The sequence below is a fragment of the Nicotiana tabacum genome, chromosome 5 (assembly GCF_000715075.1).
Source record: "Nicotiana tabacum cultivar K326 chromosome 5, ASM71507v2, whole genome shotgun sequence".
NCBI lineage: Eukaryota > Viridiplantae > Streptophyta > Magnoliopsida > Solanales > Solanaceae > Nicotiana > Nicotiana tabacum.
The window spans coordinates 160061949-160206127 of NC_134084.1; the positions used below are offsets into that span (position 1 = coordinate 160061949).

The 144179-nt window shown below is 38.8% G+C and overlaps 5 protein-coding genes, 2 long non-coding RNA genes and 1 other non-coding gene across 13 annotated transcripts; 3 read left to right on the forward strand and 5 right to left on the reverse strand.

Moving 5' to 3' along the window:
- The first annotated feature begins 10915 nt into the window (after positions 1-10915).
- LOC107766942 (uncharacterized) lies at positions 10916-11843 on the forward strand. The gene is made up of 2 exons (XM_016585854.2): positions 10916-11444; positions 11551-11843. The coding sequence occupies exons 1-2, from the start codon at positions 10985-10987 to the stop codon at positions 11559-11561; spliced, it is 471 nt and encodes a 156-aa protein (XP_016441340.1). The 5' UTR covers positions 10916-10984; the 3' UTR covers positions 11562-11843.
- A 316-nt stretch (positions 11844-12159) lies between these two features.
- On the reverse strand, positions 12160-18810 carry LOC107766938 (glycoprotein 3-alpha-L-fucosyltransferase A-like). Its single transcript, XM_016585847.2, has 7 exons — positions 18180-18810; positions 17017-17177; positions 15487-15728; positions 14721-14825; positions 14072-14228; positions 13437-13664; positions 12160-12808 (listed from the first exon to the last, which is right to left on the reverse strand). The coding sequence occupies exons 1-7, from the start codon at positions 18573-18575 to the stop codon at positions 12556-12558; spliced, it is 1542 nt and encodes a 513-aa protein (XP_016441333.2). The 5' UTR covers positions 18576-18810; the 3' UTR covers positions 12160-12555.
- A 1572-nt stretch (positions 18811-20382) lies between these two features.
- Positions 20383-26663, reverse strand: LOC107766939 (cold-regulated protein 27-like). The gene is made up of 5 exons (XM_016585849.2): positions 26425-26663; positions 22914-23093; positions 22514-22751; positions 20885-20982; positions 20383-20794 (listed from the first exon to the last, which is right to left on the reverse strand). Exons 1-5 carry the CDS (start codon positions 26578-26580, stop codon positions 20744-20746), a joined length of 723 nt encoding a protein of 240 aa, XP_016441335.1. The 5' UTR covers positions 26581-26663; the 3' UTR covers positions 20383-20743.
- A 2743-nt stretch (positions 26664-29406) lies between these two features.
- Positions 29407-30193, reverse strand: LOC107766943 (uncharacterized). Its single transcript, XR_012709959.1, has 2 exons — positions 30055-30193; positions 29407-29835 (listed from the first exon to the last, which is right to left on the reverse strand). It is a non-coding gene; the product is annotated as an uncharacterized LOC107766943 (long non-coding RNA).
- Positions 30194-52637: 22444 nt separating this feature from the next.
- On the forward strand, positions 52638-58257 carry LOC107766940 (ABSCISIC ACID-INSENSITIVE 5-like protein 6). 5 transcript variants are annotated; one of them, NM_001324933.1, is given in 6 exon segments: positions 52673-52746; positions 55516-55523; positions 55550-56604; positions 56854-56925; positions 57004-57033; positions 57393-57668. In NM_001324933.1, coding segments are annotated over 4 exon segments (1224 nt in total). In that variant the 5' UTR covers positions 52673-52746; positions 55516-55523; positions 55550-55557; the 3' UTR covers positions 57468-57668.
- A 1097-nt stretch (positions 58258-59354) lies between these two features.
- On the forward strand, positions 59355-59427 carry TRNAR-UCU (transfer RNA arginine (anticodon UCU)). Its single transcript has one exon. It is a non-coding gene; the product is annotated as a tRNA-Arg (tRNA).
- Positions 59428-59798: 371 nt separating this feature from the next.
- Positions 59799-65236, reverse strand: LOC107766941 (E3 ubiquitin-protein ligase MBR2-like). 2 transcript variants are annotated; one of them, XM_016585853.2, is made up of 6 exons: positions 64952-65236; positions 62269-64074; positions 61707-61757; positions 60934-61029; positions 60721-60864; positions 59799-60189 (listed from the first exon to the last, which is right to left on the reverse strand). In XM_016585853.2, exons 2-6 carry the CDS (start codon positions 64009-64011, stop codon positions 60058-60060), a joined length of 2166 nt encoding a protein of 721 aa, XP_016441339.1. In that variant the 5' UTR covers positions 64012-64074; positions 64952-65236; the 3' UTR covers positions 59799-60057. The 2 variants fall into 2 exon arrangements, with proteins under 2 accessions (XP_016441339.1, XP_075110364.1); XM_075254263.1 differs by lacking the exon at positions 61707-61757 and having other exon boundaries at positions 64952-65231.
- Positions 65237-120904: 55668 nt separating this feature from the next.
- LOC107797095 (uncharacterized) lies at positions 120905-125362 on the reverse strand. The gene is made up of 4 exons (XR_001650599.2): positions 125025-125362; positions 123473-123572; positions 122560-122659; positions 120905-121349 (listed from the first exon to the last, which is right to left on the reverse strand). It is a non-coding gene; the product is annotated as an uncharacterized LOC107797095 (long non-coding RNA).
- Between the last annotated feature and the right edge of the window lie 18817 nt (positions 125363-144179).

Sequence of the window (144179 nt, forward strand, 5' to 3'; positions counted from 1 at the left end):
ATCCCTCAATTTCATCCTTAATTTCTTTTAATTACATGCTAAAACAACTGAAAATCACCATAATCACGAGTATTAAGTTCAAGTAGCTTACCTCCACGAAAACCCCTTTGATTCACTCTTCAAAACCCTTCAAAAAGCTCCAAGTCCGAACATGAATGGTGGAAATAACCCAAATTTCGCGAAGTCTCCAATTTATAGGTTCTGCCCAGCAAAACCGCATCTGCGGTCTCATGCCCACATCTACGGGACCGCTCCTGCAAAAACCTTTCAGCTTCTGTGGAATTTTATTAAAAGCCTACTTCCGCTTCTACGATATCATGACCGCATCTGCGGTCATAGCAGATGCGGGGACCAAGCCGCACCTGCGATCCCATCTGCACACATGTGCCTCATGCCCGCTTCTACGGACCTCGCACCTGCGGTTCCCACTCCGCAGGTGCGGTTAAGACAGAATCAGCAGCTTCAGCTGCTTTACCAAATTTCCAAACTCTTCGATAACTATTCGAAATCATCCTGAGGCCCTTGGGACCTCAACCAAAAATACCAACAAGTCACATATTAACATTCAAACTTAGTCGAACCTTCAGAACGCTCAAAACAACATCAAAACACCAAAACACCCTTGAATTCAAGTCTAAGAACTTCTAAACTTCCAAATTCCACAAACGATGTAGAAACTTATCAAACCTCATTTGAATGACCAAAAATTTGCACACACGTCACAAATGATACCACAAACCTACCCCAACTTTCAAAATTCCATTCTGACCCCGATATCAAAATTTTTACCGCCGACCGAAAATCGCCAAATTTCCAATTTTGCCAATTCAAGCCAAATTCCACAACGGACCTCCAAATCACATTCTGAACGCGCTCCCAAGTCCAAAATCACCTAACGGGCTAATCAAATCATAAAAATCCAAATCCAAGATCGAATACTAAATGGTCAAAACTTGGTCAAATCTTTCAATTTTAAAGCTTCAAGTTGAGAATCATTCTTCCATATCTGTTCCGATTAACCTAAAAACCAAAATCGATGATTTACTTAAGTCATAGTACATCATAGAGGGCTAGCCATACCCGAGAACTGGCGAGCAAAGTGCAAATGCTCAAAACGACCAGTCGGGTCGTTACATCCTCCCCTACTTAAACATACGTTCATCCGCGAAAGTGTCCAAAGTTATTCCAAAAGCCATCAAATCTCCATGCATCCACACTATGCACATACTCGGGGTGATCCCATGTCACCCTATCCCATATAGGTCTGATAGCACAACATAACTGAAATTTCGCAATCCAACCTAGCCCATAAACCTTATAACCAAATTTCCATCATTCGGAATTTTTTTATAAGATCAGAATCTCATATCCACATATTGTATAGGTCTGAACAAGCTGTATCTAGTCATAACCATGACCCGAGATGAAATCACATGATATACCACATAACTCAAACACTCACAACGATAATTTCCAGTCACAGTAGCTGCCCAACACAACCAAATGCTGGTAATAACCTCTCATCAAACAAAGCCTCGTTCCAACACTTTCGTATACTGCCAATGATGAAAGAAATGCGCAAAAATCATAACCATTCCTCTGATCAACCAGTCATGGAGTTCTCTCTCTTTCGGCAAGGACTATACTAAATTTCTAAGCCGAATTTCGATATTATCTCTCCAACATGCTGAAATCAAAGACGATAGTATTCATTCTAGATCCCAATGACCTCCTCTCATCCAATACGAGTACTCTAGTGACATGATACATCGATACAATCTAAAGCCACAACCCGTGCAACCTGTGCACCAACACGCAATAGTCCAAATATACTCAAATCATGGAAACTAACTCAAATGAGAGAGCTGTACCACAAGCTCACCAGTACCACCACAACATAATGTTAAAAACCCATCACATACCGTAGAACCAGAACACATGAATCTAACCCGAAGGATCATACCTCCACATAACTTCGTTGCAATGCGTGACCCTATCCAAATGCTGGTCTGCATTATATACCTCGAGCCACCCTACTCAAAATCCATAACCATTCGAAATTCAACATCAAGGACCCAAGGTGCATTACCATAACCACGGAGAAGCAAATGATATAACACCACGTAAAACCCGAAAGAACATAAGCAATACGTCATCCACCAAGCAATACCCAATACTCTTCCCGCTCAATTTCCGCTATGAGACCCCAATAGAGCCGCACCATATATGCATATAACCAACAAATCATAACTCCTCGTAACATAGAAGAGTAGCTCATAGATCACTCCAGAATACAAATAAGCTCAACAACAATCGAATGTCACATCCCTCAACAATAGTAGTTCGGAGTCAACAAATTCGACCCGGTACAGAACATACTTCCATGTTGGGCCTACCAATGAACCCAAATCAGCTCTGGTCACCCACAATAGATAAATAACTCTATGAAAGTTCACAATAACTGAATCATGGCACATACTATCATCTAACTAGCTTTGCCAACATCTTCATAGTCCACAACCACGACATAACCTGTTTATGAGAACTCTCAATCTCCAAATCCATAAAGCACACGAATCACCATATGCATTCCCAACTCCACTGCCCGTACATCTAACGCACATCCGCTACTTGATCATTCCACGAGGGATACTCCTATAATTCTTTTGTGCCACCAAGCAAACTCGAATATCAGCAGTCGATCAAACAAGAGAATGCCGCAATACTAATGAAGTATCCTTAAGTCAAACACATTGCCCTTTCTGAAATGTATATTCTCATCAAGCCACACCAATTAGTAATATCATTTACCTAGTCATCTAAACTGTCCATGCTTCCTAAGAATTTATGACCTTCCTTTCAAAACTGAATCGTGACCTTACACATGCAAATCTCAACCCTACACAACATATTGCATATTCCATGCCATCTTATGATAAACATAAGAACTTCATAATCCATTCCGAGCCACAAGCAACTACGTACTCAACTAGCCAAGAACTTTCCATTTGATCCCATCTAGAATAAAATCACTATACATCACATGCTTCTCACGCTAGTAGAAAATATACATCTTTAACCGTGGTAGAAACCATCAAGAACTCTCCGACTCCCATTTGCACAAAATCAAACCATCAGGATTGAATCCTTCTAACTCAACCAAGCTACGCAGGTCACCAAAAATCTAAGAGCATTGCCACGAAACGCCTGCAAAAACTCATTACCTCATAAGCACCCAAAGAACTAATCATATCCCTTACCATGCCGATCTGACCTACTACCAAGCTGTCCTATTTATCCAAGTTCCTTCTGAATTACATTCAAATTGATACTTCTCCTTGCCATAATACCCCAATCCTCAACCCAGACTCCCCACACGAGACCCAAGCATAAAACCACATCGTCTAAGGCTCATAAGCCGCTGAATACTCTCTTAAATATCCCCAAAAGCACCATATTCAAAATACTTACCCTGAAGAGACTTTCTGCGAATGTAAAGCCATTACATTCACCTTCCTGATACTGATATGTAGAATCTATAATGATATAGAAATGCTACAAGTTTTGACACCTTCCAATGTAAACCTCGGTTTTTAGCCAAATACACATCCTGAAGATCTCCAATTGCTACATGTAAATCTTGAATCCTTTAAAACCATTCTCGGGAGTCATCCACTCTACTCAGGTTTCAATTAAACTGATCAAACGAGCCGAACGACATGTGCCCCATTATTATAGCAACACCTAAGGAAGTAACCCATCCTTCTAAGCAGCCGAGTGATATCCTACTCCATCCGGTTACATCCCTTACAACAATAACTAATTCATCCAACGTTCTCATATACCCATAAAGCATAACACAACCCTTATCCAAAATTTCTTTTACTTGAGTCATCCTCGATCTCAACCTTTGTAAGCCACAACTGATTCGCCGGTATACCTCAAACTGAAACTAATACGACACTTAGTCGCACAATCAACTCATCAATAGCAGACTCCCCCACTTGGCTCAAAGCCATAGGTCAAAAAACACAAAAACTCACAATGCCCATACTCTATTCCTGCCATAATACCATAGTGAGATTAAACTAAATCCTTCATAAGCTCGTGCAATACAAACCATCTAGTACTTCAAATCATCTACAAATCTCGCATTCACCCTCATAATAGTCAAACCCACTCTCATAAGCGATCCATACTCAAATTGCAACACACATATTTCACTGGTAAAAGAGGACTTCCAACAAACAACATAGGGATCATGAACCCTCAGGACACCCTGCAAGAGATAACCCACCTGCTTCGCCTCAAACTAGCATCTCTCCATACCCTTCCATCGTCATAAACATCACACAGTCACTTACTCTTCCTGAGCCTAAAATCATATCATGACATGAAATATACTTCACTCCCCAACTAAACAACATGAAAAGATCCTTCAACACACCCATAACTCGGACTATACATCAAATCAAGATGTGGAAATAAAGCACCAAATAGTTCTTTCTACCCTTAAACAGACCCTTCTCATCACATTCAAATCATATGAACACATCTCGCAGTCAAATCATACTCACCCCATAGTCATCCAGTCACAATTCCAACCAATAAGGGCACAAATGGGGATATAAGTCCTAAATGCACGTGCTCACATAATCGGAATCTCAATGCTCAAGCTACAGTCAAAACCCAGCCTTAACCCTCCAGACTGGCCCAACATCAACACACAAAAATTACATCTCGCACCTTATCCAGGGAATCATAAGGCATCGATGCACAGCTGATACCGAGCGCTCATGCACGCATACGAATGCGTGGAAGGAATTCAAAGAGTTACATTTCAAGCTGAATCAATGTCGCATGATAAGAATTCAAGAATGTGGGATTTCCTAAAGGTTTTGCAGCCTCTCGAAGATAAGTACAGGCGTCTCCGTACCGATCCGCGAGACTCTACTAAACCTACTCATGACTCGTGAGACCTATGTAACCTAGGCTCTGATACCAACTTGTCACGACCCAAATCCACCATGTCATGATGGCGTCTATTGTGGTACTAGAAAAGACGACACATTACCAAAATCAAATCAATATTTTCATTTTTAAGGTAAAATCAAAGCTATTTAAAAATAAACCTTCATAAAGTGTTAAATCAAAACAACAGTGTGGAAAGAAATCCTGACATCGGAGTGTCACTAGTCATGAGTATCTACTAAGAACTATCTGATAATACTAAGACCAATACAGTCTGGAAACTAACTAATAACATCTATAGGAAGATAGGAGGGAGAAGAGCAGGGTTGCGGTCGTCGTGCAGCTACCTTACTAACTTCAACACATCCCCGACGGATGAAATCAACACATACAATCACGTCCAGCAACCCCACTGGATCTGCACACAAGGTGGAGAGAGTAATGTGAGTACGCCAACTTAGTAAGTAATAAAAGTAAATAAAGACTGAGCAGTAGTGACGAGTAATAAAACATATACAGTCCATATCATGAAGTCTCAGTAGAATACAACAGGCTTTTAAAATCAAGATTTTGAATCAACTCAGCTCATTCAAATCCAGTTTCAGTAAAATCGTTTAAAACATCTTTCAACAGTCTTCAAACAAAGTGATGAAATAGTGAGTACAAATGATGAAAGCATAATCAGCCCCTCGGGCAACAAAAATCACAAACAGCCCCTTGGGCAAACATCGCTCGTATACAGCCCTCCGGGCCAACATGAATCATAAACAGCCCCTTTGGAAAACTTCACTGTCACTCATACACAGCCCCTCCGGCATACCTCACAATCACTCATAAACAGTCCCTCGGGCACAACATGAATCAAGAACAGCCCTTCGGGCAAAATATCATATCACTCACTCAGAGTACCCGCGCTCATTGGGGGTGTGCAAACTCCGGAGGGGCTCTTACAGCACAAACGCTATAACAAGCCACCTCGTTGCATTAATCAATCAGGCCCTCGGCCTCATAACAAGCCACCTCGTGGCATAAATCAATCAGGCCCTCAGCTTCACAAAATCATGAATTAGTAACAATATGTTGTGGCGTGCAACTAGATCACATAAATATCCTCACAAAAACAGGCTCTCGGCCTCACTCAGTCATAAACCTCTCAAGCCACTCGGGCTATCAGTAAAACAGGATGCTCAACCCAAAATAACATTTTTTATGCATCAAAATGGAGTAATAAAGATCGAGTTATGAAATCAGTAAACATAGCATGACTGAATATAGATTTTTAAATCAAAACAGTGAGAAGATAGTAAGAAAAATACCCCTAAGGTTCCAAACAGCTTTGGCACAAGGCCCAAATATGGCATTCAGCCCCATTTATAGAATTTCTTTCTAAATCACATAAGTATCATATAGTTTCAGTCAAATACGCAACTTTATAATTGCTACGGGATGGACCAAGTTACAATTTCCAACGGTGCACGCCCACACGCCCGTCACGTAGCATGTGCATCACCTCAAAATAGAACAAATGCGAAATTCGAGGTTTCATACCCTCAGGACTAGATTTACAATCATTACTTACTTCAAACCGGTCAAATCCCTACTCCGCAATGCTCTTTCCCCTCGACTCGGCCTCCAATCGCTCTGAATCTATTCACAACCATAACAATACCATCAATATATGCTAATGGAATGAATTCCACAATGAAAATTATCAAATTAGGTACAAATCTCAAAATCCTCTCAAATCCGGCCCTGGGCCCACATCTCGGAAGCCGACAAAAATTACAAAACTAGAAAGCTCTTTCACTTACGAGTCTATACATACCAAATTCATCAAAATCCGACCTCAAATGGTCCCTCAAATCCTCAATTCAAACTCTCCAATTTTCAAGCTCTAATCCTTCAATTTCATCCTTAATTTCTTTTAATTACATGCTAAAACAACTGAAAATCACCATAATCACGAGTATTAAGTTCAAGTAGCTTACCTCCACGAAAACCCTCTTGATTCACTCTTCAAAACCCTTCAAAAAGCTCCAAGTTCGAACATGAATGGTGGAAATAACCCAAATTTCGCGAAGTCTCCAATTTATAGGTTCTGCCCAGCAAAACCGCATCTGCGGTCCCATGCCCCCATTGGTAGGACCGCTCCTGCGAAAACCTTTCTGCTTCTGCGGAATTTCATCAAAAGCCCACTTCCGCTTCTGCGATATCCTGACCGCATCTGTGGTCATCGCAGATGCGGGGACAAGGCTGCACCTGCGATCCCATCTGCGCACCTGTGCCGCATACCCGCTTCTTCGAACCTCGCACCTGCGGTTCCCACTCCGCAGGTACGGTTAAGACAAAATCAGCAGCTTCAGCTGCATTACCAAATTTCCAAACTCTCCGATAACCATCCGAAATCATCCCGAGGCCCTCGGGACCTCAACCAAAAATACCAACAAGTGACATATCAATATTCAAACTTAGTCGAACTTTCAGAACGCTCAAAACAACATCAAAATATTAAAACACCCTCGGATTCAAGACTAAGAACTTCTAAACTTTCAAATTCCACAAATGATGCTGAAACCTATCAAACCTCATCCGAATGACCTCAAATTTTTCACACACGTCACAAATGATACCACGAACCTACCCCAACTTCCAAAATTCAATTGCGACCCCGATATCAAAATTTTCACCGCCGACCGAAAATTGCCAAATTTCCAATTTTGCCAATTCAAGCCTAATTCCACCACGGACCTCCAAATCACATTCCGGGCGCGCTCCCAAGTCCAAAATCACCTAACGGAGCTAATCAAATCATAAAAGTTCAAATCCAAGATCGAATACTAAAAGGTCAAAACTTGGTGAAACCTTTCAATTTTAAAGCTTCAAGATGAGAATCATTCTTTCATATCTGTTCCGATTAATGTGAAAATCAAAACCGACGATTTACATAAGTTATAGTACATCATACGGGGCTAGTCATGCCCGAGAACTAGAAAGTGAAGTACAAATACTCAAAACAACTGATTGGATTGTTACATCAACAAAGGAGCTAGAATAGTAAATAGTAACAGGATGTTGATTCTAGCTGCTTTATCCAATGCATCTATCACTACTCTCAAAGATAAAGGTGAAAAAATGTATTTCTCTAGAGGGACGACCTTCTGTGGCGACACAAATAGTCGACACCAAACGTAAGAGCCGAATTATATGTCGCTTGTTTCAATCGCGTCTACATTAACTCTAATTTGTGACGAATTTGTTTACTTTTTGTGGCGACAGTGGTCGCCACCAAAGCTAAATTGTTCTATTATTAGCTTTTGCAGCGAGTCTGCGACTATGACCCAGTGTCGGCTTGAGGGTAAGGCCAATGAACCGGTGGCTTTAGGCCTCAAGACTTTAAAGGCCCCAAAATTTTAAAAAAAATTACACAAAGTAGTAATAAAATAATGAAATTCAATATTGATTTCTTGAGTTTGAATTTAATTATTTTTGGCCATACGTTGATCGACACAAATTTGGAACAAAATCCCTTTACCTATTGGATAATATATATATATATATATATATATATATATATATATTCTACAAACAGCATCTACTAGGTTTAGACATTAATTAATTTTTTAAAATTAAAATGAACAAAATCTTTTCTAATATCAATAATATTTTACCGAAGATATACTAAATGGATTGTAGATCGTCAATTGGGAAGAAATTTGATTAAAAAATAATTAATAATGTTTTTAGTCCTCTTATCAAAGATGGGCTTTAGACCACAAAATTTATTGAGCCGCCTTTGCTATGATTGCCACAAAAAAGTATATGCACCGCAAATATATTTAAACTATAGGTCGCCATTTCGATAGGTGGCTTCACTCAGCTCCTATCTTTAGTGGCGACTATAAAAGTCGCCTAGGAAGGACATCATTAAAAACCTAATTTCCTATTAGGATGGATGGATGGATGGTGGCAGACAGAGGACTATCTTATAACAAAAAAAAAAAGATAAGTAATCAAGGTGATCAGTCATTAAATGGTTGGAAACGATAAGAGATAAGGATTCAAATCCCAACAGAAACAAATACATTAGGTATTTTTTTCATTAGTCTAAACTTTAATGTACAAAGTTGTCTGGTAAATTTTGGTAGGCGGTAACGGAAATTCGGCAAAAATAATCGAGGTGTGCATACACTGGAAATTAGTAAATACATTGTGAATATATAGCTTATGTCTGTCCAAAATAGCCCGGACACCAGTGCGGACCTACGTTGGGGGGTAGGAAGGGGTCACCGAAACCCGTTAGCTCCGACAAAAAAACTGTAGATATATTTTATATATAATTATATATAAAGTGAGTGACCCCTTAAATATCTTATGCGGCTCCCTAAATTCCCAAAATCTGGACCAAGGAGCTGGTTTGTAGAAGTGCTTAAGTACCTTCGCTCTCTTGATGACTCGGGTTTGAATCCGGGCTCATACATTGCATAATCTTTTTTTAAAAAAAATTTAGAGTGGTGCCCTCGTGATACTCAAATCTTGGGTCCGCCTTTATCGGACACTATCCTAAAAGAGCAGAAGAGATAACACACGCAATGTATTTTGTTTTATTAAGTTAAATTACACTGATAAATTAAAATATAAAAATCTTTACACTATCAGTATACATAAGTTAAATGCACTAGACAGAGTCTAGTGAACTAAATGCGATAAATTATGCAGTTGTCCAACTACATGAGACATGTTCTGCTACATAAATTAAGGTTGTTGGAGGCATAAGGCCTTTCAAACTTTGAATTTATCATTGAGAATTACTATGGACTATTTGCAACAGCAGGTACATTTAAGATGTGAATATGGGACTATTCACAATCCCATATTATACTATTTCCTTGTTTCTGCCCCCTTCATCTTTGGGTGGTAAATAGTCAACAAAAGGAGCAAAAATAGTAAATAATAAGTTATAGAACTAGCTGCCTTATTCAATGCATCTGTCATTAATCTCAAGGAAAGAATAATGCTGATACATATTTATTTCTCCTCAGACTGTCTTATACTAATAGACTAGTACTCAAGGGTGTATCCTATATATCATTAAAATAGGCGAAAACTATGTCTCGTACCTGTGTTGGTAGGAGATAACATATATTTCATAAAATAATTGAGGTGCACGTAATGGAAACTTAGTAAATATCCACTGAACTATGTGTCTAAACTAGCCCGGACAATACCATTAAGAAAGAGAGAAAACACATGCAATGTGTTTTATTTTAATGGACTCACATGTCTGATGTGTTAGATCAAGTTAAAATTGTTGTTTGAACATGTAAAGCAAAAAGAGAAAAAAATAATGGTATTATTTTGTTATCCGGTCTGTGACGGTTCGACAGATCTGATTGGCGTAATGTAATGATCTTATTAATGTGGTCATTGTCTTATAACAGTTCATATGTTTCTTTTTTCTTTTTTAATAATAATAGTGTCCGGATCAACTTACGCCAGAGGCGGACACACATTATGGGTTGAGAGGTCACCGGCACTCTGAAACTTCGGCAAAAATTACATGTATACTTGCAAATTTCTTTAAAAAATAGTTAGATGTTAGCATATGGCCCGTATCAGTAATAGTAGTGTCCTGATCAGCTTACGCCAGAGGCAGACGCACACTATGGGTTGAGGTGCCACCGGTATCCTGAAACTTCGGCAAAAACTTCATATATACTTGCAAATATCTTCAAAAAATAGTAGGATATTAGTATATGCCCCAATATCAATCTTTAATGAGCAGTGATAAATTTCTATTGAATGTCATGGTACCCTGCGACCGTCAAATCCTGGGTCTGCCTCTTGACTTACGGGTAGCTCAATTATTTGCTTCTGCCAGTAGTAGTACCAAATAACTCTGACCATGTGGAGCTAGTTACCATCTATATAAAGACCAGCAGAGGAACATGTGAGTTCACATATTGGATGAGAAAGATTGAAATTTAGTGAAAAATTTTACTTTGATTGCCCCAATATGGCATGCTTAAATATGTTCAACAATGATCAACAAGGACTCTACTCAACAATGGGTCCAAGAATTTCCTTTTCTAATGATTTTCTTGATACACAACAACCCCATTTGAGGAATGAAAATGGCTACAAAGAAGCTCCTGTGTCCTCGGATTTCGAGTTCTCTGTCCCTGGCTACAACATGATTTCTGCAGATGAGCTTTTCTCCAAAGGTAAATTGTTGCCATTGAGGGAGAATTGTAGAGCTACAACTCTTAAAGATGAGCTTCTTATTGATGATGACGATGATTATGATGATATTTTTCCAAGAATGGGAAAAGGGATGAGAAGTTGGAAGCAACGTTTGGGGTTGAAGAGATCACAAATTTTGCCACAGAAAGGTGATAAAAATGGTGGAGATTTAGATAGAATAGATGAGACAAAGACACCTGATTTCTGCAATGACATGTTTGCTAATATCACAGGTAATCAGAGACGGATTCAAGATTTACAGTTAGTGGATTTGGAGTGAGTGTGAGTTATTTTATATTATTACTTATTAACTTCCTTACTTATTTTATTCGTTTTCAGGAGTTAACTGATAGGATTTGAAGATGAAGGAAGCAATAATATCGTTCGATATAACCAAGTTGGAAGAAATTTAATTTTCTTGTTGTTGGGGTGTTTTTGGAGAATTTTGAGGTTCTCTTGAAGAAAATTGATCTCTTGATCATGTACATATTTGCATCTTTTTTTATTTTTCATGTTTTGTAAAAATAACTTAACTTCTTGTACTTTGCTGTAATCATATGTATTTGTTGGACAATGGAAAACTCATCAATAGCATCTCACTATTATATGAAATATCTTAATTTTACCCTTCATTACTCAAAGTCCTCATTAGAAGTAAGAACGAATCGAACCACTGGAGAGTCGTCTGCAGTTCACACTTGGGCAAAGACGGCTGACTTTGGAAGCGGAACACGAACCCATTTCCGCTATTCCAGGTTTCATTAAAGTCAAGGCCAAATACAAGATAATGTACTAACATGAATTGCCCAAAAGTATAACGGAGGATAAATTAAGATATTTTTCTGTAGTAGTAGAATGAACACAAGATAATATTGTAGCATCCGCCAATGCAGAAAAACTACTAAAACTATTGTCTAGAAGCATCAAAACAAAACCTTTCAAAATAAATGGCAAATAATAAACAAAACTAGTATAAAAAAGAACCTTTAATTAGTTTCTGCACTTGTCATTACTTGTAACACAATGGACATGTTCTCTGAACTAGATTACAAATTGATCAGCTAGAATTTCCCGCTAGCAAAACCAAGTCCAAGTCTCTGTATATCACCCGCAATTTCGCAACTGCACTACTTTGGGAGGTTAGGCATGTCCATTCAAGGTTCAGAGTTTGTTCCTTTTTACTTGAAAATGTAAAAGATCAGAACTTTCCAGGACAACATTTTGTACTGCAAAAATCATAACCAGAATGATGTTAGGCAGTGGGGCGGATGGTAACTTGGTAAGAATGAGCATTACGCTATGGACTACAACAAGCTGCTGTCGAGACTCAGGTTTGGACTTGATCTATACAAATATGGCTTCAAAGTTTGCGCATGGGTGGCTTTCGATGTGATTCTTAAAATCAGCGTCTCCTTTGAATCTAAAGGTGTACAATGCCTGTCGTGTCATGCCAAGAGGATATACTCTGTAGAGCTTTAGTTCATCCCCTCCACGAAGTATTTGAGGTCTTTCTTCTTTCCAAATAGGAACATGCTTTAGAGATTTCAACTTTGACAGTACTGCAGATTCAAAAGCCTCCAGTGACAAATTAGATGACCTGCAAAGGCTCCAGCAATAACAGTGATTCAAAGATAACATAAGACTTGCCAATGAGACATGAAACAGTTTGTATATGCTCAGAAAGTAAAAGGAGAAGTGCAGGAGAGAATTCACATTATGACATTGGTTGTCCATATTTCTTTTTCGTGGCCGGATCCCCCCAACTTTAACCCCCCAGCCCTATCTTCTAGCTTTACTAGTGAACCAAACACCACTTGCCAAATATTTTCCGGAACTTCCCTAGTTAAGTCTATCAAATCGATCAAGAACTACTTTAGATAGATTGACATTGATTTTGTGGAATATCCAACCACAAACATGTAAACTACTTTATAAGCCCATAGACCATGGCTACCAAGCATATACTTCTCAATTCTCATACATCGAGAGTAAGACACAGTGAGTAGTTACTCAAATAATTTGATCAATATGTCTCACCCCTATTTGCGGTCAGCTCTACGAATCCTCTATATACATTCCACTCTTTTCGGATCCTTTTCATTCCAATATTGGTAAACAATTTGATCATCATGGTACATATTAAACATAAGAACAGCGGCACAGGAACATAAACAGAAAAGGCACTTGTATATGCATGATATTTAGTCATGGCAGATCGAGAATACCTTAGGAAAACAGACTCCATGTCAAACCTCCCTCTTTCACGTACATATACATGATAGACAGTTTCTGAACCTCTGGTACATTTGCAGGGACGTTTCGTAAATTTTGGACTCTTCTCTTCTTTCTCCCTAATACTAGTTGCTAAGAAGATACACAAACGACAAGAAGAGTGAACTGCTGCCATGTCAACCAGGGCTTTGAAAGAGTCAGATGGACCCTCAAATTTCCACCTAAACAATGAAAAGAAACCATTTGTTAGCAAGACCCAGGAAGTTTAAGAATCTTTAATAAATTTTGAAAGGAAAAGGTCAAATGCAAGTCCGCACATGCAGAAGGGGACACACACTCACACACACGGAATAATCTTCCCAATTTAGGAGTTTTAGTTAGACCAAAACTATATATCAGTGTGTCAAAATAGGATAAGGTAATAAACTTTTGTAACTATAGAGACAGGCCAGTGCTACTTTCTCAATAACATGATAACAGAAAAGTACAGAAAGATGTTGGAAAAGGGGTTTTTTTTTAGAGAGAGTGGATAAATCTTCAGGACAAACAAAAAAAAGTTAATTTAGGACAGGAAAATTCAAATAATCAAGAAGAGCACGTAAGAAAAGCATGACTAATTGATGCATACCTTAATGACTCATTATATGCATTAGGATTTTCTGCAAGGTACTTCATAGTCTTGGCAACTGATGCAGCGTCTTTCAGCTCTTTAATGTGTAAAAGTGAATTAGGAGAAGGAGCAAAATCTAGGATGTTTGGAGCACCAATCACCACGGGGACTGATCCTGCAAGTTTACATGAACTTCCTTTTATCAGCACAATAGCGTTGACTACCATAAATCATAATTTTGAAGTAGTAACTTGTGAAAAATCATAAAAACAGGATTCTGTGCATAACTCTAGCCTAAAGTATATCGACTAGGAGCACAAAGAATATGATTAACAATGATAATTAACGTAAAATCATTTAAAATTTTCCTAAAGCCTTTTACATGAATATAAAGCAGAGCATATTTGTGTGCCGTACCAGAAAATGCAAATTCGGGTACAAAACGCAGTTGAAGTAACATAAAGTGCTCAGAAGTTTGTGCTTTTTGCTTTGTTCTTCATGGCGCTCTATAGCTAATATCTCCTATGTCTTTTGTGTAATTATGAATTGCAGAAAAAGTAAAACAAAATGCATCATTGCAGAGGGGTGGGGGCTAATAGAAAATAATAGATACATCGGAAACTAAGTGTTCAAATCAGAACCAAAATTAACAGGCAAAAATTATTACCAGCTACTAAGGACTGGAAGAATTTTTCAGTGACATAATCCTCCTCATTAGAATTCTCAAAAGCGAAGCTAAATTTGTAGCGCTTGAGAGTTTCCACTTTGTCCACTGCCATGAAATTGAGAACAAGATGACAAGTGAGCATTCACAGGATATAATGTACAATTAAACTAGAGGCATGAATAAACATATTCTGCATTCTAATATGACATTTATTAAGACTGCCTTTTCTCTTAATTTCCCTTTCCAACAAACCCTGGTCTAGCTTCTTCACAATAAATTTACAAAAAGATGTCTGCTTTTCAACTCTATTCTAATAAATTTACATATAATGTAAAGTTTAACCACATGCATGCATATTCTACATCAGAAAAATAAACTAAAACTAAATTTTCTCTAAATTTTTCTTTTATAACAAATTAGGGTCTAATTTCATTGCAATGAATTTGCAAAAACTGTCGGCTTTTCAACTCAATTTAATGGGTTGCAAAATACTAAGAAGGTATTCAAAAAATAACAAGCATAACAGCAAAATAACCAATCCACAAAATGAACTCTTCAAACTAGCAGAAAATCTGACTATTTAGAAAACTTACATGTGTATGTGTACATTTACCAAGGAAACAAATATAAGGTTTCCATTACCAGTAAACATGGCTTTTCAAAAACACATTATATTGAAATATTTTAGACAATTAGCTCCTTAATGGTAACTACTTCAAGAAAAGAACCATCAATATATTATCATATATAATGGAGATACACTGACCATTTCCATCCCGGTTACGATGACAACTGCCAAAAGAATCAATCTTGATATTTGCCCTTTCAAGGACTTCAAGAGCCTGCAACCGGAAGTTGCGAGCACCACAATTAGAAATAAAAGCAGCTGCTAATGCATTCTCAGTTTTAGGTTGCACTGGAGCCATTATATCGTACTCCGCCCAAGAGAAGTACCCAACAGGAACATCCGAAGAGAGGCTTGTTGTCATTACAATATCATATCCCCTTCTGAAACATGAGAAAGAATAATAAAGTTGGTTAGAGATTTCCCTAGAGAAAGATATAAAGATTGAGAGAAGAACTATAGGAGATCTAAAAATTAAATTATAACCACAACATGATCCTAAGGTTATTGTGTCTATGAGGCCTTTATGATTGCTGTTATTATCTCTATGATCTGTTGATAGTACTGATATATTGTCTCTTTTCATCTTCTTGAGCCGAGGGTCTATCGGAAACAACCTCTCTACTCCCTCAGGGTAGGGGTAAGGTTTGGGTACACACTACCCTCCCCAGACCCCACTTGTGGGATTTTACTAGGTTGTTGTTGTAGTTATTGTTGTTGAGGGCTTTATGATTGCATGTTTGTAGATGCCCTTTCCAAAGGCTATTTGAGCAAATGCAACTGCTTTTTTTTGTAACGATGGAAAATATGCAGTATGGAAGGCTGTTATTAAGTCAATTTATGGCATGGAGAGATATTAGGATCCAAAACCAGTAAGTAATCCTTATGAGGTTGCTTTGGGGAGACCAATAGCTAATTTCTAGGGACAGTTCAAAGACAACATAAAACAAAAAGTTGAAAATGGTAGGAAAGTCAAGCTTTGGACTGATAGATGGTGTAATGAAGGTTTACTTACAGATTTATTCCCAACTGTGATCAGTTGTGGTTTCAAATCAGGATTGTCTATGTGAATCTGTTAGTCATCTCCCGATGCATCGTAATCTTTCTTGGAGTATCTGGTCTTTATTCCTTAATATTTAGAGGGTATCCTGATAAAAAATATATTTTGGGTGTAATACTGGGTAATGCCACAAAATTTCAAAGGTGCACTCATCAGCTGGCAAGCACAGTGGAGAAAAGAGGGAAGAATATCTGGAAGCTTATTTCTTTGTGTATTGTTTTGACGGTTTGGCAAGAAAGAAATATGAGATATTTTGAGGGGGAAAATGAGGAGATTATAGTTATGAAGTATAGATGTTTACAATATCTCTTTTGCTGGCATAAAACGGATCTTGTAGTTAGTACAAATGAGTTCTTGGAGTCGCTGGATTCAGGTTTTGAGTAGACTTTGGAAGTATCAATTTTTGTACTTTCTTGGTACTGCTTACTAATAATATGCTACCTTACTTATCCAAAGAAAAAAGGTCTAGTCAGAAACTAATTGCAAGCAAAAACTTCCAAGTGAGATATGTTTCATTAAAAAATGATCACAAGATGAAAATTCAATTGTCGACAAATGCTGCCAAATGTGGTGAGAATGTTTTAAGTCTTTTTCTAGATGTGCTTACCCACCGTCGTGCGGTAATGATGTTGTTCTCAGGATAGTATTGAGCAGACTCCATTGACCGAAGCACGCTAGCCGTGCCAGCCTGTTGTGGTGTCCCAAATGCCGCATCAGGCTTCTTATCAGAATCCACACCAAAGTTACATCCTACGGCACAAGACTTCCAATCCTAGATAACGATCGAAGGAACATCAGTTTTTGCATATGGTAAGGGAAAAAAATCAAGAAGAAAGATGGTAACCGAGTAACTGTTACCTGCTCTCACCTATATACCAGTGGATAACATGGGAACAAGAACTAGTCATGATAAACTCAAGCAATAAATGGCAGTTTTACTGATTGATTTCTGCTCATTCCACTTAAGTGCTCTATGAAGAATTCAATGTAATGAAGGAAAAAAAGGTAAGAAAAAAAGAAGATACTCAAGGCTCCTCCCCTTATTCCCTACTAGTATATAAAATTCATGAGTATTTTTACCCATATAGAAGAGGTTTTGGAATATTGTCAATAGTCTGTACTTTATAAGATATTCCACTGTAAACATGATATAAGAACAAAAAAAAAACGAGAAGAAAACCCAAGCATCATTTGAAACAACAAATTTTTATCATTCCATCTACCAAAGCCATATGTCTGGAGCTCTGGCAGCTAACTGATGTAATAAATAACAAGACATAAATTGCAACAAAATCCATATAATAGTCTAAAAGAGATGCTCGATTACCAATTAATGTTTCCATGGAGAATTAGCTGCTACTACCTTTTAAGTGACCTAATGGTGTAAATCTATTTTACATCGTTAGTGCATAGAACTTATACTCATCATCAAAATACTCATCATCAAAATGGCAGGTCGATGCGCTAAGCTCCGGCTATGTAGGGTTCCGAGAAGAGCCGGACCACAAGGGTCTATTTTACGCCGCCTTACCCTGCATGTCTGCAAAAGGTTGTTTCCACGGCTCAAAACCGTGACTCACATGGCAACAACTTTACCGGTTACGTCAAGGCTGCCCTTCACTCATCACTAAAAAAAAAAAAACTATTACATCCTTAAGTGCATAGAACTTCCCAAACTATTCGTGTTCAACTATATGAATCCTCTATATCCATTCTGCTCTATTCACCCCATTTATTAGTAAAAAGAATAAACATATACAAGAAACAATCTCACCTTTTCGCCGCCATGAACAAAAATTGGATCTTTGTCAAAATCTCTAGAATACTCCACAGAATCCTCCCTTTCCAACCACTCCTCACAGCTCCCAGTTTCCAAATTCCGATCAATCTCACCACTCCTTAACACAGCCAACCCAGCCTCATTAATTTCCACTTTGGAGGTTGACCAAGACGACGTCGTAAACTGGTAAAATGAGTCAGTCCAAGAGTTGACTAGGTTGGCTTTTTCAGCCATGTCTAGTCGACCCAGAAATGCAATTTCAACTATAACCACAAGTGCAACTACTAGAGGTAGCCAATTGGACCATTTCTTTTGGGGAACATTTGTAGGTGATGATGACCCAACACCTTCAAATCTTGGTAATCTTTGAATTGGCACAACTGTTGCCATTAATAACTCAAAATTTTGTATCAAAAATTTGTTCTTTTTGTGGAAGTAATATAGCTAAAGATGTGATCTTTTTTTCTTCTTCTTCAGAGGGTTTGGTAATTCTTCATTTGGTGGGACAGTTGGGGGTGGGGTGGAGGGGGGGAGGTAGGAGTGAAAGTCAAGCAAAGAGATATATGAATGGGAAGGGAAGTTTGTTGGTCAATCTAAAAACACTGTAGGTCTACGCCACCATTGGTGTCTTAGTTCTTTTTTTCTTTTTCTTTATTTTTTGTATTTTTTTGTTTTTTGTTTTTGCCGTACGTTGTTGTCTCAGTTGACATTAGTCGTTTCCGTTTCGTTTTTCCAAGTGTTATTTATGCACTGCCGGGTAGTTTGGGTCACAAATAAATTACGGAGGAATTATGACGTAGCTTTGACAAGTAAATAAAGAAAATTATTTAATTACACTAATTATGAAAAAAAATATTATACAGCATTAATCATAAAAATGCAAAAGTAGTCTCTGTAAAGGGGCCTTAAAGCAACGATAAAGTTGTCTGTATGTAACATACGACTATGTTTGCATAGGGTAGGCCACACGCTCTTAGGTTGCAGCCCTTCCATGTACCTTGCGTAAATACGGGATACTTCATGCACCGGACTGCCCCCATTTTTTATCTTAATAATTTTTTAATTAATTATCCTTTATTTATTTTTAGAATCATTAGTAAATGATTAAATACTTTATAATTTTTTTAGATAAAAATTTTTTGATTAAATTATCCTATATTTATTCATGATTTTCTGAAATGTTATTTATTTTTAACCAATTTTTTTTAGCTAAAACGACATTTAGTACAATAGTTAAGATACAAAAGTTTTTTAAAAAAATGTAACGGTAATCCAGTAATACTAGTACAATAATAACAAATCTAGCATAAAGAGCCTTATCCCTACGTTGTGAAGGTATAGAGACTGTTTTCCATTAACCTAACTCAACGGTAAACTAGTAATAATAAGAAATATTTCCCCTAACTCTTTTCCTCAATCTCATTTATGAAATATCACTAAGCAGTTTTCTCGTTATGTTGCGTCTGCCAATATCTACTTAGATTGAAATTTATTTAATTTTCTTTCAAATTAATTTAATTAAGATCTTTTTTCAACCCAATTTAAAGCCAACACCCCCTAAGGAAGAAGTAATTCAAAAGATAAGACAGTGCATGAAGCAAAAGAGTAGAAATGATAGACTTTGTGGGCAGAATTTCCTATACTTGTGCGTGCAAGTTGGCTCGAACATCATTGTCATAAAAAAAGGTTGGATAGACAATCAATGGTCAAGATATTGTATTAATATCCCTGTTGTCTAGCTGGATCACTCGCTATTTCACCAAATCTAACTAAACCCTAATCCAACTTAAATATGAACTCAACAGCAACTCATGACATCTGATCTGGAAAAGTTGGTTAAGTAGGAGCAACTGTTGGCAACTTAAAATGAATCTGTTAATGATGGATGCCTATTCCCTGCGGACTATACATTAGAAATAAAAAGGGAAAAGGAATAAAGAAAGTCAAACAATTAGCCATTTCCTTGTGATTATCAAGTCATATGGAAGTTGGTACTCCTACTAAAGATATCCTTTGACAATATTCTATAAGACTACAACCACCAGCAAAAGATTAGTTTTTTTTAAGTAGGTACAGAAATGGCAGTGATTCCACCCACCCCTTTCCCACATCCCTAAAAGAAACAATGCAACTACTTAATTGACGATTCTATTGTCGAAAATAAAAGAACTTTGTATAACGTAAAACACAACAACAGTGATCTCAAACTTCATTTCACCCTCTAACCACTTCTCTAAACATATCTCATTTACAAATTTAATGGAATGAAGAAACTCTATCGAGATGAGCCAGATAATTCTTTTACTAGTAACTACTAGCTAAAAAAATGGCCCCTTTTTCTACAGCAAAACAAAACTCATCTTTAGTAGTTAGTACCTCCAAACTTGTCAAATGTCATTCTTCAAACACGGACCAGCTTGATGGCAAGAGCTTGTGCTTGTAAAGCAGTGTTCTCGGATATTACTCTGCACCTTAGCTGCCAGCTGTCATGCAAAAAGGGGACTTCACATCACCTTGGGGACAGATGAAGTCGTGGTTCTTTTACTAACATTCAAGATTTACTTCTTTCTTTCGCTGGAACACGGAGTTGGCTGTTCCTTTGGAACAATCTAAAAGTAAATGTTCATTGATTAGAAATTAGACCTTAAAAACCACTACTTAAGTTATGGACGTAATAAGAAGAAGTTGATGCACATTACTTGCTCATCATCTGCAGTATCCATCATAGCTGTCTTCAGTTTTTTGCTCCTTGAGTTTTCTTCGAAATCTTCATCCACAAAATTCTGACCTGAACCTTCTGCAAATTTTTTTAAAATTTCAGTGTCAAAGAAACTAACAGAAGTATAATTCACATAGCTATGAGACATATCATTACCCTGGATTTCCTGAACCCAGGGAATCAAGCATTAAACAAGTTTTTAGAACTCTACTACCCTCCCCCAAGAAAGAAGCACATTCACCACCACCAACCACCAATATATGTGTGTGTGTGTGTGATATACGAGCAATGCTGCACCCAGAAAAGAAAAACTTAAGAGAAGTATTTAAACAAGTAATATAACTGAGACCGACAGCTATAAATTCCATATTTGAGCCATTTGCTGGTTATTTCTCCAAACATGCCTTATATTACCCAAAGAAGGAAGATAAAAGAAAAGGAAACAATACAAACAATTAACACTGGCTCCAAAACAACTGATATTTTCCAAGTTCTATCCTAATCGAAATGGTAATAGAACTGGTGTCTGCAAAAGGGCTACAGCAGAATATGGACAGTAACTGCAGAACCTGAACAGATATACTTTTAAACATTTATTCCATGCAGTTATGAGGACTCAGCTCTGAGTTAGTAGCCCTTTTCTTTTCAAAGTGTTTATGCACCAATCTTTTTTCTTTCATTAATCCATATTTTCAAATAAATTTACTCATCCTAACCTTTCACGAGGTTGAAAGAAAGACGGGGCATTACTACAAGGTTCAAATTACATCAACAATATGCAAATGTCAAACTTAAATAGGTCCTTTGGTAGTCCTTAACCAGATGAGGCAAAGGACAACTTAGAAGGTTTTTGCAGTTGTGGAAACTTAAATAGGTCCTTGGTTAGTCCTTAACCAAATGAGGCAAAGAACAACTTAGAAGGTTTTTGCAGTTGTGGAACCTCCACATTTCAAGTCTTGACCAAGTTCAAGCAAAAAATGCTCTAAAGCTTCCAAGAAAAAACAACACTAACATCCACTGAAACATGGAGAAACGATACTAAGGCAGCCAAAGCATCTGTGATATATTCATCCATCCTCTAAGTAAGAAATACCAATTGGAAAGCTTAACTTAAACGTAAACAGAACTAGTTAGTTGTAATTCTAAAGGAAAATGTCCCCTGCCATAGTCATCTAACAAACTGATTATCACACTGATTAAATAACTTGTAAAACCAAACATTGTCGAAGATGATTCAAGAATTTAAGTAGCAGGTCAATGCATGTTCTAACTCCACCAATCTTGACCACAGCCAGACAAAATATATACTTATCAAAGGAACTGTATATCACATGACCAATGCAATTACCTTATGAGCATACAAGGAACCAGGTTAGATGTTAATTATCAAAAATGAATGCAAAACCACCCTAAATAATGCCTGCATGAATGCTCGTTTATGCTTTAATTCGAGTAAAATACCCGTGGTACGGAACAAGCGAAACTGAGAGAGAAGTACAACAGAAGAAAAATATTACACCAGTTTGGCATAAATGATATGCTAAAATAACTAAAACCTTTAACTCCTGAAGTAAGAAGAATCTGCACATAGATGTTATAAAGTGCTTACCAGCAATTCTGCTAACTGGTTTCTGAAGTTCTGCAGCGAAGGGAAAGAGCAGGTCTGATCTTTCTTCAAATACATGAGATAAGGTCCTCTTATCTCTTCTTTGATTTTCCTCAGTACGGAGTCTAGCACATAATTGGAGGTCTGTAACGTGATGATACTCATCACCCTTCCTGACGAACAGCTCGGATTGGTCACTCTCAATATTGATCTTCGAACACCCATCTCGCCGAGCAGTAAACTGGAAGAGAAAAGGAAACTCTCAAGCAAGATTTTCTTTTGGGGGAGTTGGGAGTGGGTAGAAGGTGGAGCAGGGTTCAAGTTCTTCAAGCATAGCAGCTAAATGATAGTATATCTTATAGCTCCAGAAACAGAGAATTGTAATTATTGGTGATTTTCTGACCTGCTTAGAAGCTATATCACTGGGAGCAGACAGCTTTTGAGACAAATTTCTGCAACTCCTGTTCAGCTCCACACGACCAGCACGCAAGACTATTGATCTGCGCAATTGCTCAACAAATGATGCTTCAAGACAATCAAGAAATGTATTATGCTTCTCATTGGTCCATCCCATGCAATCATCCTGAAGTCAAAACGTGAAACATGCAAATCTGTGAATTTTCTACCTTTTTAACAGGTTGGTGAAAGAGAAACATGTCAATTTCAACCGCATTTTTCTATCAGCTTAGTTGCCATAGCTCATGATCATAATAACATCGGGGCTGCCCGTGATTAGAGAATGTGTCCTTAACCTTCCTGAAGATCAAATTTTCAAATATCTCCAGTTATCTGCTAAATTAATCCAAGAACGACAGCACCACCACAACAACAACAACATGCCCAGTATATTCTCACATGTGGGGTATGGGGAGGGTAGCGTGTACACAGACCTTACCCCTACCTTATACATGTAGAGAGGTTGTTTCTAGAGACCCTCGGCCTCAGCTCAGACAAGCGCAGTTAGAACAGTAAAGCAAATTGAAATATAGCAAAGTCATAGGAGAAGAGATAGTAGCACAACTAGCTAGTAATTAGACCGAAGCAGAAGCAACATCATATACTATTAGAAATCTAATAAAGAGACAAACAAGAGAAATACTACAGCTACCGGAATGGAAGGAAAGTACGCTCTACTACTACTAGCCTTCTACCCTAATCCTCGACCTCCACACCCTCCTATCAAGGGTCATTTCCTCAGTCAGCTAAGATGCGCCATGTCCTGCCTAATCACCTCTCCCCAATTCTTCTTTGGCCTTCCTCTCCCTCTTCTCAGGCCCACTATGTCCAACCTCTCACACCTCCTCACAGGGGCATCGGAGCATCTCCTCTTTACATGCCCGAACCATCTCAGTCTCACTTCCAGCATCTTATCCTCAACGGGATCCACCAAGAACGACAACACCAGTTAAGGAAAATTCTAGGATATCATGCCTACCATGGCTAAACTATATAGAACCTTATACACATGATCTGTTTCACGGAAAAAGTGTAGGTGTAAATAAAATAATTGGAATAATCCATGATACGAATGTCAAAGGGGAGTGGCAAATGGAGAAGCTTTGACAAGTCAATTCAGGTGGATATGAGAGAATCAAGCACATAGAAATGAATTAAGAGGACAACAAACAAAAAAATGCACAGGGTAAAAGGGTAGCTTGTACTTTGAGGCGTCCACAAGCAAATTTTGCATTAGAATTTTCCCTAAGTCTTCAGAATCTGCATTTTTTGGTGCATAAATCAGGTAGTACGTGAATTTGATCAAATGCTGGACTTCCAGCATCCCCTGCAATTCCTGAAGAATTCGGGTCCAGTGTTTTTTGTAACTTTTTTGAGGCACCTTCTGGTGCCATAATAGATATAAACTCTCACTTTAGTTATCAGAATACTTGGCTATATGGAAGAGCGTTTTCTAAAAGTGACAATGTAATAAATGATATTCTGCAGCTTTGACTAGTAAAAATGATTATCTACTACTTCAAATGAATGATTCAACACATATCGGTGCTAATTAGAAAAGACAATTTTGCCAGGTATGCCAAATTCTATACCAAAGATACAACAAAAACACCACAAAACCATTTTAAATTTAATATGAAGTAATCAACAGCCAGCCTTCTATTGATTAATTTGAATACCTGAAAACCTAATTAAAAAAAATGTGGAAGTCTCTCGTGTGTCAAGTAATGAACAATGGAAAATCTTTTCTTGAGAGGTAGCAAATGGCTAATCATGAGAGTAAGATTAAATTCATCATTAATCCTCTACTTCCTCCTAGTTCAGTTTCAATTTGCTCGTTTTACAGAGCATCTCATGACAAGCATTCAACAAAAGTTCCTGGTCATATGATTAACCCCCCCCACCCCCACCCCACCCATCACCACCACCACCACCACCACAGTCTCAACACCAAAGAAAGAGAGCGATCAAAAAGGAGAAGAATCACACACAGGCACCCTGTTACAACAGGATGATTGATGTTTGTTACAACTCCACTGCGACTTCACAGCTATAGAAGTTGTGTGAGCAAAAATTGCAGTCTGTGCCTCTGTGGTATTTGAAAGCCTGAAAGGTGACATATATTTACAGAGCAAGAAGTCTATTTTTTAACCAAACTAATGAGAAGCACTCTTCTTTTCCAATTATAGAACACTTTACACCTTATTTGGGATAGCCGAGGTCATTTCATCGTACAATAAATCACAATTACTCCAATGCAAGATGTTTTATTAACACTATAAGAACCAGAGCTTAATTAGGCATAACAAACACCACATATAGAACTGTCAATATGATCTCTAAAAAAGTGAATGGTTAAGAGTAAAATAGTCTTTACAGTGCAGTTAGCTGATTAGCTAAAGTCAGTGGTCATTTAATAGTTAAGTTAGCTAGTTATTTTGGTTAACTGGAGGTTGTAATGAATGTTTAAAAAGGACCACATGTGGTGTATTTTCAGACTAACATTCAATGAAGATATTTTCTACTTCTCCAATTCACTCATATCTCACCTTCTATCACCCTCTCTGCGTTTCTCTCAGCTGGGATCTCTGAAGTTAACAATGAACTTGTTTGAAATTTCTTCATCAGTTCTACTAAGTACAACAACAAGAACAATAACAAAACCAGTGTAATCTCACAAAGTGAAGTTTGGGGAGGGTAGTGTGTGCGCAGACCTTACCCCTAACTCGTGAAGGTATCCAGTATGCAACGAATATCCTTCTTATATCTTCTCTAGGTTTTGCTCTGGCTATAATAGCACGTGGACTACAATGATGCAGACGGTCACCAGTATAAATTTTCTCTTATACTAAAACTATGGAACTAACAAATAATTAAATCAAGTAGGGTACTTGAGTTCAATGAATGTCAACCACTTCATTTTCAGCAAATTGTGATACAGACACATCAAAAAATCTCAAAAACTGGAAGAAAAAGTTACCGATAGGCGTACATAAATAATCAAAGATTCACGAAAATTGAATTAACTAATTAAAAAGAACATAAACAAATATCTACCTGAGTACACAAAGATACAGAAACATCTAATCAACTACGTAACTTTTTCAGCAATTTGTGTTATAGCTGATCGCAATTCAGACAGAAAAATTTAGTCAAATAGCTAAATACAGAAAAATTTATCTGGAAGAAGTGAAAATATGATTTAACCGTGGTTGCATTTCTTCTCTGAAGCAAATCATCTTTGGAAAATTCTCAAAATCTAAGCAAAAATACCTTTCTGAGGTACAAAAATAAACACGAAAAGATAATCAGCTAGGTGATCTTTTAGCAGATTGTGTTACAGCTGTTCACCAAAATCTTACGAAAAAAACTAAAATAAAAACTAAGCAAATCCTTTCTGAATATATCAAAGATACAACGAAAATTACAAGGAGAAAAAGTGGAAATAATATAATTACCGTGGTTGCATTTCTACTCTGAAGCAAATGATCGTTGGAATTCTCAACAGTCGGAGAAGAAGACTCGCCGGAATTCGACCGAGTCAACTCAGCGGTGCAACTCTCCGACAGATTTTCCGACAAAAACGGCGAATCCCTCCGGTAAATTTCCTCCATTTCTGGTCTCTGAAGAATGTAAGATCTCAAAAAATAAGAGGAAATAAAAAATATCTGAGTCTGAAGTTTGGGGTGAAGGGGTTAGGGACTTAGGAGGCGTCTGATAAAGCGGGGTATGTACGGTGGCGGGGCCCACGATATTCCTACGTGGCGACGCTTTTCCTCGTGTAGTAACATGGCCCGTCGCCACGTCAGCGGGAATGATAATATCTTCGGCCAATATCAGCCAGATATTTTTGCTGTTCTTGCAATGTAGGGGTGGGTCCCTTTGCACTTTTACACTTTTTATTTCTTTTTTCAAATTTTACACTTTTTATTCACTTCATCTAATATTATAGCGGAAAAATATTTATTTGCACACTATGTTGGTCCCAAACGAATGAATGCTAAATATATATTTAGCACTTAATTACGGTAAAGTAATATTTATTTATTTTAAAATTTATATTTTTAAATATATAAATTCTTGTGGTCCTTTTTTTCCCGGATCTCGCGCATAATGGAAGCTTAGTGCACTGAACTGTCTTTTTTATATTTTTTAAATATAATAATTGTTTGATTTCATGTAAATATCAATTACAAATAAGTACTCCTATCTTATGTAAAAATTCAAAGTGATATTAATTTGTTATTGTTGTTATTAATTTGATAAGTATGATGATAATATTCGAAAATTAAAAAAGACAATTTTATGTTGTATTTTGTAAGAGTCATATAGAAAATGGTTGTTATTAGTCGCTATGGTAGAAATATTTTGAAATGTCTCCTAATTAAAAGCATCATATGAGTTGAAGTGAGGGAGTATGTATCCTTCAAGTAAATTTGTAAAGTATCTATCGGAGTCAAAAGATTGGAAATAAAATTGAGGAATACCTTTTAAAACTTCCAAATGGAGAACAAAAAATCAAATTCACATAAGAAAGATTAAGATGAACAAATATCTAGTGAGATATTTTAGTTGTCTCTTGTCATGTCTAATGGTGCAATAATATAATCGGTAGCCCAAGACCCAAGTGAATCATGAAAATAAGTAAAAATAGCACGGGCTACCTAGTTTTTGGATTGATCATTAAAAAATAGTCAGCATTTGCAAAGTCGTTGAAACATAGCCACTATTTTGCTACAACACGGAAAGTCCATCATAATATACTGGAGATTGGTGCACCTGTGTATGAACCTCCAACATATTATGCTGGATCGGTATATTATACTGGAACTCCAGTATATTATGCTGGAAGTCCAGTATAAATATATTCCAGTATATTATGCTGGAATATTTGCGTAATTTTGAACAATGTTTTTGTTCAGATTTATCTTTACATGAAAAGTGGCTAAATTTCGATTACTTTTGGAACTGTGGCTATTTTTCAATGACCACTTGTAAATCTGGCTATTTTTGAATTTCTCCCTGGAAATAAAGAGAATCATGAGGCCTAAATTTTTAAAAGAATGATAATTTTTTTAAGTCAATTTTTTTTAGCTTTTTGAGATGTAAAATTGTTAATAAATTTTATATAATCGATTCCTCTAATAATTCCATTTCAAATGAGAGTATAACAAATTTATTTAATTTTTCTTGAGTCATTGTTGATCTTAGAAAGATTTTATCAATTATAATTTTGAATTTATTTTAGGCAATTGTTATAAAAAATTCTACTTCTATACTAAAAGTATTAAATATTTTTTTAAATACCTATAAATCTATTATTTCTGAAAAATGGAGCCCTCTAAATTTGCGGGCATAAGGCATGAGCCTTACTTGTAATAACCTTGGAGCCGCCCCTGGCTACATCTACCAGTAAGATACTTTTAGTGCCAGTTGTATTATGGAAGTAAACTATAAAATAATAGCAGTAGTAGAATATAATAAAGTGACCAAAGTGAAAAATGAGCAATTTCAATAATAGTGCTTACAGAAATATCCTGTTGTCATCGTCAAAGATTAAAAAAATGATTCAGTTACATTGTCGTGGATAATACTATAGATTATCACAGAATCGCATGAACTAGGTTTTGGTAAGTAGGGAAGATATTATTTTTATCCTTGTCAGAGACTCAGAGTAAGCAATAAAAAATCAAAACTGATAATATTTTATAGTGCTTTTTATCATATTGTATGTATTATAACATGTATTCCTTCATCCAAATTCGAGTGACAGTTTGGCTTAACGAAAGTTAATTTAGTTGGAGTCAAATCAGACTAGATTAATTTAATGTTAAATTATAATTTATACATTCAAAATTTACCTAAAGCACTAGAAAGTGCATTTTTCCTTGTATAAAAATTGATTGTGAATATATCTTAAAATTTTCTTTAAAGTCCATTTATTTTGGATACCCGAAAGGGAAAGTGACACATTTTGAGACAAATAAATTTAAATATTTATCTTGAAAAGACATTGACTATTTTAGATCTGATTCTAAAATGGACAAACATAACTAATTGAAACATAAAAATATTTAGGGGTCGTTTGGTACGAGGTATAAGTAGATATAATGTTGGTATAAAAATTTAATACCATCTTAATATTTTGTTTGGTTAGCAAACCTGGTATTAATTATTCCGGGATTAAAATTAGTACCGCGATAACTTATACCATATAGGGTTAGGGTAATTAATGCCGGAATAACTTGTACCTTCTCCTTAGAAATTATGCACATGACATTTTAATATAACATACCGAAAAATGGATAAAAAATAATATCTTCGTAACTAATCACATCCGTATTCAAACCAAACGATCCCTTACAATCATAAAAACGCTAGAAATTAAATATAAAAGAAAACGAGAAAGCAAAATAAAATGCTAGCATATGCCATTGCGATAGATTGAATCATAGTATTGAATATTAAGTAGAACTTAGAACAAACATGTCAATGTTATTATATACCAAGAATAATAGTAATATCCCACACTTGCAAAAAGTGCAAAAAATTAAATAGTTACACTTAAACCTCTAAAGTGCAGAAAATAAATGCTTACAATATATTACGTTGTTGATTTTTGGAAGTAAAAGAGATTGCTTTTTCCGTAAGTAAGAGAAAGGAACAATTAGGTGGCGTTTCAAATTTAGAAAATTTTGTTTTCAAAAAATAATTTTTGCGGAAAAAATAAAAAAAAAAATCTGCTGAAACTTTTCTTTGAATTTTTGAAGCAGACGCCTTTTAAGAAGATGATGATGATTGCCGTACTGAACAAGCCACCACTTGTGCCCACTGTCTCAATCTCGTCTTCACCATCTCCGGATCCTCACCTGTAATTCATTAAAAAAAAACACGAATTTAAATTATTATTTTTTTACAAAAAAAAAAAAAAAAAAAGCAATTTTCGGCTTGTGAAGAAACAAGAAAATTCTAGAAGCTTCTATTTGCCTGGATCAACAATAGAGCTTGAGCTTCCAACAAACGACGTCGTATCAAAATCTGAAGCTACAGTAGACGAGGAAGAAGATCTAGATAATGTATAACCGTACTGCTTATTCACAGCTTGATATAGCTCCAAAGCAGGAAAAGTTTCGGTAAGTTTCGGATCCAAATCGGGCGAATCGAACCCGAAACCTAAGTCAAAGCAAGCACGAAGCTCTTCGAGGTCGTCGTCGGTGACGCTCTTCGATCGGCGACGATCGGCGAGCTTCGTGCAGTAATTTCCTTTTCGCTTGAGCCAGGCTTCTTCTCGAAGCATATCGGGAGACCATGATTTCTGCTTGAATAGCGGCGGTAGAGCTTCCCGTTCCGACATGACGTCTGCAAAAAATTACACGCGCCGCCGCGTTGGAATGAAAAGCTTGATTGAGATTTTATATAAGAGCGTTTAACTATGGAATTTCATTAGTCGGCGGGAGTGGGATACTACTGGGCTGGACTGAGTTGGATATTTGTTAGATCTTACGAGGATTTGGTACCTATTTGAATCATATTGGGTTGGCCTGGAGAGCGCTTTATTGGGCCCATGTTTTGGTACGCTTTTTATTATGGTCCACGTCATCAAAGGTCAACTTTTTCTATCATTATTCATAGTGTCGTTGCAAAAGATTTTTGTTTTGAATAGTTAACATAAATAATCGTTCATTCAATTATCAAACTGAGAACAATCGGTGAATATATAATATATGTATAATTAGTATATAATATATTTATACCGAATAAGAAAAGTGAAGAGAAAAATATGATCGGTCCTAAATTAAGATGACATAAATGGACTTTCATCTCAGGACTATTTTTCTACGGTTGCTTTGGATCGCACCTGTTTCAATTTTCTAAATAAAGAACAATTGTCAGTTTGAAAACGGTGGTTGGTTCGGTGGCCTTGATTGTTCCAATTGCTCGGTCCCGTCCTTGTGAGCACGTGATTTTTGTTTTTGCGCGACAGTCGCTCCAAGAGAATAAAAATTGGTCCTGCTGTACAATTTTGGATTTCTGTACGGCACTTTGTTGATTTATTTGCGACTTTGGCCCATTTTTATTTATTTACTTTATTAAAACAAAATTCAAAAAAATAAATGTGTACGTGTCATGCATAATCTGAACCGCAACATAGAAAGGCATAAACTGGCCCCTTTGTCCGTAATTTTGTTTTGTTTGATTTTACCTGTTTGAAATATCTTTAGTGTGTGTGCAAATAATTGTATTGAGTGTGTATTTAATTTTAATTTGATTTTTTGGCTTAGTTTTGTTTTTAAAATAAATAAGAAAAGAAATAAAAATAATAAAAAAAAAAGAGAAAAGGGCCCTTTCTTCTTCCGGATTGGGCCAATTTATTAAATAAATTGGCCCAAAACAAAATCAGCCCAAACCCGGTCCAGACCAGCTGGCCTCAGGGGGCCTTCCAAACGACACCGTTTTACTGCAGTCTGATCTGGGCCGTTGATCTCAAATTGATCAACGGCCAAGATCACATTCCCCGTAACCCACCAACAAACCCGACCCGTTTCCACCCGGACCAACCCAAACCCCTTACCCTCGAAACGACACCGTTCCACTTAAGCCATCAGATCCAGACCGTAGATCTAAATTGATCTAACGGTCGAGATCCGCCTACTCATTCCATATATAAGCCCTTAACATACCCTACCCCCCTATCCAATACCCCGGCCTCCGTCTTCAACCTCATCCCCCATCAAACCCTAGAGCCGCCCCTGTATCCTTCACCATGGAAGCCGGCGGCATGAACGCCGGTGACCTTCCCCTGAACACCATAGAACCCCCATGCCATCCTGAACCCAAATCTATCAACCCCATGCTTCGAATCTTATCCCACCTTCTCGAATCTTCATTTGAAGATTCGAGTCGGAACCTGATCTACACCGATCTGCTTCAAATTCATACCAGACACTCCCCAGACCCCCTCGTGACCAAACCATACTTGGTTTGGTCCGAATCTGACCAGGGAAGCCCGAATCCTGGATCTAATTTTTTGGAACTTTAAAGGTCCTCGTCACTGGTCCATATCCGTTCAAACCAAAGGATTAAGGTCTAATGGACCTTAATCGAAGTGTTTCTCATCTGAGAAACACTTCGATTAAAGCCCGTTCAGCCTTAAGAAAGGTCTGTCCGAATCCGAGTTGGAATCTTTTGATTTTTCAAAGATATGAGGTGAGTCTTGCTTTTTCTTTTCTTATTTCTGTTTAGTCCATGTGATTGGCTAAAAGTTTGTTCATGTTTGTTTTGATTTTGTGTCTTTGAATTTTATCAACTGTGCCTTGTCCACCTCTCCTGAACCTTTGTTGTTTGATTGAGTCTTTCTTCTAATTGTTCTGATAATTTATATGTATTTGCTGTGCAATTAATTGAATTTCAAAGGTGAACTGACCAACTGATTCCTCCCATGTAATTTTGCTTAGTCAGTGCAATCCGAATCATGTGTTCGATACTGTTAAATGTCTGATTTTAGGTTACGATTGTATGAGTTATAACTAGTATAGTCGAGTCGACATATGTCGTCAATTAGTTTCAGATGTTTGAACAACATACAAATTGATCTGCTTCTGTTTAGCATTGTTGAATCAGTTAGGAATTGAATTCAGCTACTTATAGTTTGTTAATCTGAATCAGAAGTATAAAAGGTTTGGTTTTGTTTAGTTGCAGTCAGAATTGGAGGGCATGTGCACTTGTGCACAACATGTGCATTTGTGCACAACATGTGCATAAAGGCTTTTGTTTGATTTAAAAATAGTTTGACAGCATGCGCTGTCAGACTACATCCTGCTGCCCATATTCTGTTGTAAGTTTCAGAAATAATAAAACATTGCTAAAAGTTAAAGCCTGCCAAGGGAATGTCATGGGATTAATACTTAAATAGCTGAGTGGAAACTGAAAAGAGATGGGCACATGGGAGGGGTATCTGATTAATTTAACAGGCTGTAAAAGGTTTGATGTTGAGGCTTATAAAAGGGAGGCACATTAAGAGATAGAGGGGGACAGACAGACATAGAAGGCATCTGATAGGCTGGAAGAGAGAAGAGAAGAGAGGGGAAAGAAAATACACACTCTAGACTTTGAGAGCTGATAGAAAATAGACACACACAGTGGAGAGATTAGAGAAAGAGAGTTGAAATACATACAGAGAGAGTCTACAGAGATAGAGAGAGACACTGAGAGGGAACACCTGAGAGTTCAAATTCCGAAAACAGAAACTGGAAAAGAATTCTTTTTGATAACCCAAATAGATTTCAAAACTGAGGATTGACATTCGAACTTGAAAAGAAAGATAGGGAAAGGGATATCGCAAATATCAGAAATTGTCTCCTTCCTACTATTTGTTCGATTCTCAGTTTTGTTCAAACTGTCCAAATCAGTTCTGTCTTCTTTCAAGTGTCGGCTAAGTCTATTGTTTGGATTTGTATTGTTTGTTTCTTCTGGAATTGGATTGCCTGGATCTCTTATTCCATACTACTGGGAATTTGTTTCATTCTACCCTTCCTCCATTGGCTTTACTGGTCTTTTGCACTGGGATTTTGTTCTATCGGTACCTACTGTTACTGCTGCTGTTTGGTATCACTTCTATTGCTCAACTGACTGCCCTACTTTCTTCATTGTAAGTATTTCCTCAGGTACACATTTCGAATCTGTCTGATGTTGCAATAAAAGTTTGAATCGAAAGATCTGAAGGATGTTATAATCATCTGTTGCATTGCTTACAAATTTTTATATAAATGTTGTTAAGATATGTAAGTTTTCTAGTCCGTTAGCCTAATAGAGATACATTAGTAAGGTTGTAATTAATTAAAGTCTATGCCCATCTGAAACTGCGACATTTTATTCGTTTAGTAGCATACAAGATGTAAATACAATTCATGAAACGTGCAGCTATTCAATACGGTTGTTAACTTAAACTCGCTCTTTCAGCATGCTTTAAATATGTAAGGGCAAATGGCTGTTTTAAGTCTAGCTAAAGATAATGCAGTTTCAGATTCTTGAGTTTTCAGTTTCATTAGGCAGTTTATAGGATGAGTTTCAAATATCATTAGTCGCATTTTTCTAATAAGTAGTTTTAATTAATCTTGCCTAAATAAGTTAGGGTTAGGGAGCTCTTGCAGCAGTCGTAGCATTTCATCAATCTCGTATATAATTCTTCTATCAAGTTAAAAGCATGTTTCATGAGGTACAACGTCTCTTCATTTTGTAAATAATTAATCAGACGATTAACTAAAATCTTAATTCGGCCAAAGCATACAATTGTATTAGCATGCATCTTTTCTTCTATTTTAGAGAGAAACACATTAAAAATGTAGTCTCTTTAGGATATCCTTTCTAAAATAGAGATGTGCCTCGCCAAATAAAGATGCAAAATTGCGGGGCCCTCAATAAATAACCATGATAATTATTTAGAATTCAGGATAGGCCATTTAATAAATTTCATGGCCTTCTACAAAATAATAACGCGTTAGATTCCGTAGGCGCGGCTTAATTAAATCATATTCTTAAATTCGGGTGCACATTGATGTGACCCAAATCCGAATCTCAACGAAGTCCGAATGTGTCGACGATCACGGGTGCATTGATTGTAACGTGGTTCAACATGCATTTTCACGACGTTGCAATTCTATAAAAATAAATGATAATAATAAAAGCGGTATAAATCTAATAAGAAGCATATAAATCACAACATGTATTTAGCCATTATAACAATTTAAGCGACCGTGCTAGAACCACGGGATTCGAGGGTGCCTAACACCTTCCCTCGGGTCAACAGAATTCCTTACTTAGAATTTCTGGTTCGCAGACTTCATTTGGAAAAGTCGAAAATCTCCTCGATTTGGGATTCAAGATAAACCGGTGACTTGGGACACCAAAAGCCAAACCTTTCCCAAGTGGCGACTCTGAATTAAATAAATAATCCCATTTTCGAATATTGTCACTTAAATTGGAAAAACTCCACCCGCGCATCTAACCCATCGGGGACGGGCGCGCAAAAAGGAGGTGTGACAGCTCTGGCGACTCTGCTGGGGATTTAACCCAGAACCACTGGTTCAGGGTTCAAGAATTCGAGCTTAGAATAATTGTTATATTTTGCTTTATTATCTGATCTTTATTACATGTTTTTGCGTAACGTGCTAAATGTTGTCTTTTACCACTTTGATATTATCTGAACTGTATATAAACTGTGCCGAAACCCCTCTCTCCTTACCTCCGGGGAGAAGCTCGCTGGTCGAGACTCCCTATTCTGTTAGTGTCAATGCCCGAAATAAGAAAGAGGACGGATAAGTTACGAAGCCGGACGGCCTTTTGGTTCCCGGTAAGTTGCCCCTCCTCGACTCGAGTTGTCCGCTCGGGTACACAGTCTAGAACAAATACCAAGGTTTGAACCTAGTATAACTCGACTTCATGCCGGATCCCTAGTAGGAACGCTTATTTGCATCATGTTGCATTTGACTTAGGGGGCTCAACACAGGGGTTGGGTCCGTCTAGGACAAGCAACCTGAAATGAAAAGACCAACTTGCTGCATCCTATTTGTTTTGCGCATTTATTTGCTTCGGTTCCGCATGCTGACCGGTTTCTAAAAAAAAAGAAAAATAGCAGCGTAGGGAGATAATTACTTATTTTGGAAAAATAAAACCAATATCCCAGTAGTGTCGAAACCTCGTCGGAATTTTTCTAAAAAAATATATAAAACCAAAAGTTGTCTTTTAGTTTGATTCATTAAAAAAAAAACATATAAAAATTGTTTCTTTTCTTTTAAGAAAAAAAAAGGGTATTTATTTCAAAAAAAAATAAAAAAAAATGGAAAACTCATAATTCAAAAATGTGTTGTTTCTTTTGTAATACCCTTTTATAAATTCGGACTAATAGTCCAAATAGTGCAAAAAAAAAAAAAAATTTTTTTAGTATTTATCTTTCTCCAAAAATAATAAAAATGCTTATTCTTGATTACTAGGTTTATTTAATTTTCTCTATGCCCGAACTACGCGGGTCTGATTCTCACCGGATGTGAGATACGTAGGCAAACCTCATCGGTTCCGGCCCCAATTTTTAAAATCCAAAAAAAAAAAAAATATTTTTCTTTAGAAAAAAAAAAAGAAATAAAAAATATAGAAGTTTTCTTTAAAATCAAATAAAATACAAATAAAAAAAAATAGTCTTCTTCTTTCTGAAGTCTTTCATATGAAAAAATGAAATAAGCAGCAACAAAAATCAACAAAAAAAAAATAATACTCTTTGCTTTCTAGTCTCTTTTTGTAAAATGTCCAAAAATATATATATTTGAAAAATTGAATTTCAAAATATTAGGATTTTTCTTTAGAAGTGCTTTTGTAAATAAATAAAACTCATAATTCCGCATCATTTTCTTAAAAGTCCCTCTTTCAAAATTTAAGAGGCAACATCACATACGTTCTTTCTTCCGTAGAAAAGGTGAAACAAATGAAAAAAAAATCAACCAAACAAATTTTCTTTTTTTCGTTTAATATATATATATATATATAAAAAAAAAATTGAATAAGTAAATAAACAAAGAATAGACAAATCTTTTGAGTCCTATGAGCACTTGCTTCTTTATTTTTTTTTAGCTTCGAACTACGTAATGATCTGATTCACGTAGGCATCGTGATACGTAGGCAATCCTCATCGGATCCGGTCGCACTTCTTTTACTGCAAAATAATAAAACAAAAAGAAAAGAAAAGGAAAGAAAAAACTAATAAGAGGGAAATACCGGAACGACGCATACTCTCGTAGCAAACATATAGTAGTCCACTTAACTGTATAGGTGCATCATGCCTAACGTGAGATTAACTATCTGTTATTTGCTACAAATTAACCGTGCGCTTGTCGTTGAGTATATCCAGGGTTTTTGAAAAGACGGTTGGTTTGGTGAAAGTCTGGCCTCGCACCCATACTTCACAAGGTCAAGGGGAAGTGTTCAGCTGCCTAGGGCCAGAAGCGGTACTCACACTTACTTCACCAGGTCAAAAGGAAGTGTGGGAATGTCTTCAGAAATTCCATTGCAAACAATCCCTGTTTCTGAGGAGAGTTCGATCTCAGCCGTCCTCACACCTGAATCCGCAACTGCGGAGGAAAATAGAATCCTACGGCTCCGCATGCTGGAAATGCTGGACGATTGGAATAATGGGAAAGAGCCGCCAAGTGTCATCCCCGGATTCCCTGAATTATTCTCAAGGTCAAGTGGGACTTCAAATGTTCCCATAAATTATCCTGCTACCCCATTCGGGTACCCAGCCACCTCAGCCTTCTCTGCTGGATCGCCTTCTGACTCTCATCCCCAAATGTCAGCCACCGATGCAAGCATGAACATCTTTACCGCATCGCCTTTCCCGATTACGACACAGCCTGCCACGTACAAGCCAAGCTTTGACTCATCCTCTTTTACATTCCAAGCACCATCGTTCTCAATGGAACCAACTAGATTCGCTACCAGCACTAATCCTCTACCGCCTCAGTGCGAGCTTGCGCCCAGGCAGGATCAGAGCCCTAGGATTGCAGAACAAAATGAGATTGCCAAAAGAATGAGAAGCCTTGAACAAAGTTTGAAAAATATGCAAGGATTGAGCGGACAGAAGAGCGTCTCTTACGCCGACCTATGCATGTTCCCTCACGTGCACCTGCCAGCGGGTTTCAAGACCCCGAAGTTCGAGAAATACGATGGGCACGGCGACCCCATTGCACATCTTAAGAAATACTGCAACCAATTGCGGGGAGCCGGCGGAAAACAAGAACTGCTAATGGCATATTTTGGAGAAAGTTTGGTGGGAGTCGCTTCGGAATGGTATATGGACCAGGACATATCTCGCTGGCATATATGGGATGATCTTGCTAGAGACTTCGTAGGGCAGTTTCAATATAATATTGACATCGCACCAGACAGAAATGCTTTGTCAAACTTAAAGAAGAAACCCTCGGAAAGTTTCAGAGAATACGCCATCAAATGGCGTGAGCAAGCGTCAAGGGTAAAACCTTCCATGGACGAGATAGAGATGGTCACTACTTTTCTCCAGGCTCAAGAGTCCGACTATTTCCAAAACATGACGTCGGTCATGGGAAAGCCTTTCGCAGAAGCGATTAAGATCGGAGAGATGGTGGAGAACGGTTTGAAAACGGGAAGAATTTTGAGTCAGGCAGCCATAAGGGCAACCTCCCAGGCCGTCCAGAGCGGGTCTGGAGGAATGGCAAGAGGGAAGAAAAAAGAGGAAACATCCATGGCGGTATCAGAGATGGGAGAATATCATAATCCCGGGTTTTGTTCTTCGGAAAGAACCTCGCAACATTATTTCCCCCACCAAAATGCGACCTACGCTCCTCAACCCTACATGGTCATGAGCACCCAGCCTTATATCCAGCAGTCACAACCAGTCAATCGGGGGCAGGCCCCACATCCTAGGAATCAGCCTCCTCACCAAAACCACTACAATCCTCGACCTCCTCCAAATAATTTCCTCGGGAACCACCCAGGAGACCCAACTACACACCAATCGGTGAACCCTATTCCACCCTATTCCCTAAACTTGTCCAAATGAATTTGTTGCAGCCCATACCACCGAACGGGCAGAACCCCGGATCACCATCATATCAGCGGGGTGTCAGATGTGCATACCATTCAGGGGTAGAAGGGCACGACACCAACGACTGTTGGACATTGAAACAAGCTGTGGAGAATCTGTTAGACCAAGGGAAGATTGTGTTGAGAGACGAGGATATCCCAAATGTGACCAATAATCCGTTGCCCGCCCACGACAACGGGCCGATAGTTGGGATGATTTGTGAAGACGAGGAAGTCGATCTGGCACTGAAAGCCATAATTGCTATTGCTGATACAGAAAAGGGACCCAGGGTAACTCCGGAACAAGAAAAAGGAATAAGTGATGTATTCAAGCAGGCCTCCATGGTATGGGGGACGGTCAAAACACCTCGGCCGAACGAGCCAGTGTTTGTCGGACGCATACCACAGGAGCCAAAATACAACAAAGAGGAAGATGATAAGGTGTCCCCGCTCGACGAAAGTGAGGAAATATGTGAGGCAACAAGGGAAAAGCTATGCGAAATGCACATGGTCCAGCCAGGAGAGGGCACTAGCACCGTTGAAGTATCGTACATGGGGCCAAGCACCAAGCTTCAAAACTAGAAGGCTACACCATTCTTGATCAAACGGAAGTCCTAATGAACCTGTCTTGCCACTTTCTCTGCATCACGAGTAACCCCCGAGGGTGACTCAGATGTTTTTCTTCAGTTTCATGTTTTTAATTTCCTGAATGTCGACCTTTTTCCTTATCTTCCCCAAAATGTCAAGAAATGAAATCATGCTTGATTACTCACTTTCTTCTTCTATGTTTTCTTTTGTGTTCTCTTCAATTCTGATAAATGCAGCTTTAAATAACATGACATGTTTGCGGACTTCATGCCCGGATCATGAGAACTCCGATCAGACTTCAAATAATGAGTCAAAATTTGAGATATAAAGAATTTGAAAGTAGGAACAACTAAAGAAAATTGGTTCATGGTTTGGAAAATGTCCGTCACTAAAGCAGAATTTGAGAGTAGTAAATGGGTTTAGACCCGTACAGAATGATAACCTTAATAACTGCGGTTTGTCACGGGCAATTATACCCAGAAAGAATGGTCCATACGTCATTGAAGAACGTTACCAAATGAAGCATTTGTATCTGGGCGACGTCGAAAGAAACGACGTCAGCCTTGCTTGGAAAGCAGGTGCGGTGATATGTCTAAATCACTCTGGCGGTATCTTTGCACAGTTTGAGATGACGAAGGCTTTCATTCTCGCTACCCAAACACTATCAATCCTTTGCAAAACCCATTTGAGCTGGTTACTCTTCTTTGATTACCCTCTTTGGAACCTGAAAATATTGTTGAAAATAAAGTGAAAAAAAAAAAAAACAAAACAAAAACAAAACAAAAAAAAAACAAAAAAAAAACAAAAAAAAAACATAAATCCAAAAAAAAACAAAAGTGTGCCTGAACTACGTTTGACTTGATTCCGAAGGGATACGTAGGCAACCTCTCCTTGGGGTTCAGTCACACCAACAATAAAATCCAGGAATTCCCCCGAAAATAAAACTGAGGCGGAAGTTATAACGATTCAGCAATGATCCCACCCAAAAGTTCCAAAGTTGTAGTTCAATCCAAATTCTTTTCACCCCAAACCTTTTTTTTAAGTCCTTCTGATCAATCAGCAAAGCATTTCAAAATAAGGAGATGGAATTATTTGGGTCCGATACAACAAAATGAGGAGAATAAAGATGAGAGAGTCTTGTCGGTGAAAACCTTTGGGCACCGTGAGGCGACGAGAGAAGAGAAATTGAAATGAGAGAGCTTGTTTAGTAAAAACTCGCAAGGAGTACTAGCAGGCGACAGTAAGAAGAGAAATGAGAGAGGTCGACTAGCGAAAACCCGCAAAGGGCGTTATCGGCCAAAAAGATGATTCCACCTCAGAAAGTCATGGCAAGGTTCCCGGGTTTTTGAAAAAATATATAGATCTGTTTTGATTCATGAGGAAATGCAAGTTCTCGGAGGTCGGGCATCCAGTCCAAAAGGCATGTCATGTCAGTTTGAAACTGGCATACACTCCAGATAAGTCCCTCTTTTCTCCCCGAAAGGGGCGTTTCTCTTTAAACTCATATGTTCTCCTTTACATGGTTTTCTTTGAGTTCTTTTTCAACTAACTCTTAATTCCGTAGTAATCGCAAAGAAAGGTGGCAGGACCGGTTTTACAGGGCCCCGTTTGGCGAGAGTCGAATAAAATGTACAACCTCGGTGGCGCGTCAGTCTCATCCCGACTGGCCATGATAGTTAATTTGCTTCCAAAACCGACAAATCCCCATAAGCTATCCCTTGTACAATTCCCCAAAGAAGTCCACCCCAGCACATCCCCAACAAGTTTGCTACAAAAAAAAAAATCCCCACAGAGTCTCCCTGATAAAATCCCCACCAAAATCCCCAAGCAGAAAGGGACAGAAAAGCCAAAGCCTTATAAGGCAAATCATCATAAAATCTGGAAACGCAAGTCTGAGTAGTCCAAGAGTTTTCACATGTGAAATCCAATCAATAGCAGAGTTTCTCAACAAGAATTGGGCCAAGACAAAGCAATTGGAACAGTCAAGGCCCCCAAACCAACCGCCGTTTTCAAACTAATAATCTTTCTTTGTTTAGGAAAATTGAGACAGGTGCGACACAAAGCAGCTGTGCAAGAAGCAGGTGTAGCCCAAAAGAGATAAAGCGCGCAAGCATTGAAACAACCTTGCAGCAGAAAACGGCCAAAGGTAATATTTTTTTTCATGCATTTTGATTGAAAACCATGGATCTCCCTGGCATAACCCAAGGGGCTTTATCTACCCAAATCTTCCCGGCATAACCCGATGAATCTTTTCGGCATAATCCGATAAATCCCCCCGGCATAACCCGATGAATCTTCCCGGCATAACCCGATGAATCTTCCCGGCATAACCCGATGAATCTTCCCGGCATAATCCGATGAATCCTCCCGGCATAACCCGATGAATCCTCCCGGCATAACCCGATGAATCCTCCCGGCATAACCCGATGAATCCTCCCGGCATAACCCGATGAATCTTCCCGGCATAACCCGATAAATCCCCCGGGCATAACCCGATGAATCTCCCGGCATAACCCGATGAATCTTCCCGGCATAACTCGATGAATCCTCCCGGCATAACCCGATGAATCTTCCCGGCATAACCCGATAAATCCCCCGGGCATAACCCGATGAATCTCCCGGCATAACCCGATGAATCTTCCCGGCATAACCCGATGAATCTTTTCGGCATAACCCGATAAACCTTCCCGGCATAACCCGATGAATCCCCTCGGCGTAACCCGATAAACCTTCCCGGCATAACCCGATGAATCCTCCCGGCATAACCCGATGAATCCTCCCGGCATAACCCGATGAATCCTCCCGGCATAACCCGATGAATCCTCCCGGCATAACCCGATGAATCTTCTCGGCATAATCCGATGAATCTCCCGGCATAACCCGATGAATCTTCCCGGCATAACCCGATGAATCTTTTCGGCATAACCCGATAAACCTTCCCGGCATAACCCGATGAATCCCCTCGGCATAACCCGATGAATCCTCCCGGCATAACCCGATGAATCCTCCCGGCATAACCCGATGAATCCTCCCGGCATAACCCGATGAATCTTCCCGGCATAACCCGATGAATCTTCTCGGCATAATCCGATGAATCCCCTTGGCATAACCCGATAAATCCTCCCGGCATAACCCGATGAATCTTTTCGGCATAATCCGATAAATCTTCCCGGCATAACCCGATGAATCTCCCGGCATAACCTGATGAATCCTCCCAGCATGACTCGATGAATCTTTTCGGCATAACCCGAGAACTCTTTTTCATGTAATCAGCATTAGGGTTTTAAACCCTAAACTGAACTTTGTCCTTTCAGCCAGCATTAGAGTTTTAAACTCTAAACTGAGCTTTTCCATGCAATCAGCATTAGGGTTTTAAAACCCTAAACTGAATTTTCCTTTTAGTCAGCATTAGGGTTTTAAAACCCTAAACTGAATTTTCCTTTTAGTCAGCATTAGGGTTTTAAACCCTAAACTGAACTTTTCCTTCCAGCCAACATTAGGGTTTTAAACCATAAACTGAGCTTTTCCGTGCAATCAGCATTAGGGTTTTAAACCCTAAACTGAATTCTTCTTTTGTTCGGCGTTAGGGTTTTAAACCCCAAACCGAACCTCTCCTCAGCTAGCCGGTGTTAGGGCTCCAGCCCTGAACTGAGCATGCATATCCTCTTTCATCAATTTTATGAACTTCCTGGTGAATAATTAACGAAATTTTCCTAGTGAAACTGGGGCAGAAAATTTCGTTCGTTTGTTTGTTTTTTTCCCCCGCAGGTCTAACCTCGAGCCACACGGATCGAAATGACCCACGAAATGAGTCTCAACTCAGAATCAAAGAAGAAAAAGAGATGTCCCAAGATTCGGAGTAAATGGAAGGCGGATTGACTCCAGCATTTAATTGAGGTCTTGAACCCTGCCAATCGCGCCTCACTCAGTATCCCAGAGATTAAACAGGTCACCACAACTCGTAAGCATCAAGATTCAGATCGGAGTCTACAAGCAGAATCAGCTAAGACCCAAGATCAAGTCGTAAAATAATCATAGATAAGAATCTTGTAACTAGCAGTTGACATACACACAAGTAGTTAGCTCAGTTTCCAATTTCCATTTGGTTGTAATAAGGCGGTCAGTAACGTAGCAGTGACAACAGCAGCAGCAGTAGCAGCAAGCATTACAGTCTCATGGTAGTCCCAGCTACCAAAACTTTTCGAACTACATTGACCTGATTCCTGTTTAGCCCAGGATATGTAGGAAATCTTTGAAGCAAGATTCAGTCAGATCTTTAAAAAAAAAACATGCTTCATACGGAGTGGTCCATAGGCAAAAATCGCTCATACACGCTCACTTTATCTTTGCACGAAAACTCTTCGTGTTTCCGAACAAAGAGGGGCAGCTGTGAGCACGTGATTTTTGTTTTTGCGCGACAGTCGCTCCAAGAGAATAAAAATTGGTCCTGCTGTACAATTTTGGATTTCTGTACGGCACTTTGTTGATTTATTTGCGACTTTGGCCCATTTTTATTTATTTACTTTATTAAAACAAAATTCAAAAAAATAAATGTGTACGTGTCATGCATAATCTGAACCGCAACATAGAAAGGCATAAACATGCCCCTTTGTCCGTAATTTTGTTTTGTTTGATTTTACCTGTTTGAAATATCTTTAGTGTGTGTGCAAATAATTGTATTGAGTGTGTATTTAATTTTAATTTGATTTTTTGGCTTAGTTTTGTTTTTAAAATAAATAAGAAAAGAAATAAAAATAATAAAAAAAAAAAGAGAAAAGGGCCCTTTCTTCTTCCGGATTGGGCCAATTTATTAAATAAATTGGCCCAAAACAAAATCAGCCCAAACCCGGTCCAGACCAGCTGGCCTCAGGGGGCCTTCCAAACGACACCGTTTTACTGCAGTCTGATCTGGGCCGTTGATCTCAAATTGATCAACGGCCAAGATCACATTCCCCGTAACCCACCAACAAACCCGACCCGTTTCCACCCGGACCAACCCAAACCCCTTACCCTCGAAACGACACCGTTCCACTTAAGCCATCAGATCCAGACCGTAGATTTAAATTGATCTAACGGTCGAGATCCGCCTACTCATTCCATATATAAGCCCTTAACATACCCTACCCCCCTATCCAATACCCCGGCCTCCGTCTTCAACCTCATCCCCCATCAAACCCTAGAGCCGCCCCTGTATCCTTCACCATGGAAGCCGGCGGCATGAACGCCGGTGACCTTCCCCTGAACACCATAGAACCCCCATGCCATCCTGAACCCAAATCTATCAACCCCATGCTTCGAATCTTATCCCACCTTCTCGAATCTTCATTTGAAGATTCGAGTCGGAACCTGATCTACACCGATCTGCTTCAAATTCATACCAGACACTCCCCAGACCCCCTCGTGACCAAACCATACTTGGTTTGGTCCGAATCTGACCAGGGAAGCCCGAATCCTGGATCTAATTTTTTGGAACTTTAAAGGTCCTCGTCACTGGTCCATATCCGTTCAAACCAAAGGATTAAGGTCTAATGGACCTTAATCGAAGTGTTTCTCATCTGAGAAACACTTCGATTAAAGCCCGTTCAGCCTTAAGAAAGGTCTGTCCGAATCCGAGTTGGAATCTTTTGATTTTTCAAAGATATGAGGTGAGTCTTGCTTTTTCTTTTCTTATTTCTGTTTAGTCCATGTGATTGGCTAAAAGTTTGTTCATGTTTGTTTTGATTTTGTGTCTTTGAATTTTATCAACTGTGCCCTGTCCACCTCTCCTGAACCTTTGTTGTTTGATTGAGTCTTTCTTCTAATTGTTCTGATAATTTGTATGTATTTGCTGTGCAATTAATTGAATTTCAAAGGTGAACTGACCAACTGATTCCTCCCATGTAATTTTGCTTAGTCAGTGCAATCCGAATAATGTGTTCGATACTGTTAAATGTCTGATTTTAGGTTACGATTGTATGAGTTATAACTAGTATAGTCGAGTCGACATATGTCGTCAATTAGTTTCAGATGTTTGAACAACATACAAATTGATCTGCTTCTGTTTAGCATTGTTGAATCAGTTAGGAATTGAATTCAGCTACTTATAGTTTGTTAATCTGAATCAGAAGTATAAAAGGTTTGGTTTTGTTTAGTTGCAGTCAGAATTGGAGGGCATGTGCACTTGTGCACAACATGTGCATTTGTGCACAACATGTGCATAAAGGCTTTTGTTTGATTTAAAAATAGTTTGACAGCATGCGCTGTCAGACTACATCCTGCTGCCCATATTCTGTTGTAAGTTTCAGAAATAATAAAACATTGCTAAAAGTTAAAGCCTGCCAAGGGAATGTCATGGGATTAATACTTAAATAGCTGAGTGGAAACTGAAAAGAGATGGGCACATGGGAGGGGTATCTGATTAATTTAACAGGCTGTAAAAGGTTTGATGTTGAGGCTTATAAAAGGGAGGCACATTAAGAGATAGAGGGGGACAGACAGACATAGAAGGCATCTGATAGGCTGGAAGAGAGAAGAGAAGAGAGGGGAAAGAAAATACACACTCTAGACTTTGAGAGCTGATAGAAAATAGACACACACAGTGGAGAGATTAGAGAAAGAGAGTTGAAATACATACAGAGAGAGTCTACAGAGATAGAGAGAGACACTGAGAGGGAACACCTGAGAGTTCAAATTCCGAAAACAGAAACTGGAAAAGAATTCTTTTTGATAACCCAAATAGATTTCAAAACTGAGGATTGACATTCGAACTTGAAAAGAAAGATAGGGAAAGGGATATCGCAAAGATCAGAAATTGTCTCCTTCCTACTATTTGTTCGATTCTCAGTTTTGTTCAAACTGTCCAAATCAGTTCTGTCTTCTTTCAAGTGTCGGCTAAGTCTATTGTTTGGATTTGTATTGTTTGTTTCTTCTGGAATTGGATTGCCTGGATCTCTTATTCCATACTACTGGGAATTTGTTTCATTCTACCCTTCCTCCATTGGCTTTACTGGTCTTTTGCACTGGGATTTTGTTCTATCGGTACCTACTGTTACTGCTGCTGTTTGGTATCACTTCTATTGCTCAACTGACTGCCCTACTTTCTTCATTGTAAGCATTTCCTCAGGTACACATTTCGAATCTGTCTGATGTTGCAATAAAAGTTTGAATCGAAAGATCTGAAGGATGTTATAATCATCTGTTGCATTGCTTACAAATTTTTATATAAATGTTGTTAAGATATGTAAGTTTTCTAGTCCGTTAGCCTAATAGAGATACATTAGTAAGGTTGTAATTAATTAAAGTCTATGCCCATCTGAAACTGCGACATTTTATTCGTTTAGTAGCATACAAGATGTAAATACAATTCATGAAACGTGCAGCTATTCAATACGGTTGTTAACTTAAACTCGCTCTTTCAGCATGCTTTAAATATGTAAGGGCAAATGGCTGTTTTAAGTCTAGCTAAAGATAATGCAGTTTCAGATTCTTGAGTTTTCAGTTTCATTAGGCAGTTTATAGGATGAGTTTCAAATATCATTAGTCGCATTTTTCTAATAAGTAGTTTTAATTAATCTTGCCTAAATAAGTTAGGGTTAGGGAGCTCTTGCAGCAGTCGTAGCATTTCATCAATCTCGTATATAATTCTTCTATCAAGTTAAAAGCATGTTTCATGAGGTACAACGTCTCTTCATTCTGTAAATAATTAATCAGACGATTAACTAAAATCTTAATTCGGCCAAAGCATACAATTGTATTAGCATGCATCTTTTCTTCTATTTTAGAGACAAACACATTAAAAATGTAGTCTCTTTAGGATATCCTTTCTAAAATAGAGATGAGCCTCGCCAAATAAAAATGCAAAATTGCGGGGCCCTCAATAAATAACCATGATAATTATTTAGAATTCAGGATATGCCATTTAATAAATTTCATGGCCTTCTACAAAATAATAACGCGTTAGATTCCGTAGGCGCGGCTTAATTAAATCATATTCTTAAATTCGGGTGCACATTGATGTGACCCAAATCCGAATCTCAACGAAGTCCGAATGTGTCGACGATCACGGGTGCATTGATTGTAACGTGGTTCAACATGCATTTTCACGACGTTGCAATTCTATAAAAATAAATGATAATAATAAAAGCGGTATAAATCTAATAAGAAGCATATAAATCACAACATGTATTTAGCCATTATAACAATTTAAGCGACCGTGCTAGAACCACGGGATTCGAGGGTGCCTAACACCTTCCCTCGGGTCAACAGAATTCCTTACTTAGAATTTCTGGTTCGCAGACTTCATTTGGAAAAGTCGAAAATCTCCTCGATTTGGGATTCAAGATAAACCGGTGACTTGGGACACCAAAAGCCAAACCTTTCCCAAGTGGCGACTCTGAATTAAATAAATAATCCCATTTTCGAATATTGTCACTTAAATTGGAAAAACTCCACCCGCGCATCTAACCCATCGGGGACGGGCGCGCAAAAAGGAGGTGTGACAGACACTATATTTGTACTAAAAAAATTATTAAAAGTATAAGAATATTTAGCTTGGAACCCAGTTCGTTGGTCCAGTTATCATGTAAATTAACTTGAGATTGTTGTAGGAACTCATAAGTTTAAAATTTTGGATTCGTCTCTGTTCACAAGAGTCACTTGATCTAAGTTGTCTCCTAGAAAGAGCAGCTAGATGATCGAAGTAGACAAATAGTACATTTAGTACGAAGTTTTTGAATACTTGGACTTAAATAAAGCAAGATAATGGAAATGTAAATAGTTCATATAAAGTAATTAACTCAACTAATTTGCGATTGTGGTATAAATTATCTATGGTGGAACCTATGCACCACACATTGAAACGCCAGTCCAAACGTGGTTCTTTGGATCACTCAAGGATAATAACCCAAATGCCTCTGAGAGTAATAGGCCGTTTCGCCGAGCTGTAAATATCAACTTATTTTGAGAAGTTTTTTTTTTCAAAAGTACTTTTCTCAAAAGTACTTTTGGTGAGAAGCGTTTTGTGTTTGGCTAATTAGTTTGAAAAGCACTTCTAAGCAGCAATTAGTGTTTGGCCAAACTTTAAAAAACTGCTTCTAAGTGTAGAGTCTAAGCAATCAATCTAGAGTTAGAGTCTAAGCAAGCGTACCGTTAAACTCCATGTATTCAGCAGCGACAACAAACAACGATTAAGCCTGAGACCAACTTCCACAATCCACTAGCTATGCGCACTCACAACCCGGAGAACTTGATTGATGGGATGTCTACTATTACCACGTATTCAAGAGGCAGAATACGCTAGGGTTTTCTAATAGCTAGGGAAAGGGGGGTTGACCTCTATTTATAAAGAAGTGTCTACCCATCACAGACCAATAGTTATTGGGTCTTACTTATTCACACACACATATTTAATATTAGGCCTTTTATTTATCCACCACTTAGACCATGTCACTATCCTTTTAGGCTATAACCAATTAACGTAAGTCCAAATTCCAACATTTTTCTCAAAAGTGCTTCTCGAAAAAGTGCTTTTGGAGAGAAACTATTTTTTTTATGCTTCTCCAAAACTGCTTCTGCTTCTCCTCAAAAACGCTTTTTTTTTCTTTCAAAAGCTTGGCCAAACACCTCAATTTTTTGCCAAAATGTCAAAAGTGTTTTTGGCAAAAAAAAAAAACACTTTTGGCCAAACAGGCTATAAGCCTAATTGTTTTAGCAAAGAGGCTAGATCTTGTCTCATAAATTCAAAAAGAATTGGACCAGTTGGAATTTAGGATGTGAATCCAACTGGTACTTAAAAAATTGGTTTATGTGACGGAAAATGAAACTACAGAAAAGGGAGGACAGAATGATATTGTTCTAACTTCTAACAAGTAACATGCCATGCAATATAATTTGAAATCTCTCACCAAATAAATGACAGTTGTTTTTATTTGAATCAAAGTGAGGGGTACCTTAAACAGAACAAAAATTTATACCTGTAAATTGTAATACACATAATAAGTCATAATCTAATTGCTTAAATGAGGATCTCTTAGCAAGAATCCATCATCATTAACTGGTTACTATCATTTTGCCTTATATGTGTCAATGATACTATAAAAAATAGTTCTGCTAGTATCAAATTGTAGGCGCATAATCACTTAAATATTTTACTTATTGGATTTTCTATAACTTCATTATATAACTGTCAATTTTGAAAACAGTGAAGTGAATGATTCCTTATTTTCTTCTTTTCTTTTTAAAATAATTTGGATGAAGGGAGAGTGGAATTAATTAATTGGACGTGAAAAAGAGAGAGTAATGAGTCGGCAGGGAGAGACGACTACTAGTGAACTTTAATTTAAAGGCATTGGCCAACAAAGTCAAGTTTTCTAACCCAAATACATTGAAACCAATCACTCCTCTTTTCCTTTAGCACAAACAAACAAAAAAATAATGAAAAATAATATTAAAAAAAAGGAGCCGCAGAAGGGATATTGGCATGTTCTCTCTTTGGGAGTTGATAAGATTTTTTAATATATCTTTGAATAGAGTGATAGATATTTGCACGTCAACAATTTAATAATGTAGTTTTTTTTATAAGAGGGGATGGAGAGGTTTGCTATGTCTACCTATACTTGTACCTGTTTCTCAACCACATTAAACACCAAAGACGGGAAATTCTTGGAGGGTTGCTCTGATGGTAAGCAACCCCACTTCCAACCGAGAGGTTGTGAGTTCGAGTCTCCCCAAGAGCAAGGTGAGAAGTTTTTGGAGGGAAGGATGTCGGGGGTCTATTTGGAAACAGTCTCTCTACCCTAGGGTAAGGGTAAGATTTGCGTACACACTACCCTTCCCAGACCCCACTAAGTGGGATTATACTGGGTTGTTGTTGTTGTCGTATTAAACACCAAAGACGATCAAAATCTGGCTGCACCTATATATGATCATCACAGAACGAATTCAAGATTTTAGTTTGATAGTTTGTGACATAATACTATTATCTACTATCAACAAGATAAGGTTAGATCAACTTTTGTTTTATTGTAATATTCACCACTAAATTTCTTCCAAGTTATATTTACGTATTATTAGTTCAAGTTGACATCAGGGATAGACTCGAGTCAACTAGCAGAACGAAATTGGGTCAGAAAAGTAAGCTTAAACTAAGAAAGAATGATGTTTATTATCATAATTAGTTTTCCTAAATGTTTTTTTTATTAATGCTGAAGTCTACCATTTAAGAGTTGATTCCGCGAGATATTCTCTACTTTAATTTACTCGAAAACTATTTTATAAGCACATCACTAAGGGACCAAAATGTTTCTACGGTTTCAATTCTTAAAAAGAATTTCTTGTCAAGTTAACCATTCAATGATTCAAATGCTACAAAACAAAAGTCTATTGAGTGTCGAAGAAGTAAAACAAATGAGTAGCAGTAGCAGTATTTCCTAAGGTTCTTCCTTGTGGTGCATTCGAGCTCCTGCCTAGTCTATGTTGCAATAGCCCCAGTGTTTCCTCCTCTTCCATTTTTTCTCCCTCTTGCTCCGTCCGATTCACTTTAATTAATTTTTAATTTTTTTGTAGTCCATAATATTTGAATTTTTTCAGATACCAAAAAGGAATTAACTTCTTTTTTTCAAAGTTGACATTAGAGTAAAAAGCCTAAGATTATTATTTATATTTTCAATAAACAAAGTAAAGTTAATATGGTTAATTTTATTGTTAATTAATATTAAAAAGTGAATTCCTTGATATGTGTGAAATCAGCCAAAAAATTTATTAAAGTGGACCGGAGGGAGTATATACTTTATTGGCTCCACATTTTTTGGTTGGTATGGTATGAATTACTACCTCTTAATTGAAAGCAGCGACGGATTCAGAGCAAAATTTATTGGTTTACAAAAGCGCAATAGATTTTGTCCAGTGCTATATATATTTCAAATTTTATTAAATTTTTTATAAATATTTAATTATAAATTAATTACTATTGTATATTATCTTGATGTCGATTTAGAAACTCGTAAACTTTAAATTTTAGATTTGTCTCTATTTAAAAACTATGTGCTATAATATAATATTATGATTATATATAATCATGATGATTGACACCATTAAGACGTGTGACGTGTGACATAGTAATGGGTTTATGGATCTTTTCCAGATAATATGAATGTTAAGGACTTTGGAACAACAAGTCATGGTCTATCTTGTACTCAAACTCCAAAAGTCTCTGCCATTTATTTACGCCTTTAATTAGAAAAGAAAATAAATATTTTGTTTTCAAATATATATCATTTGAAAATTGAAACTCTTAAATAGGAATTTAACATATACTATATAATAGGAAAAAATTCAGAAATAGCCAGATTTATAACTGGTAATTAATAAAATAGCCATAGTTTCAACAACAATTGAAATTTAGCCATTTTTTCATGTAAAGATAAAATCTGAACAAAAAATCCAAAAAAATTCAGAAAATTCCAACATAATATACCGGAGTTTGAATTTTTTACATATAAGATTCCAGCATAATATGCTGGAATTTCATAATGTGCCGGAGTTCCAACATAATATGAAGGAAGTTTATATGTAGGAGCTCTATAATCCAGCATATTATGCTGGAACTTTCTGTGTGCCGGAGTTCCAACATAATAGGCTTAAAGTTTATACGCATAAACTCCATAATCCAGCATATTATGTTTGAACTTTCCGTATTTCAGGAAAATAATGACTATTTTTTAATAAATTTATAAGCGTTGGCTATTTTTTAATTATCTATCGGAAAACTGTGTAGATTACTATATAATATGGCCACCTTTTAAACGAGGAGGATTAAGAAACCAGATCTGACCTAACCCACCCCCACTCGAGTCCCCACAGTTTAGATGAGCGCACGCTCAAGCCCCATTTCATTCTGTCGCCGCACTCTCCGCTTACCGCTTGCGTGCTCTCTCTCTCTCTTTTCTTTAAGACAAAAGCACAAAACAAAAAAACAACAAATCAACAAACGCCATCTACTTCAATGTCGGAAACCATTTACAAATGGTCCAGATCCTTCCACTTTCCACAATTTCATTGGCTACACAATTAAATAAATAAAAAAAGCAATCTGGTAGCTAAAACATCCCGCATTGGCATAAGGTCTGAAAAAACCGGCACTCTTGAAGGGATGATGTAAATAATATATCCTGACGCAAATATTATTACGCTCGAATTCATGACCTATAGGTCACACGAAACAATTTTACCATTGCTTCAAGGTTACCTTTCTATTGGCACAATCAGAGTCAGATGTAGAGTGTTGATGACGGGTTCAATTGAACTCATAACTTTCGAAGCTAAGTGAAAAATTTAAATATAAAAATAATAGATATGAACTCATAACTTTAAAATATAACGGGTTCAATACGTAAACCTTAAAACTTGAACTCGCTGGGAAAGATACCGTCTCTAATTGGTCCACGTGTTGATCATCCACTACATCTCTTTTTTAAAAAAAAATAAAAAGGTGAGAAAATGCAGTTTAAAAGAAGAGAGACACTTGTCGATTCCACCAAGCCTTAAAGCTAGCGAAAGAAGAAGGGATCGACACGCTTGCTCTCTTTCTATATCTTTCCTTCTGTCAAAAAGGTAAAAATTCTGTTTGTACTGTTACTTTCTCTTCAATTTTCCTCACTATCTTCTTTTGTCTGCTTCTGCTAAGAACAAACTTAATAAAGATTAAAAGCTTTTTCTTCATTATTTCTGATTTTGATTAATTTCTTAAACTAAAATATTTTTGTAGTAATTGGGTATTCTTATCTCTTTTACTGGGCATCTCTTGAAGTTCCTTTTTTTATTTCTTTTTATTTTTTTTTGTTTTGGGTTTTAAATGAGCTTGCTTTTTCACATATTAATAAAGTTCATAAACTTTTTCTAGATTATTTTCTGATTTTGATTAACTTTTTAAACTAGAATGTTCTTGTAGTAATTGGGTATTCCTTTTAGGAATTTTCTTGAGAAAAAACTAGCTCATTGGATTTAAATGAACTTACTTTTTCACATATTCTATTGTTTGTTTTCCTAAGAATTACCTAATAAAGATCAAACCTTTTTTCTTGATCTTGTTTTGATTTTGATTTGTTTTTCAGATTATAGCTGTGTTGTAGTAATGGGTATTCCTTTTTGGACATTTCTTGAAAATTGTTTTAGCTCATTTTTGGATTTTTTACATCTTCTTTTGTCTTTCTATGCTAATATTCTTTTATCTGATACTGCTAACAGCAATCCTAATAAAGATCAAGCCTTTTTTACTTTTGAGACAAGTAACAATAAAGATCAAAACTTTTTCTCAATTATCCTTTGGTTTTGATTTCTTTTTGAAGTTTAGAATAATGTGTTAGTATTATTTATTTAACTGATTGAGTTTTTCTTTCTGGATTCAAAATTAGTTTGAAGAAGACTAATAAATCGAGATAATTGGCTGTGATCATATAAATGCTGTTTGTTTTAATTATGGAGTGTTTTTCATTTGTAGCTGATATTGGGTGAATGAGTTTGAGATTGAAGTTGATTCTTTAATCGACTTTTGATCTTGAACCATGATCTGTACATATAGCTCTATTTTCTTTACTGCTACTTTTCAATTTTTTCAAAGCTATAGTGAAGTAAGAATATAAAGGTTGCATCTTTCTTTGTTGTACTTCAATTTGTCAATGAATTTTCTGTGTGAGTTTGGATTTCTAATCCTCCATATAAATCATTTATAATGAAACATAAGTCTCGATATTTTGTGTCCGGTTGAAACTGGAACCGGCCCTGACCAGTACAAGGGGCCGGGTGGGGCTGGGTTAAAGGGGTAGGGGATTTGGTCTGTTCATGTTTTGACAACCGGTTAATCGGACCGGTAAAACTCGGTCAACGCAATTCATCCGGTTAACCGGCCCGGACCGGCCCAGACCGGTATAGCGGTAACTAATTTTTTTTTTATTTTTTTTTTACTTGTGGGCCTAAATCTGACAGTTGGCAACGGTCCATTTCCCGTTATGGCCGTTGCCCAACGGCTGAATTGCACAAATAGCCCATTTTTTTTTTTAAATTAACACCCTTTTGAAAAACTATAAATACACCCCGCAACGCCTTCCTGATGTTCTTTGGAAGGGCACGTAAGGCTAAGCAACCGATGTCAGTGCGATTGTTGTCCGCCAATGAGGTCTCCTCCGCACGCTAGACTAGATTGTCAGTGCCGTGCGGGAAAACCAATGTCATGAGCAATTGCGGAAGCTGAGAGAGAATTGGGTTTTGAATGATGATGATTTTATTGATAACTGAAAATGATGATTACAATGATGCGGCGTCGAGGGGGAGAGACACCAGAAAATGCTTGCTTGAAAATGTTTGATTGTTTGGTCCCCTTAATAATGCTTAAAAAAAATAAACCAACATTACATGACTAGTCCTAATAAAGCTGTAGAAGCACACTTTCTTCTTCGTTTTTCACTCATCTCTCATTTCTCAATCTCAAATTCTCAATTCTAGTTAAATCATGCCTTGTACTTCTAGAGTGCGCTCATATATTTGGAAACGCTTTGAGGTGGTAGAAGACAATGAAGAAGTTCAGAAAGTAAAGCGCAAGAACTGTGGTTAAGCAGTTTAAGGAGGCATATGAAGAGTTGTCTTGAGCGTCCTCTGGAAATTCATATTTAAGTTGATTTGAGACAATTTGTGTTATTTTAAAATTATTAGACGTATTTATGTTTAATGTTTTAGTTTGTTAGATTAATTTGAAGTATTATTAATTTATTATGCATGAAAATTTAGTTTTACTATTTTTTTGTTAATTTACTTGTTAAATGCAAATTTCAATTTTGTAATTTTGAAATAAATGTAGCACTTACAATTTGTAAGTGCAATTTTTTCCATCTTCATTGTATTCTTTATATTTTTACTTTATATTAATATAACTTACAATAGTTATACAAAATAAAAAAAATAATTAAAAATAACACTAACCCGTCCCGGCCCCTTGAACCCGTAACCCTTACGGTCCAATTTTTACCCGGATGAACCCGAACCCGTTAAACCCGGTATGTCCTAACCCGTAATCGGCCCGGACCATAACCCGTATGGGTACTAAATTTTCTACCCTGCCTGGCCCGGCCCACCCGTTAGACACCCATAGTTTCTTGTTATCTTGTTGTTGTTACTGTTTCTTGCTACTGCTTTCTTTTCATCTTTCCTTGAGTCGGGGTATATCGGAAACAACCTCTGCATACACACTACCCTCTCCAGACCCCACGTGTGGGATTATAATGTGTTTGTTGTTGTTGTTGTTGTTGCAAGTCTTGAAATTTTGGGAGATTTGCGCCATTTAAATCTAATAATTGAGAGATAATGTTGTTATTATTGAACTTTTGATCAGATTTCAATCTCTCTTGAGTTCTGGAATAATGGGATCTTACATGAACTTCAAGAACTTTGCTGACACGCCGCTGACAGAGAGCAATGGTGGGATGTCAATGGGAAGTGGTAATTTTCCTTTGGCAAGACAATCTTCCGTATACTCGTTAACTTTTGATGAGCTCCAGAGTACTTGTGGACTTGGAAAAGATCTTGGGTCAATGAATTTGGAGGACTTATTGAAGAACATTTGGACAGCTGAAGAATCTAATGTTGTAGCATCTGCTGCTGGCGTTGGAAATGCGAATACGACTGGAGGGAATTTGCAAAGACAAGGTTCTTTGACATTGCCTCGGACGCTTAGTCAGAAAACTGTGGATGAAGTATGGAGAGATTTCCAGAAAGAAACAACAATTAGTTCTAAAGATGGAAGTGGTACAGAATGGCCAAATCTTGGTCAGAGGCAATCTACATTGGGTGAAATGACATTGGAGGAGTTTTTAGTTAGAGCAGGAGTGGTTCGAGAAGATATGCAACCAACTGGAAGCTCGACTGATGTTAGGTTTACCGGTGGTTTAAGTCAACCTAGTACTAACAACAATGGTCTGAACATAGCATTTCAGCAACCTACTCAAACTCCTGGATTGTTGAGTAATCAATTTGAAGATAATAACATGTTGAATGTGGTTAGTGCCACATCTTCACAACAAATACTGAATGTGGCCTTCACATCTCCTATGCAATTAGGGACCAATGTCCAACTGGCTAACGCGGGTGCTAGGGAACCCGCTGTCAGCATGTCGAGTCCTTCTGTAAATACTAGTACTATTGTTCAAGGAAGTGTCATGCAGGGTGGAACTAAAGGCTTGGCCGGATTGCGTAATGGAGTTACACCAGCAAAACGAGGATCGCCTGGAAATCAACTGTCACCGGACATGATGTCTAAGAAGGTGCTGGACAGATCATCTCTTTCACCTTCACCTTATGCATTTATTGAAGGCGGAAAAGGGAGGAGACCATGCAACTCTTTGGAAAAAGTTGTGGAAAGAAGACGTAAGAGAATGATTAAGAACAGAGAATCCGCAGCAAGATCAAGGGCTCGGAAGCAGGTGAACTCATATGTTTATAATAAAAAACTTGACAAAGGGATTCATTATCTATAACTTTATGAAGCAAATAAATTTGAGTTTGCAGGTTGACTTGAGGGAAGTGCATATGTTCTTCACTAAAGCTTTAGAATCTTTAATCATAAATATAACTGGTGCAAATTTTGGGACTGAAAGGGAGATATTGTTAGACACGTTTATACATTTAGGTTTTGCATGAATTACTCTGTTAATGACACTTCGAGATGACAGGCTTACACTCTAGAGTTGGAAGCTGAGGTGGAGAAGCTTAAAGAAATCAACAAAGAGTTGCACAAGAAACAGGTATTGACAATTGTTGAAATTTACAGCACCTACACTAAAGTTACTGTAATAACTGCTGTTTTTCAATGTTTCGTGCAGGCTGAATTTATCGAGATGCAGAAAAATCAGGTACTAACCTCTTTTACAACTAGCTGGATTGGATAACTACCTAAGTTTCCTGCTTTATTATGGGCTAGATGCAGCGATCGTAAGTTAAACGAATATGAACCATAGGTTAAACTAAATCCTATAGCGCATAACTTAACAATCAGAAGATATATTAAAGTTTCAAGGAAACTAGCTATGGGTGTCATCATGTTACCTGATTCTTGTGAAAATGGCATCACCTGTAAAGACGTCACAATTTTAAAAGTGAATGTGTGTTCTATGTGACTGAGTGAGACCGATGCATGTGTTCAGTTAAACTTGATTGCTTGTTTAAATGCCCCTGGTCATCTTGTTAACTATTCTGTTCTATCAAATCACAGTTAATGGAAAAGATGAATATGCCGTGGGGAAATAAGTTAAGATGCTTGAGAAGGACACTAACAGGACCTTGGTAGACTCTAGCGGTGCCAAATCCCAGCATATACAACCTTAGAGAACAGTTAGATTCGTCGAAGGAGTTGTAATATGTGATATTATGATCTGATTCAGATCTTTTTTCATCATATTGTTGATAGCTATATGTATATAAGTGAGTGTGGCTTGTCCTACTGTATGTATTATTATGTAAATGAGCTTCTGGCATAAAGTTTGTGCTTTGTCTGCTTTTTGTTTGAATTACATTAGTTGCAGGGCAAAAGAGAATGTAGTTAGATTATCACATGAAGTAAATATACTCCATAACACAAGGATAAAAGTCTTTCTGGAACATTACATTTTCTTGTTTTCCATGTACAATCAAACATCTCTATAACAATCTTGTTTGTTCCGATATTTTTTGGTGGTTGTTATTATTAGGATGACTTGTTATTATTAGGATGACTGATATGGAGAGGTCTGACTAACGTAAAACTTGTAACATCAACTCAGTTTTTCTGCATTATATATCACTTTGTAGCAAGAAGGGATACCCAATCCCTCTTCTCCTAGAAGGAAAAATCACAAAGAGAAGACTAATCACAAATCCAATCACCAGTGGAACGGTATTGATGACTTTTCTTGGAACAACAAAATGATAACAGTGAAGCACATCATTGTGTGATGCTGCAAAGGTAAGGAAAGCAATCAATGAAAGTGATGCATGAAAAATATCAGACCATCTAAGTCTATAATCTCTTGGCACACAAGGCTTAATCCTTTTTCCATTGAAAGTCCAAATGCCACTGAATGTTGCCACCCCATAATGTAGTCTCCCTCTAGCTGATTTGAAGCTGTCAGTGAACGAGAAAAACACGCAAGAAACAGCCGATAGGATCAAGAAAATCGCGGTCATATACTGCTCAAACTTGTTGCATTGGCCATCATTGGTTAGTATGGGTGCAAAAATGGTGAATGCTAGGATTGTGGCAGTTGGTAAGAGGACGTTGAGGCGAGCCGTGCCACTTAGGATTGTGTTGATGATGAAAATGAAGTTGGAATCCTTTTCTTCTTCATCATATTCTGGGAGGTAGAAGTCATTCTCAGGTTCATCAATTTCAACCAAATGTTGGTACATATTGTTGTTGTTCTCCATCTTGAATTGGTGGGGTTGTTGAAATCTGAAGGTACTCTCAACATTATATCAAAAGCTTAATTATACTAAGATAATGGTATTGAATGACTTGTGAAAAAGGAAAAGGAAAAGGAAAAAGAGAGAATGGTGTTGAAAGAGGTTCTTGCTGAGATTTAAGGAAAAAGCAATTCCATTTCTTCTAATTGTTTACTTCCTTTAGATCAAACTCTAGGAAAGGTATCATTAAGGGGTGAGGCTTTTTTTTGTTGTAGGGGAGAACAAGAACCAACGTGGTTTTTCTTCTTTTGGTTTATGGTTCTTATTTTGTACTCTATCCGTCCCATTTTAACTGTCATTTTAGCTTTTTTTTTCCACCCCTTAAGAAAAAAATAAATACAATATATAATTTACTAAGTTATCCTTGTCAAATGCTTTTGAGAATTGCACAATATAAATAAGAAAAAATATATACTCTCTGTTTTAATTTATGTGAACCCATTTGACTGAACACGGAGTTTAAGAAAAGAGAGAAGATTTTTAAACTTGTGGTGTAAAATGAGGCTCATATATTTTGTGTGATTATAAATCATTGCATAAAGATAAATTGTTTTCAAGTACGAAAAGAGGTTATTCTTTTTTATACGGATTAAAAAAAAATAAGTTAACATAAATTGAAATGGAGGAAGTACTAAATCCGTGTCGAATGTGTTTGACATCACTGAACTATTAGGGAGGATTTTTACTGAAAAGGAAACAAAAGATATATATCTAAATGATTGTGTGTCACACACAAGCGCCCGTGGCCTAATGGATAAGGCGTCTGACTTCTAATCAGGCGATTGTGGGTTCGAGTCCCACCGGGCGTGTGTAGGGCTGCTTTTTAATCCTAGTTATTTTTTGGTTTAATGTTGCCAAGCAAATCCATTTCTTAATTTTGCTAACAATTGTTGGTTGAGATTTTAGAGTTAACTGGGAAACTGAATTACAGAAAGAGTCTTAATTTAAGATGTTGGATTCACCATTAAAACTGATTGAGTTGGTTTTTATCCTTCTAGTATAATTTATCATACATCGGTTTATTTACGAATGTGTGATATATGTTTGTTGTTTTTCCACAGTTACACGCTTTTACGCGTGATGAGATAGCTCCTTTGGACTCGAGACCCCTAAATCTATCGCGTTACAATCCCGCAAGGCCACAACATACGAAGAAACGGTAATACCACCGAAGCCAATCTTTGGTCTAAGTGATGTATTAATCCAAGAAAATGTCCGTAACACGAATAAAGGATGGTGTTCAAATAATTCCTCAACACAGACAAGTCTTTGTACTTACAACACCTTCAGATCCCTCACGAGCAGGGCTCCAACAAGGTGAAAAAGTATAGTTGACAAGAACCTCCCTTATTTTCATTTTTCGTATCGTCGTCGTCTTTACTTGGGCAGGAGAGGGTATAGATGAAAGATGAAAAAACTAGTTGTGTGAGGTTATTCTTTCAAGTTTTCAACGCAGTCGTCTTACATATGGGACAGATATTCTTCAGCACTAACCACTGCTTAATGCAGTTAGTGTGGAATTCATGCCCACAATCCAACATGCCCATGATATCTCCAGCTTTGTATTCCTCCTGATTATAGTACAAGATAGAACAAACTTTAGCTAACAAATCTGCCAAAAAGTAATACTCTATCCATAGCGGAGGCAGGATTTCCGCTAAAGATACAAAACAAAAAAAAACAAAAAAAATTAAAAGAAACTGTGGCTAGTGGGAATTGAACCAGCAACCTAACAAAGGTTTTGAATCCCCTTAACCACTGAAATATGCTTTTGTGCAATATCAAGGGGATTCAAAATACAGTCAAACCTCTCTATAACAGCCTCGTTTGTTCCAAATATTTTTGGATGTCTTAGCGAAATGATGTTATAGAGAACATATATTATAACATAACATGAAATTTGGTTCTGAACAAGCTTGGCTTTTATAATGAAGTGTTGTTATATAGGAATGCTATTATAGAGAGGTCTGACTGTATAATATATACATGTACAAATAGATTTTGCCTCATATGTACAGTGTAATTTTCCGGCGAACCCCCTTCCGCACCCCTAAATCCGTCCATCTATCAAGTTATGTAAAAACATCAGATAAGATTCTTACCTGACATATACAGCATGGCTCCAAGTTTGATGAGGATCGTCCATATACAGACTCGTGCTTCCGCTGTTTCATATTGACCCAAATGGTTTCTTCAGTCAAGCCTGTGTTTACATTTCCTATACGTTCTTCCAATGCCAATAGTTCCTAATAGACGAAGCAATCCGTGAGATCTGCATTTCGAAATTTACTGACAGCAAAAATGAACTACATTACCTCATAGTACATGTTATCAACATCGAGCCTCATGTCTCTATGCCTATCATGGAACTCAGCAACTCCATTGATAAAAGGATCACCCAACATATAATCCTGAGAAATGAAAGAAATGCGAAAAAATTTACATCAGAAGTGTCCACAAAAGTCACTAAAAGTTACATTCACTAAATAAGAAATCAACACATAAAGTGGCCAAGCAAAATTGAGCTGTTCTAGTGGCACTCATTAACATGTCATTAGTTGGGTCCAAGTAATAAGCACATTTATGAAGAATGTGTGGTTGGAATAAGACTGTCCAGTGAAAATTGGAACTCTTATAACAAGGACCCAAGTTAGAACCTTCATGGTAAAAAATCAGACGCAAGTTGATCTTGTCATGAAGAAGAACAAAATAACTGACAATCGGAAAATAAAGTTAATACTACAAGATGAAAATGCCCACAATATTATCCATTCAAATTGCATCCGATAACTAAAACTCACCCTATCAAAAATTTAATAAGAAAAAAAGAAAAAGAAAAATCAGGTAACTAATCCTTTCCCCCTCTCCAAGCAATCATGTTTACCATGCAGGCAATATAATTTCCCTGCCTTTCTTGCTAAACTAACATAGCACAGCTTACAATTATCAGAATAATGCAAATATTTTCAAGTTTACAGGCCAATACATAAGGATTAAACGTATATGTATTATAATATCCAGATAACAGGCTGCAACTCTTTTCTGCTAATACACATTCATTGGATTATTATAAGGATTGAAATAAAACCTCCGATCGCAAGTTTTCGACCCTCCGCATGGCATTCAGGACTTGACGAATCTGTTGGACATAAGTAGGCAAGATTAATCAGGCATTGACAAAGTTTCCAATCCAGTGAGGAAATTATTGGCAGGTGTAAAGTATCTCATAATCAAGACATGCATAAACGACAACAAAAAACAGCTGCATAAGTGATCAAGAAAGCAAACAGCAACATCCTTCTACGACCCCATTATAAGATCCCATGATGCAGATTGTCGAGAAAACTTACTCTTTGCATGTATTCTCTGAATTATGTACATGTACATGCATGTTGGGGCCAGCATAAAATCCCCCAATCCTAAATAATATGAGTAAACCAGATCGGAGAAAAATAACCGAATATCCAACTGGAAATAAAGCTATTAACCAGAGCAATAAAAAAGAGTTCTCTTGAGGAGGACAAAATAGTGAATGAGAGCAAATGTCTATACATTCACCATGCCAGATACAAGACAGCAAAGTTCAGATACCTGCACTGACAGTCAAAATACAACATCATTAGATATTATGTGAAAAGTAAACTCCGTACCAGTCTGTGTCGACCCTCAACATCAGCAGCTAAAGCACGCCAACCATCCACATCATCACCTGGATCAACCATCAAACTTGATCTAAAACGTGGCTGACGGATACCACGGCTACTAGATCGGGAAGACATCACTGGATCCTCTGAGGAAGAAGGAGCCGAAGGCAGCAGAGAAAAATGACCTCTCTGACTTCCAGACTCGGGCTCAACTGGTGGGAAGAGAATCCAAGGAGCAAATTCTGGTAATCTATGATGGCTAGTAGTTGCTGAGTTTGGATTAGTCCATGCAGTAGGAGAATTGTGTCCGCTTGAACCAGGACCAACTGCAGAACTAGGACTGTTTCTAGAAGAGCTTGCATTTGCAGTAGCTAAGCTCCAATTTGTGGGGTCAAGTACCATATTTCTTGTCTCAGGAACAGGAACAAATGGATGGGACTCCCCATTATTTCTGATAGTACTGAAGTTAGCTTCATCTCCAGATGCAGCACATCTATCTCCAGAAATCATTGATAAACTACCACCTCGTGAACTAGGAGATACATCCCACGGAAGTGAGTGCAAGCCTCTTGAAGGACCAGGAACATGCATCATGTGAGACTGGCTTCCAAGGTTACCTGAATTCATTGGCAGTGAAAATGGCTGTCTCGATTCCGAAGAGCTAGTTACTGAGGTAGGTCCAGGTCGCACATGGGCGGGGCTGACACTAGATTGCCCTGCAGTAGTCCCAATTGGTGGAGTCCCAATAGGTGGTAAACCAAATGTAGTGTGACCCTGATTCGCAGGATTTGCTCTAACACAAAAATTTCTGGCAGAGCTTTCTGCAACTCCACCAGCACTTAAAGGAGGAAATATATCAGAAGCAGATATACTTGTACCAACCCCATTTCTTGGATTAAGATTTTCCAGATAACCAGCATTCTGCATATTTGCAGCAGGGGATGAAATGTTTAAGCTGCTAGAAGCATTATAACGACTAGGATGGTTATCCTGTACAATGTTCTCATGTCCTGCATTGGAGCTTGAACTTCCACCTAGAAAAGACTGTCCAGAAGTTCCTTCAAGGGACTTGCTCTTGCAGGATAAACCCCAATTATCCACAGATGAACCTGATATATTACTGGTCCCTGCCAAATAACCAGAACTACCTGAAGAGGTACCATTATCATCAGATGCACCAAAAGCCGGAGGACGCTCCACTTCTGACCTGTCAAATTTGTAAACAAGTGGAGGTACACTTGTTCGCATGACCAGCCGACCATCATCATTATTGTATCTACCACTTAAATTAGCATTTACCGGACTATGATCCGAGGCAAGGCTTGTTGATATACTAGGAGGCCTGCCAATAAGACGATTGCCACCATAACCACTTGCAGGAAAGACGTTTGAAGGTTCAAATTGCCATTCGGACCTTGAATTTGTCATAGCATAATCATTAGATGAAGAAGGCCAACCTTGTCCTCTTTTCAAGTCACTGCCACATATGCGGTCATGCAAATTAGCAGTGGAGCTGGACTCACCTTGATCCCAATTACTAAACCTTTGAGCATTATAGTTAACACCATTAGCATAACTAGGATTTCCTCCAGCGGAAGGAAGCATGGAATTTGACAACCGATTCTCTACTGGATTCAGAAAGCTATCCCAAGGAGCTGTCTGATCCATGGAAGCATTATTAGAAATCAATCCCTGATTAAGATCAATAGTCTCTGGAAAGGAATCCAAGATACTTCTGTCCCTTTGCATGTGAGCCAATTTTGAGAAACGCAAGGTCCTTAAGAGCACTAGTGAAGGAGTTCCCTGAAAGATCTACATTTACAGAAGTTCAGAGAGGAAAAAGGTTATAACAGAATCTATTTTCCGATATTTAGTAGAAACTAAAACGCTTAAACGATAAGTACAAAGTTGATTACTCTTGCCTGAGATAGCAATCATCAACAATTTTCAGTATTCAATCAAAAAATAACAAAAAAGTAGAATGTACATGCCTTCTGTTAAGGATGGAGAAGTATATCAATATACAGTTAAAGATTAATATAAAAAAAATTGTCAGACAATAAAATATGTAACAATCAACTACCTCAATCCCAAATTAGTTGGAGTCGACTATAGGTATTCTTTATATGCCTTATTACCACTCTATTCAAGTCCATTTTCACTCAAATATAAGATAGGAGTACTTTTTAAGCACAAAATAAGGATTCTATTCATTTCACACTAATAACATACAAGTCAAAAATTGTGGTGCAATAAATATATTAGCTTCGGGACTATCACCAAAATCCAACACTTTGACCAATAAAGTCAAATCCTCGGTATCACCGAATGGAGTAGTAATTGAAAACTCAAAAACTCCGCCACAAAATCGTTCAATCAAAACACAAAAGAACAAAATTAATTAAAACCACTAGTAATAGAAATATCTGAACTCAGTAGAATTACAGATCCTAATTAAAAGAAAAAAAATTATCTTTATCTACAAGAGCAAAAAACTAAGAAAATCACCAGTACATTCTAAGGGGAAAAAACGTATTGAGGAAAAATGAACTTAGATAGTGATCGGAAGCTGTAAGTGTGTATATATATATATATATATATATATATATATATATATATATATATATATATATATATATATATATATATATATTTATGAGATATAAAATTAATGGACATATAAGAAAACCTGAGAATCAAATGGAGAAGATGATCGGTTAAGTGACCAAGTATTCTGGACCGAAACTCGGGTTTGCTTAGATTACTGAAGACGGTTTTGTGATGGTGCAAGGAAATAGACAAGAACAGACCGCTCGAGAATATGGACAGAGGAGCTGTGAGAGATAGATAGTGTGTGTGTGTGTGTGTGTTTTGGTGCCTGTGCATAGGTGTGGCTTTCAGACAAAGAGGGCGTGGGGAACAGAGGGCGAAACAGAAAGATTAACACCTTGTTTGGATGGTTGTTACCTGTGGTATGTTTTCATTGCTTTAAATATATTTAATTTAGTTATTAATTAATTTTATTATTCTATCGTATCGCCAAATTAGTTATTAATTAAATCATAAAAATTTTCATCTCGTTCTTTTTTATTACTATTAAATTATTTTATTTTATTTTTATCTTATTTTTTATATAATAATTTTATCCTATACTTATTTTTTTCTTTATAATATCATAAATTAGTTCTTCATATTGCAAATGGGTGACAATCATGACACGACGGGAAACAATATAATCTATTCATCAAACGATACAGTACAATATAATATAATATAATATAATACGATACATTATGAAACGATATGTAACAACCATCCAAACAAGTTGCAAGCAGTGATAATTGCGTAGTTTTTTTTAATAGATTAGATTCATAATGTATTGATATAAGAATTTTTATGTTATTATTATGCCATTTAAGTGAACAAATTGTAAGAAATTTATAAATTGTCAGCACAAAAAGTTGGAATTATTTTGATGCAACGCGAGGTGATGTCAATGAGAAGTTGGAGGTTTGAAGACAGACCTTAGAGTCTAAAGGTTTCAAGTTGAGCATGATAAGATAGAGTACTTATAGTGCAAGTTCAACGGCGAGACGGGGGAAGCAAATTTAGACGTGAGGGTTGACTCGCAAGTCATCCTAAAGAGAGGAAATATCAAGTATCTCGAGTCACTTATCCAAGGGAACGGGGAGATGAGGATGTCACACAACGTATAGGAGTGGATGAAATAAATGTTAGCACCTGTCGTCCTATGTGATAAGAATGTGCCACAAAAACTTAAAGTCAATTGTGATGACCCGATAGGTCATTTTCAATTTTAACCTTTATTTCTATGTCCCGAAACCTTGAATAGCTCCATTTATCTTTCCTCGATTTGTGTGCGCAGTCCGTGTCTTAATCTGGGAGGTTTTTATGTGAAAAATTGATAAAAATGTGAAATCATGCTTTAAAAACTCATTTGAGTTGACTTCGGTCAACGTTTTGAGCAAACAGACCCGAATTAGTATTCTGACAGTCCCGGTGGGTCTGTATCTTGAATTGGGACTTAGGCGTACGCCCGAAATTGAATTCGGAAGTCACTATCTTGAATTATCACCAATTGTTGAAAAACTAGAAATTTAAAGGTTTAAAGATTCCAAAGTTTGACCGTAATTTGACCTTATTGATATTGGGCTCGAATTTCAATTCCGAGAGTTGGAATAGCTCCGTTATGTGATTTGGGATTTACATGCAAAATTTGAGGTTATTCCAGATTGATTTGGTACGTTTCAGCGCAAGTTATAGAATTAAAAATTTCATAAATTCATTAAGTTCGAATCGAGGTACGATTTGTAGTTTCGACGTTGTTGGGTGTGATTTGAGACCTTGAGTAGGTCTTTGTTACGTTATGGGAATTATTGGTATATTCAGACGATGTCCCGAGTGGCTTGAGTGAGTTTCGGGCAAGCTTCAGATAAACTTCATGCCTTGAACAGGTCTGGTTCTGGTGTTTCGCACTTGCGACATTTTGGAGCGCAGGTTCCACCTTGCTTCTATGCGAAACTTATCGCTTCTATGACGTTGAGTCCATGGAGGAAACTTTGCTTCTGCGAAGCTTTGAACGCACGTGCGGTGTCGCTTCTGCGGCCCAACGATTGCAAATGCGGAAGGCTCGCCTCTGCGGCTCTATTTGGTGCTTCTGCGCAGTCGCAAATGCGACTCATCTTCCGCAGGTGAGGACCTCTGCCTGGAAAGCTTGCTTCGCAAAAGTGAGACCGCAAGTGCGAAATAAATTTCCACAAATGCGAAAGGACGTGGGCAGAATTAAATTCGAGGGGTTGGAATTTTTGTTCATTTTTTAGTTTGGAGCTCGAGTTTTGGGCGATTTCAGAGGGATTCTTCATGATTTTTAGTTGGGTAAGTATCCTTTATCCAAAATTAGTTATATATCTTGATTTCATACTTATTTACATCATTAATTAGTGAATTAAATGGAAGAAAATGAGATTTTTGCGAAATGTTTCAAAAGAAAAATGAGGATTTGAAGGGCGATTCGGTATCGAAATTCGATAATTTTTGTATTGTTAGACTCGTATCAGAACGAGTGTTTAGATTTCGTAAATTTTTGTTGGGCTTCATGGTGCGGTCCCCGCATTGACTTTCAGTTGACTTTTTCGAAAATAATTTAAATTGAACCTCTTTCGAATTGTGAAGAGTTTTTAAAGTTTAATTTGAATTGTTGGCTAATAAATTTTTTGATTTGGTTGGTTCTTAGGCTTGTTAGAAAGTAAAGGCCGTGGTCGAGTGATTGCTTGAGTTGCGAAGCAAAATAAGTGTCGTGGTTAACCTTAACTTGAGAGAATAGTACTTGTGTGTCTATTTGCTACGTGATTAAATATATGGGTATAACGTATATGTGAGGTGACAAGTACTTATGCGTTGTAGTTGAGTTAAAGTATTCGAGTGGAACTTGTTTCTTTGTGATTTATTTCCTATTTAATTAGGATATCTATGCCTAAGTTAGGTTATTATTTATTTGATCATTCTTTCTATTATTATTTCTCATTTAATAATTGTTGAATAATTTGGAAGTTAAGATTTGTACCATGGTATTATATTGAACGATAAATATAAATCTCCGCATTTAAATTATTTTTTCGAATTTATATTGTCCTTGATCCATGGTAAGGAAGAGTGTAAAAGTACGAAGGGTGATGTCGTGCCATTGTTATATTAAGATTTATTGATTTATATAGTGAGGAGGAGAGTTAAATCACGAAGGGTGATGCCGTGCCATTTACATCATTTATTCATTATATTGTGGCAAGGAAGAGATTTAAAGAACGAAGGCTACTACCGTGCTATTTCATGTTACTTATTACATCATTTCATGGTAGAGATGAGAGTAAAAGCATGAAGTGTGGTGCCATGCCATTTGTATTCTATCAGCTATCGAAAACAACATTTCTTCCTTCATAAGGTAGAGGTAAGGTCTGCGTACACATTACCCTCCCCAAATCTCATGGTGTGAGATAATACTGGGTATGTTATTGTTGTTGTTGTTGTATCTGTCTTCATTGTTGATGGTTTAATTGTTGTTACGTGATAGTTCTCCTGCCGTAATTATCGTATCTTTTCCCTGTTCCATGTTCCCTCCCAATTTGTACATTGTTAATCACTGTTTTTGTTACTGCTTCATACATGTATATACTTGCACAGATTGTCTCTGTCACACCTCCTTTTCGCTCGCGCCACCGCAAAGGGGCGCAGAAGGAGTTTTTCCAATTAAAGAACAATTGAAACAGGATTTATTATTAAAGGATCAGAGTCTCCACTTGGGAGATTTATGGTGTCCCACGTCACCGGTTGAATCCCGAATCGAGGAAAATATTGACTCTATTCAACAGTCCGCGCACCAGAAATCCGAGTAAGGAATTCTGTTAACCTGATAGAAGGTGTTAGGCATTCCCGAGTTCCGTGGTTCTAGCACGGTCGCTCAACTGCCATATTCGGCTTGATTATCTGATTTTTATACAATTATGAACCTATGTGCAAATTTTAACTTTTAACCGCTTTTATTATTATCACCGTTATTTTAACAGAGAATTGCAACGTTGTGAAAACGTATCTCGAACCACGTCACATCAATGTACCCGTAGTTATCGACACATTTCGACTCCGTTGAGATTTGGATTCAGGTCACATAAATGTGCACCCAAGTTTAAGAAAGTAAATTATTAAAGGCGCGCCTAAAGCGACGATCGTATTATCATTATGGGGAAGGCCGTGAACTTTTGCTAAACGGCCCATCCCGAAGTCTAAGGAATTTTACAAACTCTTATAGAGGGCCTCACAGCTTATGTGTTTTGTTTGTCGAGGCTCGTCTCATTCATTGTTTTTTTTAAAGGGAATTTGCAACGTCATGGAAATGCATCTCTAACCACGTCACAATCAATGTACCCATGATTAGCGACACATTTCGACTTCGTCGAGACTTTTATTTGGGTCACATAAATGTGCACCCGGGTTTAGGAAGGTAATGTTATCTAAAGTCCGCGCCTAAAGAGACTAACGCGTGGTCATTTTGGGAAAAGGCCATGAAGTTCGCTAAGCGGCCGATCCCGAGTTCTAAGTAATTAATACATACATTTTGTGAGGGCCTCACAGTCCGTGCGTTTTATTCGGCGAGGCTCATCTCGTTTATTTTTAATAGGATGATCCTAAAGTGACTACATTTTTCTATCATATTTTTGTCTCTAGTAACAAGAAAAGTCCCTAATTAATTAGCATTATTTAGGAGCTATTGCTTTTGCACCTATGACTTCCAACTAAGTCAAACTCTCCGCGGTTTTGGTGCCTCAAGGTCAGCCCAGGAACGAAATGGCCAACCCGCCTCGACAAATTGCTACGGGTATGAAATCTGGGCAGTCGGAGAAGGACACTGAAGCCCCAACTGTCCGCTTAGTGGACTGTTAAGCCTTTAATTGTTAAATCAGACCCCGTTTTAACTTGAGTTAAACACACATACTCTGAGATGCTACAAGTTATTCAACATGCACTCGATGATCATGAAGATTACCTTACTTGCTTATCTATTAATGAGTTCCTAATTATCACTATAAAGGGAAAATTCGACGGGAAGCATGATTGGATTTAAGCAACAGTAATTACTAGCTCAAACTAACAATATTAAACCAACACTCAATACTTAAGGAATCATGAATTTAGAAATGGATTACTGAAGACTATTAAACCTGTTTGTTGCCCTGACATCTGTTGATTATTAACCCAATGTCCAATTGCAAAACTATCTGTCATACAGATCCAAATTGCACTACATTGGTAACAATAGCTAGACCAAAATAAACTGCTAACTCCGGATTCAACACACTTTTCTAACTAGTTTAATAATCCTTAAACTAACAATCCTAGATTCACCATTCATGACAGCCCCTATTTTATTACAATAGGCATTTCAATCTCTATACAGGGAACTACCTAACATAACAAAATTATCAAAATAGAACCACGATAGATATTCAATTTCAGTTCCATTTCATGTTTCCAACAGATGGAGCTACATTCGACATAGGCTCGAAATATGTACCTGGTATTGACAATATAAGAAGAGGATCAACAGCAGTAGCAATACAACACAGCAGAACAACAAACAAACACTGCGAATACCAAACAGCTGGTACCAACAGCTAGTGACATATGCAGCACACCCAAGCGATAAACCAGAGATCCAGAAGTGTTTAAAACCCAACAGAATCACCAGAACTGACTCAAAACCAGTCTGAATAAACCCAAAATCACTAGAGAACCAACCAGGGAACCTCTGAGACTCTCACAATCAGAAATCAAGCTAGAAACATGCAACTCATCAACTAGAATTCTAATTTGACTTCAGGAGCACTAATGCAACAGTAGGTTTTCTCAACCTTTGTCAAGGTTAGGAAGTGTGTGTCTCTCCAGCCCTCTCCCTTATTTGTCTCTCAATGTCTGTTTTTCTCTCTGTCCGTCTGTCTATCTTTTTTGACTTTTTCTATATCTTTTTGACTCTAAACCCTTCCTGCCCGTTCAAAAAGTCCCCCTAATGTCTCTACTAATCTCTCTATTTAAACCCAAAACCTCAGCCCATTTTTCAATTCTAAGGAGCACTTAGGAAAGTATTTCTGCCCATGATATTCCCTGACAGCCCATTATCAAGTGTCTTGTGTCCAAAGGCATGGACAACTTATAATATTCAATCAATCCCCCCATGCTATTATGTTTCCAAACCACTACTACTAGACAAAGTGTTAGTTTAATGGTCAGCTAAGTACCCTACTGTCAGACCACTAACACTAAACATTTCAAGCCGTTTAAACCCCAAAATACCCCCTTAACCCCTGTGTATTACTGCCATGCCCTAAACTTCGTCGATCTGTTTTCTAAGTTACTAACCTAATAACTGAATTTTTAACTGATCACTAAAATACTACAGCTATAACCAATTCACAATCAAAATCAAACAATGATTCAATCAGAATTGAAGTAGTACGAATCACATTATTATCAGGTTATTTAATCAGAATTAAAGCATGTAAAACTAATCGACGACACTTATTCAATCGACTACACGAATCTCAACACATACAATCAATAACAAATAAGAATCGAACAAGCACACAGGTGATTCGAATCGTATTGATAGAAACAGGGATTCATAAAAACTTAACTAATCAACGACACTCATTCAAATCGATTATATAGTTTTACCACATTCATTAACCATGACCAGAAAATATTCGACCAAATAAAGGGTCATTGAAGACGGACACAATCAATCGACAAAAGAAATGGAAAGTCAATAAAACTAAAATAAACAAATAAACAGATTTAAACACATACAAAATGGAACCAACAGGAAAAAGAAAATACCTCAGGAACTCGGAGACTAGACGATCCTGACTTGGACTCTGACTCGGACCTTTTTTGAGGTCGAACGGACCTTAATCGAGTGTTCTCAACTGAGAACACTTCGACTAAGGTCCATTGGACACCCAAATTCCTTTTCTTCGGACAAATCTCAACCTTTTGTTTTCTAGGGTTCTTGGGGGTTCGATTTGGGGTTCGGATGGTTCTAGCAAGATTCGAACGGAACCAAGTGTGTTTTGGGCATGAGGGAGGCCAGGGGGTGCCAGGGTGTGAGTTCAGGGCAGATTGGGGTAGGTCCAGGTTTTGCACGAATCTTCAAATGAAGATTCGAGAAGTTTGAGGATGATTCGAAGCAAACGGGTACTGGATTTGGATTGAGGGTGGTTAGATGTTCTAGGGGTGTTAATTTGGGGGTCATTGGATGAACTAGGGTTTTAGACTGATTCTTCGATCTGATATTCGAAGTAGACGATGATGATTCGAGGACAATGGAGGGTAGATTTGGAAAGAGGAGGGCGTGAGGAATCAGTGGTGAAAAGATGGGGTCGTTTGGACCACCGAAACCGCCGTGAGGCGATTTCCGGTGGACGGTGCATGGTGCCAAGAGGCGGGGGATCTGTTTGGTCTCTGAAGCTCAGAGACGAAGAGGTAGGGGGGGTTTGGTTTAGGGGGCGGGGTAGGATTTAGGAATATATACGATGTGAGAGATTTAATCCCGGCCGTTAGATCAATTAAGTTCAATGGCTAGGTTCAAGGAACTAATCAAATATGGTGTCGTTTGGTTTAGTGTTGGGGTCGGGGTCGATCCGGGGCCACGGGTCGGGTATGGGGTTACGGGTGAGGGCGGAGTGATCTGGACCGTTGATCAAGTGAGATCAACGGCCCTGATTAGGGCTTCCCCAAAACGATGCCGTTTAGGGTGTCTTTGAGATGGACTGGACCGGGGTCGTTTGGGCCTGTTTGAACGGGCAAAACGGGGTGGGTCTAGGCCCAATCCGATTTTTTCTTGTTTTATTTGTTTCTTTTTCTTCTTAAACTAATTTTCCAAATTAAAAACCAAAATCCTACATTGATTTATAAATCAAATTAACTTATAAAAATGCTAATTAATTATCACACATAATTGACTAACAAATGGGAAAACAAAATCGCACAATCGAACATCAAATGCTAAAAATGCGCAGTACATCATTTTTGTGATTTTTGTTCTCGCAAAGCCAAAATTGTTTTAATTAATTCCTAATTGTAACATTAAGTCCTAAATGCACAGGCAACACATATTTTTGTATTTTTCATTAATTAAAATAGAATAAACATTGACAGACAAAAATGCGAATAATTATCTAAAAATGCTACGCAAATCCTCAAAAATTGCACACAAAGGAAAATTATTTTATCTTGAATTTTTGGGAGTGGTTCTCATAGAGCAAAAATCACGTGCTCACGGCTGCCCCTCTTTGTCCGAAAACACAAAGAGTTTTCGTGCAAAGATAAAGTGAGCGGATACGAGCGATTTTTGCCCGTTAGAATACTCCGTGTGAAGTATTTTTGAAAAGATTTAACCGAACCTTTGCTCAAAGGTTTCCTACATATCCCTGGCTAGAAGGGAATCAGGTTAATATAGTTCGGGAAGTTTCGGTAGCTGAGACTACCATGGAGCTGTTATTTTGTTGTTACTGCTGTTGCTGCTGATGTTACCGCTTACTGACCTCCTTATTACACTTTGATGAAAGATAAAGAAGTTATAGTAAGCTATGATCCATGAATTAAAAAGATTTATTCTCAAACTTGGTCATGTGACTGTTGCTGCCTTGTTGCCTTGTGTTTCCTATGGTATTTCTTTACTTCTGATTTGACTTGTATTCACCCTTGATTGCCGATCTCGAACTGTTTATTTCCTTCTTGTGAGCTTCGCATTATTTTTCCTTCGAATCTTGAACTGTCTTCCTCTGCTCGGGATTTTTGTTGTTTTCCGCTGGGGATTTTTTTTGTATTCCTCTGCTTTACTGACTTCAACAACAATTACTTCTTAAATATAACACCTCTATTCTCCAGGCGGGCTCCTGACTTCAACAGCTTCTTAAAAATATAGTATCTCTATTTTTCAGGCGGGCTACTGATTTCAACAATTTCTTAAAAATATAACTCCTCTATTTTTCAGGCGGGCTCCTGACTTCATCTACAATTTAAAAATAATTCAGCTTTCATTCTCCAGGCGGGCTCCTGACTCCAACAACAACTTTGAAAGTAAATCAGCCTCCATTCTCCAGGCGGGCTCCTGACTTCATCTTGAAATTGTAACAACCTCCGTTCTCCAGGCGGGCTCCTGACTTCAACAGCTTCTTAAAAATATAACTCCTCTATTTTTCAGGCGGGCTCCTGATTTAAACAATTTCTTAAAGACATAACACCTCCATTTTTCAGGCGGGCTCCTGACTTCTATAAACTTTAAAATGTAACACCTCTGTTCTTCAGGCGGGCTCCTGACTTCAACTATTTCGTAAAATGTAATACCTCCATTCTCCAGGCGGGTTCCTGACTTCAACAGCTTCTTAAAAAATATAGTACCTCTATTTTTCAGGCGGGCTCCTGACTTCGACAGCTTCTTAAAAATATAACTCCTCTATTTTTCAGGCGGGCTCCTGATTTCAACAATTTCTTAAAGACATAACACCTCCATTTCTCAGGCGGGCTCCTGACTTCTATAAACTTTAAAATGTAACACCTCCGTTCTTCAGGCGGGCTTCTGACTTCAACTATTTCGTAAAATGTAATACCTCCATTCTCCAGGCGGGTTCCTGACTTCAACTTCTTCTTAAACAATGCGTTTTATTGATGTTGTTCCTTCCTGTCTCCCGGACCATTTTCCTTCTAACTTGAATCATCCTCTTTTAGAACTGCTTCCCTCAAAACTTGTGTTTTATTCCTCTGAAAACTGTTGGGGATAACACCGATATTTTATTCACAAATATGTTATTTTCCTTCTTCAAAGACTACTTCCTTTAAAGCTGGTGCTTTCACTTCTCTGAAACCTGCCGGAGATAACACTGCTGGGGAATTATCTTCCTTCTTTAAGACTAGTTACTTTCCTCCTTTTAACATTGGTGGGGATGATACTGATTCAAAGACCACTACCCTTAAAACTTGGGTTATCTTGCTTCTTCCAAGATTGCTTTCTTTAAAACTTGTATTGCCTTTTCCCGTAAACTGCTGGGGATTCCACTTCCTTCAAAACTTGTGTTATCTTCCATCTTCCCCAAGTGGGTATCTGATTTCAAGAAAATATTTGCAATGAGAGAAAATTTTCTGCCCCAGTTTGATAATCTTCTTTGTGGCCATGTCTTCCCGATGTCAATAACATTTCTTTTCCCTGCTTCAAATCAAAGAAAAATTTGTTAGTTTAAAATGTGGTGAGTGGTCGTGCCACTCCTGCTGGGGATGGTTTATTTCCCCTTTTTCCTTTCCCTGCTTTGCGTTTTATTACAAAACTTGCTGAAGATGATATTATTTGCTAGGGATGATATTCCTGTCGAGGATGGTTTTTCTTTTCTCTTCCTTCCCCGCTCTGTGTTGTCCGACCATCGCGGAACTTGGTCGATAATCTATCGGAGTTGTTCCTGCATCTCGCAAATCTGCTGGGGATCCTCTTGGAGTTTGATCCACAACTTTTCCACTGTTTCTTTTTGTTTTTCTCTAACTTCCCCTGGAATCCTAGACCAATCCATCATTTGGTCTTGCAACAAACGTCTTTCTCGTTCCATTGCATTATCTTTGGTCCGTCCTATCCACATTGTGCTTTTGCACCATCTTGGCAACTGGTAATAAGCTCTGAAAATCCTTTTCAAAAACAAATTGCTGGGGAGATAAAGTCTTTAGACCAAAAATGAAAAAATGATGATTTCAAAAGATAGAAAAAGAAGAAGTCTTTCTGAACAAATGCCGGGGAAAAAAGAAAGAAAAGAACTTATCTGAATGATGTAACTGATCTCAACGATCATGTCATGCATTCCGGATTAATCAACCCAGTCTATTTGTATCCATCAATCTTTCGGACGACTTCATCTTGCTGGGGATAAACAGGCACTCAACTCTTTGCCAAATGCGGATCTTTTCCGCCAATCTGGTCTTGTTGCCTCATAGTGCCCTTCGAGGAGTTTTCACTAATAAGACTCTCTCATTTCTCTCAACTCTCGTCGTCTTATGGTGCTTGTGAAAGTTTTCACCGATAAGACTCTCTCATTTTATTTCTCTCAACTTACGTCGCCTTATGGTGCCTGTGGAGGTTTTCACCGATAAGACTCTCTCATTTTATTTTATTTTTTTCAGTTAGGGATCGGAGTGTTACTGATATGACTCTCTCTGCTGGGGATTCTTTCGGCTACCAATTCATTTCCAGCTTATGGTCCTCTTCTCTGCTGGGGATCAGAGTGTTATTCCCGACTTCCATTTGCATGACTTGGCACTTCTCGGATACTGATCGGGAGGTCTTTTTTGGACATCAATATGGGGTTTTGTGTATGGCTAAAAGAAAAAGGATAAAAAGTTCAAAATAATTTTGATGGGTAAAACATTACAACTCTTGGAATCAACTTTCCTTCCCAAAATTATAAACACAACTTCTGCCCCAGTTTTTCTTGCTTGGGGATTTTTTTTGTTACACTATGACCGAGTCGTGAGACGCCTACGTATCCCTTTTGAGGAATCAGGTCAAACGTAATTCCCAATTCCTTTATTTTTCTTGTGACTTTCTTTTTTCTTTATTATCATTATTTTTCTCTTCTATTTTTCTTTCATTTTCATTACTGATTCCAAAAGAGGGGTATGAAAGAATAAATAAGGCTCAAAGGGGGAAGCAAAGGTTAAAGTGTTTGGATAGAAGAAAGAATTGCCTTCGTCATTTCATTCTCCGATAAATGCCAAGTACAAACAAACAACAATTACAATCAAAAGAAATCATACATAATATCTCTTGACTGCATCCGAATTGATAGCCATGTCGACGCATTTCCCTTCGATATCTGTTAAACATAAAGCGCCATTGGATAGCACTCTAGTTACAATGAATGACCCTTGCCAATTCGAGGTGAACTTGCCTTTTGTTTTGGCCTGATGTGGGAGGATGCGTTTCAGCACTTGCTGACCCACTTCAAACTTCTTGGGACGTACCTTCTTATTATATGCTCTTGCCATCCTCTTTTCATACAACTGGCCATGACATACTGCTACCAATTTTTTTTCATCAATCAAGCTCAACTGCTCCAATCGGGCTTTGACCCATTCATCATCATCAATCCCAGCTTCGGCGACAATCCGGAGAGACGGAATTTCAACTTCTGCCGGTACCACTGCTTCAGTTCTGTATACCAACAAATAAGGAGTTGCACCTACTGAAATGCGGACAGTAGTGCGATATCCCAACAATGCAAATGTCAACTTTTCGTGCCATTGCCTGGACCCTTCTACCATCTTCCTCAATATCTTCTTTATGTTCTTGTTGGCTGCCTTAACCGCGCCATTCGCCTTGGGATGATACGGGGTGGAATTACAGTGTGTAATCTTGAATTGTTGACATACTTCTTTCATCAAACTGCTGTTAAGATTAGCGCCATTGTTCGTGATGATCACTTTGGGGATCCCAAATCTACAGATGATATGGGAATGAACAAAATCTACCACTGCCTTCTTGGTCACCGACTTGAAAGTTTTAGCTTCAACCCACTTAGTAAAATAATCGTTGGTCACCAGAATGAACCTATAACTGTTGGTAGCTGTCGGCTCAATCGGTCCAATGACGTCCATGCCCCATGCAACAGACGGCCATGGTGCTGACATTGTATGCAATTCTGTTTACGGAGAATAAATCAAATCTCTGTGTATCTGACACTGATGGCACTTCCGCACGAAACTGATACAATCACGCTCCATAGTGAGCCAATAGTACCCTACTCGAAAAATCTTCTTTGCCAATACATATCCGCTCATATGTGGCCCACAAACTTCAGCATGTACCTCTATCATAACTGTCGTGGCTTGACTAGCATCTATACATCTCAGCAATCCCAAATCTGGTGTTCTTTTGTACAACACTCCTCCACTGAGGAAGAACCCATTTGTCAGTCGCCGAATGGATCTCTTTTGATCTCCGGTGGCCTGCTCCGGGTATACCCCCATCCTGAGGTATTTCTTGACATCATAAAACCATGGCTCGCCATCCATTTCTTCCTCTATCATGTTGCAATAAGCATGTTGATCACGAACCTGGATATGCAACGGGTCAACATGAATTTTGTCTGGGTGGTGCAACATTGATGCTAAGGTGGACAAAGCATCGACAATCTCATTATGAGCTCTTGGGATGTGTCTGAACTCCACTGATCGAAATCGTTTACTCAGATCAAGCAAGCATTGTCGATATGGTATGAGTTTCAAGTCCCGCTTTCCCATTCACCCTGAGTCTGATGCACCAGGAGGTCCGAGTCTCCCAAGACCAAGACGTCCTGGACATCCATGTTTGCAGCTAACTGTAAGCCCAAAATGCATGCCTCATATTCAGCCATGTTGTTGGTACAATAGAAACACAGCTGAGCCGTAACAGGATAATGATGTCCCATTCGAGAAATAAGTATCGCTCCTATTCCAACTCCTTTCGCATTTGCGGCTCCATCAAATAAGAGCTTCCAACCTGGTTCCTCAGGTAATTCCAACTCATCTATATGCATCACTTCTTCATCAGGAAAATACATCCTCAATGGCTCGTATTCTTCATCAACAGGATTCTCAGCCAAGTGATCAACCAACGCTTGGGCCTTCATGGCCGTCCTCATCACATAGACGATGTCGAATTCTGTGAGTAATATCTGCCATTTCGCCAATCTCCCTGTGGGCATAAGCTTCTGAAAAATATACTTCAGTAGATCCAAGCATGAAATGAGATAAGTAGTATATGATGACAGATAATGCTTCAATTTCTGGGCCACCCAAGTTAGGGCGCAACATATCTTCTCGAGTTGAGTGTACTTAACCTCATAGCCTGTAAACTTCTTGCTGAGATAATAGATGGCTTGCTCCTTCCTTCCCGTAATGTCGTGCTGCCCCAGTACGCAGCCAAACAAATTCTCCAGGACCGTTAGATAAAGAATTAACGGTCTTCCCGGCTCAGGTGGAACCAACACAGGTGGATTTGATAAATATCCTTTGATTTGGTCAAATGCTTCCTGACATTCTGCCGTCCATTCTACTGCAACATCTTTCTTCAGTAGTTGAAAAATGGGTTCACAAGTTGCTGTGAGTTGAGCAATAAACCTACTGATATAATTCAACCTTCCCAACAGACTCATTACTTTTGTCTTGTTCTTCGGCGGTGGCAAATCTTGGATGGATTTGATCTTTGACGGGTCCAACTTAATACCTCGCCGACTGACAATGAATCCCAATAGCTTTCTATACGGAACACCAAACACACATTTGGTCGGGTTGAGCTTAATATCGTACCTTCGAAGTCTCTGGAAAAACTTCCTTAGGTCTGCTACGTGGTCTCCCTGATGCTTGGATTTTATGATCACATCGTCCACGTATACCTCAATCTCTTTGTGTATCATGTCATGAAACACAGTAGTCATTGCTCTCATGTACGTTGCCCCAACATTCTTCAAACCAAATGGCATTACCCTGTAGCAATAAGTCCCCCACGGCGTAATGAAGGCCGTCTTTTCCGCATCTTCTTCATCCATCAGAATCTGATGATACCCAGCATAGCAATCCACAAAAGACTTGATCTCACGTCCGGCACAATTATCGATCAAGATATGGATGTTGGGTAATGGAAAGTTGTCCTTGGGGCTTGCCCTGTTCAAATTGCGCTAATCGACACACACCCTGATCTTCCCATCTTTCTTCGGCACTAGCACCACATTAGCCAACCAATCAGGATATCGAGTGACCCGAATAACATTTGCTTGCAGCTGCTTGGTTACTTCCTCTTTAATCTTCACACTCATGTCTGTTTTGAACTTTCTCAATTTCTGCTTGACGGGAGGGAATGCCGGGTTAATGGGCAATTTGTGAACCACTAAATCCGTGCTTAACCCCGGCATGTCATCATACGACCATGCAAAAACGTCTTTGAACTCAATAAGTGCTTTGATTAGTTCTTCCCTGATATTCGGTGCAATGTGGATGCTTATTTTAGTTTCCCTGATATCATCTGCATCCCCTAAATTGATGGCTTCTGTGTCATTTAAGTTGGGCTTGGATTTCTCTTCAAACTGGCTTAACTCTCTGTTTATCTCTTCGAAGGCTTCATCCTCATCGTATTCCGATTCATCATCATAATCGACCTCTTGTACAATTAGTTCGGAATCAGATTGATTTTTTAGACTGGGTTGACGATCCGTTGTGCATGCCATGTCATTAGAACCAATATAAAGAGAACTGTTCAGAAAGAGAAAAGAAGAAATCAAAGTTAAAACAAAATAAGAAGAACAAAAGCTTTCACTTTATTAAAATACGGGATAACAAAGTTTCACACTTTATCGAATACAAAACAAAACTGGATTACAACCCTGGAATAATCCAAAAGGATAAGAAAGAAAAATCAGAGCCCACTACCAAGACTCCCTTCGGGTAGGAAGGGAGTAGCCATCCAATTGTTGATATTTGCCCTAGGCCCCACAAACTGTACATCTAACCTACTGGACCCTTCTCCAGCTTCTATCATGTTGACATCGGCGAACAGCCTTTCAAATCCCTCATTCAAATCTCCATCTGGCCCAATCAGTGGTCCGAGAACTTTCGGGACCGACAACTTTCTGATACCTGCTCTGACAAATGATCTGGATAGGCGCGGGATTGGCTTGGGAAGGACCCAGACTCTTTTCTTCAACTTGCGGGCCCATCTCACATCTGCCGCTGTAGGCTTGAACCCTAACCCAAAGGTATCCAGATTTTTGGGCAAAGAAATCGGCTGAACAATACCCTGAAGATCAGCCCCTAAACCTTTGCCTGACACAAACCCGTTATTCAACATCTCCGAAGCTACCATGACAGTTGCAGCCGCTATTTTGGGAAGTGGGATGCTTTCACCTTCGGGAACTTTGTCCACTGAAACCGTATCGAAAATTTGGTACACCCACGGCCCCTTATCATCATCAGTCTCTATGAAGGGTACGATGGCATTACTTACGGCGCTTGCATTGTCTTCCCTATGTACTACGATCTCTTGCCTATCCCACTCGAATTTGACCATCTGATGTAGTGTAGAAGGTACTGCTTTGGCGGCATGGATCCAGGGTCGCCCCAATAGAAGATTATATGACACTGCCACGTCTAACACTTGAAACTCCATGGTGAACTTGACTGGACCAATAGTCAATCCCAGTATGATATCACCCACCGTGTCTGTACCACCACCGTCAAACCCTCAAACATAGATGCTATTCTTGTGAATCCTATCACCATCGACCTTCAGTTTGTTCAATGTGGCCAAAGGACAGATATTGGCACTGGACCCATTATCAATCAGTACTTGAGTGACTACCGAGTCTTCGCACTTCACGATCAAATAAAGCACTCTATTATGTTCTGTACCCTCTACGGGCAACTCGTCGTCTGAAAAAGTGACCCTGTTGACCTCGAAAATCTTGTTTGCTATTTTCTCCAGATGGTTCACAGAGATCTTATCCGGAACATGGGCTTCATTCAGAATTTTCATCAATACCTGGCGGTGCTCGTCTGAATGGATCAACAATGATAACAATGAGATCTGTGCCGGGGTCTTCCTCAACTGCTCCATAATGGAGTAATCTTGCGCCTTCATTTTCTTTAAAAATTCTTCCGCCTCTTCCTCGGTAACTGGATTCTTTGTCGCTACTGGATTGGCCCTTCTTAACTCTGCGGGTGCAAAATACCTTCCCAAACGAGTTAACCCCTGTGCCTCACATATTTCTTCCACAATCTCCTTCCCCTTATGCATTACCATTACTTGACTGTAGCTCCATAGCACAGCTTTCTCGCTGATTATCGACAACTGCATTACTGGCCTGATAACAACTGGTCCTATGTATGCCCCCTTTCTAGCTACTAGCTTGCTTGATATCCCTTGCACCGTTACTTTGACCGGCTCTGGATTCTTGGCAACATCAGACGAACTATTCCCCATCATCACCACTGGCTTGCCTTCTTCCCTCTCTGACTGTACTACCGCCTCTCCACTGACTGACTTTTCTTTCGGATTGGCACGGATCATCATTACCGTTTGTGAGGGCTTCTTGAGCTTCCCTCCTTCGTGCACTAGTTCGATCATGTGGGCTTCATGGTGTGCCGACAACGGGTTCTGATTGATGTTAGGTGCCTCTGGATCCTGGACCTTGATCCTATTTGTGTCAATAAGATCTTGTACGACAGTCTTCAACTTCCAACACTTCTCAGTATCATGCCCGGGAGCCCCCAAACAATATTCACAGCTTACCGAGTGGTCCAGATTTTTGGGAAGGGGATTTGGCAATTTGGGCTCCGCAGGACTCAATAGGCCTAACTGCCTCAATTTGTGGAACAAAGTAGTATAGGTTTCTCCCAGCGGAGTGAATGTTCTGTGCCTCTGCACCCTTTCATTCCTGAAAGTCTGATTCCCACGGAAACCTGGTCCCGAAGGATTCCTGTAGGCCCTTGGTGGTGGATATGTGTTTTGTGGAGGTGGATATGTATTTTGTGGAGGTGGATATGTATTTTGGGGAGCCAGCGCACGCCATTACGGGCGAGCCGGAGGCTGGGTGTAAGTTTGGGCATGATGGACAGAGAAATGTGGCTCTTGTGGTGGGTAGTAGGGCTGTGGAGGGCCGTATGGAATGTGTGGGTAATTTGAGTGATGGGGTCTAGGTTGGTAGTGAGGGGGGGGACCTCTGGATCTGGACCAAGTACCTGCCTTGACTGTTGTGACATCTTCCCTTTTCTTCTTTCCAAGCGCACCTCCCATGTCATTCTGGATGGCCTGAGTGGTTGCTTTAATCGCCGAATAGCTCAAGATTTTGTTGGACTTAAGTCCCTCTTCAATCATACCGCCCATTTTTACTACTTCGTTGAAAGATTTGCCAACTGACGTCACCAAGTGACCAAAGTAAGTTGGCTCTAAAGTTTGTAGAAAGTAGTCCACCATTTCTCCCTCTCTCATCGTAGGATCAACTCTTGCTGCCTGCTCTCTCCAGCGGAACCCAAATTCTCAGAAGCTTTCCCCAGGCTTCTTCTCAAGTTTCAGCAATGTGAGACGGTCAGGGACGATCTCAAGGTTGTACTGAAAGTGCCCTGCAAATGCTTGTGCTAAATCGTCCCAGGTGTACCACCTGCTCGGATCCTGTCTTGTGTACCATTCCAATGCAGAACCGCTCAGACTCTGACCAAAGTAAGCTATCAGCAGCTCGTCTTTTCCGCCGACCCCTCTCATCTTACTGCAAAACCCTCGCAGATGTGCCATTGGATCACCGTGCCCCTTGTATAGATCAAACTTTGGGATCTTGAACCCTGCCGGCAATTGAATGTCTGGGAATGGGCACAGATCTTTGTAGGCCACACTGACTTGGTTGCCTAACCCATGGATATTCCTGAAGGACTGCTCCAGGCTTTTAAACTTTCGAAGCACTTCGTCTTGCTCTGGGCTTTTAGCCGGCTTTTCAGTCTCTACCGGTATCTCGAAGTGAGTATTATAAGTATGAGGCTCGGGTGCTTTGAAGGTTGGTTTAGGGGGTAATATTGGTTATCGTGAACCTGAAACAATGGCTCGCTGGATGATCTTTGCAGCGTGACTGGTGGGGGTGCCATGAAAACAGGAACATTTGGTGGAGGAGGGTTCTGATTGGGTTGTGAAGCTTGGGGATTATAGGCATTTCTTCCCTGATAGTATTGGTGACTGGGGAAGCTTGTTGAAGGGCCAGGGGGAGGGTATTCCGGCGTGTGTCCTGGTGGGAGAGTGGGAATAACGGGAGGGTTAGGCACCTTTTGTACCCTAGCTAAGGTCAGCTGCATTTCTTTCATCTCCCATCTCATCTTATCCATTTCCTCCTTCGGCATTTGATTCTCCATCCTTTCATCCTCGACACTTTGGTCTGAACTAGTCATGCTTTTTAGTACAGGCCCTTTGGATCTTGTTTGGTAATGGTAATCTGCCAGAACGTTCTAACAAACTAACTGGTTCGAAATCTCTGGAAAGACAACAAACTTGTTAGCGTTAGAGTTTAACACATATTGCAATTTCACGTTGGGGGATGCAATGCTCCTAGGCAGTTTAACCATTTCTAATATGTCTTTGCTTAGACCACATGCGTCATTCCGGCTTACTTTATTTGTGCCTCGTTTAAGTGTTTCTGAAACTTTCTTTATCTCTCTTTTTATTTCCCTCTTTTCCTTTCTTTTACTCACTTTGTCTTTTATCTTCTTCTTTTTAGTGGTGGTCGAATCTTATGTGGATTGCCTACATATCATGTCCCCGCATAAATCAGACCAGGCATAGTTCTTCCCTGTAAGTGCGAAAAGCAAAAAGATAATTTTTGGAAATTTTCGATTTTTCATTAATAAACATTCTATTGCAAACCAGACGCTTCTTGGAAAAGAACATAACAGACTCGAAACCAAACCAAGTGCGAACTCAATAACTACTGACATACTCTGATGCGAAATAAAGACAGACTCTAACAGACAACAGACTCTAAGATAAAGAAAATGCAGATTCAAACTATGAACACATTAAGATTTTAAATTTGGGTGCCCGCGGGGCGTCATTCGGCCTCGCCGTGGGTTTGGGTGTAAGGTTCCTTTCCAGCTGTTCCAATTCATACATGATGTGCTTTACAAATATCATCACCGCCGAGAAGAAGTTAGTACGGGTTATGTTTTCACACTCCCGACATTTCCTGGTAATAACACGAGCAATAGTCAGAATCTTGTTCCTGGTTCGGTCTTTCCCAAGGAGTAGGCGTTCTATCTAATCCCCTCTGGCCTTCAAAACCCGAGAATCATGCAGATGTTGTTTCCGTAACTGCTGTATTTCATCTTCCATCGAGGCCATCAGATTATAGCAGTGTTTACTCTCGGTTTCAAAAGTCTTGGCTTGTTTAGCTGTCTCGCTCTCTAGGGTGGTCACCTTCCTTTTTAGACTGACAATGGTCTTTTCACGATCTTTCCTTTCCTGCTGTGTGCGCTCTTTCGTTCTCTTTGCCCATTGTGCCTGGAGTTGTGCTATGGTATCCTCAGATTTCTTCAAATCATCCCGGTGCTCACCGATTTCCTTTTTTAACCCTTTTATTAATCGCTCATCCGAATGACTCCTTTGTTGTTTGTCAGCATCTCTCCTCATTTGTCGGATTTGGGCTTTCAGCGCCTCGTTTTCTTGGGCCAATTTGCTCTTTTCTCCCCGGTCGGCATCAACTTGCAAACTATTTTCAAATTTCAGGTCTCTAATCTGTTGCCTCAGCTTGCCTATTTCTGCCCTGTAACTCTCTTCTTCAGCCAACCAATCCCACTGTTTTTGCGATGCCTGGACGAACTCCTGGAGATGGGGCCTTTTGGCCGGTCTCCCAAACTCGATTTCTTTCCTAAACTAAGCAAGGTATCCCGGCGAAACTTCACCCTTAGACCGATCGCGTACACATGTATTGGATGTTAAGTATTGACACTCGCTCAAAATTTGTCGGACTGCTGCTTCAGGAAATTGTCCGTTGGGCCCGATCTCGACTACTTGGCCACTAAGATCTTTATCTCTCGGAACTATTTGGCATCTCCCCAACTGTCTCAAGACTCGATACGGGGCATAGGGCTGAATACTCCGGAGTCCCATCAAAAGGAAATGGGGTCCAGTGGCTGGCATATATATGATTTCATCCACAGGCAACCATCCTAGTGTCCACTGTATTTGGCTGGCGGTGAGAGTCCTAAAGAATGATGTCCACGCCGCAACTCCCTCGGGTAGACTGACCCCCTTGATTCTTGTGTAGAACTCTTCTATGCAAGTTTTCTTTGAGGAACCATAACTCAAGAGCTGGGAACGGTGGCAGGGATGCTCAGTCATCCATATTTGTAGCAACAAGTTACACCCCTCGAAAAAGTTCCCTCTGGCTTTGCAGGCTGTGAGAGCTCGGAAGATATCAGATACTATCATAGGCTCAAGAGTGCTTTTATCTTGAGTGAGCAAGGTACTGACAACCCCGGCTATTTTCAGATCAATGTTTCCATCTTTTCTTGGAAATACCAAAAGTCCCAAAAAGGTTATCATAAAAGTCGCTCGTCTATGCTCGTCCCATTTCTGATGGTTACTTTTGCTGTATAACTTGTTACCCGGATTGTTGAATCCTCCGACATGACCGTATCTGTTGTATATGAAGCGCAGATTACAAAAACCTGCGGCCAAATCTGGGTTATGGACCGTCCTGGGTATCTTTAACGAATCTAAAAACCGATGCACAATGACAACTCTTGGAGCAACCAGGTATTTTTGCCTCAACAGAACTTCAGCATTTTCGATGTATGCAGCTATTTCCTCCAAAGTCGGAGTGAGTTCGAAATCGGAGAAGTGGAAGACATTGTGTGTCGGGTCCCAGCAGGTGACCAAAGCTCTTATGATATCCCCCCGAGGCTGGATTTCCAATAAACCTGTAAAACCTTTTAGATATTTCTTGACCTCATCTTGCCCTTCACCACCTAAGTCATCCCACCATAGCCGCAACTTGAAAGGGATTTTAGTCATTATCGAAAAAGGTTCATTTTGCATCGTGCTCATCCTGCACATTTTTTAAGGTGATTAAGAAATAAAATTTATTTGACTCAACAAATTGACTATTTTTAATTTTTCACAGATTAAAAGGAAGATCCGGCTCCGTACACAGCTTTTCAGCACTTCGGGAACGAAGATTTTAAAGCTGGGTGAGTCAACCGGTCCAAAAATCCAAAAATGACTAAAAATGGCCGTTTATGCAAAGTCAGCCTTCCGGCGTCCCTTTCGGGAACATTCGGCTATTCTTGCCAAAAATGGCATCACCCGACTTATTTATGTTGACAATTAAAATTTGACATGTTTGTCTATTTTTGTAAAAGGGGAGGTTGGACCCGATGAGGGTTGCCTACGTATCTCGCACCCTGTGAGAATCAAACCGGAGTAGTTAGGGTCGATAAAACAAACTCTTTTTTTGAAAACCAGACTCTTTTCATTGGCAAATAAAACTATATATATTTTCTCTCTCTTTTTTCACTTTCTCAAAAAAATTCGGCAGATTTTCAACACTATTTGGACATTGGTTTTTTTAAAAACAGGCGATTAACTCTCCGTAACCCTCATACTGCTATTTCGCTTTCCTCAAAAAGTCGGTCAGCATGCAAGTCCGAAGCAAATAAATGCACAAGTAGAAGCAAGTAAGATGCATCAGGATGGTCATTTTCATTTTTTGGTACACCTGTCCTAAACAGACCCAACCCCTATGTTGAGCCTCCAAAGTCAAATGCACGTGATGCAAACAAACGTTCCTACTAGGGATCCGACATGAAGCTGAGTTATTCTAGGTTAATAACCTGGGTATTTGTTCTAGATTGTGTACCCGAGTGGACAACTCGAGTCGAGGAGGGGGCTACGTACTAGGAACCGAAAGGCCATCCGGCTTAGTAACTTGTCCGGCCTCTTTCTTATTTCAGGTATTGACACTTAACAGAATAGGGAGTCTCGACCAATAAGCTCATCCCCGGAGGTAAGAAGAGAAGGGTTTCGGTACAGTTGATACACAGTTCATATAATATCAAAGCCGTAAAAGCAGCATTTAGCACATTAGGCCCAAACATGTAACAAAATCAGATAAAGCCAAATATAACAATTTATCTAAGCTCGAATTCTGAACCCTGAACCAGAGATTTTTTTTCCCCAGCAGAGTCGCCAGAGCTGTCACACCTCCTTTTCACCTGCGCCACCGCAAATGGGCGCAGATGGAGTTTTTCCAATTAAAGGACAATCGAAATGAGATTTATTATTAAAGGATAAGAGTCGCCACTTGGGAGATTTATGGTGTCCCAAGTCACCAGTTGAATCCCGAATCGAGGAAAATATTGACTCTGTCAACAGTCCGCGCACCAGAAATCCGAGTAAGGAATTCTGTTAACCCGGGAGAAGGTGTTAGGCATTCCCGAGTTCTGTGGTTCTAGCACGGTCGCTCAACTGTCATATTCGGCTTGATTATCTGATTTTTATACAATTATGAACCTATGTGCAAATTTTAATTTTTAATCGCTTTTATTATTATCATCGTTATTTTAACAGAGAATTGCAACGTTGTGAAAACGTATCTCAAACCACATCACATCAATGTACCCGTGGTTATCGACACATTTCGATTCCGTTGAGATTTTGATTCGGGTCACATAAATATGCACCCGAGTTTAAGAAAGTAAATTATTAAAGGCGCGCCTAAAGCGACGATCGTATTATCATTCTAGGGAAGGCCGTGAACTTTTGCTAAACGGCCCATCCCGAAGTCTAAGGAATTTTACAAACTCTTATAGAGGGCCCCACAACTTATGTGTTTTGTTTGTCGAGGCTCATCTCATTCGTTGTTTTTTTTTAAAAAGGAATTTTCAACGTCGTGGAAATGCATCTCGAACCACGTCACAATCAATGTACCCGTGATTAGCGACACATTTCGACTTCGTCGAGTCTTGGATTTGGGTCACATAAATGTGCACCCGGGTTTAGGAAGGTAATGTTATCTAAAGTCCGCGCCTAAAGAGACTAACGCGTGGTCATTTTGGGAAAAGGCCATGAAGTTCGCTAAGCGGCCGATCCTGAGTTCTAAGTATCTAATACATACATTTTGTGAGGGCCCCGCAGTCCGTGCATTTTATTCGGCGAGGCTCATCTCATTTATTTTTAACAGGACGATCCTAAAGTGACTACATTTTTCTATCATATTTTTGTCTCTAGTAACAAGAAAAGTCCCTAATTAATTAGCATTATTTAGGAGCTATTGCTTTTGCACCTATGACTTCCAACTAAGTCAAACTCTCCACGGTTTTGGGGCCTCAGGGTCAGCCCAGGAACGAAATGGCCAACCCGCCTCGACAAATTGCTACGGGTATGAAATCTGGGCAGTCGGAGAAGGACACTGAAGCCCCAACTGTCCGCTTAGTGGACTGTTAAGCCTTTAATTGTTAAATCAGACCCCGTTTTAACTTGAGTTAAACACACATACTCTGAGATGCTACAAGTTATTCAACATGCACTCGATGATCATGAAGATTACCTTACTTGCTTATCTATTAATGAGTTCCTAATTATCACTATAAAGGGAAAATCTTACGGGAAGCATGGTTGGATTTAAGCAACAGTAATTACTAGCTCAAACTAACAATATTAAACCAACACTCAATACTTAAGGAATCATGAATTTAGAAATGGATTACTGAAGACTATTAAACCTGCTTGTTGCCCTGGCGTCTGTTGATTATTAACTCAATGTCCAATTGCAAAACTATCCCTCATACAGATCCAAAGTGCACTACATTGGTAACAATAGCTAGACCAAAATAAACTGCTAACTCTGGATTCAACACACTTCTCTAACTAGTTTAACAATCCTTAAAGTAACAAGCCTAGATTCACCATTCAGGACATCCCCTATTTTATTACAATAGGAATTTCAATCTCTATACAGGGAACTACCTAACATAACAAAATTATCAAAATAGAACCACGATAGATATTCAATTTCAGTTCCATTTCATGTTTCCAACAGATGGAGCTACATTCGACATAGGCTCGAAATATGTACCTGGTATTGACAATACAAGAAGAGAAAGAAGAGGATCAACAACAGTAGCAATACAACACAACAGAACAACAAACAAACACTGTGAATGCCAAACAGCTGGTACCAACAGCTAGTGACATATGCAGCAGACCCAAGCGATAAACCAGAGATCCAGAAGTGTTTAAAACCCAACAGAATCACCAGAACTGACTCAAAACTAGCCTGAATAAACCCAAAATCACTAGAGAACCAACCAGGGAACCTCTGAGACTCTCACAATCAGAAATCAAGCTAGAAACATGCAACTCATCAACTGGAATTCTAATTTGACTTCAGGAGCACTAATGCAACAGTAGGTTTTCTCAACCTTTGTCAAGGTCAGGAAGTGTGTGCCTCTCCAGCCCTCTCCCTTATTTGTCTCTCAATGTCTGTTTTTCTCTCTGTCTGTCTGTCTATCTTTTTTGACTTTTTCTATATCTTTTTGACTCTAAACCCTTCCTGCCTGTTCAAAAAGTCCCCCTAATGTCTCTACTAATCTCTCTATTTAAACCCAAAACCTCAGCCCATTTTTCAATTCTAAGGAGCACTTAGGAAAGTATTTCTACCCATGATATTCCCTAACAGCCCATTATCAAGTGTCTTGTGTCCAAAGGCATGGGCAACTTATAATATTCAATCGATCCCCCCATGCTATTATGTTTCCCAAGCCACTACTACTAGACAAATGTTAGTTTAATGGTCAGCTAAGTACCCTACTGTCAGACCACTAACACTAAACATTTCAAGCCTTTTAAACCCCAAAATACCCCCTTAACCCCTGCGTATTACTGCCATGCCCTAAACTTTGTCGATCTGTTTTCTAAGTTACTAACCTAATAACTGATTTTTTAACTGATCACTAAAATACTACAGCTATAACCAATTCACAATCAAATTCAAACAATGATTCAATCAGAATTGAAGCAGTACGAATCACATTATTATCAAGTTATTTAATCAGAATTGAAGCATGTAAAACTAATCGATGACACTTATTCAATCGACTACACGAATCTCAACACATACAATCAATAGCAAATAAGAATCGAACAGGCACACAGGTGATTCAAATCGTATTGATAGAAACATGGATTCATAAAAACTTAACTAATCGACGACACTCATTCAAATCGATTATATAGTTTTATCACATTCATTAACCATGACCAGAAAAAGTTCGACCAAATAAAGGGTCATTGAAGACGGACATAATCAATCGACAAAAGAAATGGAAAGTCAATAAAACTAAACTAAACAAATAAACAGATATAAACACATACAAAATGGAACCAACAGGAAAAAGAAAATACCTCAGGAACTCGGAGACTAGATGATCCTGACTTGGACTCTGACTCGGACCTTTTTTGAGGTCGAACGAACCTTAATCGAGTGTTCTCAACTGAGAACACTTCGACTAAGGTCCACTGGACACCCAAATTCCTTTTCTTCGGACAAACCTCAACCTTTGGTTTTCTAGGGTTCTTTGGGGTTCGATTTGGGGTTCGGATGGTTCTAGCAAGATTCGAACGGAACCAAGTGTGTTTTGGGCATGAGGGAGGCCAGGGGGTTCCAGGGTGTGAGTTCAGGGAGGATTGGGGTAGGTCCAGGTTTTGCTCGAATCTTCAAATAAAGATTCGAGAAGTTTGAGGATGATTCGAAGCAAACGGGTACTGGATTTGGATTGGGGTGGTTAGATGTTTTAGGGGTGTTAATTTGGGGGTCATTGGACGAACTAGGGTTTTAGACTGATTCTTCAATCTGATATTCGAAGCAGACGGTGATGATTCGAGGACAATGAAGGGTAGATTTGGAAAGAGGAGGGCGTGGGGAATCAGTGGTGAAAAGATGGGGTCGTTTGGACCACCGGAACCGCCGTTTGGCGATTTCAGATGGGCGGTGCACGGTGGCAAGAGGCGGGGGATCTGTTTGGTCTCTGAAGCTCAGAGACGAAGAGGTAGGGGGTTTGGTTTAGGGGGCGGGGTAGGATTTAGGAATATATACGACGTGAGGGATTTAATCCCGGCCGTTAGATCAATTAAGATCAACGACTAGGTTCAAGGAACTAATCAAATACGATGTCGTTTGATTTATTGTTGGGGTCGGGGTCGATCCGGGGCCACGGGTCGGGTATGGGTTACGGGTGAGGGCAGAGTGATCTGGACCGTTGATCAAGTGAGATCAACGACCCTGATCAGGGCTTCCCCAAAACGATGCCGTTTGGGGTGTCTTTGAGATGGACTAGACCGGGGTCGTTTGGGCCTGTTTGAATGGGCAAAACGGGGTGGGTCTAGGCCCAATCCGATTTTTTCTTTTTCTTGTTTTATTTGTTTCCTTTTCTTCTTAAACTAATTTTCCAAATTAAAAACCAAAATCCTACATTGATTTATAAATCAAATTAACTTATAAAAATGCTAATTAATTATCACACATAATTGACTAACAAATGGGAAAACAAAATCGCACAATCGGACATCAAATGCTAAAAATGCGCAGTACATCATTTTTGTGATTTTCGTTCTCGCAAAGCCAAAATTATTTAATTAATTCCTAATTGTAACATTAAGTCCTAAATGCACAGGCAACACATATTTTTGTATTTTTCATTAATTAAAATAGAATAAACATTGACAGACAAAAATGCGAATAATTATCTAAAAATGCCATGCAAATCCTCAAAAATTGCACACAAAGGAAAATTATTTTATCTTGAATTTTTGGGAGTGGTTCTCATAGAGCAAAAATCACGTGCTTACAACCTCGTTACTACTTTATCGAGGTTAGTCTCGACACTTACGGAGTACATAGGGTCGGTTGTACTCATACTACACTCTGCACTTCTTGTGCAGATTTTGGAGTCGGTCCCAACGATGGTCAATAGATTGCTTGGGTTGACCACTGGATGGAAAATTGAGGTATAGCTGTCTGACGTTCGCATCCCTGAAGTCCCCTTCTACTTTATCTTAGCTGTGTATTTTCTTTCCGATAGCTTTATTTTCATTCAGACCTTTGTGTGTATTATTCTAGTAGCTCGTGCACTTGTGACACCATATTCGAGGTTGTATTTAGTTATTCAGTTATTATGACTTTCCGCACTTAATTCAGTCTTGTCACAACTATTTTCATAAATTGACATCAGATAAGTTTTATTTGTTCAAAAATGATTTAAGATTATTTTAACGTTGGCTTTCCTAGTAAGTAAAATGTTACGCATTGTTACGATCCCGATGGTGGGAATTTCGGGTCATGACAAGGTGGTATCCGAGCACTAGGTTGCGTAGGTCTCATGAGTCACAAGCAAGCTTAGTAGGGTATGAAGGACCGGTACGGAGACGTTGGTACTTATCTTCCAGTGGCTAGGAGTTTAGGAAAAATATCACTTCTTTGTTACTTTGTTGTGCGATTTTCATTCTATCATTGATGATTGAACTCTTTTATTCTTGTCCTCTCGCAGATGGTGAGAACGTGCACTATATCTACCGCCGGACAGGAGCTAGAGCCCCTTGTGACAGCTATGACTAGGGGTAGAGGCCGAGGCCGAGGTCACGCCAGAGGCAGAGCTCAGACTAGACCTCGAGCAATAGTACACACAGTGGAGCCTCAGGTAGATCTTGAGGAGGAGGTTCCAGTTTGGATTGTACCCATTGGACCAGCTCAGGTCCCGGAGTGGTTCATAGCCACTCCAGTGTTGTTGAATGCTCTAGTCCGTTTGGTGGGCTTTATGAAAAGTATGGCCAGGACCGGTGTATTTTCGGTGGCACCAACTGTCTCTCGGGCTGGGGGAGGAGCACAGACTCCCACTACTCCCACTACGGAGCAGATGGCTCCCCAGTATCAGACTCCAGCAACCTGCTAGCTGGGGTAGTCCAGCCGGTTGTTGCGGCATAGGTCGGTGATAGGCCCCCTTTGTCTTCTGAGGCTATGTTGAGGTTGGATAAGTTTTCCAAGCTCTTTCCTGTTCATTTTAGTGGTGTATTTTTTGAGGACCCATCAGATTTTTGGACCGTTCCATGAGGTGTTGCGCAAAATGGGTATAGTTGAGACCAATGGGGTTGATTTTACAGCATTTCAAATGACTGGTTTTTCCCGAAGATGGTGGAGAGATTATATGTTGGCTAGACTAGCCGGATCGCCTGCACTTACCTGGGATCAGTTCTCACAGCTATTTCTAGAGAAATTCATCCCTGTCAACCTGAGAGAGGAGTACTGCAGGCAGTTTGAGGGAATTCAGTAGAATGGTATGACTGCAACCCAGTACGAGACTTGGTTTGTGGACTTAGCTCGCCATGCTACTATCTTGCTTCCTACTAAGAATGAGAGAGTGAGGAGATTTATAAATGGACTCATTTATAGTTTTATACTATCAGGCTTCAGATGGCTAAGGAGATCGGAAGTGATATTTCTTTCTAGACGGCTGTAGATATTGCTAGACGGATAGAGATGGTTCTTGCTTAGGAGAGGGGGCAGGTGTCTGATAAGAAGCCTCATCATTTTGGTGGGTTCAGTAGTGCCTCGTCTAGATGCAGGGATACTGTTGGTAGAGTCCACCCTCCCAGACCGTTTCAGGCATCTCATAGTGCTTCAGAGAGTCTTGGTCCTATTGTGTCTCATCTTGACCAGCTATCCTACAATACACCACCAGATCCTATTAGTGCACCTCCGATATAGAGTTATTAGGGTGGTTACCCAAATCGACAAGGCCAGTCCTTGGGTGAGCAGTCATAATAGCCGAGTGCTTTTTATACTTGTGGGGACCCGAGGTACATTGCTAGATTTTGCCACAGGTCACAGGGTAGCATACATCAGCGGAGTTATCGTGTTATGATCCCGACACCAGTTGTTTCACCACCCGGCTAGCCAGTTAGGGGTAGGGTTCAGGCAGCCAGAGGTGGGGGTTAGGACATTAGAGGTAGAAGTCAGACCGTTAGAGGTGGAGGCCAGCCAGTTAGAGGTCGTCCCCGAGATATAGTTCAGAGTAGTAGGGCCCAACCCCGATTTTATGCTTTCCTATCTAGGCCTGAGGCTGATTCATCTAACCCTGTGATTATAGGTATTGTTCCAGTTTGCCATAGAGATGTTTCAGTTCTATTTGATTCGTGATCTACTTATTCCTACGTGTCATCCTATTTTGCTTTGCATTTGGTTATGTCTTATGATTCTTTGGGTGCTCATGTGTACGTGTCCACACCGGTAGGAGATTCTATTATTATAGATCGTGTCTATCATTCGTGTGTGGTTACTGTAAGCACGTGATTTTTGCCCTATATGAGAATTACTCCCAAAAATTCAAAATAAAATGATTTTCCTTGGTGTGCAATTTTGAGTATTTTTGTGATATTTTTTGTATTTGTTTGTGTTTGCTTATTTGTTAAATTAATAAAAAATATAAAAATATGTCGCATTTTGCATGTAGGATTTAATTCTACAATTGTTAGTAATTAAATTAGTTTTACAAAAATTAAAATTACAAAAATAGGCATCTTTTGCATTTTTAGCATTTAATGTCCAAATGAACAATTTTATGCTTAATTATTACTTAATTGTGCGTTAATTGTTATTGGGAGTTAATTTGCGATTTTATAACTTAATTTAGTTCTTAATAATAATTTAAGTATTTTTATAATTTAGTTTTAGAAAATAAAAGAAGAAAAGATAACAAAAATACAAATAAAAATCGGATTGGGCCACTTCTTCAATTTTCAACCCCAGGCCCAAACAATTGTCCACGACCCAGTCCACTTCACACGGGTCGACCCGGTCCGCCCCATTAATCCAATACCCAACCCCTTTCTTCATTTTTTTGGTCTAAACACAAAAACAAAACAAAAAGAACAAGACAAAACCCTAAAAAACTAAGGAAATGATCCGCCTCCCCCCCCTTGGTTGTCTTCTTCTCCATCACCCAAATGAAGACCTCCCATGGCTGCCTCACCATCATCTTCTTCGCGTACCCTCCGCAATCCGCCATTGTCACTACTTCCTCTGCTTCCCGTTCCACCTTCTTCTTCCTTGACCTCACCTTCTTCTTCTTCTCCGCCATTGTTGCGTCGACCATTGTTGCTGCGTCGACTGCCTCCCCGTCGTCGTCCACCACCCATCACCTCCCTCACGTCCAAACACCTTCGACCAAACAGTCCCCGTCAACCACCAGCTTCCCCCTCGTCGTCACTGTCCAGTCGACGACCAAACAACCACCAAACGCCACTGCCCAGACGACCCCTCGCACCCCCAATGCTCGAACCATCGGACCCCCCTGTCGAGTAGCAGCTGTTGATGCTGCTGCTGCGTCACTTTCTTCTCCGGCAAAAACCCAGAAAACGAATAAGAACGCGTCACCTCCGAGCTACTGCTGTCCGCCATGGCTGCTCCCCATCGTCGACCTCCGGCTGCTCCTATTCTGCCTCACTTCATCTTCCTCCGAGCTACTGTTTCATCTTCTTCAGCTGGTGCTTCATCCTCCAGCTCCTCCGTTCCGCGCTGCTGCTTCAGCTTCCTTTGTCCTCATCGTCCATGTCGCCGCAGCTTCACCGTCGTTACTGTTGCTACTGCCTTCCCTCCATTGATGAACCAGTCAAGCCCATCACTGCTGCCCGCACCCCAGCTCTTTCACGTAACCAAACGAACCCCCCCAACTGCCGATAGTGCCTCAATATGGTTTCGTTTGTTTCTTAGGTTTGTGTTCGTCGACGTTTGGTCGAGCTTTGGTCGAGGTTCATCAAAACAGTCCATGCATATTCGTGTCGATCCGGTTAGTAGTTTTTGAGTTTTATTTTGTCCGTATTTTTCGAATCTGAAATCGGCAAATTTTTGTTTTGTTCATGTCTATGTTTAGATATTTAATTTTTAGTTCATGTTCATGTGTTGTTTGTTAAATTAATTTTTCAGATTCCAAATGAAAGATTAATTACTTGTTTTTCATGTTTATTTCATGTTCGCATTATTGTTGAAGTGAATATTTGTTAGTTTAATGTTTGTTAGATTCAAATTGAAATTTAATTAATTATTTCTTCAATTTGTTTCATGTGTTATGTATTTTCCAGAAAATATTAATGTTGTTTGAATCGTTAGAATCCGTCATGTTTGTTGCTAAAAATAGATTTAATTCATGTTCATCTTTGTTTGAAGTTCATGATTAAATCCAGTGATTTAATGTGAGTTTATGTTTGTCTTTGATTTGTTAATCTAGTATTTTTGTTGTTTATATTGTTGTGTTCTTGCTCATACATTCATGGTCTAAATTAACCAGGATTGGTTCCCGATATGGTTAATTCATTCCATTAATTTTGAGTTGTGTTGTTCATGGTGTTCATATAATTGTTGTTGAAGATTTGTTGAGAAATTGGTCATCTTGACTATATTTTGGTCAAGTTATGATTTAATTGATTGTTTAGAGCAGAGGGGTAATTTGGTAAATTGCAGTGCATTCGGGGGTAGATTTGTAATTGCAATAAGGTCGGAGGGGTAGTTTGGTAATTGAACATTATTTTGATTCTTTATGTTAAGCATGGGGGACAAATATAATGGGGTGGGGTTTTTGATGTACTTGTTTAATATAATGGGGGACAAGACAAAACATAATGGGGAGGAATCTTGCACTTGTTTAATGTAGGCATGGGGGACATAATGTAATGGGTTGGTAATGTGACATTTATTTAATGTAGGCATGGGGGACAAAGTTTTAAAATAAAGAAGACATTTGATAGTGGGACAAAGCATGTCATTGGGGGAATAATTTGGGTTTAGAAATTCAAGGCAAAGTCTTGCTATAAATATAGAGTCATTTCTTGACATTGAGGGGGGACTAGATAGTTTTAAGAGGGATTTTTTGGGGGAGAGAAAAAGAGTTGAATATTATTGAGAGGATTTTTAAGAGAGAGTTGACAGATTCTTTTTACACTTGAGAGTTGACACACTTTTATACTTGAGAGAGTTTGTGATAGTAAAAGAGAAAGACAATTTGAACTTTCACTCGAACAATTCTGTTTGCTTTTCTTCGAGTGTTATTCAAAAGTCAGAAACTACTGCATCTCGTATCTTTTCTCTCTTCTGCTTTGACTGTGATTGTACTTTTACACTGCTGAGTTTTCAATCTGTTACTGGGTTATTCTACTGGTTGTTACTAGTTTTGCGGTGTTGCTGAACCTGCTATTGCCGCGTTATTACTGTTGCTGACTCCTACTTCTTTTGTTCTTGTACTGCTGTTTCCAGGTACACATTTGTACACTCTTGGCTTGAAGCGAAAAATGAAATATTAATCAGGCTCCTGTTCTTGTTGAATTCTTTTGTTTGGATTTGTGTTTGAATATTAATTTTCCCCTCTTTGTATAAAAATGTAGTCGACTAATTAATGAGTAATGAGGCTGCATATGTATGATTTCTTCATCTAATAATGCTAGTTTAAATTACTTGAAGAATAGCTAATCGGCTTTGATATTATTGTGTATCCCTCTCATGTTCCAGCATTAGTAAATAATAGAATATAAAAATGAAAGCAGTTTTTCTTTGTACAAACTCGATCGCAATTTTCCAATCGCATTAGCCGTAAACTAATAACTAATAAGTTACGTTTTCAGCATGTAAATAATTAAGAGATTTTCTTTTATTTTAGAGACGAACTTAATAGAAAATATAGTCACTATAGGTTTATCCTTTAAAATAAAAATGAGACGAGCCTCGCCAAATAAATCACAAACCGCCGGGGCCCTCAATAAAATACACAACCATTGACTAGACTTTGGATTTGGCCGTTTAATGAACCTTCACGGCCTCTTCCTAAAATAACAATACGCTAGTTGCTTTAGGCGTACCTTTAATAATTTAACCTTCTTAAACACGGGTGCACATTGATGTGACCCAAATCCAAATCTCAACGGAGTCAAAATGTGTCGACAACCACGGGTGCATTGATTGTGACGTGGTTCGAGATGCATTTTCACGACGTTGCAATTCTATAAATATAAATGATAATAATAAAAGCGGTTTAAACTTAATAAAAGCACGTAAGTCATAACATGTATTTAAATCAGATATTTAGCCATTATAACAATTTAAGCGATCGTGCTAGAACCACGGGATTCGAGGGTGCCTAACACCTTCCCTCGGGTCAACAGAATTCCTTACTTAGAATTTCTGGTTCGCAGACTTCATTTGGAAAAGTCGAAAATTTCCTCGATTTGGGATTCAAGACAAACCGGTGACTTGGGACACCAAAAGCCAAACCTTTCCCAAGTGGCGACTCTGAATTAAATAAATAATCTCATTTCGAATATTGTCACTTAAATTGGAAAAACTCCCTCGCGCATTTTTTATCCTTCGGGGGCGGGCGCGCAAAAAGGAGGTGTGACAGCTCTGGCGACTCTGCTGGGGAATTTAAACCCAGAACCACTGGTTCTGGGTTAGAATTCGAGCTTAGATAAATTGTTATATTTGGCTTTATTATCTGATCTTTATTACATGTTTTTGCATAACGTGCTAAATGTTGTTTTTACCGCTTTGATATTATCTGAACTGTATATAAACTGTGCCGAAACCCTTCTCTTCTTACCTCCGGGGAGAAGCTCGCTGGTCGAGACTCCCTATTCTGTTAGTGTCAATACCTGAAATAAGAAAGAGGTCGGACAAGTTACAAAGCCGGACGATCTCGCGGGTCCCCGGTACGTAGCCCCCTCCTCGACTCGAGTTGTCCGCTCGGGTACACAGTCTAGAACAAATACCCAGGTTACGAACCTAGAATAACTTGACTTCATGTCGGATCCCTAGTAGGAACGCTTATTTGCATCATGTTGCATTTGACTTAGGGGACTCAACACAGGGGTTGGGTCCGTCTAGGATTAGCAACCTGAAATGAAAAGACCATCCTGTTGCATCCTATTTGTTTTCGTGCATTTATTTGTCTCGGACATGCATGCTGCCTGACTTTGGAGTATTTGAAAAATAAACAAAAAAAAATAACAGTGTATAGGGCTAATTTTCTACTTTGAAAAATAGCAATGCCCAATTACTGTCAAAACTCTGCCGAAATTTTACGATAATAAAAGGGAAAATGTTTTGTTTTCAGTAATTTGCTTTACTAAGAAAAAGAAAAACAAAAAGATAGAAAAATAGTCTTTTATTTTTGGAAAGTTGTTTGTTGAAAAGGAAAGAATTTTGTTCTAAAATAATTCGGTTAATTTGACCGAACTACGCGGGTCTGATTCTCACCGGATGTGAGATACGTAGGCAAACCTCATCGGTTTCGGCCCCAATTTTTAAAAATCCAAAAAAAAAATATATTTCCCTTTAGTTCTTTCTTTATAAATTTTTCCTTAGAAAATATAAAAAAAAGAAACAAAAAATAATATAGAATTTTTCTTACTGAAGTCTTTCATATGAAAAAATGAAATAAGAATTAAAAAGCAGCAACAAAAATACAAAAAAAATACTCTTTGCTTTTTAGTCTCTTTTTTTGTAAAATGTCCAAAAAAAGAATATTTGAAAAATTGAATTCCAAAATATTAGGATTTTTCTTTAGAAGTGCTTTTGTAAATAAATAAAACTCAGAATTCCACATCATTTTCTTAAAAGTCCCTCTTTCAAAATTTAAGAGGCAACATCATATACATTCTTTCTTCCGTAGAAAAGGTAAAACAAACAAAAAAAAAACAACCAAACACATTTTCTTTTTGTTTAAAAAATAATAAAGAAAAAAAAAACATTTCCAAAGTTCAAGTCAAAAGCAAATAAATTTTTAGAAGTCTTTCTTTAAAAAATAAAACAAAAATCAAAATAAACAAAATTTTCTTTCTTCTTTTAAAGCATTTCTTTCAAAAATTCCAAAAAAAAAGGGTTAGTCTAGTTACTCCATTTTCGATTCCCGAACTACGCGGGTTTGATTCTCACCGGATGTGAGATACGTAGGCAACCCTCATCGGGTCCAACCCCACCTTTTGCTAAAATAGCCAAAAATCAATAAATAAATAAAAACGTGTCAAATTTTAAATTTTGCCATAAATAAGTTGGGTGGTGTCCAACCTGCCCTTTTGCTAAAAATAGCCAAAAATATATGTCAAATTTTAAATCTGTCATAAATAAGTCAGGTGATGTTGTTTTGTCATAAATAGCCGAATGTTCCCGAAAGGGACGCCGGAAGGCTGACTTTGCATAAACAGCCACCTTTGGGTCATTTTTTAAGGTTTGGCCCAGTTGACTCACACAGCCTTAAAATCTTCGTCACCGAGGCGTTGAAAGGCCGTGTTGGCAATATTGAGTTTTCTAATTTGAAAAACGATAAAAAGAGTCATAAATAAGTCAGGTGATGCTGTTTTGTCATAAATAGCCGAATGTTCCCGAAAGGGACGCCGGAAGGCTGACTTTGCATAAACAGCCACCTTTGGGTCATTTTTTAAGGTTTGGTCCAGTTGACCCACACAACCTTAAAATCTTCGTCACCGAGGCGTTGAAAGGTCGTGTTGGCAATATTGAGTTTTCTAATTTGAAAAAAAAACGATAAAAAGAGTCATAAATAAGTCAGGTGATGCTGTTTTGTCATAAATAGCCGAATGTTCCCGAAAGGGACGCCGGAAGGCTGACTTTGCATAAACAGCCACCTTTGGGTCTTGTTTAGTATTTTTTATCCAGTTGACCCACACAGCCTTAAAAACCTTCGCCCCGAGGCGCTGAAGGGCCGTGTTTGCAACACCAGGTTTTTACTGTAATTTGAAAAAAAAACAACAAACAAAAAAAAAACAAAGAGTCAGCGGTCGGGTGAATACCGTTTGAATTTTGTCATAATAAGCCGAGCCAGCTTCGGTCGAGTCTTAAACCGTTCTTGCCAAAGTAGCCTTAGAGTATCTTTCAGTTGTCAAAAGGTTATTTTCGTAAAAGAACGGACAAGTTTGTAAAATGATCCTCCCCGGCCTCAAAATTAATGTGAAATTTGGAAGGGGCCACGTTTGCAAAAAATAACCGTTTGGTTGCATGTTGTGACTGTTGAAACCCAATTCTTTATTACCAAGAAAAAAAATGTTTCATTGCTTTTATCTTTCATTCGGCCCGAACTACGCAAGATCTGATTCATGCGGGGTCATGATACGTAGGCAATCTTCATCGGATTCGATCATAGCTATAAAATAAATTGAGAAAAGAAAAACAAACTGAAAGAAAAGGGAAAAGAAAATCGAGTGAAAAAGAAAATAGAAAAAAAAGGGGGAAAAAAAGAAAAAAAGAGTGCAAAAAATAAAAGAGCGGTAAAAAAAAGATCAAGAGTGACTAAGAGAGGCAAGAATAAAAGAAAAGAGGTACATAGTGAAGAGGGCAAGTTTAGGGTCGGGATGAAACATGCAACCCGTTCAAACACATGGTAAACGCGTTTAACTGTTTAGGTGCATTGCATCCCATCTTGCGATTTCCTATATGTTAAATGCTTCAAAACTAACAAGGTTGTGTGTGTGAGTAAATTAGCCAGGTTATGTTCAGGTGATTGGTTTTGTTGGTATGCGGTATTGAACATGAAGCCCTGCACGCGGCCACAACATTATACACAAAACTGAGCTCCACCTCCCAGAAACGCCCATCCTTACCAAGCTCCATATAGTCCCCAATCAAATGTTCCTCAGTACAATCCTCACCCAAGAGAGTCTTTTCAAAAGGAATCAGTTCACCTCTGTTGGTGAATCATACTCAGGCTTGTTCCAAAAGCTAGTCAGGCGAAGTCTGCTGCAGCCAGTGGCCCCAAATCGGCCAAACACCGAGTCACCCCTCCCCGCATCGAGCTGATACTAGATGTGAATGCCACTCTGGAGCAGTGGGGCACGGTACAAAGGATTGTTGGTCATTGGACCCTCAAAATGGCAGTTGAAGACTTGATTGAAGCTGAAAGAATCGTTCCCCGGGACGAAAAGGTTCCTAATATGATGAACATTCCCCTGCCTACTCTCACAAATGGGCCAATAGACGGAATGATCTGTGAAGCTGAGGAATTTGATCCGGCACTGAAGGCTATTGCAGCCATTGCCGAGACAGAAGAAAAGCCAAAAAATGATTGTCAAGCCTGAAAGTTCCCCATCAGACGGGAGTCTCGGTAGCCTGTCTTGCTATCCTTTCTGCATCTGGATTATCTCAGGGTGTGATCCAGATGTTTTACTTTATTGTCTTACTTTCCGATGTAAACCCTTCTATCTTCAAAAATTAAAAAAAAAAGAAAAAAAAAGAAAATCAAATGAAATTGATATTTCATTTCCCGGAATGTCTCTTTTCTTAAATCTTGTCAATTTTCTCATTCTCTTTTTAGTTTCTGTTAAATGCAGATTTCAATAATATGACATGCTTGCGGACTTCATGCCCGGATCTTAAAACTCTGTCAGACCTCGAAATAATGAATCAAGAATTGGGTCGCAATGAAGAATAACTTAAGGAAACAAGACAAAGAGTTGGAACAACTCAAGGAAAATTGACTCCCGAAATTGGAAAGGTCCATACATTACAACAAGAGTACTGCCAAAAAGAGTGTGTTGTACTCTGGACACATCGAAGGAAATGTCCTTGAAATAACTGTCAATGCAAATGCAGTCAAAAGGTACTATGTTGGATCCTTTATATAATAAAATCTTGTCCGTTTGAGATGACGAAGGCTTTCAATCTCGCTACCCAAACACTATCAACCCTTTGCAAAACCCATTTGAGCTGGTTACTCTTCTTTGATTACCCTCTTTGGAACCTGAAAATATTATTGAAAATAAAATGAAAAAGAAAAATGAAAAAAGAAGAAGAAAGAATTGGAAAAATAAGAAAATATATATACAAAAAAAAATCCTAAAACAAAAGTGGCCTGAACTACGTTTGACTTGATTCCGAAAGGATACGTAGGCAACCTCTCCTTGGGGTTCAGTCACACCAAAACAAAAATACAAGAATCCCCCAAAAGTGAAACTGGGGCAGAAGTTATAATGGTTCGGCAATGATCCCGCCCAAAAGGTTCTAAAGTTGTAGTTCAATCCAAATTCCTTTTACCCCAAACCTTGTTCAAGTCCTTCTGATCAATCGGCAAAGCGGTTCAAAATGGGAGGATGGATTTATTTGGGTCTGATACAACAAAAAGAGGAAATAAAATGAGAGAGTCTTGCTGGTGAAAACCCACACGGGCACCGTAAGGCGACGCCAAGCAGAGAAAATCAAAATGAGAAGTCTTGTTTAGTGAACACCCACCCGGGCACTATAAGGAGATGGTAAGAAACGAAATGAAAATGCCAGCTCGTGAAAACCCTCAAAGGGCGCCCATGACCGAAAATGAGATCTTCACAACCACCGTCATCAACAGAGTCCTAGCAAGGTTTCTCGGTATTCAAGGCAAAGTTGTGATAAATTTTTGGGAGTCAGACGGTTTACACAGATCAGGCATCCAGTCCAAAAGGCATGCCATGTTCATTGAAGTCCGCATGTACTCCGGATAAGTCCTTCTCTCCTTTCCCCGAAAGGGACACTTCTAGTTTTAAACTCATTCTCCATTCAATTATTTGTTTCTCTTTGAATCCCTTTTGGTCTAACACTGTTCCAAAACCAAGACAAAGAAAGGATGGCAAGACTGATTTACAGGGCTTTCGTTGGATACACGCTAATGTGCAAAGGGCACCCAGCCTCAGCAGGGGGCATCAAGACGACCTCGACTGGTCATGGCAGCCTATAAAGGCAATTGAAGTTGAAAGGTTTGGGTTTCACATGGTTAATCGCCTCCACGAAGTTAAAAAAAAGAAAAGAAAGAGAAATCCCCACAAAGCCTCCCCTTGTAAAAATTCCCCAGCAAGCTTGCCCCAACAAATCCCCAGCAAGTCCGTTCTGTACAAATCTCCACGGATTCTCCCCTTGTACAATCCCCCACAGAGTCTCCCCAATATAAAAAAAAATATTAAAAAAAAAAATCCCCGTTGGAATTTCCCCAGCACATCTCCAGCGAGTCCCTTTGTAAAAATTCCCCAACAAGCTTACCCCAACAAATCCTAGAAAGCCCGCTTTGAAATAAATCCCCAGCATTCCCCATTGTACAAAAATCTACACAAAGAATCCACTTTGTAAATATTCCCCCACAGAGTTTCCTTTTGTACAAATCCCCACAGAATACCTCCAATAAAATCCCCGTTGAGAACCTCCAAGCAAAACGGGACAAAAAAAAAGAAAAAAAAAGAGAAAAAAAAGGAGAGCCTTACGAACCAAGTCATCACAGAATCTGGAAATACAAGCCTGAGCAGTCTAAAGGGTTTCGCCATTCGAATCAAATCAATGGCGGGACTTCGCAACAGAAATAGAGACGCAACAAAGCAACTGGGAACAATCAAGGTCACCGAACCGACCGTCATTTCCGAACTAACAATTGTTCTTTGTCTGAAAAGTTGAAACAGGTATAATCCAAGACAACCGTGCAAGAAGCAGGTGTCGCCCAAAGAGGAAGGTACACGGGTACAAGAAATACTTTGGCAATGATGAATTCACTCGAAAGGTAAGTTTCCACGAAACCCCCTTTTATCTTCTACTAAATCAAGAAAATTCAAAAAAAAAAAGAGGTGGCTTAGTATTCTCGAACTTTGTCCCCAGCCAGCCAGCATTAGGGTTTTAAACCCTAAACTGAGCTTTTCCATGCAATCAGCATTAGGGTTTTAAACCCTAAACTGAATTTTCCTTTAGTCAGCATTAGGGTTTTAAACCCTAAACTGAACTTTTTCCATTCAGCCAGCATTAGGGTTTTAAAACCCTAAACTGAGCTTTTCCATGCAATCAGCATTAGGGTTTTAAACCCTAAACTGAATTTTTCCTTTAGTCAGCATTAGGGTTTTAAACCCTAAACTGAACTTTTTTCTATTCAGCCAGCATTAGGGTTTTAAACCCTAAACTGAGCTTTTCCATGCAATCAGCATTAGGGTTTTAAACCCTAAATTGAATTTTTCCTTTAGTCAGCATTAGGGTTTTAAACCCTAAACTGAACTTTTTTCCATTCAGCCAGCATTAGGGTTTTAAACCCTAAACTGAGCTTTTCCATGCAATCAGCATTAGGGTTTTAAACCCTAAACTGAATTTTTCCTTTAGTCAGCATTAGGGTTTTAAACCCTAAACTGAACTTTTTTCCATTCAGCCAGCATTAGGGTTTTAAACCCTAAACTGAGCTTTTCCATGCAATCAGCATTAGGGTTTTAAACCCTAAACTGAATTTTTCCTTTAGTCAGTATTAGGGTTTTAAACCCTAAACTGAACTTTTTTCCATTCAACCAGCATTAGGGTTTTAAACCCTAAACTGAGCTTTTCCATGCAATCAGCATTAGGGTTTTAAACCCTAAACTGAATTTTTCCTTTAGTCAGCATTAGGGTTTTAAACCCTAAACTGAACTTTTTTCCATTCAGCCAGCATTAGGGTTTTAAACCCTAAACTGAGCTTTTCCATGCAATCAGCATTAGGGTTTAAAACCCTAAACTGAATTTTTCCTTTAGTCAGCATTAGGGTTTTAAACTCTAAACTGAATTTTTCCTTTAGTCAGCATTAGTGTTTTAAACCCTAAACTGAGCTTTTCCATGCAATCAGCATTAAGGTTTTAAACCCTAAACTGAATTTTTCCTTTAGTTAGCATTAGGGTTTTAAACCCTAAACTTAACTTTTTTCCATTCAGCCAGCATTAGGGTTTTAAACCTTAAACTGAGCTTTTCCATGCAATCAACATTAGGGTTTTGAACCCTAAACTTAATTTTTTTCTATTCAGTCAGCATTAGGGTTTTAAACCCTAAACTGAACTTTTTTCCATTCAGCCAGCATTAGGGTTTTAAACCCTAAACTGAGCTTTTCCATGCAATCAGCATTAGGGTTTTAAACCCTAAACTGAATTTTTCCTTTAGTCAGCATTAGGGTTTTAAACCCTAAACTGAATTTTTTTCCCATTCAGCCAGCATTAGGGTTTTAAACCCTAAACTGAGCTTTTCCATGCAATCAGCATTAGGGTTTTAAACCCTAAACTGAATTTTTCCTTTAGTCAGCATTAGGGTTTTAAACCCTAAACTGAACTTTTTCCCATTCAGCCAGCATTAGGGTTTTAAACCCTAAACTGAGCTTTTCCATGCAATCAGCATTAGGGTTTTAAACCCTAAACTGAATTTTTCCTTTAGTCAGCATTAGGGTTTTAAACCCTAAACTGAACTTTTTTCCATTCAGCCAGCATTAGGGTTTTAAACCCTAAACTGAGCTTTTCCATGCAATCAGCATTAGGGTTTTAAACCCTAAACTGAATTTTTCCTTTAGTCAACATTAGGGTTTTAAACCCTAAACTGAACTTTTTTCCATTCAACCAGCATTAGGGTTTTAAACCCTAAACTGAGCTTTTCCATGCAATCAGCATTAGGGTTTTAAACCCTAAACTGAATTTTTCCTTTAGTCAGCATTAGGGTTTTAAACCCTAAACTGAACTTTTTTTCATTCAGCCAGCATTAGGGTTTTAAACCCTAAACTGAGCTTTTCCATGCAATCAGCATTAGGGTTTTAAACCCTAAACTGAATTTTTCCTTTAGTCAGCATTAGGGTTTTAAACCCTAAACTGAACTTTTTTCTATTCAACCAGCATTAGGGTTTTAAACCCTAAACTGAGCTTTTCCATGCAATCAGCATTAGGGTTTTAAACCCTAAATTGAATTTTTCCTTTAGTCAGCATTAGGGTTTTAAACCCTAAACTGAACTTTTTTCCATTCAGCCAGCATTAGGGTTTTAAACCCTAAACTGAGCTTTTCCATGCAATCAGCATTAGGGTTTTAAACCCTAAACTGAATTTTTCCTTTAGTCAGCATTAGGGTTTTAAACCCTAAACTGAAATTTTTTTCATTCAGCCAACATTAGGGTTTTAAACCCTAAACTGAGCTTTTCCATGCAATCAGCATTAGGGTTTTAAACCCTAAACTGATTTTTTCCTTTAGTCATCATTAGGGTTTTAAACCCTAAACTGAACTTTATTCCATTTAGCCAGCATTAGGGTTTTAAACCCTAAACTGAGCTTTTCCATGCAATCAGCATTAGGGTTTTAAACCCTAAATTGAATTTTTCCTTTAGTCAGCATTAAGGGTTTTAAACCCTAAACTGAATTTTTTTCCATTCAGCCAGCATTAGGGTTTTAAACCCTAAACTGAGCTTTTCCATGCAATCAGCATTAGGGTTTTAAACCCTAAACTGAATTTTTCCTTTAGTCAACATTAGGGTTTTAAACCCTAAACTGAACTTTTTTCCATTCAGCCAGCATTAGGGTTTTAAACCCCTAAACTGAGCTTTTCCATGCAATCAGCATTAGGGTTTTAAACCCTAAACTGAATTTTCCTTTAGTCAGCATTAGGGTTTTAAACCCTAAACTGAACTTTTTTCCATTCAGCCAGCATTAGGGTTTTAAACCCTAAACTGAGCTTTTCCATGCAATCAGCATTAGGGTTTTAAACCCTGAACTGAACTTTTTCCTTTAATCAGCCTTAGGGTTTTAAACCCTAAACTGAACTTTTTCCATGCATGTTAGCATTAGAGTTTTAAACCATAAACTGAATTCTTTTCTTTAGTCAGCATTAGGGTTTTAAACCCTGAACTGAACTTTTTCCTTTAATCAGCCTTAGGGTTTTAAACCCTAAACTGAATTTTTTCCATTTAGTCAGCATTAGGGTTTTAAACCCTAAACTGAACTTTTTCCTTTAATCAGCCTTAGGGTTTTTAAACCCTAAACTGAACTTTTTCCATTCAGCCAGCATTAGGGTTTTAAACCCTAAACTGAGCTTTTCCTTCCAGTCAGCATTAGGGATTTAAACCCTAAACTGAACTTTTCCTTTCAGTCAGCATTAGGGTTTTAAACCCTAGACTGAACATTTTCCTTTAATCAACATTAGGGTTTTAAACCCTAAACTGAATTTTTCCTTTAGTCAGCATTAAGGTTTTAAACCCTAAACTGAATTTTTCCTTTGGTCAGCATTAGGGTTTTAAACCCTAAACTGAACCTTTCCCCAGCTAGTCGATATTAGGGCTGCAACCCTGAACTGAGCATGCATATCCTCTTTCATCAATTTTATGAACTTCCTGGCGAATAATTCACGAAATTTTCCTAGTTAAACCGGGGCAGAAAATTTCGTTCATTTGTTTTTCCCGCAGGTCTAACCTCGAGCCACACGGATCGAAACGACCCACAAGATGAGTCTCAACTCAGAATCTAAGAAGAAAAAGAAAAAAGATGCCCCGAGACACCGGAGAAAATGGAAGGCGGATCGCTCCAAGATTTGATCAAGGTCCCGAGTTCTACCAACCCCGTCCTATTCAGTATCACAGAAATAAATAGGCGCCTACAACTTGCAAGCATCAAGATTCAGATCGGAGTCTACAAGCAGAATCAGCTAAGACCCAAGATCAAGTCGCAAAAGAATCATAGATAGGAATCTTGTAACTAGCAGTTGACATGCATATAAGTGTTTAGTTCAGTTTCAATTTTTCTTTGGTTGTAATAAGGCGGTCAGTAAAGCAGCGGTGACAACAGTAACAGCAGTAACAACAAGCATTGCAATCCCATGGTAGTCCCAGCTATCAAAACTTCCCGAACTACATTAACCTGATTCCCCTTTAGCCAGGGATATGTAGGAAACCTTTGAAGCAGAGGTTCGGTTAAATCTTTTTAAAAAAAAATGCTTCACACGGAGTACTCGGATAGGCAAAAATCGCTCACTTTATCTTTACGCGAAAACCCTTCGTGTCTTCGGGCAAAGAGGGGCAGCTGTAAGCACGTGATTTTTGCCCTATATGAGAATTACTCCCAAAAATTCAAAATAAAATGATTTTCCTTGGTGTGCAATTTTGAGTATTTTTGTGATATTTTTTGTATTTGTCTGTGTTTGCTTATTTGTTAAATTAATAAAAAATATAAAAATATGTCGCATTTTGCATGTAGGATTTAATTCTACAATTGTTAGTAATTAAATTAGTTTTACAAAAATTAAAATTACAAAAATAGGCATCTTTTGCATTTTTAGCATTTAATGTCCAAATGAACAATTTTATGCTTAATTATTACTTAATTGTGCGTTAATTGTTATTGGGAGTTAATTTGCGATTTTATAACTTAATTTAGTTCTTAATAATAATTTAAGTATTTTTATAATTTAGTTTTAGAAAATAAAAGAAGAAAAGATAACAAAAATACAAATAAAAATCGGATTGGGCCACTTCTTCAATTTTCAACCCCAGGCCCAAACAATTGTCCACGACCCAGTCCACTTCACACGGGTCGACCCGGTCCGCCCCATTAATCCAATACCCAACCCCTTTCTTCATTTTTTTGGTCTAAACACAAAAACAAAACAAAAAGAACAAGACAAAACCCTAAAAAACTAAGGAAATGATCCGCCTCCCCCCCCTTGGTTGTCTTCTTCTCCATCACCCAAATGAAGACCTCCCATGGCTGCCTCACCATCATCTTCTTCGCGTACCCTCCGTAATCCGCCATTGTCACTACTTCCTCTGCTTCCCGTTCCACCTTCTTCTTCCTTGACCTCACCTTCTTCTTCTTCTCCGCCATTGTTGCGTCGACCGTTGTTGCTGCGTCGATTGCCTCCCCGTCGTCGTCCACTACCCATCACCTCTCTCACGTCCAAACACCTTCGACCAAACAGTCCCCGTCAACCACCAGCTTCCCCCTCGTCGTCACTGTCCAGTCGACGACCAAACAACCACCAAACGCCACTGCCCAGACGACCCCTCGCACCCCCAATGCTCGAACCATCGGACCCCCCTGTCGAGTAGCAGCTGTTGATGCTGCTGCTGCGTCACTTTCTTCTCCGGCAAAAACCCAGAAAACGAATAAGAACGCGTCACCTCCGAGCTACTGCTGTCCGCCATGGCTGCTCCCCATCGTCGACCTCCGGCTGCTCCTGTTCTACCTCACTTCATCTTCCTCCGAGCTACTGTTTCATCTTCTTCAGCTGGTGCTTCATCCTCCAGCTCCTCCGTTCCACGCTGCTGCTTCAGCTTCCTTCGTCCTCATCGTCCATGTCGCCGCAGCTTCACCGTCGTTACTGTTGGTACTGCCTTCCCTCCATTGATGAACCAGTCAAGCCCATCACTGCTGCCCGCACCCCAGCTCTTACACGTAACCAAACGAACCCCCCCAACTGCCGATAGTGCCTCGATATGGTTTCGTTTGTTTCTTAGGTTCGTGTTCATCGACGTTTGGTCGAGCTTTGGTCGAGGTTCATCAAAACAGTCCATGCATATTCGTGTCGATCCGGTTAGTAGTTTTTGAGTTTTATTTTGTCCGTATTTTTCGAATCTGAAATCGGCAAATTTTTGTTTTGTTCATGTCTATGTTTAGATATTTAATTTTTAGTTCATGTTCATGTGTTGTTTGTTAAATTAATTTTTCAGATTCCAAATGAAAGATTAATTACTTGTTTTTCATGTTTATTTCATGTTCGTATTATTGTTGAAGTGAATATTTGTTAGTTTAATGTTTGTTAGATTCAAATTGAAATTTAATTAATTATTTCTTCAATTTGTTTCATGTGTTATGTATTTTCCAGAAAATATTAATGTTGTTTGAATCGTTAGAATCCGTCATGTTTGTTGCTAAAAATAGATTTAATTCATGTTCATCTTTGTTTGAAGTTCATGATTAAATCCAGTGATTTAATGTGAGTTTATGTTTGTCTTTGATTTGTTAATCTAGTATTTTTGTTGTTTATATTGTTGTGTTCTTGCTCATACATTCATGGTCTAAATTAACCAGGATTGGTTCCCGATATGGTTAATTCATTCCATTAATTTTGAGTTGTGTTGTTCATGGTGTTCATATAATTGTTGTTGAAGATTTGTTGAGAAATTGGTCATCTTGACTATATTTTGGTCAAGTTATGATTTAATTGATTGTTTAGAGCAGAGGGGTAATTTGGTAAATTGCAGTGCATTCGGGGGTAGATTTGTAATTGCAATAAGGTCGGAGGGGTAGTTTGGTAATTGAACATTATTTTGATTCTTTATGTTAAGCATGGGGGACAAATATAATGGGGTGGGGTTTTTGATGTACTTGTTTAATATAATGGGGGACAAGACAAAACATAATGGGGAGGAATCTTGCACTTGTTTAATGTAGGCATGGGGGACATATTGTAATGGGTTGGTAATGTGACATTTATTTAATGTAGGCATGGGGGACAAAGTTTTAAAATAAAGAAGACATTTGATAGTGGGACAAAGCATGCCATTGGGGGAATAATTTGGGTTTAGAAATTCAAGGCAAAGTCTTGCTATAAATATAGAGTCATTTCTTGACATTGAGGGGGGACTAGATAGTTTTAAGAGGGATTTTTTGGGGGAGAGAAAAAGAGTTGAATATTATTGAGAGGATTTTTAAGAGAGAGTTGACAGATTCTTTTTACACTTGAGAGTTGACACACTTTTATACTTGAGAGAGTTTGTGATAGTAGAAGAGAAAGACAATTTGAACTTTCACTCGAACAATTCTGTTTGCTTTTCTTCGAGTGTTATTCAAAAGTCAGAAACTACTGCATCTCGTATCTTTTCTCTCTTCTGCTTTGACTGTGATTGTACTTTTGCACTGCTGAGTTTTCAATCTGTTACTGGGTTATTCTACTGGTTGTTACTAGTTTTGCGGTGTTGCTGAACCTGTTGTTGTCGCGTTATTACTGTTGCTGACTCCTACTTCTTTTGTTCTTGTACTGCTGTTTCCAGGTACACATTTGTACACTCTTGGCTTGAAGCGAAAAATGAAATATTAATCAGGCTCCTGTTCCTGTTGAATTCTTTTGTTTGGATCTGTGTTTGAATATTAATTTTCCTCTCTTTGTATAAAAATGTAGTCGACTAATTAATGAGTAATGAGGCTGCATATGTATGATTTCTTCATCTAATAATGCTAGTTTAAATTACTTGAAGAATAGCTAATCGGCTTTGATATTATTGTGTATCCCTCTCATGTTCCAGCATTAATAAATAATAGAATATAAAAATGAAAGCAGTTTTTCTTTGTACAAACTCGATCGCAATTTTCCAATCGCATTAGCCGTAAACTAATAACTAATAAGTTACGTTTTCAGCATGTAAATAATTAAGAGATTTTCTTTTATTTTAGAGACGAACTTAATAGAAAATATAGTCACTATAGGTTTATCCTTTAAAATAAAAATGAGACGAGCCTCGCCAAATAAATCACAAACCGCCGGGGCCCTCAATAAAATACACAACCATTGACTAGACTTTGGATTTGGCCGTTTAATGAACCTTCACGGCCTCTTCCTAAAATAACAATACGCTAGTTGCTTTAGGCGTACCTTTAATAATTTAACCTTCTTAAACACGGGTGCACATTGATGTGACCCAAATCCAAATCTCAACGGAGTCAAAATGTGTCGACGACCACGGGTGCATTGATTGTGACGTGGTTCGAGATGCATTTTCACGACGTTGCAATTCTATAAAAATAAATGATAATAATAAAAGCGGTTTAAACTTAATAAAAGCACGTAAGTCATAACATGTATTTAAATCAGATATTTAGCCATTATAACAATTTAAGCGACCGTGCTAGAACCACGGGATTCGAGGTTGCCTAACACCTTCCCTCGGGTCAACAGAATTCCTTACTTAGAATTTCTGGTTCGCAGACTTCATTTGGAAAAGTCGAAAATTTCCTCGATTTGTGATTCAAGACAAACCGGTGACTTGGGACACCAAAAGCCAAACCTTTCCCAAGTGGCGACTCTGAATTAAATAAATAATCCCATTTCGAATATTGTCACTTAAATTGGAAAAACTCCCTCGCGCATTTTTTATCCTTCGGGGGCGGGCGCGCAAAAAGGAGGTGTGACAGTTACTATTGGGAGTCTCAATATTTGCGTAGATCTTCTAGTTCTTGATATGGTAGATTTTGATATTATCTTGGGTATGGATTGGCTATCACCTTATCATGTTATATTGGATTGTCATGCCAAGACGGTGACCTTAGCCATGCCCGGGTTGCTTCGATTAGAGTGGAAAGGGACTCCTAGCAATCCTACCAGTAGGGTTATCTCTTATGTGAGGGCTCGACGTATGGTCGAGAAGGGTTGTCTAGCTTATTTGGCTTATATTCGCAATTCTAGTACGGAGGTTCCTTCTACAGATTCAGGACTGGTTGTTCGTGAGTTTCTAGAGGTATTTCTTGCAGACCTGTCGGGGATGCCACCCTACAAAGATATTGACTTATGTATTGATTTGGCTCCGTACTCGGCCCCTTTCTATTCTACCATACCGTATGGCCCCCGGCGGAGTTGAAGGAATTGAAGGAGCAGTTGCAATATTTGATAGATTAGGGATTTATTAGACCTAGTGTCTCACCTTGGGGTGCGCCTGTGTTGTTCGTGAAGAAGAAATATGGATCGATGAGGATGTGTATAGACTATCAGTAGTTGAACAAGGTCACTATCAAGAACAAGTATCTGTTGCCGATGATTGATGACTTATTGGATCAGCTTCAGTGTGCCAAGGTGTTTTCAAAGATTTATTTGAGGTCTGGCTACCATCAGTTAAAGATTAGGGCATTTGATGTCCCTAAGATAGCTTTTCAGACTCTGTATGGGCATTATGAGTTCCTAGTGATGTCATCTGGGTTGACAAATGCCCCAGCAACATTTATGGATTTGATGAATCGGGTGTTCAAGCCCTTATTGGATTCTTTCGTGATTGTATTCATTGATGATATCTTGATCTACTCTTGCAGTCGAGGGGAACATGAGCAACATCTCCGGATTGTACTCCAGACCCTGAGAGATAACCAGTTATATGAGAAGTTTTCAAAGTGTGAGTTTTAGTTAGACTCGGTCACATTTTTAGGAAATGTTGTATTGGCAGAGGGCATAAAGATAGATCCTAAGAAGATTGAGGTGGTTCAGAACTGGCTTAGACCTACTTCAGCTACAAAGATTCAGAGTTTCCTGAGTATGGCGAGTTATTATCGCTGGTTCATGGAGGAGTTTTCATTCATAGCAACCCTATTGACCAGATTGACCCAGAAGGGTGCCCTATTTAGATGGTCGGACGAGTGCAAGTTGAAATTTTAGAAGCTCAAGATTGCTTTGACTACGACTCCAGTGTTGGTGTTACCCACAAGTTCAGGATCTTACACGGTGTATTATGATTCATCTCATATTGGGCTCGGTGCGGTATTGATGAAGGATGACAGGGTGATTTCATAAGCGTCGCGAAAATTGAAGATTCATGAGAAGAATTACCATGTTCATGACTTAGAGTTGGCAACCATTGTTCACGCACTGAAGATTTGGAGGCACTATCTTTACGGCGTGTCATGTGAAGTGTTCACGGATCATTGGAGTCTGCAGTATCTATTCAAACAAAAGGATCTCAATTTGAGGTAGAGGAGGTGGTTGGAACCATTGAAAGACTATGATATCACCATTTATATCACCCCGGGAAGACCAATGTGGTGGCCGATGCCGTGAGTAGAAACGATGTGAGTATGGGCAGCCTTGCGTATATTCCAGTTGGTGAGAGGCCACTTGCAGCAGATATTTAGGCTCTTTATGAGATTAGATGTTTCAGAGCCCAGTTGTGGTTTGGCTTGCACAGTTGCTCGGTCTTCCTTGTATGAGAGTATCAGGGAGCATCAGTATGATGATCCTCATTTGCTTGTCCTTAAGGACACGGTGGTGCCGAGGAGGTTACTGTGGGAGACGATGGGGTTTTGAGGATGCAGGGTCGTATTTTTGTACCCAATGTGAATGGACTTTGTGAGTTGATCCTTGAGGAGGCCCATAGTTCCCGATATTCTATTCATCCGGCTGCAGCGAAGATATATCAGGACTTGTGGCGGCATTATTGGTGGCGGAGAATGAAGAAGGATATAGTTGCATATGTAGCTTGGTGTCTAGATTGTCAGCAAGTTAACTACGAGCATTAGAGACCTGGTGGTTTGCTTCAGAAGTTAGAGATCCCTGAGTGGAAGTGGGAGTATATTACTATAGACTTTGTTGTTGGACTTCCACGGACTCAGAGGAAGTTCGACGCAGCATGGGTCATTTTAGATAGGTTGACCAAGTTGGCACATTTCATTCTCGTGGCAATTACCTATTCTTCAGAGCGGTTAGCTGAGATCTACATCCACGAGATCGTCCGTATTCATGGTGTGCCCATGTCTATCATTTCTGATCGAGGTATGCAGTTCACCCCGCACTTCTGAAGGGCCATACAACATGGGTTGGGTATACATGTTGAATTGAGCACAGAATTTCATCCCTAAGCGAACGGACAGTCCAAACGCACTATTCGGATATTAGAGGATATGTTTCGCGCTTGTGTTATGGACTTTGGAGGTTCCTGGGATTAATTCTTGCCGCTTGCGGAGTTTGCCTATAACAACAGCTACTAGACAAGAATTCAGATAGCTCCCTATAAAGCATTATACGGGAATCGGGAAAGGTTCGATTGTTGGGTACAGATTTGGTACATGATGCCTTGGATAAGGTCAAAATTATTCAGGATCGACTTCGTACTGCTCAGTCTAGGCAGAAGAGTTATGCCGACCATAAAGTTTGTGATGTTGCGTGGTTGGAGAAAGAGTATTGTTCTGGGTTTCACCTATAAAGGGTGTGATGAGGTTTGGAAAGAAGGGCAAGTTGAGCCCTAGGTATATTAGACCATTTGAAATTCTTGAGAAAATGGGTGAGGTGGCCTACAAGCTTGCATTGTCACCTATTTTATTTGCAGTCTATCTGGTGTTCCATGTATCTATACTCCAGAAGAATCACGATGATCCATACTATGTGTTAGATTTCAGCTCAGTCCAATTGGACAAGGATTTGACTTATGAAGAGGAGTCGGTAGTTATTCCAACCCTGCAGGTCACACAGTTGAGGTCTAAGAGTTATCCTTCAGTTCGAGTGTAGTGGAAGGGTCAGCCAATTGAGGAAGCCGCGTGGTAGTCCGAGTCGGACATACGGAATAGATATTCACACCTTTTCACCAGTCCAAGTACTTTTCTATTTCCGTTCGAGGATGAATGTTTGTTTTAGTGGTGAAGAATATGATGACCCGATAGGTCATCTTTAATTTTAAACTTTATTTTTGTGTTTTGAGACGTCGAATAGCTCCATTCATCCTTCCTCAATTTGTGTGCGCAGTCCGTGTTTTAATTCGGGAGGTTTTATGTGAAAATTTGATAAAAATATGAAATCATGTTTTAAAACTCATTTGAGTTGAATTTGGTCAACATTTTGAGCAAACAGATCTGGATCAGTGTTCTGATGGTCCCGGTGGGTCCGTATCGTGATTTAGGACTTGGGCGTACGCCCAGAATTAAATTCGGAAGTCCTAGCTTGAATTATTGCCAATTGTTGAAAAACTAGAAATTTATAGGTTTAAGATTCCAAAGTTTGATCGTAATTTGACCTTGTTGATATTGTCTTCGGATTTCGATTCCGAGGGTTGGAATAGCTCCGTTATGTTATCTGGGACATTCCAGATTGATTTGATATGTTTCGGCACGAGTTATAGAATTGAAAATTTCATAAATCCATTAAGATCGAATCGAGGTGTGATTTGTAGTTTCGACATTATTTTGTGTGATTTGTGACCTCGAGTAGGTCTGTGTTATGTTATGGGACTTATTGTTATATTCGGACGAGGTCCCGAGTGCTCGGGTGAGTTTCAGACAAGCTTCGAATAAATTTCATGCGTTGGACAGGTCTGGTTCTGGTGTTTCGCAACTGAAGCTTGTCGCTTCTGTGACATTGAGGCCAGGCAGGAAACTTTGCTTCTGCAAAGCTTTGAATGCAAGTGAGATGCCGCTTCTGCGGAACAATGATCGCACATGTGGAAGGCTCGCTTCTGCGGCTCCGTTTGGCACTTCTGCGCAGTCACAAATGCGACTCATCTTCCGCAGGTGCGGACCTCTACCTGGCAAGCTTGCTTCGCAGATGCGAGAATTTTCTCGCAAAAACGAGACTGCAAGTGCAAATTAAATTTGCATAAATGCGAAAGGACTCGGGCAGAATCCTTAAGTTCGAGGGTTTGGCATTTTGTTCATTTTTGAGTTTGGAGCTCGAGTTTTGGGCGATTTCAGAGGGATTCTTCACGAGTTTTATTCGGTTAAGTATTCTTTATCCAAAATTAGTTATATTTATTTATTTCATTCTTATTTACATCATTAATTAGGGAATTGAATGGGGGAAAAAAATGAGATTTTTGTAAAATTTTCCAAAAACGAAAAAATGAGGATTTGAAGGGTGATTCGGTAATGGAATTCGATAATTTTTATATGGTTGGACTTATATCGGAACAGATGTTTGAATTTCGTAAATTTTTGTAGGGCTCCGAGGTGTGGGCCAGCGTTGACTTTCGGTTAGCTTTTTCGAAAATGATTTAAATTGAACCTTTTTCGAATTGTGAAGAGTTTCTAAAGTTTAATTTGAATTGTTGGCCAATAAATTTCTAGATTTGGTTGGTTCGAAGGCTTGTTAGAAAGGAAAGGATGTGGTCGAGTGATTGCTTGAGTTGTGAAGCAAGGTAAGTGTCGTGGTTAACCTTGACTTGAGGGAATAGGACTTATTTGTCTATTTGCTTCGTGATTAAATGTATGGGTACAACGTATATATGAGTTGACGCGTACTTATGTGTTATAGTTGAGTTAAAGTATTCGAGTGGAACTTATTTCTTTGTGATTTATTTCCTATTTAATTAGGATATCTATGCCTAAGTTAGGTTATTATTTATTTATTCATTCTTTCAGTATTTATTTCTCATTTAATAATTGTTGAATAATTTGGAAGTTGAGATTTGTACCCTAGTATTATATTGAACGATAAATATTAATCCCCATATTTAAATTATTTTTTCGAATTTATATTATCCTTGATCCACGGTAAGAAAGAGTGTAAAAGCACGAAGGGTGATGTCGTGCCATTTTTATATTAACATTTATTGATTTATATAGTGAGGAGGAGAGTTAAAACACGAAAGGTGATGTCGTACCATTTATTTATTATCATTTATTAATTTATATAGTGAGGAGGAGAGTTAAAGCACGAAGGGTGATGTTGTGCCATTTACATCATTTATTCATTATATTGTGGCAAGGAAGAGAGTTAAAGCACGAAGGGTGATACCGTGTCATTTCATGTTACTTATTACATCATTTCATGGTAAGGATGAGAGTAAAACACGAAGGGTGGTGCTGTGACATTTTTGTTCTATCAGCTACTTGTCTTCATTTTGTTCTCACAAGGTAAGGGTAAGGTCTACGTACATACTACCCTCCCCAAACTTCACGATATGGGATAATACTGGGTATGTTGTTGTTGTTGTACATGTCTTCATTGTTGATGATTTAATTGGTTGTTACGTGATATCTCTACTGCCGTAATTATCATATCTTTTCCCAGTCGCATGTTCCCTCCCAATTTTTACATTGTTAATCATTGTGTTTGTTACTGCTTTGTATATGTATTTACTTGCATAGGTTGTTTACGTAGGTATTCTGTCATAGTCTCGTTACTACTTTGTCGAGGTTAGGCTCGACACTTACGGAGTACATGGGGTCGGTTGTATTCTTACTACATTCTACACTTCTTGTGCAGACTTTGGAGCCGGTCCCAGCGACGGTCGATAGATTGCTTGGGTTGACTATTGTACAGAGACTTGAGGTATAGCTGCCCGGGGTTCGCAACCCTGAAGTCTCATTCTACTTCACCTTAGCTATGTATTTTTTTCCAGAACAACTTTACTTTCATTCAGATCTTTATGTGTATTATTCTAGTAGCTCGTGCACTTGTGACACCAGATAAGTTTGATTTGTTCAAAATGATTAAAGATTATTTTAATGTTGGCTTGCATAGTAGGCGAAATGTTAGCCGCCGTCACGTTCCCGAGGGTGGAAATTTTGAGTCGTGACATCAGTTCTACAAGGTGGTAGTTAGACCGACTATATTGTATGGCCGAATGATTGCAAGTCAAGAACTCCCATATCCAGAAGATGAATGTAGCTGAAATGAGAATGTTGCGACGGATGTGTCGGCACACTAGGTTGGATAAGATTAGGAATGAGGATATTCCGGAGTAGGTGGGCATGGCCCCCATGGAGGATAAGATGCGAGAAGCGAGACTTAGATTGTTCGGGCATGTGAGAAGGAGAAGCATAGATGCCCCAGTGAGGAGATATGAACAGTTGGCTCTAGCGGGTACGATAAGAGGTTGAGGGCGGCCTAAGAAGTATTGGGGAAATGTGATCAGGCAGGGCATGGCCCGACTTCAGCTTGCCGATGACATGACCTTTGATAGGAGGGTATGGAGTTCGAGGATTAGATCAGAAGGGTAATAGATCGTAGTGCGTTTTTCTGATCCGTTCCAGATTTATTAGGTCTAGTCTGCTAGTACCTTATCGTTGTTCTTAGATTGGTAGTATTAGGTTGTTTTTGTACTATCTTCAGCTTCAGTTTTCTAGTACCTTGTCGTTGTTACTGCTTGTTGCTATTGTTGTTGCTTTGTTACATTCGATCCATACATTGTTGGTATCATTTTTCTAGCCTTGTTGTTGATATTTGCTTGTTTCTAATCTCTTGCCGAGGGTCTTTCGGAAATAGTCTATCTACCTCCCTAGGGTAGGGGTAAGGTCTGCGTACACATTACTCTCCTTAGACCCCACTTATGGAATCCCACTGAGTTTCTTGTTATAGTATATTAATAATGCGTACTTAATATATATATTCATAATATCGTGAAAATCTAATACAATATATATTGAATTTTGGTTATTTTTATACTTCTTATAAATATTATATCGTGAATCAATCGTTGCACTAGAAATACAATTTTCAAAAGCAAGAAAGAAAACACTGCAAAGTCCGTTTCAAGAATTCATGATAGTGGAAAAATAATATATAGCAAAATTAACTCACCTCAATTTGTATATAATGCGCATCTTAAAGTTATAAAAACTTTGTTTAGTGCAACCATTTGTAACAAATAATTTCTTTTAAATGTTTGCTAAAATTTGTATAGTTGTTTATTCACTATAAAATATAGCTAGTAGTTCAAATTTAGGAAGCTAAATGAAGTTTATGAGCGGCATTCGTATGAAAATCATATAGTATAGACATTTAAGTTATTTTTACCAATTAATATAAGAGGGGAGGGGAAATAATACGTTATGTTTTACAAAGAATAAAGAAAAATAAATAAATTGGTTGGTATATATATATACTAGAAGGGTCTGCCCGTGCAATGCACGGGCCAAACATGAGAGATGTAAACAGAATGCTTCTGAGCCCAAACAATTATAATGATCACAAAAATTATGTGTATATACACACACACTAAAATAAAATTTCACGTAGCTAAAGTAACATAATTTGTTTTTATATACAAGCATTCTGAGTGTCGCAAAATTAAATTAATCCTCAAAAGTACCTAAGATATGCATGTCTAACAGAATAAAGTACCTGTAGAAACGTTAAATAATATGTTCTCATATATTTCTTCTATTTATTGCAGCATTATAAATTCACAATAGCTGCTACAACAAACTGATAGAAACTGAAATTGTCAACAAAAATTACAATCACTATCTCTGTGTGCTTAAACCTCACGAATATCTTATATGTTCAATGAAAAAGCGCGCATTTGAAGCATGAATCTTCTTCCACTTTAAAAGGAAATCTCTAAAAAAAAGATAATTACCGATAAGGCTTCAAAGACTGTTACGCATGGAGTGCTAGCGATAGTTCCTCTTCTGGCTGTAAGAGTTGAAAGTACACTTCCCTTGGTAAGGAATATACTAAAGAGAGACCTTTTCCATATATCACTTAATGACTGAATCAAGATACAGCAAATCTGAAAATCCTTTCTCCTTCGCATTCCTCTTTGTTAACCTACATTATTAATCCAAAAATATGACAATTTTATCTAGCTTATATAGAAAACTTTAGCGTCATAGTTGCTATATCGGTTGATATCTAAGAAAGGACAACCTTCTTTCTTACAAAGCGTAGGATATGCGAACTTGGCCTCTATACTTTGAAAAAGAAAAAAGAGTAGAAAGAGCTAACCTCAGATATATGTTTCTTTAGAACCAGTATAAAGCGCCAACTGTGTTTTAGAGTCTAAGTCACATCGACTATTACCAATGACCATATTTCACCGCACTAAACAAAGATAATAAAGAAAAACAACGAAAGTATAATAGAGCCAACCCCATAAATATTGTTAACCGCTACTATCTAATAGAAGTAAATAATGTATCCAATTCATGACTGATATATATAAGTACGTTGTAGAACATCCGTCAAAAGAAAAATAGTAAAATATTATTTAGTCGTTTCAGGCATATAACACATGGGGACATCAAATATCTCAAAAATAAAGTTAAGAAAAGAGTGCCATGCATATACTATTCTAGTTCAACATTTTGCCATTCAAGTCATTCGTAAATCAAGTCATTCACTATTAATAATTCATTTATCTAGTTTACATCACATACAGATATGACTTACTTGCCCCATGCCTAATATCTTAGAGCTTATTCAAACCGAAGAATGAACACCATATGAGATAATAATTGCAAGATCTAGGTAAGATGTGTCATAAGTTTACAGAAAAATAATTATGCAAGGTTTATCACCTAGAGCATTTGGTTAACAACTCCAACAATGATGACAAATTTATCAATCGAAGGCCATGGCATGCATATTTTCTCAGAACCAATGTGCATTCTGATGAGGGCGAAATAGTTTATTCTCTCTTCTATGTGCTTATGTACCTTAAACCAAACCCTGCTTCAATCAAATTTTGTGAAATATTATTCGCATGTGTGTTATAAATTTTGGTCAAATTTGAGAAAAAAAATTACTGTACATAGTTCAAGGCACCAGTATAGGGACTCAACTGTACATCCCTATGGCTAGCCTTGTATTCAAACTGTCCATATTCAGAGCTTTTGTTACATATGTATAATCAGTTGGCATCAAATAGAATCCAAGATTATCCAAATCAATATCCATAAACTCGACATCAGTGACATCATAACAAAATAATATAGTTGATGAATCACCATATAATTTTGGAGAATTAGAATATTGCTACCTTGCTTTGGGTTGACCGAGTAATATCCCCCAGAATGAGTAGAATAGTTAACATCAAATAGCAGACGGTGTGTCTCAGGCATATAGTGCCTAGCAGTAACCTGCAAATGCAAGAAAAAGCCTGTGATCAAAACATATGTTTCTCATTCTGTGTGGAGAAATTTAAATGATAACAATCCTACTAAACCCATATAAAAGAAAAAACTGGAAATGACAACAAAAGTTCGGCAAAGACGAAGATAAAGGAAAAACAAAATCGTAAGATATAAAGATGAATACAGCTTCAGAAGCAAAACAGTCAGATGATAGACCTTTAGGATATAAAGCTGAACTTTAAATAGTCTGAGAAAGAAACTCTTTTGCGATATTATGAACTTTTTACATGAATAGAAAGACAAAAAGTATTGAGAAAGCTGCAATTGTATCATGATATCCATTTTGATCTCTTATCACCTAGAGCATTTGGTTAACAACTCCAACAATGATGACAAATTTATCAATCGAAGGCCATGACGTGCATATTTTCTCAGAACCAATGTGCATTGTGATGAGGGCGAAATAGTTTATTCTCTCTTCTATGTGCTTATGTACCTTAAACCAAAGCCCGCTTCAATCAAATTTTGTGAAATATTCTTCGCATGAGTGTGTTATAAATTTTGGTCGAATTTGAAAAAAAATTACTGTACATAGTTCAAGGCACCAGCATAGGGGCTCAACTGTACATCCCTATGGCTAGCCTTGTATTTAAACTGTCCATATTCAGAGCTTTTGTTACATATGTATAATCAGTTGGCATCAAATAGAATCCAAGATTATCCAAATCAATATCCATAAACTCGACATCAGTGACATCATAACAAAATAATATAGTTGATGAATCACCATATAATTTTGGAGAATTAGAATATTGCTACCTTGCTTTGGGTTGACCGAATAATATCCCCCAGAATGAGTAGAATAGTTAACATCAAATAGCAGGCGGTGTGTCTCAGGCATATAGTGCCTAGCAGTAACCTGAAAATGCAAGAAAAAGCCTGTGATCAAAACATATGTTTCTCATTATGTGTGGAGAAATTTAAATGATAACAATCCTACTAAACCCGTATAAAAGAAAAAACTGGAAATGACAACAAAAGTTCGGCAAAGACGAAGATAAAGGAAAAACAAAATCGTAAGATATAAAGATGAATACAACTTTAGAAGCAAAGCAGTCAGATGATAGACCTTTAGGATATAAAGCTGAACTATAAATAGTCTGAGAAAGAAACTCTTTTGCGATATTACGAACTTTTTACATGAATAGAAAGACAAAAAGTATTGAGAAAGCTGCTATTGTATCATGATATCCATTTTGATCCATTCAATTCCCAATTTTTTCATGAGAACTTTCATTGTAAGTTGTGGAAAGTATTCCATCTGTTGGTTTCTTTAACCAGCTTCCCATTTAAAAACATAACGACATCTAAATGGCTTTTTCTTGCAATTAAACAAAAAGTTTGGTCTTTTTCTTCTCTTTAGTTCCAATTTGATGAACAATGATTTTAATCTTGCGATATGCACTAATAGATCAACAACAATGACCCAGTATAATCCCACAAGTGGGGTCTGGGTATGCACTAATAGATCAACAACAACGACCCAGTATAATCCCACAAGTGGGGTCTGGGTATGCACTAATAGATCAATACATAATAATAGAACTAAACAACACAAGAAAGAGTAGTGTTTTAAGCCATGGCACGAAACATCCTTCAGTATAATATATAACACATAATATATTTACTAATTTAAGTATAATAAATACGTAATATATTTACTAATTATGCCGCTGACAATTGAGTGTTGCACTTCATATAGTGAATATATCAGAGAAATATATATTGCATATAAAGAAAAAGATAGCAAATTATCTTTAGCGGTAAAAAAATCATCAGCTCTAACACATAAAGGCAAACCATACGCTTGAACCTAAATTTCAAAATCGCGATCTTTAAACTATAAACCCAAAAGCTTGATTCCAGCACATGAAAGCACTAATCCATATGAACTACTAACTGTTAACAAACTCATCAAAATATTGAACAAAGATAACAAAAAGAAATATAAATATTTTCTTCATTACCTATAAACATAAAGATAATATTGGAATATTTTCACCGTGTCAAACAGTCCCAATAAAAAAATTATAAAGCAAATTTAGAAATAGATAAGCTTTTTTCTAGTGGAGATATTATCAAACACTTTATGGGCATCACTAATATTACAAGCGGATTTAAACAGAGAACGGTAAGGTAATCCACAAAAAGTTAGAGATTATATAAACATAAATCCCAAACGTCCATGTGTAATCAATACAATTATAACATGCATATAGAAAATCCAAGAACAACTACCGGAAAAATAGAAAAGTAACAGATTAGCCATAAACTCAGCGCATTAAACAAAGAAAAATAAAAAAAATATTACCTTAGCTAATTTATCTTAAATCTACAATCTCTTTGTAGACCCTGCTAGATGGATATCATTGTCAAGATCTAAGAACACAATTGCTCCAAAAAATAGTATTTTAGATGGCAAACACTATGCAAGAGTTGAACCACTAAAACAAACCTCCAAAATGGCAAATACAACAGAATCATTCAGCATTGGGTGCTAAAATGCGAGGAAATAAAGGAAATTGAAAGAAATGCATGGTATTTGAGAAGCAAAAAAATGGAAGAGAGCTAGAGAGGAAGTAGCCATAGAGATGAAAATTTGAGCAACCTAGCACTTGAGAATGAAAGGGAAAGAAGGAGACCCGGAAAAAAGAGCAACATTTGAAAGTACACGTGTTCAAAAATAATACACGTGATTCTAACCTTAACAAGAGTAGTCCACGTTTACAGTACAATCTATATTACTTTTTGTACAACTATGTTTTGCAGAGTTCGTACACCCTTTCACATTTATATATAGTAGTTGTACAACTATGTTTTGCACAGTTCGTACACCCACATATATCATTTAAGGCGGATTATACGTTATTTACATTTTTTTTTCTATACATTAAAACAGAAAACAGAGAAGTAAAATATTTTTATCATAAGCGTAAAAAGCGAACATGAAGTTATATCTAATCAAGTCGATTTTTATTCTTTTTTTTTTCTTTCAAAAGTGATGAACATCACCTTTTCTTATTACTCCATTTTATCTTCTTCTTTTTATCCCAAATCAAACATATACTATTCAGTAAACAAAAAGAAGATTGTGGACTATGCCTGTATCGTTTTATCCAAAAACAATTCCGGACTTCTTCTTCTTCTTCGTCTTACGTTCTAATGGTATTTGTAAGTTATGCTCTTTGAAATAAGCATGATATTGAGTATTTGTGGTCACCGAAGCCTAAAGGTTGTGTATGCGTCTTCAAAGCTACGAGTAAAGATGGTAAACTCCGTAGACAGGCAAAGGTAGTAAGCTGGGCCCGCACGCCACACTCCGCCATCTCCATAGTTCTGCCAAACCATTGACTCTGATACCAGTTGTAAGGCTAAAACGGTCCAAAAACACTCTTAACATGGTATGATATTGTCCGCTTTAGGCTAAGCCCGCACGGTTTTCCCCAAAAGGCATCACACTATTAAGAGTATTCAACTCCTTATAAGTAGAATCATTTTTCTTTCTACTTTCCATGTGGGACTTTGTTCACATACACCCAGCAATATCAGTGAAGGGTTCAGTATAGTATAATGACTTGACGATGCTTAGGGGCCATTTGGTAGAGTGTACAAGAATAATGTTGAATATGGTGTATTAGTAATGCTGGTATTAGTTATACTGGCATTAGTTATGCTGGTATTTTATTAATTTACTAGGGATATAATTTTTTCCCCACTTTTTTGGATTATTTCAAACTTGCATAAATATAGTAGTATATTTTAATCAAGCATAATTTTTAAAAGATAATTTTGTGTATAACTAAGCTAATGCATGCATTAAAATCCATTGCATTGTTAATACCATGATTTCGTATGCATTAGTTATGCATAGGATAATACCAAATATGGTGTATAACTAATGCTTGCATAATTAATGTATAGGTTCAAAAAGTGTAGCAAATAAAGTATTAGTAGTACACAAAGCTAATACATGCATTATTTTATCTAATGCATCTGACCAAACTACCCTTTACATTTTAATCGTGTGTAATAAATATATATATACTGTATAACAATTATAATAGTTTTATGATTATAACAGTGTATAACATATGTGTATACACTACATATACTACCATATAATGTATATACATTGCTTATAGACTATAAGGGGTCGTTTGGTAGAATGTATAAGAATAGTACTGAATAAGGTGTATTAGTAATACTAGGATTAGTTTTGCTGGGTATCGACTATTTGGATTGATGTATTAAAGGTTTTGAAAGGGCAATTATGTCTTTATACATACTTATCCATGTATTAAAAATTATGATATTGTTACTGTCATGATTTGCTATGTATAAGAATAGTACTTAATAGGATGTATAATTACTACAGTATATAAGTATTAGTTATACATAAGTTAACAAATACTACCAAACAAGGTATTAATAATACCAAAAACTAATATATGTATTATTTTCCGTGATACATCCTACGAAATGACCCCTAACAGTGTATAATATATTGTTTATAACAATTGAATTTATACGCGGTTTTAAGGACACGTTATATAACTTGGTACAAATTAAGAAGAATAAATTAGTATTGAAATTGAAGATAAAAGAATAAATGCAAACCGCACAAATTAAATAGCCTTGGCCCTCGAGTTCACTCACCCTTGAACCAAAAGATGGCTCAACTAGCTTATGAAAAGAATAACAAGATAATGAAAGCTAGAAAATAACAGTATATTGCTTTGTATTGCGTGAATATCCTTTTTTTATTTTATAGATGATCAGACCCCCTTTATATAGTAGGGGAATCCTACTCTTGATACAATTTTATATGGAGTAAGAAATCCCATGATTAGCTAATTAATTGGTCTCTTCTTGATACGTGGCAGGATTTTTGCCGTGATCCTCGCCCGATTGCGGATATTTTGGCTTTCCTTTATTTGACTCGGTAAGCTTCCCTCGATCTCGCTTGATCTCTATCTTGCTTGGTCTCGATCTTGATCGATCTCTGGGTCATGAGTTCGGCAATCTAACTTGGCACCATGGTTCTATATAACACGAGGTTGAACTTTGACCTATCATGTTCTGGTCTCTACTAATCATATAAAAGGCAAGGCTGATTTTGATCGTATACAAATATTCCCCTCATTTCTCGAAGAGAGAATGACGAGAAACGATATGAATTTCTGAACTCCGTCTCGATGAACCATGACGTAAGCGATGAACTCACTGATACACCCGATCATGACATAAGCAACAACTTGAAACGTCCCATCGGTACAATTTCCAAGGTATTAAATGCCTGTCAGTTGCTGGTCGGCCACCACGAGTTCTGAACCGTCACCGACAAGCTATAAGTACTGTAACCTCCCTCTATTTCAGACTTTACGTTCAAAGCTTCTCCCATTCTTGCTTCTCTTCAAAAATCTCTTTGATTTGCAATTCTTGTACTCAATTTTTTTGAACTTTTAGCAAACCGCATACCATCCTAATTTCTTTTTCTTCTACGATGGCGAAAACTTCTAAGACTGTACCTCAAAAAGAGGTTTCCTCTTCATCACGGCCCACTGGTGACTGGGTTGCGGCAGAGTATCCCCTTGAGGTTCCAGGAGGGTGCCCTACTATTGTTGATTTTAAGATAAAAAAGACCTCCTCGGTACCGGGTCGATGCAAACCGATCTCGAAGTATATATATGTACAATTACTGATGACCTCCTTGCCAAGGTAAAAGAGGATTGTAACTGGGTTGATAAACATGTGGTGGTACCTTTGCCTGAGGAACCGATCACTACCCACGTGGAGGGTTTCCTAAGTGTTTACACTTACCCTTCATGTTGGGTCTCTTAGACCCTGCCATCATCGCCTTCTGCAAGAGGTACGATGTGAACCTTAACCAGATCCATCCTTCCTTTTGGAGAATAGTGATTCTCCTCCGATTCTTCGTAAGCCAAATCGAGGGATGTCCTTTTACCCTAGATCACCTTATGCGCCTTTACAATCTATAACTCTATCAAGGAGGGCTGATCAAGCTTGCTCGTCGGGCCAGCAAGGCCCCGTTCTCGAGTATAGATGAGGCTCGTGATCGAGGTTGGATGGGCCGATTTGTCCGAATAAGGACTTTGGGCCTAATCCCTATAGAAGACATGCCATTTCCTGAAAAATGGAACACGAATCGTGAGTATTACTTCGCCTTGAATTTTCAATTTTGCTGTTTTATGTCTTATATTCCTTCCTCATCTATGTTTTTAGTGTTGCAGATGTGGCTCAGGTGCCGGAAGTAGTTCCCGAACTCAAGAAATGGGCCGAGGTCCTGGTGTCGCAGAGATCATACTCCGAACATGCTTGCATGGAGTTATCGAAGGGTCAATGGGAGGCCCACAATCATGGTAATTTTCTTTTTTAGAACAGTTATCTTTCGGGCTTCTTCTCGAGCTTACTCATCTTTTTTCCTTTGTAGGCCTTGATAACTAGGGATTCTAGTTCATTTTACACTCCTTTTTACTTGAGTTTTGGATTAAAAATGTATACAAATAGTCCCAAAGACTTACATGTTGTACTTGTTAGCAGGTATGGTTAAAAATGTGACAAGTAGTCAATACCAACTCAAAAAGGAGTAAAACATGCACAAGTATCAAGAACAAGTCAAGGCATTGCTGTAACATAAAATCCACTACAGCCACAACAGACCCACCATGGCCACAGATCATTTAGTGCGGTCCGCGGTGCAAGAGTTTAGAGAGGTGCGGTCCGCGGATAATTTCTCGCGGTCGCAGTAGCCTCTTTGCGGCCGCAAACCATTTTATGCGGTCCGCGGAGAGAGGATTCAGAGAGTTGAGAATTTGGACAAATCAAGCTAGCGCAGTCCGCGATCTGATTTTGTGCAGACCGCAGTGAAGTCACCGCAGCCGTGGTGCAATTTATGCGGTCCGCGGTGGCCAGATTCAGAGAATGAATAATCAAGCCAAGAAGCCTCATCGCGGTCCGCAATGCATTTTATGCGGACCGCAGTACCTCCGTCAGGGGTATTTTTGTCCAGAAAATTCGGCCTAGTATAAATACTTTCTTTTCACATTTTTAGGGCATCTTTTGTAATCAGTTAGACTCCAGAGCACGCGAACGGCGTTTTAGTTCCATTTTGAGTAATTTGTAACTAGATTAACACTGAATCTTCATTATCTTAGTTTGTAATCAAATCATATGAGTTATTCTCCATCTATTTGTCTGTTTTCTTCCATTATTATGAGTAGATAGACCAATTAGCTAGGGTTATGGCTCAACCCTAGTGTGAGTATTTGATGGGTCTTTTGTTTTAAGGCTTAGATGTTTATGAGTAGTTAATATTTGGACTGATTTGTGTTTTCCATATTGAATTAGTGATTGCAAACGCTAATTTGTTTTGACTTGGGTTCTTCTTGAGAAAGAGAGCTTGAGTCTAGGAAAATTAGTCCAACAAGGAATTGGGGCGTAATTAAGAGATTGATAGCCCCAATTAAAGGGTTAAACCTAGAGATAGTAATACCCAACTTGAGCCTATATTGCTTGCACAATTTTGACACCCAATTGGTCTTGAGAAAGTCTATTAGGTTAAAGTCACTCAAGCTACCGAAAGGTATAGAGTGAGTAATTCTGTGCATTGGCTATATCGCAATCACCAGCATAACATCTTTGTTTTAGGCTTGAGATCCCGTCAAGTATTTACCTAGGAGAAAATCATTTCTCTAGTGCCTCTTTAATCATTTAGAAAACCTTACAAGCATTCATACTTAGTTTAATTTAGCATATCATTAGCATAAATATTAGAAGTAACAAACAACCAAAAGATGATTGGAAGTGTAATTAAAAGCACTACACATCTCTAGTTTAGATAGGAACCCAATTCCCAATTCTAGCTCCCTGTGGATTTGATCCCGACCATCTCGGGTAAAAGCTGCTTCGATCGCTCTTGCCACTTTGTAGTGGTGTAAGGTTGGTATCGATCACTTTTTGGCACCGTTACCGGGGAGCTAACAGTTTTGGCTATCTATCTAAATAGTTTTGTGTAATGTTTTTCTTTCCTTCTGTGTTACTAATTTCTGTGTGTTGCCAACTCAGGTACAAAATGGCAGTAAACATCAACAATGCACCTCTTAGAGATCTTCCACCGGGGGAGGAGGTAGATAACAATATTGATGATGAGGTTCCTATAGTACCTCAAGGACAAAGGAGAGGCCTCCAAGCCAATGATAATGTTTCAACCCTCCCCCGCCACCTTCAAGAGTGGCTCCTCGAGTGCTTCCTAACCAAGGATATGCTAGTGCAATTGTCCCACCCGAGATCTGGGCGGGCAATTTTCAAATTACAAAGGTGATGCTAACTTTATTGGAGCAACGAGGGTATTTCACGGGTGCTCCCCATCAGAATGCTTACAAACATCTCAAGGGTTTCATGGATACCTGTTGGAGGAGCAAGCAAACAAATGTGTTCGAGGATGCACTTCAGTTGAGATTATTCTCTTTCTCACTTAGAGGGAAGGCTTTGGACTGGCTTGAAAGGCTTCCCAACCATTCCATCACTACTTGGATGAGATGGCGGATAAATTCATTGCTAAGTTTTTCTCGCCGGGACATATGGCAACATTGAGGGATGAGATCTTAGCTTTCAAGCAGGAGCCCAACGAACCACTGCATAAGCTATGGGAGAGATACCGGACTATGGTGAAGGAATGCCCAAATAATGATATGACTGAGGCAATGATACAACAGACATTATACCAGGGCATTAACACAACAAACCAGTGCATAGTGAACCAACTCATCGGGGGTAATTTCATGAAGCTGCTTTATGATGAGGCTTGTGATATTCTTGATGAGATGGCTGACACGTCCTCCGCTTGGCAAAGTAGATCCAATGTACCACAGGGTGACCCCATGGTCACTCACTTGCACAAAGAGCTCCATCATCATGGGCAGGCAATAGCAGAACTGACAACAACAATGAACCAGCTAGCAAAGGCACAATTACAACAGGTTCAATCTCCACGACAAGTAAATGCTATGGAGGGTGTCAACATGTTAGTAAACAAAAGAAGACAAAGAAGTCAACAGAACCAAGGGAGTTCGGATCAATATGACAATAATAGTGGTGGATTCCAAGATGATGGTTATGATGAGCAGAATGAAGAAGTGTAATATGTGAACAATTATCAGGGCCAAAGAGGCAATTCTTCCAACCAACAACAATGGAGACCCCAAGGCAATTGGGGAAATCAACAACAAAAAGGCAATAGTAATTGGGGGAACAACAACTAAAATGCAAATTGGGGCAATCATAATCAGAATAATCAGGGTAATTGGAGTGGCAACAACAACAACTGGGGTGGAAACAACAATCAGGGTGGTTGGAACAATAGCAACCAAGGCAATTGGGGGCAAGGCTTTCAAAGGCCCCCAATGTATCAACAACCGAACAATCCACCCCCATTTCCATCCCAAGGTCCTAGTTATTCTAACAATGAAATGGGGAGAATTGAAATGATGTTTGAACAGATGATGAAAAAGAATGTGACTCCAATGCCTAGTTGGCTTCCCACAATACTTCAATCAGAAACTTGGAGGTTCAATTAGGCCAAATCTCACAATCCTTGAATACTCTCCCTAAGGGGGCTCTACCTAGTGATACAGTAGTCAACCCAAAGGGTGAGAATAATTCTGGGCATGTTATGGCAGTAACTACAAGAAGTGGACGAGGCGGTGATGTGAATGCCTCCAAACAAAAAGAAATTTTGAGTGATGAAGTTGAGTTACAAGAAGATAAGATCCCTTTGGTTGTTGAAAATGTGATTGATGAGAACGTGAATGAGGAAGTAAGGATTGATGTCCATGATGTCGAGGTGGAAACTCAGAATGACGTGAACTCGTCTAGGGGACACGTAATAGACATGCCGGAAACTGTTGTACCTAAAGCCAAGTCTCATTTGCCAAGGCCACCTCCACCTTATCCTCAAAGGCTCGCGAAGCAGAAAAATGAGAACCAGTTTAAGAAATTTATTGACATGATGAAGAGTTTATCCATTAATGTGCCTTTTTGGCTCTAGAGCAAATGTCGGGTTATGCTAAATTCATGAAAGATTTGGTGACAAAGAAAATATCCATGGATTGTGAGACCATTAAGATGACCCACCAAGTTAGTGCAATAGTGCACTCAATGGCTCCGAAGCTAGAAAATCCCGGTGCTTTCACCATTCCTTATACCATTGGGAGTGTGAACTTTGCAAAAGCTCTATGTGATTTGAGGGTGAGTATCAACTTGATGCCCTATTCAGTTTTCAAAACTTTGGGTGTTGGACAACCGAGGCCGACTTCCATGAGATTGCAAATGGTGGATAGAACAATGAAGAGGTCGCTTGGTATTATTGATGATGTGCTTATCCGGATGAACAAATTTATCTTGCCAGCTGATTTTGTGATCTTGGATTGTGAGGTAGATTATAAGCTTCCGATCATATTGGGAAAACCTTTCCTTGCAACTGGGAAGGCTTTAGTTGATATGGAAGCAGGGAACTCACCTTTCGGGTGGGTGATGAGAAAGTGGTCTTTCATGTGTGCAAGTCTATGAAGCAGCCCAATAGTTCTGAAGTGTGCTCTTTTGTGGATCTAGTCACAGCGGTAATAGTTGATGATACTAGTGCAATGATCAATGTGGAGGACTCTCTAGAGGCGGTATTGTTGAATCTTGATGTCAATAAGGATGAAAGCCGGGTGGAGTGTGTCAATGTTTTACATGGAATGGGCTCTTACTCTTACGAGCCTCAAAAACTCTTTTTGGATCTTGAGAATAGAAAGTCTCCACCAACAAATCCTTCAATCGAGGAACCTCCAGTGTTGGAGTTGAAGTCGTTGCCTCTACACCTCAGGTATGAATTCTAAGGCCCTAGTTCAACTTTGCCAGTTATTCTTTCCTCTTGTCTTACTAACATGCAGGTAGATGCCACATTGGTGGTGCTCCAAAAGCGGAAGAAGGCAACTGGATGGACCTTAGCTGATATTCGAGGAACAAGCCCAGCCTTTTGTATGCACAAGATTATTCTTGAAGATGATGCAAAGCCCTCTTTGGAACATAAAAGGAGGTTGAACGAAGCAATGTAAGAAGTTGTGAAAAAGGAGCGATCAAGTGGTTGGGTGCCAGGGTTGTTTACCCCATCTCTGATAGCTCTTGGACTTCACCGGTACAATGTGTGTCGAAGAAGGGTGGTATGACTGTGGTTACCAATGCGTAAAATAAGTTGATTCCTACCAGGACTGCCACTGGGTGGAGAGTGTGCATGGACTACCACAAGTTGAATAAAGTGACCCGCAAGGATCACTTTCTATTTCCTTTTCTTGATCAGATGCTAGACAGACTCGCCGGGCGTGCCTTCTACTGTTTCTTGGATGACTATTTTGGGTACAACCAAATTTTGATTGCCCTGGAAGATCAGGAGAAGACCACCTTCACTTGTCCATATGGTACCTTTGCCTTTTCTAGGATGCCATTTGGGTTGTGTAATGCACCGGCTACATTCCAACGATGTATGATGGCCATCTTCACCGACATGGTGGAGGACATTTTGGAGGTGTTTATGGACGACTTCAGTGTTGTGGGTGATTCATTTGATGAATGTCTGAAAAATCTTGATAGAGTTTTGGCCCGTTGTGAAGAAACCAACCTTGTGCTTAATTGGGAGAAATGTCACTTCATGGTTGAGGAGGGCATAGTCCTTGGCCATAAAATTTCAAAGCATGGTATAGAGGTGGACAAAACAAAAATTGAAGTGATTTCAAGTCTCCCTCCCCTACTTCTGTCAAGGGAGTTAGAAGTTTTCTTGGGCATGCGGGGTTCTACCGGAGATTTATCAAGGACTTTTCGAAGGTAGTGAATCCCTTATGCAAGTTATTAGAAAAAGATGCTAAGTTCGTGTTCAATGAGGGATGTATGCAAGCTTTTGAACTTCTCAAGCACAAATTGACCACCACTCCTATTATTACCGCACCCAATTGGAGCTTGCCTTTTGAGCTCATGTGTGATGCAAGTGATATTGTGATTGGGGAGGTTTTGGGTCAAAGAGTGAATAAAATGTTTCATCCGGTGTATTATGTGAGTAAACCAATGAATGATGCTCAAGTGAATTACATGATGACCGAGAAAGAATTGTTGGCTATTGTCTTCGCAATGGAGAAATTCCAGTCGTATCTCATAGGTGCCAAGGTGATAGTTCATACCGATCATGTCGCACTCCGGAACTTGATAACGAAGAAGGATTCCAAAGCTAGGCTGATGCGATGGGTCTTGTTACTTCAAGATTTTGATTTGGATATTGTGGACCGAAAGTGTAGTGAAAACCAAGTGGCGGACCACTTGTCCCGCTTGGAGGAGGAGGGGAGGCCTTGTGATGGCCTGGAGATGAATGATTCATTTCCTCATAAGCAACTCCTTTCTGTGTCAGTGAATGGTATTCCATGATTTGCGGACGTTGCTAATTTCCTTGTGACTGGTATAATCCCATGTGAGCTCTCTTCTAACTAAAGGAAGAATATCAAATGGGATAGTTTGAACTTCTATTGGGATGAGTAGTACTTGTTCAAGATTTGCACGGATGGTGTGATCCGAAGGTGTGTCCCGGAGGAGGAGCAATTGAGTATCTTAGAGGCTTGTCATTCCTCCCCCCTATGGTGGTCATCATGGTGGGGGTGAGGACCGCTTCGAAGGTTCTTAGTTGTGGGTTTTACTGGCCAACTTTGTACAAGGATGCGGTGATCTTGTGAAGAGATGCGACGAATGTCAAAGAGCGGGTGGAATTTCGAAGAAAGATGAGATACCTCTTAATACTATTCTCGAAGTTGATATTTTTGATGTATGGGAAATTGATTTCATGGGCCCGTTTGTTAGTTCGTGTGGGAATACATACATTCTTGTGGCGGTTGACTATGTTTCAAAGTGGGTTGAAGTCGTGGCTTTACCCTACAATGAGGCACAGAGTGTTGTTGCATTTCTCAAGAAGAGCATTTTTACTAGGTTTGACACTCCAGAGCAATCATAAGTGATGGGGGTCTCATTTTTGTAATCGAGCATTTGACACTTTGCTTGCAAATTATGGGGTCAAACACAAAGTTTTTACTCCTTATCATCCAAGTCCCATGCCATTAGTCTAGAACTTTCCCCGAATGTTTGTCTAGGTGAAATCCTAATTGTAGTTTGACTTGAGAAGTGATTATAGGCTATCCTTGATTCGAATGATATCTTGAAAACTTCTATAGCCTACCAATGATAATATCCCTAGTCAACCCTTTTGAGCCAAAGCCTTTTTCTTTCAAAGATCATGATACAAGCCTTTACCCATTCTAAAAAGACCCTCTCTTGGCACCCGACCTTTCCTTAGTACAAGGCAAAAACATAAGTTTGGGGGGCGAGACGAGGAATCCAACAAAGTGGTAAAAGGTACAAAATGAAGAAAAAAGAAATGCAATGAAAAAGAAAGAAAATCAAAAAGTCAAGAAGAATGAACAATGTTAAAGAAATGAAGGGATTCAATAATAGTAAAGAGATGAAAGGTGTGTAAAGTTTAGAAAGGAGAAAAAGGTTTGAAATGAACAAGAAAGAGTGACAATATGTCTCTCTAACCCCTAAGAAAGAAGTAAATGACTTAAATAGTCAAGAGAATGCATGCCAAAATGAAGAAATGAAGTGTTTAAGGGAAGATGGAACCTACTTAGACCAAATATTTCCTACCCTGAACAAAAAGCCTTCACTACATCTCCACAAAATCCCTATATGATATTGAGTTGAATGAAGCTTACATTAGTGGTGACTCACATAAGGGGCAAGCTTATGGTACTTAGAGTCGGACTTATGGTCATTCTTTGAGAGAGATGAGTGTATTTCCGCAATCCTCGTTCTGAGTGCTAAAATATAAAAATGAGGTTTGATTATGGAGAGTTGAGGAGTATGAGTTTGGGTTTCACAATGACCAAAGTAGTAGAAAGAGTTTCCTTGATGTGTTGAGTTAATTCTTGATGCTCTTGTATCGCACTAAAACCATGGTGCTTAAAAGGTTGAAAGTTGTTAATGATTCATTTGATTTGGAGGCAATTGTTAGTCCCAATTGATGCTAGATGATGCCACTTTAGATCAGCTAAATTTTCTTAGTTTTACTCTTAAGGAGGTGAGATTTATTTTAGTTGCTTGAGGACAAGCAAAAGCTTAAGTTTGGGGGAGTTGATAACTAGGGATTCTAGTTCATTTTACACTCCTTTTTACTTGAGTTTTGGATTAAAAATATATACAAATAGTTTCAAAGGCTTATATGTTGTACTTGTTTGCAGGGTTTGGTCAAAAAAGTGACAAGTAGTCAATACCAGCTCAAAAAGGAGTGAAACATGCACAAGTATCAAGAACCAGTCAAGGCATTGTTGCAGCATAAAATCCACTGCAGCCGCAACAGGCCCACCATAGTCGCAGATCATTTAGTGCAGTCAGCGGTGCAAGAGTTCAGAGAGGTGCACTTTTGGAGGCTTCAAGCAGTGCGGTCCGTGGAGAATTTCTCGCGACCGCAGTAGCCTCTTCGCAGCCGCAAACTATTTTATGCAGTCCGCGGAGAGGGGATTCAGAGAGTTAGAGTTTGGACAAATCAAGCCAGCGCGGTCCGCGGTCTAATTTTGTGCGGACCACAGTAAAGCCACCACGACCGCGGTGCATTTTATGCAGTCTGCGGTGGCCAGATTCAGAGACTGAGCAATTGAAGCTAAAAGCTCTACTACAGCCGCAATCCATTTCTTGCGGACCGCAGTACCTCCGTTAGGGGTATTTTTGTCCAGAAAATTTGGCCTAGTATAAATACTTTCTTTTCACATTGTTAGGTCATCTTTTGTAATCTGTTAGAGACCAGAGCCCTTGAACTACGTTTTAGTTCCATTTTGAGTAATTTGTAGTTAGATTAACACTGAATCTTCATTATCTTAGTTTGTAATCAAATCATATGGGTTATTCTTCATCTATTTCTCTATTTTCTTCCATTATTATGAGTAGTTAGACCCATTATCTAGGGTTGTGGCTCAACCCTAGTGTGGGTATTTTATGCGTCTTTTGTTTTAAGGCTTAGATGTTTATGGGTAGTTGATATTTAGACTAATTTGTGTTTTTCATGTTTAATTAGTAGTTGTAAATACTAATTTGTGCCTATTTGACTTGGGTTCTTTTTGAGACAGAGAGCTTGAGTCTAGGAAAATCAGTCCAACAAGGAATTGGGGCGTAATCAAGATATTGATAGCCCCAATTAAAGGGTTAAACCTAGAGATAGTAATACCCAACTTGAGCCTATATTGCTTGCACAATTTTGACACCCAATTAGTCTTGAGAAAGTCAATTAGGGCAAAGTCACTCAAGCTACCGAGAGGTGTACAGTGAGTAATTCCGTGCATTGGCTATATCGCAATCCCCAGCATAACATCTTTGCCTTAGGCTTGAGATCCCGTCAAGTATTTACCTATGAGAAAGTCACTTCCCTACTGCCTGTTTAATCATTTAGAAAACCTTACAAGCAATCATACTTAGTTTAATTAATCATATCATTAGCATAAATATTAGAAGTAACAAACAACCAAAAGATGATTGGAATTGTAATTAAGAGAACTATGCATCTCTAGTTTATATAGGAATCCAATTCCCAATTCTATCTCCATGTGGATTCGATCCCGACCATCTCGGGTAAAAGTTGCTTCGATCGCTCTTGCCACTTTGTAGTGGTGTAGGGTTGGCATCAATCAGGCCTCGGGAAAGATGTTGCAATGAGGAACCCATCTGGTGGTAAAGAAGTCCTTCCCCAACCACCTGCTCCGAAGCAGGCCAAAGAGAAGAAAAGGAAAGGGGATCCGAGTTCCCCGGGCTCGAAAAAGAAGAAATCGATAAAGAGGTCACGCAAGCCTAGGGGAGACAAGGTGTTATGTCCTCGGACTCAATCCGCCAGTCGATTAAGGGATGAGTCTGAAGAAAAAGAAGAAAAAGAAGAAGAGGAAGATAAATCCAAACTGGTGGCCACCGTGCGTGCTGGTGTCGCCATACAAGAAGTTCTCGAACCAGCGGGCGCTGAGGTTGAAACATCTCGACATGAGGAGGTCGATTAGAGAGCTCTGGCTTAAGATTTCGAGCCAGGAAGGGTCGAGCCCATTTCACCCCCAAGTTAGGGGGGTTGAGAGAGAGACCGGGGGCGATGGTTCTCGAGCTGCGAAAAGTGCCTCGATAGACGAACTTGGAGCGATCGACATCAGTTGGTCTCCTCAAATTTTGGACGCCATACTTCGTGAGGCCGGTATGTTAAGTCCTCAGGGGATGACTGATATCCATGGCTTCTTGGATGGTGTTGAGTCCACTATTTTGGAAGACGTCACCTGGCTCGGTGACCTACCGATGCCAAGGAAGAAGTTGTCATCGGGTGCCATCGGGTCTTTATTGAGCCCAAAACTGCTAGTCATTTCCCGGCCCTAAGTGTTAATCCTGACCGAAGACGATCAATAGATTTTTCTATCCCGAAGGACGCCCGGGCTTTCTCCGCCCCCATGGGGGTCGCTAGTTACCTTCGGTGTTTAGTTATCGAAGAAGATCAGACAGTGATGGACGAGGTGAGAACCCCATGCCTATTCAATGAAGCCTAACAAGCATTAAATCGGGTAAGTTTGCATGTCTTTTCTTCTCATATATTCTAACTTTTAAAGTTGTAGGTAACATCTTCCCTTATGTTTGTAGGCTTCAGTGCTACATCACGAGGCTTTCCTCTGATATCGGGAGGAATTAACTCATCACGAGGCTGAGGTCTGGGACCTCACTGAGAAAAGTGACAACTACAAGCTTCTCAATAAGAAGCTTCATGCCGACTTAGTAACGGCTCGGGACGTACATGTCGAGATGGCCGAGCAGGTATTTCGAATGCTTCATGATAACGAAGATGAATTGGAGATAATGACTAACGATCTGATTCTGGAGGTTTGGCAGAGGCTTGAATAGATCGGGGAGGTTCAGAAATAAGTAGATACAATTTGAGTTGAGGTTGAAGAGTTTAAGAAAAATATGGACATCTTAGCCTCGAAAAGGGAAGGTACCCAAGCACGACTGGAGTCAACTGAGATCCAGTCCTGAGCTGCAAGAGAGAAAGCCTCGGTGCAGGTCAATAAAATCTAGGAGCTTCAGTCCTAATTAGAAAACTTGGCCAATGAGCTCGAGGCGGCCAAATATGAGGTAGTCGTGGCCAACACCAAAGTCGATGATAACATGGCCCAATAAAAGGTCGACGTCGAGGCCATCTAGGAGCAAGCCAAAAGTATGGTGGATCATGCAAAGTGGCAAGCTCGAAAGGAAACCTTTGAGGGAGTCCATGATCAGGGCTTCGATATACTGGATGAACTTGAGAACACTAAAGTAGAGGAAGCCAGGGCTCGGAAGTTGGCCTTTCTCGAGGAAGACTCAGATAGTTTAAGTGAGTCTGAAGGCAGGGAAGATCCCAAGGGCGGAGATGTTTCCTTTGATGAAGATCAGGCCACTTAGGCCTTTATATTTTTCTTTTGCATCTTTTTTAGGCCATTTCGGCCATTGTAAATTTTTCGAATTAAGCCATTTTGGCTTCTCTAAAAGACTATTCTGTAAATATATACAAGGCTTTCTTTTCCCTTTTGGCTTTTGAATATTCCTTTGCTATATTTCTTTTATTTACAAAGGTTGGAATAAAATAGCTTAGATTATGTAAGTTCGGACTATCTTGCCTTTACATTATTTGTGTTTTTGAGTCATCTTGGAGGTTTGGGGTTACCGGGAACCTTCTCCCAAAGTAAGTAACTCAGATCATAGTTTGACGAGGGTAGCCTTTAAAACCAGTTATGAAAATTTTGAAGGCCTATTTTTTGTTATGGTTCTCGGACGTCTCCGAGCCGTGTTAATGCGGCCGTAGCCTTTTGATTCAGGCATAGCCCAGTGAGCTTGCCCTCCCAATTTATCAAGTCTTGCCTAAGATAATAGTCCCCGAGTGGGTATAGTCATAGCCTTTAAAATTCGGAGGTTGCCTGAGAGGTCTTATGCCCCCGATAATTAATAGTTCGATCCATTCGAGTTTGTTTTTTGGACAACAGTCCTCGAGTGTGGGGGTGATCATCCGAACTCTAGTTATAATTGTCCCTTGAGCTCGTTTCTTTAATAAATCAAAAGTACAAAATTGTAAAGTGTAAAATTTTTCTAAGACATAAAATAATTGCAAGGAAAGTACTTCTCTTTATTTTTGTGAAAAATAGTTACACATGCGTACATGTTTTATGCCAGGGCTCGAGCAACCTATGTCGGTACGGTTCGTTTGACCGTTTGGCCCTTACAACAAATCTTACCTATCGAGACCCTTCTATTACGAAGTAATTTCCTTCCAAAAAGTTGACATCTGAGGGTAATGCCCCCCAATACTCGAGGTTGATTGTAGAGGAACCTCGAATATTATTGGTGCTATCTTTGACACCGATTTGTGATCGGCCTTTGATTCTAAGTTAGCATAGTCCATCGTTGCCTCGTTAAAACTTTGCCAAAAAATTCAACTGGGGACAAAAACGGTTCAAGGGAAAAAGAGTGCAACGCGTACTTTCAGACCTAAAGGCTTCGTGTCGTTCCTTGTCGATCACCTGCAAGTGTTAGTCAAAAAATAGAAAGAATTGAAATGGGGTTGTACCTTAGCAGTAATATCATTTAAGGTGAGTTACGTTCCAATTGTTCGGTAGTTATTCTCCATTTGTCATTCCTAGCTTATAGCATCTTTTCCCTGTGACCTCGAGAATCCGGTATGGTCCTTCCCTGTTTAGACCTAATTTCCCTTCGTTCAGATACCGAGTGCTTAGCATGACCTTCCTCAGTACTAAGTCACTAACATTGAAGTATCAAAGGTTGGCCCTTCGATTGTAATACCTCTTGATTCGTTGCTTTTGGGAGGCCAATCGAATAAGGGAAGCTTCACGTCTTTCATCCAATAGATCAAGGCTTGTATTCATGGCCTCGTCATTTGATTCCTTTGTTGCATATCGGAATCTGATACTCGGCTCCCTGACTTTGACCAGTATTAGAGTTTTGTCACCATAAACCAATGAGAACGGGGTGGCCCCAATACTGAACTTTGAAGTGGTGCGATATGCCCAAAGAACTTCGGGCAGGATCTCTCTCCATTTCCCCTTGGTGTCAGTCAACCTTTTCTTGAGGTTTTGGATTATGGTTTTATTGGTCGATTCGGCTTGTCCGTTCCTACTAGGGTGGTAAGGTGTCGGCAAGATCCTTTTAATCTTATGGTATTCGAGAAATTTGGTCATTTTATTGCCGATAAACTACTTTTTGTTATCACATACAATTTCGGATGGTATCCCGAACTGACATATGATGTGGTCCCAAATGAAGACGATGACTTCCCTCTCCCTGACCTTCTCATATGCCTGTGCTTCAACCCACTTAGAAAAATAGTCAGTCATAAATAGGACAAATTGAGCCTTACCTAGTGCCGATGGAAGAGGGACGACAATGTCCATCCCTTATTTCATAAATGGACATGGCGATAAGACCGAATGCAACAACTCTCCCACTTGGTGAATCATCGAGCATACCTTTGGCACTTGTTGCATTTTCGTACAAACTATTTCACATCCTTTTCCATGCCGATCTAGTAATAACCGGCTCTGATCACCTTTTGAACCAATGATTCGACACCTGAATGATTACCGCAAGTGCCCTCGTGAACTTCCCTTAGAACGTATTCAGTATCTCCCGGTCCCAGACATATTGCTAGTGGGCCATCGAACATACTCCTGAACAAGGTTCCATCTTCGAACAAGTTGAATTGGGCTGCTTTTGTGCGCAGAGTCCTCGATTCCTTGGGATTTGAAGGAAGTTTCCCGGTCTTCAAATACTCTATGTATTTATTTCTCAAATCCCAAGGTAAACTTGTGGAGTTTATTTTAGCGTGACCTTCTTCTACTACCGACCTTATGAGTTGTATAAATGCTCCCGAGTTGAGCTCGTCATCTTCTACTGACGACCCTAAGTTTGTGAGGTCATCGACTTCACTATTTTGATCTGGGGGCACATGATGCAAAGTCCATTCTTTGAAACGATGCAACGTTACCTATAGCTTGTCCAAGTACCTTTGCATTCGTTCTTCCCTGACCTCGAATGTTCCGTTTACTTGTTTTACTACAAGGAGGGAGTCACATATAGCTTCGATCACCTTTGACCCCAAGCCTTTGGCTAGTTTGAGACCTGCAATCATGGCCTCATATTCGGCCTCGTTGTTAGTCAATTTTACAGTTCTAATATATTGTCTAACTATATTGCCTGTGGGTGGCTTCAGTACGATGCCAAGTCCAGACCCTTTTAGGTTCGAGGCACCATCTGTAAAGAGGGTCAAGATTCCCGAAGACATTCTCGAGTTTACCAACAACTCTTTTTTGGACTTTAGGTATTAGTGCCGGTGTAAATTCGGCTATGAAATCTGCCAAAATTTGGGATTTAATGATTGTTCGAGGTTGCTATTCGATATCGTACCCACTGATTTCCACGGCTCGTTTGGCCAATCGCCCCAAAAGTTCGGGTTTATGCATTATATTTCATAAAGGATAGGTTGCGCAACACATATAGGATGGCACTGAAAATATGGTTTCAGTTTTCTAGAGGCACTTAGCAAGGCGAGTACCAATTTTTCTAGGTGAGGATATCTAGTTCCAGCCTCACCTAAGGTCCTACTAATATAATAAATCTTGAAATTACGTACCTTGTTCTTCCCTAGCTAGGACTCCACTTACCGCTACTTCTGATACCAGTAGATATAAGTATAGTCGTTCGTCTGCCCTTGGCGTGTGAAGTAATGGGGGCTCGATAAGTATCGCTTAAGTTCTTCTAAGGCCCGTTGGCATTCTGGGGTCCATGTGAAGTTGTTTTTCTTTTTCATCAACTTGAAAAATCGATGGCTTTTATCGGACGACCTCGAAATGAATCACCCCAGGGCTGCGATGCGCCCAGTTAGTCTTTGTATAACCTTTACATTATCCACTATCGTGATATCTTCGATAGCTTTGATCTTGTCGGGGTTGATCTCGATCCCTCGGTTGGATACCATGAATTTGAGAAATTTACTGGACCCGACCTCGAACGCACACTTTTCCGGATTCAGCTTCATGTTGTATTTCTTCAATATACTGAAGGTTTCCTGCAAATGCTTTAAATGGTCCTCTGCTCTTAGGGACTTAAATAACATATCATCAATATAAACTTCCATGGTTTTTCCTATTTGTTCTTCGGATATTTGGTTTACTAGTTGTTAGTAAGTGGCACCGACATTTCTTAATCCAAATGGCATTATGTTATAGCAGTATGTGCCATACTTAGTGATAAAAGAGGTTTTTTCTTAGTCACCCGAGTTCATCCGTATTTGGTTGTACCCGGAATAGGCATCGAGAAA

What these genes read in the sequence shown, in the direction of transcription:
- LOC107766942 (XM_016585854.2), top strand. Translation starts at nt 10,985, where the DNA reads ATGGCATGCTTAAATATGTTCAACAATGATCAACAAGGACTCTACTCA.
- LOC107766938 (XM_016585847.2), bottom strand. Translation starts at nt 18,575, where the DNA reads ATGGCAACAGTTGTGCCAATTCAAAGATTACCAAGATTTGAAGGTGTT. An exon ending in CTTCCAGTCCTTAGTAGCTG is followed by an intron (nt 14,229 to 14,720) that starts GTAATAATTTTT and finishes GTAAACTTGCAG; the next exon opens with GATCAGTCCCCGTGGTGATT. An exon ending in ATGGAGTCTGTTTTCCTAAG is followed by an intron (nt 12,809 to 13,436) that starts GTATTCTCGATC and finishes GAGCCTTTGCAG; the next exon opens with GTCATCTAATTTGTCACTGG.
- LOC107766940 (XM_075252627.1), top strand. Translation starts at nt 55,546, where the DNA reads ATGGGATCTTACATGAACTTCAAGAACTTTGCTGACACGCCGCTGACA. An exon ending in GATCAAGGGCTCGGAAGCAG is followed by an intron (nt 56,605 to 56,853) that starts GTGAACTCATAT and finishes TCGAGATGACAG; the next exon opens with GCTTACACTCTAGAGTTGGA. An exon ending in TCGAGATGCAGAAAAATCAG is followed by an intron (nt 57,034 to 57,967) that starts GTACTAACCTCT and finishes ATCACTTTGTAG; the next exon opens with CAAGAAGGGATACCCAATCC.
- LOC107766939 (XM_016585849.2), bottom strand. Translation starts at nt 26,580, where the DNA reads ATGGAGGAAATTTACCGGAGGGATTCGCCGTTTTTGTCGGAAAATCTG. An exon ending in AGAGTAGAAATGCAACCACG is followed by an intron (nt 23,094 to 26,424) that starts GTAATTATATTA and finishes TTTTGACTTCAG; the next exon opens with GATGATTGCATGGGATGGAC. An exon ending in GTGATATAGCTTCTAAGCAG is followed by an intron (nt 22,752 to 22,913) that starts GTCAGAAAATCA and finishes TTTCTCTTCCAG; the next exon opens with TTTACTGCTCGGCGAGATGG.
- LOC107766941 (XM_016585853.2), bottom strand. Translation starts at nt 64,011, where the DNA reads ATGCAAAGGGACAGAAGTATCTTGGATTCCTTTCCAGAGACTATTGAT. An exon ending in TTGATAACATGTACTATGAG is followed by an intron (nt 60,865 to 60,933) that starts GTAATGTAGTTC and finishes TTCGTCTATTAG; the next exon opens with GAACTATTGGCATTGGAAGA. An exon ending in AGCCATGCTGTATATGTCAG is followed by an intron (nt 60,190 to 60,720) that starts GTAAGAATCTTA and finishes TACTATAATCAG; the next exon opens with GAGGAATACAAAGCTGGAGA.